This window comes from Brienomyrus brachyistius, chromosome 4, assembly GCF_023856365.1.
Source record: "Brienomyrus brachyistius isolate T26 chromosome 4, BBRACH_0.4, whole genome shotgun sequence".
NCBI classification, from domain to species: domain Eukaryota; kingdom Metazoa; phylum Chordata; class Actinopteri; order Osteoglossiformes; family Mormyridae; genus Brienomyrus; species Brienomyrus brachyistius.
Window position 1 is genome coordinate 4,118,902 of NC_064536.1, and position 142,958 is coordinate 4,261,859.

General features: G+C 42.6%; 9 protein-coding genes and 2 long non-coding RNA genes across 20 annotated transcripts; 6 read left to right on the plus strand and 5 right to left on the minus strand.

The window, feature by feature from the left end:
* Window positions 1-12,452: 12,452 nt before the first annotated feature.
* On the minus strand, window positions 12,453-23,587 carry ccdc13 (coiled-coil domain containing 13). 2 transcript variants are annotated; one of them, XM_049011970.1, is made up of 16 exons: window positions 22,983-23,587; window positions 21,882-22,168; window positions 21,269-21,417; window positions 20,879-21,021; window positions 20,405-20,494; window positions 19,869-19,985; window positions 19,553-19,657; window positions 19,064-19,237; window positions 18,775-18,951; window positions 17,956-18,162; window positions 17,729-17,826; window positions 16,935-17,012; window positions 16,586-16,705; window positions 16,333-16,484; window positions 16,139-16,244; window positions 12,453-15,641 (listed from the first exon to the last, which is right to left on the minus strand). In XM_049011970.1, the coding sequence occupies exons 2-16, from the start codon at window positions 22,151-22,153 to the stop codon at window positions 15,473-15,475; spliced, it is 2,157 nt and encodes a 718-aa protein (XP_048867927.1). In that variant the 5' UTR covers window positions 22,154-22,168; window positions 22,983-23,587; the 3' UTR covers window positions 12,453-15,472. The 2 variants fall into 2 exon arrangements, with proteins under 2 accessions (XP_048867927.1, XP_048867928.1); XM_049011971.1 differs by lacking the exon at window positions 22,983-23,587 and having other exon boundaries at window positions 21,943-22,067.
* Window positions 23,588-24,249: 662 nt separating this feature from the next.
* higd1a (HIG1 hypoxia inducible domain family, member 1A) lies at window positions 24,250-26,997 on the minus strand. Its single transcript, XM_049012065.1, has 4 exons — window positions 26,859-26,997; window positions 26,025-26,108; window positions 25,592-25,726; window positions 24,250-25,184 (listed from the first exon to the last, which is right to left on the minus strand). The coding sequence occupies exons 2-4, from the start codon at window positions 26,101-26,103 to the stop codon at window positions 25,111-25,113; spliced, it is 288 nt and encodes a 95-aa protein (XP_048868022.1). The 5' UTR covers window positions 26,104-26,108; window positions 26,859-26,997; the 3' UTR covers window positions 24,250-25,110.
* A 149-nt stretch (window positions 26,998-27,146) lies between these two features.
* On the plus strand, window positions 27,147-31,437 carry LOC125740617 (atypical chemokine receptor 2). Of its 7 annotated transcripts, XM_049012053.1 has the most exons (4): window positions 27,147-27,296; window positions 29,439-29,492; window positions 29,865-30,015; window positions 30,286-31,437. In XM_049012053.1, the coding sequence occupies exons 1-4, from the start codon at window positions 27,235-27,237 to the stop codon at window positions 30,943-30,945; spliced, it is 927 nt and encodes a 308-aa protein (XP_048868010.1). In that variant the 5' UTR covers window positions 27,147-27,234; the 3' UTR covers window positions 30,946-31,437. The 7 variants fall into 7 exon arrangements, with proteins under 7 accessions (XP_048868010.1, XP_048868004.1, XP_048868007.1 ...); XM_049012047.1 differs by having other exon boundaries at window positions 29,865-31,437; XM_049012050.1 differs by having other exon boundaries at window positions 27,147-27,292; window positions 29,865-31,437.
* A 3,656-nt stretch (window positions 31,438-35,093) lies between these two features.
* LOC125740609 (5-beta-cholestane-3-alpha,7-alpha-diol 12-alpha-hydroxylase-like) lies at window positions 35,094-37,066 on the plus strand. The gene has a single exon (XM_049012029.1). It carries the CDS (start codon window positions 35,275-35,277, stop codon window positions 36,808-36,810), a length of 1,536 nt encoding a protein of 511 aa, XP_048867986.1. The 5' UTR covers window positions 35,094-35,274; the 3' UTR covers window positions 36,811-37,066.
* An 803-nt stretch (window positions 37,067-37,869) lies between these two features.
* LOC125740610 (5-beta-cholestane-3-alpha,7-alpha-diol 12-alpha-hydroxylase-like) lies at window positions 37,870-49,285 on the plus strand. The gene is made up of 2 exons (XM_049012030.1): window positions 37,870-37,931; window positions 42,816-49,285. The coding sequence occupies exon 2, from the start codon at window positions 43,677-43,679 to the stop codon at window positions 45,210-45,212; it is 1,536 nt and encodes a 511-aa protein (XP_048867987.1). The 5' UTR covers window positions 37,870-37,931; window positions 42,816-43,676; the 3' UTR covers window positions 45,213-49,285.
* A 544-nt stretch (window positions 49,286-49,829) lies between these two features.
* On the minus strand, window positions 49,830-54,453 carry LOC125740630 (uncharacterized). The gene is made up of 2 exons (XR_007397716.1): window positions 54,173-54,453; window positions 49,830-53,731 (listed from the first exon to the last, which is right to left on the minus strand). It is a non-coding gene; the product is annotated as an uncharacterized LOC125740630 (long non-coding RNA).
* Window positions 54,454-54,910: 457 nt separating this feature from the next.
* On the plus strand, window positions 54,911-76,386 carry gjc2 (gap junction protein gamma 2). 3 transcript variants are annotated; one of them, XM_049012037.1, is made up of 3 exons: window positions 54,911-54,925; window positions 58,484-58,570; window positions 72,010-76,386. In XM_049012037.1, exon 3 carries the CDS (start codon window positions 72,030-72,032, stop codon window positions 73,287-73,289), a length of 1,260 nt encoding a protein of 419 aa, XP_048867994.1. In that variant the 5' UTR covers window positions 54,911-54,925; window positions 58,484-58,570; window positions 72,010-72,029; the 3' UTR covers window positions 73,290-76,386. The 3 variants fall into 3 exon arrangements, with proteins under 3 accessions (XP_048867994.1, XP_048867993.1, XP_048867995.1); XM_049012036.1 differs by lacking the exon at window positions 54,911-54,925 and adding an exon at window positions 55,724-56,051; XM_049012038.1 differs by lacking the exons at window positions 54,911-54,925; window positions 58,484-58,570 and adding an exon at window positions 58,574-58,632.
* Window positions 76,387-78,273: 1,887 nt separating this feature from the next.
* On the plus strand, window positions 78,274-81,250 carry iba57 (iron-sulfur cluster assembly factor IBA57). The gene is made up of 3 exons (XM_049012054.1): window positions 78,274-78,785; window positions 79,163-79,515; window positions 80,692-81,250. The coding sequence occupies exons 1-3, from the start codon at window positions 78,445-78,447 to the stop codon at window positions 81,078-81,080; spliced, it is 1,083 nt and encodes a 360-aa protein (XP_048868011.1). The 5' UTR covers window positions 78,274-78,444; the 3' UTR covers window positions 81,081-81,250.
* A 204-nt stretch (window positions 81,251-81,454) lies between these two features.
* Window positions 81,455-86,134, minus strand: jmjd4 (jumonji domain containing 4). Its single transcript, XM_049012034.1, has 6 exons — window positions 85,429-86,134; window positions 85,106-85,271; window positions 84,686-84,811; window positions 84,312-84,579; window positions 83,820-83,966; window positions 81,455-82,047 (listed from the first exon to the last, which is right to left on the minus strand). The coding sequence occupies exons 1-6, from the start codon at window positions 85,682-85,684 to the stop codon at window positions 81,736-81,738; spliced, it is 1,275 nt and encodes a 424-aa protein (XP_048867991.1). The 5' UTR covers window positions 85,685-86,134; the 3' UTR covers window positions 81,455-81,735.
* A 7,934-nt stretch (window positions 86,135-94,068) lies between these two features.
* On the minus strand, window positions 94,069-96,811 carry LOC125740629 (uncharacterized). The gene is made up of 5 exons (XR_007397715.1): window positions 96,627-96,811; window positions 96,472-96,534; window positions 95,654-95,812; window positions 95,250-95,345; window positions 94,069-95,060 (listed from the first exon to the last, which is right to left on the minus strand). It is a non-coding gene; the product is annotated as an uncharacterized LOC125740629 (long non-coding RNA).
* Window positions 96,812-99,015: 2,204 nt separating this feature from the next.
* Window positions 99,016-110,367, plus strand: snap47 (synaptosome associated protein 47). The gene is made up of 5 exons (XM_049012033.1): window positions 99,016-99,129; window positions 99,741-100,282; window positions 100,900-101,408; window positions 102,105-102,235; window positions 106,495-110,367. The coding sequence occupies exons 2-5, from the start codon at window positions 99,786-99,788 to the stop codon at window positions 106,639-106,641; spliced, it is 1,284 nt and encodes a 427-aa protein (XP_048867990.1). The 5' UTR covers window positions 99,016-99,129; window positions 99,741-99,785; the 3' UTR covers window positions 106,642-110,367.
* The last annotated feature ends 32,591 nt before the right edge of the window (window positions 110,368-142,958 follow it).

Sequence of the window (142,958 nt, forward strand, 5' to 3'; positions counted from 1 at the left end):
TTTCGTATAATAAAATAACAGAAATTCAATGTTGAGGGCCATTTTTCAACTATGTAAACAATTCGATACATCATATTTTTCAGTCTTTGAGCAGGATCAGAAACTACGCTTCTAATATTTCACCAGGATCAGTTTTAGGCTAAGTGGTTACAGACTGACTTTTTTAAGCGAGTACTGAATGTGCAGTTCAGGCCCTTATTACTGGCCTTCAGATCTGTCAATGGACCGGCATCCCTCTCCAAACACTGCTTAAGGCTGACACTCCATCTCGCCCTCTTTGGTCAGCCTCTTGGACGTTCCTCCACCACACAAGTGTCACACCACACGTTTCGCATGTGTGGTCCTCCAGTGGTGGAATGAACTGTGGAACGCCATACAATAATCAGATTCCCCAATACTACTTCCACTTGTATGTACCTGGGCGTTCACTGGAAGCTCAGTCTAGCAGCAGCTATACCAAGTCGACTCCTTGACAGCATGTATGCATGTATATTTCTATGCTATTTGCTTCACTTGAACATTACACTGGACACAATAAAAACATAAATAATAATCTGGTCCTTATCAGGGTCTAAAATTATTTAAATCTAACATCAGGTGTAAAACAACACAAAGCAGATCCACCGTGTCATTATTTAACAAAAATTATGCCGAAATGGAGAAGCTGTGTGTGAAAAACTAAGTACACCCCATGATTCAATAGCTTATAGAACCACCGTTAGCAGCAATAACTTGAAGTGATCATTTTCTGTATGACTCTATCAGTCTCTCACATTGTTGAGGAGGAATTCTGGCCAAATCTCCTTTACAGTGTTGCTTCAGTTCATTGAGGATTATGGGCATTAATTTAAGCACAGCTCTCTTAAGGTCAAGCCACAGCCTGTTTGTCAGGTTGAGGTCTGGACCTAGACTGGGCCACTGGAGCACCTCGATTCTTTTTCAGCCATTCTGTTGCAGATTTGCTGGTGTGCTTGGGATCATTGTCCTTTTGCATGACCCAGCTTTAGCTGTTGGACAGCTGGCTGAAACATTTGGCTCTACAATGCTTTGGCATACAGAGGAGTTCATGGTCGATTGAATAACTGTAAGGGGCCCAGGTCCTGTGGCTGCAAAACAAGCCCAATCATCAACCCCACCACCACCACCATGCTTGACAGTTGGTATGAGGTATTTGTGCTGATATGCTGTGTTTGATTTTCACCAAACGTGAAGCTGTGCATTGCGGCCAAACATCTCCACTTTGGTCTCATCTGTTCAAAGGACATTGTTCCAGAAATCTTGTGGTTTGGTCAGATGCAACTTTGCAAACCTAAACCTTGCTGCCATGTTCTTTTTAGAGAGAAGAGGCTTTCTCCTGATAACCCTTCCAGACAAGCCATACTTCTTCAGTCTTTTTCTAATTGTTCTTCAGTCTTTTGTAACTGTAACATTTAACATGCTAACTGAGTCTGAGATGTAGCTCTTGGGGTTTTTGCCATCTCTGAACATTGCACGGTCTGACCTTGGGGTGAATTTGCTGGGACGTCCATACCTGGGAAGACTGGCAACTGTCTTGAATGTTCTCCACTTGTGAATAATCTTTCTCCATGTAGAATGATGGACTTCGAATTGTCTAGAAATGGCCTTATAACCCTTCCCAGATTGATGGGCAGCAGCAGTTGCTTCTCTAAGATCATTACTGATATCTTTCCTCCTTGGCATTGTGGTAACCTGAATACTCCAGACCAGCAAACTGCCAAAACCTCTACTTCTATAGAGATGGTCGCACTTGCTGATGATCAGTTACTCAGGTGCATTTCATTAGCAGCACCTGGCTGGTACTTACCCTCTTAATTCCCAAGGGAGCACTAAGGGTGTACTTAATTTTTCACACGCGGCTTCTGTATTTTGGCTTAGTCATTGTTACATAAATAATGACACTGTGTAAAATTGCATGTATTGTTGTTCATCTGAGGTTGTATTTACTTAATTTTAAGACCTGCTAAGGGCCAGATGCTTTTTTTATTATGTCCTGTTACGAGAACTGGCTGTGCCTATATAGGTCTTCATGGCAGAATACCTACATGTCCATGGGCCCCTGAGCAAGGCCCTTAACCACCCAGCTGCAGGGGCGTGCACGCTGGCTGACCCTGTGCTTCGACCCCCAAGCTATGGAGAGCGAGATGGGGGTAGGCGAAGTGGTATGTTCTTCTGTGATTAGTGGTTACGACATTCTTTTGTTATTTGATCTCACACTTCCCTTTACTACAGTCCTTCTCCAAGGCTCGCGGCTTAAAGCAGGCAGTGATTCATCAGCCACGGTGCTGCCTCTGCTGCCGATTCTTCTCTGAGCACGGGCCGGTCCACCAACCCCCACTGCACGACGACCTCCCGGCTGCTTGAGGGTGTGCATTAGTCTGCAGTGCACCGTATCAGTTTGGCCTCTGTCCAGGTCACGTTCAGTTATCCCATAGTAATTAATTTTTGGGTTAATGAATTTAATATGTAACAGGTCACTCTTTTCCACTCCAGTAGAGGCCACGGGACGTAATAAAGTTTTCTGAGTCATGGCCAGGTCTGAGGTTCTGGATGTGGACCATCCATCCATCCATCCATTATCCAAACCGCTTATCCTATCGGGTCGCGGGGGGTCCGGAGCCTATTCTGGAAGCAATGGGCACGAGGCAGGGAACAACCCAGGATGGGGGCCAGCCCATCGCAGGGCACACTCACACACCATTCACTCACACATGCACACCTACGGGCAATTTAGCGACTCCAATTAGCCTCAGCATGTTTTTGGACTGTGGGGGGAAACCGGAGGAAACCCCACGAGGACACGGGGAGAACATGCAAACTCCACACACATGTGACCCAGACGGAGACTCGAACCCGGGTCCCAGAGGTGTGAGGCAACAGTGCTAACCACTGCACCACCATGCCGCCCCTCTGGATGTGGACCTGCAGTTAATTTCCTTCATTAATATCATGAGACCAGCTAACCCCAGTTTCCGTGAACTGAGAGCCTCTGCAATGATAAACCTGTCAGCTGTACAGTGAATATGCACCACATGTTGCTCGTCCAGGACTTTGTTGGGGGTAGAAATAAATTGTGTCTGTCTGTCCAGGAAAAGGTTCACCTATGAACAAAAGTTAGACCTGAAATGTAAGATCATAAATCAGGGATTAAATTAGTAAACCCAAGAATAAAAGAACAAAACAATTGACTCAGGTTAAGTGGTTATTGATGGATCCATCCAGCCATGTTGATCCATCCATCCATCCATATTTCCACAGTTTAGAGTCTGAATCATCACAGGTGACAGAAGCGCAAGTGGGTGCCTGATTGCATAAGGTGAAGAAAGGATGATTTGGGACAGACACACACACACACAGACGCGCACACAGACGCGCACACACACACAGGAATATATCTTCAGCAGGCTTTATCACAGCTGGTCTTGTCTTGGATGGATTCTCACGGTCTCGGAGACAGCGAAAGATAAAGCGAGACAGCATTCTCCCCGGATGAATCAGAGGCAGTGGCAAATGTCAAAACAGATAAGGTCATTCCAGCCGAAGACGTATGAAGCTGAACTTGGAAGACCTCGACGGTGTACTGCTACGTCACACTAAAGCGGGGGTCTGGTCAGCTCTGCTGGGCTCACATGGAAAGGTCTTGTTTCCGTTTACAGTTGGCGGTGCGGGTTATTGATTATTGTCCCTGGTCAAGACACCTAAACCATGGCTCCCAAATCCATTGCGGAATTTTCAGTTGTGCAGTTTGAGGCGCAGGGTTTGTCCCCAGTAGAAAGCTTATGTCTACCCCCAAAGAGAGTAAAAAAGAGGAGATGGAAAATCACAGAGTAAACACACAGTGCGTGGCTCAGAGAGCCTCTCGCCCATTTCAGTCCTGTTTTCGACAGAGCAGCCTCATCTCCGTCGGGCCATTCAGCAAGGTCCTTAACCCCCCCAAAACTGCCAGATAAATGGCCGACACTGTGTTCAGACCACAAGCTTCACTCTCACTCCTAAGTGTGTGTATAAGGAGAGCAAGGCAGGGTAAGCAAAAAAACACATCGCAATATACCATGTCTCACACTTAAGAAATGGCAAATAAAGCTACATTTCATTTTTCGTCGGAAAATGCCAAAACTGAATTTCGTTCCAAGAAAGCCTTTTGGTTTTTGGTTATAGATGAACGCTTCACAAAGCAGTCATAATGCCTAATAAACAAGGCTGTAATATATTATGCCTTTTAATAAATATTTATAGCCATGTTAATAAAGCTTTCTGAATGCGTTATGAAAGGCAGAAACGAATAATAGGTGTTACAGTGGCATCACTCAATGGTGGACAGCAACTGCTGTGACAGCCCATCTGCAGAATCCATAATGCTCTGGGCCCCAGCTTGCTCTGTGGGAAGTGGCCAGTTTAAATTGTCCTAAATGAGTATGAATTAGGCCATTAATCATCAAGTAATGGTACAAAGCTAATCTGTGAAGCACAGATCAAACCGTAAAAGTTGGGCTGCATTCCAGCTTGCAATTTTGTTCAATACACAAAAAAAAAATAAAACGATTCTTTCCCATCATGCATTGTGCCTCACCTCTGCTATTAAAAAACATTCTGACGGTTCCACACAAGGACCTCTGGAAGATACTTCTCCAGTGGGCAATGGTTTTTTTTCCCCTGAGTGCATTCATTTTGAGACATGAAGAAAGCTTGTTTTTTTTAGGTACCATTTTGAAATGGTCTGGAAGTATATTTGAGCTGAATTACACAACACGATAAATTATAGTGTTGTCTGGAATTCTCCTTCAGATATACCATTTACAAATGTGTTGTGGCTGCAAGGAAAGCTATGGAAAGTACAGAAAGTCACATGTTGTTTAAATTATTCTATATCGTGACATAATCACTTCCAGTCTGCTACACATAAAATCAAGGCATGAGATGAGAAGCTATAGGGAAAGGAGGAAATACAAAAGTATAAATTATGGCCCGCATTTATTTTGGAAACAGAGAAAACTTGCAGGAAAACAACTTTATTTCTTTTTAATTGGATGACGACAAGGGCATTGTGAACGTGACTGTTTCTGAGGTCATGCTTGGTCCATGTTCAGTTTGTACTGTATTCTGGAGAGGATCATTTTTCACAAACTTATTATCAGATAAAGTATATTTTGAATCAAAACAAATTATGTTTTATGAATCTAACCAATGCACCCACAAGAAACTTTTTCTTCATTATTTTCATCAGCCAAATTTGTTTTGGACTTGAAAATCCAGTCGCGTATCCCACATTTTTAAACAGCTTCAAAATGTTACGCTTTATTAATACCAGTGTTGTTTACATTCTAGTGTAAATTATTGGTTAGAATTCCACTGCATTCTTGTGAAAATATCATCTCCAAAACTGAGCGGTATAATAATTTGAAACGCGTTGCGTTGCAGTTTCAAGCAGCAGACCTGCGATGGCCATAACTGGAGAGCCATCACACGTAATTACGCTTCGCTGTCAATCTGCAGAGGCTCCGTCAGATGTGCTGGCGAGTCCGCATTGGTGAAGGAGCGAGCCGCCCGGCGTTCTTTCGAATCTGCGGCTCCACGAGCTACGACTGAGAAAACAGACTGGCCAAAACAAACAGATATTTAAAAAAAACAACGGGGCCTGAAGCTATTCTCCATCTGACTTGGACTCGCATGAGGGTGTTGGACACTTAAGGCATAACTCAAAGCTGGAGCTCAGTTACTGCCACAAATGTTATAAATATTATAATAAAAGCCATCTCAAAAAAAATGTAAAAAAAACTATAAAAAGACCCACTTAACATCCAGTTTCAACAATTATCCCAAGAAAGCCAAGCCTAAATCACACATGAAAGGGTCGGGGGGAGGGAGAACACTCACGTTTTAAATGAGATGGTTTCTGGAGGATAATAATAGAGTCAGCTGAAATCCAAGGAGAGCAGCGCACCCCCCCCCCCCCCCCTGCTCCAGGAAAATCTGCTTGGAGAACCAAAACAGCAAAGCCTCTCGCAATAATAAATGCTCTCTTGGAAAAGGCTGACTTGCCATCCCCATTTACAGTCCTTATAAATCAAACGAATCTTCTAATGTGCCTAAAGTTGTATTGAGGTTTTGGCTTTAAAGTCCACTATTTTTTTTTTTTGTTTGCCACTGGAGTTCTTGGTCGTGGTTAAATGTTCTTGTGTTTTCTTTCCTCCCCTTCAAATGTGATGGGTGCATTCGGTGGTTTAAGCTCCTCGCGTTGACCGTTGTAACTAGGCAAAACCCAAACGGCCAGCTGGCAACTGACCCTGCCCCTACTGATGAGGAAGCAGGGCCTGGGTGTCATTTGGTTTCCCACCCAAAATTTTGGCAGATGCCCCCTGTACCTTCTCCTTCCTGGACCCAGAACAAAAAAACTGTGTAGACCCTTGCTGGGCTTCTTATAAATACAGGCCTGTTGGAACTTTATAGTAAGTGTGGCCTGCTTATATTGCTGTGAATATTGAGATAAAAGTCCCAGTAATTATTATAATTTACTGACATTGACACGTATGAGGGCCGTTAACCTGCTAACATGCATCCGTAAGACAACAACAACAACAAATTTATTTTTGTATAGCGCATTATCACAACATTACATCGTCTCAAAGCGCTTTACAGCATCCGCACCCAAAGCCCCCAGTGAGTAAGCCAAAGGCGACAGTGGCAAGGAAAAACTCCCAAGAAGGAAGAAACCTTGGGAGGGACCAGACTCAAAGGGGGAGCCCATCCTCCAGGGGCCGGCAGGGAGAGTCAAATAGGAGAGATGGTTAAGTGCCAGAGATGGTTAAGTGCCAAGTCACGCTGTCCAAATCATAAGACGTACGGCAGGCAGTGTGTATGGTTTAGTTAATTTGTTAACTTGGTTATTAGTAGCTGAAATCTCCCCATCTGTTCCGTCTGAAAGCGCGCATGTATGTACAAGTAAGTGTTGCGTTATTTGCACCTCACACTGACTGATAACTGTGTTACTTCCCTAAATTGCGATGGCTGCATTTAATTGTAATCCCATGATTTAGTTTATACTATATTGTTTAAGTTCTCACTCAACATTTTTTGCACCGCAACCCAATCTTTACCAAGCCAGCTCAGTCGCGACCTTATATCAAGTGTAGGTTTAAATTATCGCTATGATTCGGGGCACAGTGCACTCTGCAATTTACGCCAATCAATGCCTATTGCACAAATCTGACTGTATGTGCCAGTGAATTTTAAAATAAGCATCTGTGGTTTTGGCTTCTTGGATTGGTTGAGTGTTTGCGCTAAGCATTTGCAGACCCAAGACTCGTTTATATAGGTCAGTTCTAGGACTGGGGTTTGGAAACCTGATTGTGGAGCAGTATAAGCTTACTCGTTTTAAAATGCTTACATTTCCAACCTTTCCATGTGACCCTTTCAAACCTTGCCAGGACCAAAATTTGGGTCGCGACCCACAGGTTGAGGATCGCTGGTTCACATTAATGCCATTTCTATCAGAATGTATGTTTTATCAGCGAGTGCATTGCGTTTAACTTAATGTATGTTGCCTTTGATTATTCGGTGTTACGAGTGTTGATGTATAGTTGCTAATTGAGTATGTAATCAGTGTATAAGGTTATCGATTTGTATTACAGGACGTACAGCATTCTGTTTATCTGAGAACATAATACTATTCTTGATGTTGATTTTGCTGCCTAATTGAAGTTTGTATCCATTTTAGAACCACACTCACAGATATTCCTGCATATGTTCCTATGTTCCTGGGTTCCCACCACAAGTAAATAGTAGAAGACATACATTGGTGTCTGACTCCTTCTATAACGTCCTGCATGTCTTTACTGTCCTGACCGACTGCATGCAGTGTTTCTATCTCATCTGAATCGAGTTAAATATAGTTTATGTCTTCCCACAGTTCACACGCGAAAACGTCTTTGTCCCTGTATGAATAGAGTTTCACTGGGCTTTTTATGGAGTCATTGTCAGGGAACAGAACACGCCAAGAGCAGAGGAGTAGCGAAGACAGGAGGGTTTATTAGACCTCAGGGAAGCAGAATCAGAAGGGGGCAGCAAAAAGAGGAGTCGGGGGATGGAGCAGGAGGGCGAAGGAGCCGGGGAAGCCAAGCTGATGGGGGGTGGAGCAGGAGGGCGAAGGAGCCGGGGAAGCCAAGCTGATGGGGGGTGGAGCAGGAGCACCATGAGAGTGCTGGATGGGGGGGGGGGGGGGTGTTTTTATCAGTGTGATTGATCTCCGTTGATTAGCTGGTGCGTTTTGCGTGTTGGGGGTGTGACCGGGATGTGACAGTCTTACTTACACAGCTACCTAAAAATGTAAATATTAATACACGACCCATATATCTTTGAATCTTATGAGAAATATCTCTCATATTCCCCAGGATGATGCTCACCTATTATCGCATTATGGGGCACATGAAGCCTCAACTGGCATTGACTGAAATAAAACCAGTCACCCATTGTCCGTATATCTGTCTAATGAGTCCGCAGTGATGCTACACAAGCAAGCATTTCCTCCACCGTCCCATAATTCCCAGTTTTATGGGAAACGATAAAAATGGCAAGTGAAGTATGTGGTGGATTTAATTGAGTTTTACATTCAACTTGTCTTCTATTAGTTTTAACAATATCTATCAAATCCCTTATGAATGGTTTTCATTTCATTCTTAAATTCATCCTCTTCTTAAATTACGCCCCCCCCTCCCCAAAAAAAAAATAAAAATAGAAAATTTCCACCGCTAAGACATCAACTTAGCCTTTCTGAGCCTCCAGAATTTATAAGCAGGAAGCTCTTTACATCGTTTTCTACAGAAAAAGCAATCATTTCATACAGGAAAAGGATATTTGCAAGTGCTTGTGAATGTTTGCAAACAGCAGACAAAATACACCAGGGGACTCTAGCACTGGTGAAACGAACAAGAATTAGTTCTCTGTGAGGACTAATCCGTTCCACTCTGTAGCTGTAGCTTAGCTTGAAATCTCTTCTACCACTCTGTGCCGTGTAAAGTCACATAGCAGTCCGTAACTTTTAATAAGCATTTAAACAAAGCAAAGGCTTCAGAATTTAGCGTGTCGCCAACCGCTGGCGGCTCCGTCATCTGCTAAGAATGTGCCCGTCTTAAATGACACTTTCCGATTTGTCATTCTTACACGCTTTTTAATACTCACAGATGACCAGCCTCTTGCTTCTGCAGCCTGCAGTTCTCCCCTGGAATAGCAGATTACTTCCTTTCGTCCGTTTGCCTTTGAAGTGGTTTATCTGTCGGCTTGTTGAATGTCACTTTCCTCATTGGTTGCACATGTTCCCCCGCTAACGCGGCGTGTCCTTGACATTTACGTTTCGGTTTTTCTTAATAAAACACCATGCCTGAATATTAAACTAATGTGCATACCCTCCAGATTTTTTACTTGCTTATGATAACACCACGGCAGCACCTATCAAAACACGAGAAAGCAGGTTGCTGGTTAATGGGAACATTGGATCCACATACTGTTTGTCCTTAGGACTAGTCATTAAACTAATGGGCAGTGCATGATTTCCTCTCCACGCCACTGATTTCAGTTGCTGGTTGCTGGCTTTCAGACAGCAAACTCTGCTTTTTCATCTCTAGGGTCAGAGCAAAACTCAACAGCAATAAATCAAAGTTAAACGAGGAACAAAAAAAGCTACATCGGCAATCAATCAGATTTGAGACAGAGAACCAGTGCAGTCCGTCAGTTGTCAGCATTAGTCTTTGCCAGTGACATGAATGACATTGTATTGTAAAACCCTGCTAATTCGGGCCATACAAAGACCCAGTAGTAAGCAATGAGGCTTTTATTTTACAAGCGCTGTTATTTTCCATAAATTTTCGTTGGCGAAACTCAGTTCTGCCAGATGAACTGTCGGCAATTATCGCTGATAAAGTGATTAAGGCATTAAGCACAATAACAAACGCCGAGTGTTGCCATGACAAAATTAAGATCTTAATGATGTAAACCAGAAATGTTTTGGCCCTTGTCGTACTTGGTTGGACTGTTTGTTTTGGTTCTTATGGAAGCAGCGAACCATGAAATTAACATCCTTGTGGCTCCAGGGATTTTCTTTATACTTAGAATATATGACGCTGAATTAAATACCCCACGTTTCTTATTCCAAGCAGCTACAAATGTGTAGTACACTTGTTATCTTGTTTCAGCGGTTGCAGATTTGAAGGTATGTTTAAATATTTAGATGTAATATATAGGACCAGCCTTGGATTTCAGAGGATCTTCAGTCCTTCTTCAGATCATATAAGTCCTGAACTGTGTGGTGGGATATAGGACCGATATTAAGGAAGACAATCATCCATTTCTATGAGAGGTGAAATCTAGTTCACACGCGGAACATCAGAGCTTCCCATAAAGGTTCAATGATGTGTAGATCTGTAGATCATCCTGGTGTTTATAAGACCATCATGACTTTGTTTCGCAGTGTGCGCTTGGGGGTGTTATCTCTATGATTTATGAGAACCTCACGAGGGAACACAGCGAACAGTCGAGTCTTCCAAAACAGCTTCACGTTCCTTGGATGTTCACATATCCTTGCAGAGCAATCATGAGTCATAATGATTCCCATGAGAAGGACGGCCATCCAACAGAGTGTTGTGAGCTGAAAGCATCCTTCGGCTTCCATGAAATGTAAACCCATCCAAATGTAGGACAAGTGGTGAAAGAATCACTCGACAGACTGCATCGCTGTTTTCCGGCAGTGGGCAGATAGCACCCTCCTTACACCAGGTCATGTCTCTTCCGCAGTTGGCCTCGACACAGGTGGTTTCCAAAAACAGAAGCCCTGTCATCACTCCCGGTTCTGCGGAGCTCACAGCATATGGATTTAGTCGAGACTGAGTCACAGCGATACCGATTCTTCTTTAGCCCATAATTTGGCTGTGTTTTAATCCCCAAATTATCCTCTGTGTCTGTTTCTTCGGACGCATTCTGCTAATTGGTATTCTGCCCAGCATGATTCACCTATGTAACCATGCCTACGACTGTGCGTTACCTACTTCAAGATTAAAGTGTTTTTGTTATTTTGCCACAAGCCTTGTGTTTTGATATGCAAATCCCGCAGTTCCTTAAAGAGGACAGTTAGCTTCAATATGACATCACATCTGTGGCTGTGTGACCTTCCTGTCAAATCGAAATTTTAATCAACATTTAAAAACCTTTTTTTCCCCTGGGGATCTCAAGAGGATATTAAAAATTTTGGATGAATGAAACTGACATTAGCATTTAATATTCTGAGCTATGAAATATATATATATAATAATTTAACATGATGTTATACCCTAAGAATCGGGGCAAATGTCTTCGAAAACAGTAGAAATTTAGATGCCAAATGCATACATTTCTGAGGAGTTCCTGGTTAACAGCAAACATGAGACAACCTGTGTGCTGTACACTTTCTGTTTACAAAAATGCTGCCCCCCCACCTTCCACTGATTACAGAAATTAAGTATTTCAACACTTTTAATCATATTGCATGTTTGCAGAAAGTCATGCACTGAAAGATTTAGATTTATTCGGAGAAATCCCTCATCTGGGTGCACGGGTATGCTTTTGAAAACATCATGTACGCAAATGGACTCACCTGTTTGCCATTTGGGCTTGAATGAAGCCTCTCTCTCCACCTCATAGGTAGGGCAAAGTCAGAACCAGTCCTTGCTTGTTCCGTTGATCCCGAAAGTAAAGTAAACAGTCCGGGAGAAAGATGAATCTCCATAAATATACTTTTAATTCAGCCTGAAATCATCCTGAAAGCAAATACTCTTATGTACTTTGTTTAATGTAATGCGACCTTGAAGGTTGCAACGTGATACTTTCTCTTCTGCTTTTTTGGGGTTTTGGGTTTGTTATCTTCTCTAGTAGCTTAATGTAGGTCAGCATATTTAACCTGGTCAGCTCGTCTAACTCTCCAGCACCTTTTTTGACTATTAATATTGACATGGACACATTTGCATTGATACTGTCACCAGCAGGTCACGTCGCATTTCCATTGTATTCAGAGCGGGGTATGAAGCTACGATCAAGCTATCCGCAAAGAACATGGCTAATGTTTTTTTGAAGAGAGCCCTCCACCTATCACAACTCCATCATCTCAAGAAGACTTGCTAGTTGATTTAATCCCTTTGTTGTGATGGGCCTGAGGTCTGAAATTCAGCAGGACTTCTGGATGACAGACCAGTAAGCTAACGAGACACAGCTAATACCAGTCAAACTGGTATAAACCAATGGGAATGTGTACTCAAGACATACAGTGTGTTATATATTACTAACATGCTTATGTTATCATTTACCTAAATAAAGACAGTAAAAGAAAATTAATTGTGTTAATACTAGTATTAATATAACTAACAGATAGCAATTTTGTAAATCATAATCTTTAATTTATGTTGTATTTTCCATAACCACTTATTCTGTCAAGCATTTTAGGTGAGAAAGGGGTCTCTGTTAGGAGACACACAGGAGACGACGATACAGGTGCCCTGGATGATATGCTACACACTTACCTTGCATCTAGTTAATTTGGTAAATAGATTAGCAAAATGGTTTTAATCAACAGCGATCAAACACGTCACGGTCAAGAAACAAATTCAACCTGTAGAGCTATATGCTACCTATTAATTTACGTTCTGAAGAAATTAAGCCTGGATTTACAGTATATGTTACTGTTTCATGAAAATAAGCACAGTATTCCCAATATAGACACGCAAGTCCGCCTGAATCTCAAAATTCGAATTAAATGTAGTCATTAGTAGCTCTGACTTTTTAAAGTTGCACCACTGAATGCGATGAGAAGCTGCGTGATATGCAATATGGCTCAACTGCGCCACCGTGTGTTGTAAAATGGAATAGCCGATCATAGAAGCACAATATAATTAAATGCTGTACTTGATTCATAGGTATTTCAGTTAACTGCTCTGAAAACCAGTAATAAACTAAGAGGAAAACACGAGTATTTAAGCATTTCCATGGCATCTTCTTTAAACATCTTCTTTTATGCTACCTCACCTTTATCATATAAGCAATATAAGATTTTCTTTTACTCCATGAAGGATCTCAGTGTCACTGCCGCAGTTATAGAGAGGATTAGACAATGCACAAAACATTCAAAATATTTGGACGTGATTATTTAATAAACATAATAAATCCGAGGATAAACAGGGGCGTTTCGGCTTAAATGCTGAGATTTGTTCATTTCAAAAGCACATTGCTGGAGAAAAGTCTTCTCTTTGTAATTAAAATAATAAAAGGAAAATTAAAAGTAAATCTTTGGTGGGCAAATGATGTGTTTAAGTTTTATGTCTTTTTCATGCTTTGTAGAAATTTTAAAGAATGTGGAGAGAAAAGTACTACTTTATAAAAAGTAAACTATATTATTTACATTAAATTATTGCTTTTTATGATATGTGTAAACATTGCATGTTTTATTGGTCCATTGTGGAGAAAATCGATTTTAAAGTCTCTTTTAAATAGACTGGACTGTATTCTACATTTAATGCATACAGGACCGGATTGACCTTTTCGGGGCCCCAGGTAAAGCTTTACTTGAAAAGTCCCCCGACCAAGAAAAATCATTTCACTTCCTCCACAATGCAGGAAACTCAGGGGTCCTAGGAATCTGCCTTTAGAGAAAGAGTGGCCATGTTTCTGCCTGCACATAAACATTTTAAGTTTGTTGATTTTAATGTATATTCTTACAATAATTTTGATAATTTATGTGTAATCATTCTCACTTTTAAACTATAGGAATAAAGGAATACGGGTTCTGCTTTTCAAGAAAAAAATGAGGAACTACTTCAGGCAAAGTATATTTCACGTTTGCCTTTTAGACCCATCAAGAGAAATATTTACAAATACGGCGGTCTTAAAAAAAGATGTTCTGCACCATGAGTCCATACTGAAGGCTCACTCACAAACTGAGAAATGTTTGTCAATGTGCATGGCTGTCCTGGATGCAACTTGCCAGAATACATGGAAAGTAACCTTTTTACCGAAGGTAACAAGTTCCTGGCCAACTGACCACTTAGGAAAATGCAGGTCTTGGCTGTGACTGGTCTTACCTAGCAGCGACAGTCATATCCGCCTGGTCCAAACTGTACCCTGTCAGTCACAGTCGGCTTGCACAGCACACAGGGGGAGGTTAAAATAAAAAATAAAACATGCATTTCATTTTATCCTTCGGCTATTTCACACAGGCCGTTATGTGTTCCATAGCGCATAAAGGCTTGTTTGATCACTTCCAGCGCCTGGTATTTTTGTCTTCTGATGCTTTCTCGCTCGGTTCGGGTTGGACCCGCTTGGTGTCCCTGAGGGTTCTGGGCGAAATAGTGCGGTATTTCAAACCAGACACTAACTCAGCCACGGGCTTAAATTAAGCGTGATGAGGAATAGCAGGCAGCACTGGTCAGTGTGTATGTGTGTGTCAGACGCATCAGAGTAAAAAGACTAAAAAAAAAAACGGCTTTTATATGGGCATGCTGTAAATGTGGCGACTCGCTTTTGGGTACAGCGGAGAGATCGGCGCGATGGCAGAGAAACCTTCACGCTGAGATGTATGCGCTTGGCAAGCTCCATGGAAGTTCTACGGACTGAAGGACGGCTTGTTTCATTGAACCACCATTCATTAGCTCCTACTATTCTTGCACTGTCGGGCAGTCAGAGTAAAAAAAAATAAGAAAAACCAACCATCAACCACCGGATCTGTGTTTAACTTCTGAGGCTTTATATTTGCATTGGATCACATGTGTTATTATTTTTTTGTGTGTCAAAAAGGGATGCAGTCAAGCGAAGCAAATTTTCCCCAGAGGTGGAATCAAACCAACTATAGAATCCTTTGATTCTATGGTAACATAATTCATGGATGGTATTTGGAGGAGTTTAATAATAACTGAAACCAGTGCCGGACTGCCAAGTCAATGAGGCAGGGGTAGAAACTGTGAGGAATGTTAAATCAGCATCTCCTACAGGTGGGTTGGGGGGTTGCGGTCACTGCAGCTAATAAATGTGAAGCTAACTGTACCTTGTGGCTCACAGCCGCTGACTGAGCATGCTCACTGGGCCACGGGGGCCATCTGAAATGAGGATACGTCTGAGTAAGTAAAGGATACAAACTGAATTCACGGTTATATACAGTAGTCCAGATGTGACCAGAGAATAAAAGATTCAGAATTAATTGCACAGAGAAGCATTGTGAACGTGTCTGCATTTAGATGTCCCGGGTCCTCGACAGGTAGTGAATTTGAAGGAGGGCCTTTGAGATCCTAAGAAACACATTGCGTATTTGAATAAGCTTCAGCAAACCAAGAACTTGGGTTGAAGAACTTGGGCCGATTTCATCTCGTGTGCGTTGCCAGGTGAGACAAAAAGCAGGAACATCTAAGGATCTCCTAGATCATACCAGAAAAGTTCTTCTTGGATGGGGCAGTTAGCTGCCCCGCTGCCCATCTTGCTTGTGCTGCCTTAGCGCCTGTGAGAAGATGTGCTTGACCTGGTCCATCATGTTGCTGTAGTGCCTCAGGTCATCCTCCTTGGCCTGCTGCATGCTCCTGAGAGCCCCCCTCAGCCTCTCGCTCTCCTCCTGCTGGGCGGCCAGCCTGCAGTGGCAGACGGACAGCCGCTCAACATCCCGCTGCCTTGTCTTTAGGCTGGACCTACTCTTATTCCTCCCAAACGCTCCTTTGTTCGATCTCCTCCTCATCAATACACCGTATAGATCCATAACATAAGTTACTCCCCTGGTGGTTCATTCTATTGGAAGTATGGAATTCAGTGGACTCACTTGGGCCTTAGGTCACCCACTAAAGCTAAACAACAGCTACCCATCTTGCACCAAATGCAAGAAACTAATTATTGCACTATTTTTCAGTGTTATCTGTTGTATTTTATTACTGGTATTATGAATAAATCTTGCACTGAATGAGCCTGCTACCTCATTTTATTGTGCATGTACATAATTACTGTAAAGTTGACTTGCTGGTTATTTTCTTGGTTCTTGAGGATGCAGGTTAGTGACCCTGATCCCTGGGGGTGTGGCCTTTTCAGACACAATTTAACATGCGGCAGCACAAAGCTGGACTTCCACTGCACTCACTTGGAATTCAGTTCCTCGAGCTGAACTTCTGCGGAAACGCCTGAGGGATTTTTTACACAGCGGTCGACCTGACTGGGGAGGAGAGCCGTGCAGCTGCTGGAGACACCTGTGTGGGGAATACCATGGGCGTCAAAGCGGGGTAAGCTGGGGGACACCCACCCTTCCCCTTTGCCCAGGCAGTGCCCGCCTCGCACCCATCCTGGCCCTCCTGCTGGCTCTCGGGCTGGCCCCCTTGCCCAGGTCCAGCCTGGCCTTCTCCAACAGCTGCTCCAGGGTCACCGCCCTCCGACGCTCCGCCTGGAGCTTCTGCTCAGCCTCTGCGGCCTTCTCTGCGGCGGCCTGTTCCCTGTATAGCCGGGCATGTCTACCGTTAGCAATCCTCGTACTGAAGCTGACCGCATGCGAGTGAACGGGAGAAACCCGTGACAGCAGAGGGCGCTATCGCACCTGGCCTGCTGGACCTTCATCAGCTCCAGCAGCCGGTCCCGCTCTACGCCGGCAGCCTGGTACAGGGCCCGGTACTCGCTACACTGGGCCTGCTGGGATGGCAGTTCGTCGGTACCGCAGCTGCGTAAACGGGAGATGCGGCCTGCGTGTTACACTGCGCTCCCCTGCACCAGACAGTGCAGTGAAACTGACCTTAACAGAAGAGCCTCTTTACTGCTTCAGAAAGCAAAACTAATAACCATTTAAATATCTATCTGTAAGTGACCTTAAGGCCACTGCGCTGTTTTAGGCAAAGAGCCCAGGTGACCCAGTGATGCCAGAGAGCGTGAATCTTGATGGGGGGCCTTACCCAGCTGTCAAACCGCTTCCGGAAACAGGCCCCGTTTCTGCCGACTTCACCAGTCTGTGTCCAAGTTTGGAGGCCGATCTGCAAGTTTAGGAAACATCCAATACATCAAGAAGACAAAGCCGAGATGCGTGCCAACGACAGATGGAATGCAAGGGCTGAGGCTCCTTTCCTGTTATTTGCTAGGAGGAGTTCTGCAGCCGGTGACGTCTGAAAGCTGTGGAGCGCAGACACTTTTCATTTTGGACTGACGACTTCCGAGTCCAACTAGGGAAATCTCCGGAGAACCAGATAAACAGCCGGACATCTCTTATTAAAACTCATCTTGCACACGATCTTCTGAAAAGTGCTATTCTGCAGTGGCAATTTTACAGCACTGCATACTTCTACATGCCTCCTACACTGCAGAAAGACACTGTGACAGATGGGGGTCTGCAGCCCCAGTACAGCTGAAACATTCATACTTTGTAACCCTTCTTCATGCAAAAGACTAGAAAGGAAAAACACACCAATTCCGTACAGCTCTGTGTTGCTCTGAAATGGAAGTTAACATCATCAACAGACCTCATGTTTTCCTGTGATATTTTAAGCTGGACTTTGTAACTCCTCGCTAAACAAGCAAAGTAATTAAACATAACTGTACAGAGAGCACTAATAACAGTTAGTATCCGTGGTATACCAAGAAAATGCAACTTCTCTGTAAAGCTCAGTAATACGAAACTCAGAAGATGATATTCAGTGCATTATATTACTGTAAAAGGGTGTGACAGTACTATGATTGACAGTGCAAAGTATACCGTGCAGGGGACCATCTCTCTGCATTATCGCCCCCTGTAGTTGGAGGTCTAGAAGAACACTGGGCAACCTTTGAACTGGATTCCTCGCCATTATGTTTCTGCAACAAAATATTTCAAAAATTTTGTTAACAAAGCTCAAGTTCAGTCAGGTTCAGTGGTGGCCGTGGGTGGCACAGCTTGCAAGAAAGCCATTTCTGAAATTAAGGGTATAATTAATCTCTCCTCACCTTGAGGGAACGCAGCCTGATCTCCTCCTCCAGCTCCCTGACCTTTGCCTCCCTGTCGGCGACCTTCAGCTTGAGCTGCTCCACCAGGGGGCTCTGTGTCTGGGTCACGGTGCAGAGCTGCTCACCCAACCTTTGCTTGGCCACCTTGCTGTGCAGCTCTTCCTGGTTCAGCTGCCTCAGCGTCTCTTGCATCCTCCTTTGCTGTTTCTGTAAACGTTTGATGACACGGCATTCTGTGCTGTGAAAACAGAGCTCTGAAGCGTTCCAGCTCTGTCCCCTTAAAGCCAAGCGTGCCCTGACTGCGCCTGCCAGACGGCTTTCTGGTTAACACTGTCACACTCCATCTGCGACAGTTATTTCTCGTCACTGTTGCATGTCTAGGAACGTAGTGCGGTGGTTCCAGTGGATTTCCGGGCTGAATCTCAGGACAGAAGCCTCCTTCTTTACTCGAGAGAAGGGCATAAACTCAGAGTCGTTTCAGTAAATCTCGTGTGGCATAAATGGATGACACTGAAAGCTTTGAGTGCATAGCTACAGCTCCTCAGTATTAAAGCATTTCCCCAGAAAACAGATATTGTGCTGCATGGTCACAGGACTGGGACTAAATTAGCATGAGTAGGAGAACCTGCAAAGCTCGGCCCCCTAAGACCAAGGAACCATGGAGATAACCAACACCAAGGAACCCAACAAAACATTCTGCCCATTGGGAATTGTACTATTCTGAACAATAAGTGCTATGCAACACCTGGCTGCTAGGACAGGTCTTCTCGAGCCTGGACCTTTTCGAGTGCCACATCTGAGGTTCTCTCAACATCTTACCAGCAAAGCTTCCACCAGCTCGTCGTCGTGCTTGCCCTTGTCCAGAAGACTGCTGACCTGGCTTCTCAGTGACTTCACCTCCATGCTCAGAACTTTGATTCTGGCCTTGGATCCATCCAGCTTCATCTTCAGCTCCTCGTGGTCTCTAAGCAGAGCCTCGTGATCCTCGGTGATCTTCTGTTAAGCCAAAAGGAAACATCAGGAACAGGAAAACGATAAAACTTGTTTACTTCCAGGAGATAACATGCCAGACTGAGCTGACTCTTCCTCCAGTGAGATAGGAGATCACCTCTAGAGCTTCCCTCCTCTCTTTTTCCAAGTTACGAAGATGACTGATGTTCTTGTCCTGCAGTATCTGGGTCCTCTGCAGTCTCCCCAGGCCTAGCATCTCCTCTTCCAGGCTGGGAGGGGACTGCTGCTTCTTCTGGCCTGTCTGGCCCAGCTGCTGTTCCAAATCCCGTACCTGGACCGGGCGACAGGCAGCAACCTCCCGTTACCCGGACACCATCCGTCGCAGTGCTATTCCAGTACAAACTGAATACGACTCTCAGAAAACATGAGTTCAAATAAAAAAGTATAAATCTGGACATGAGACTGTGTCTGATTCTTCCTCATAGGTGACTCATCAATCTCGGATTGCCCAGTAAGGTCAAGGTCCTTTGGAGGCAAACCAGGTGGCACCAGCATATTCATGACCTTGACCCAGTCCTCGTCAAAGGTAGCTCCAGAGCAGTTCGCTACAATTAAAGTCAAGTGAGGTGAACTACCGAGTTCTCACCCTGTTCTGTAGGGCCAAGATCTGCTGGGATCGGCCTCGCCAGCTGCCTGGGACACTCAGCAGCTGCTGCAAGTTCACATCCTCACCCAGCTCGTTGCATAGAACCTGCACCATGCACATCCAATCATTCTTTCGAGCTGTTACCATAGCTACCGCAGCGGTACACCATAGTTTTCGCACTTTGAATTGTCGATCCAAATAGAATTAAAATGTACAAAAAAGACCTCAAGACGAAGACATTATGAACTACACCTATCTACACAAACCTCTAAAGCGATTTGTGAAGAGGAGCTACTGTAAAGAACAGGAACCTTACCTTATGAGCTATTTTCAGTTCCTGTTTCACCGCCTGGATCTGATTGCGATATTCGCTCATTTTAAAGTTGGCGGCAGACAGCTTCTCCTGAAGTGCTCTGACTTCCAGATTTTCGATCTTCAGAAACAACACGGTAGGCAGACGTGTCACACAAAGGCTGCCCAACCCTGACTCTCAACTCATATTCCCCAGACCAGCCCAGGTCCTAGAGAACCTCAGTCCAATCTGCTTGGCACTCAGACTCAGCCTTGCACCAATTAATTCCAGGTGTAAATTGAGTACTAAATGTGTTTTTTTTTCTAATCCTTCGTGCCTCTGTTCCAGGAAGATGAAGCCAGGACAATCCTACCTTAAAGAAACACTTTTATAGTGTTTCAGACTTCAGGAGGGTATAACAGCAATTCTTCAGTATTGCTCTCTTTCCAGTAGTACTGTTTGCTTTGATTCACCGTGTCACGGTTTCTCTTTTTCAGGTCATTTGTTTAACCCATAATCCTGTTCTCTAATGTTTCATAATATACATCTCAAAGGGTTACCACAGGTTCCTTCGTTGGCTGCTGTCCAGGTATCTTCTGTTCCATCTTTCCATTCCCAGGAGTGAGGCTGAGCGACAGAACAGCCTGTAGCTGTGGAGACACATTGAGCACATTAATAGAATTCAATATACAAAATAGTACAGAATGCCTTTATTGTTATTGCACACAGCAGGCACAACTAAATTCTCCAAACTTTTCCTTCCAGAGATAGACAGAATATTAATATTATAACACTAATAATATTATAATATCCATTTTAAAAAATATTAAGTATAATAAATACAAGTATAATGAATTTAAATATACTACAGATACATATACTTCATGCAGAAAATCTAGGATTGTTTGGAAAACAACATCAAAGGTAACGATTAATCATATATCCTGTACTAGTGCAGTGACCCCATCACTGCTTCTGCGTGACACTGAAATAGTTTCATGCGGAGGGTAAGTCGTGCTGATGTGGACACCAGCCTCTTTTTCCAGCTCTTTGATCCTGTTGTTCGCTCGCTTCACTTTGGTCTTCTGTTGCTCAGCTTCAGCAATCAGCTCCCTGTTCCTCTTGGACAGTTCCACGATCTTTGTGGCGGCCAGGTCGCCGGCTATACCAGATACGCCTGGGGGAAAACAACCAGAATATGTTATATCGGTAGCGATATAGTGCATCTAAATGGCATGTGCAATTTTGCAAACTACGTGTATTAAATGACAATTTTGAAGAGTGTAAATAGCCTCGAAAGCGTTCGTTTTGCAGAACAAAAGCAGACTGCACGATATATTACAAATTTAAACATCAGATAGATGAGGAGTCTGTGAAACTTCTTGGCTTGTTCTTCACGTTGCATGCAGGAGCTTGTCACACACCCGCTAAGGCCAGCCGCTCCTCTTCCCTCTTCCTTTTCAAGTGCTTGATTTCAAAGTCTTTCTCACTCAGGAGCTTGCGAAGCCGTCCGTTCTCATCGCAGACCTCCCTCAGCTGCTCTTGTAGGTGCTCATTCATATCCTCCAGCAGCCTGAAAGCACCGGGGGTTTTACCGGGGATCATGAAGCGAATAAGTTCCGAGCGGAGGCGGCCACGCAGATGCTAACTGAACAGTTCAATGCAGGAACCAAGCCAGTGCCACAGAGAAGAAAATAAAGTAAGATTCACAGTCAGGTATAGTCTGTGTAGGAATTACCTCCCCTTATCAAATTATTTAGAATCTCGCCAACACTAATATTACTACCATTTAGCCATATGCAACAGTACACAGAAATAACACTTAAACAAGAAATATATACTCTCCGAATGAAGAATTACTTTTTTTCATATCCTTCTACATTCTTATTGTGATTGACTTTTCAGGCGTTAAAACGATGGGCAAATACAGCTTTTAAAAACATAATTATTACATTGTAGCAAGATTTCACTGTGGGTGTAAAACAAAGCAATAATTAAAATTAAAATTAAACTCTACATCTGCGATTGCTTGTCCACCTTTTATTCAGTCCATCAGCATCAGCCGCATCTCTGTCCATCTCTGACGGCTTCAGGTCACCTTGGATGAAAGAGGATTCCTCTCTGAATCCATCAGAGACCTTGTCCTGCCTCCTCGCCATTCTCTTCTCCAGATGTTGCTGCAGCCTTTTTGCCTGCTGCTGCTGCAGAGCCTGGAACTGTAGCTTCAGGGTCGCCGTCAGCTTCTCTTCATCGCTGTCTGGCATCGCATCGCCCTCCGATAGAGAGTAACCTAGTGACATGGGCTCCATCTGCCCCGCGGGATTCTAAGCCAGAAAAACTTAATGGCAGCTTGTCTCAAAGCCAGAAAGATTTTAAAACTGTAGCCTGCCGTAACGGTACTATTTAATACATTCAGACTCTATGTACAATTAGGATACAAATTTTGAACCCATCCAACTTTAAAATATGCCTACGATAGGCGATGAATGAAAAAGTTCTCTTTAATATAATGTAAATGTACCTATAACCATTTTATGTCGAGTCAGTAACCTTAGTCAGTAATCAGTAATTACACGAGAAGTATTTAAGGATCAGTGAGTGAAGTTTAATCTGATTTTCACACATGTACGTGCTTTGGATGTGTTGAAGGATAAAGATCCACTAAGACACCCATGCCTGAGACATCTTCAGAAAGTCAATATAGACAACTGATATTTTATATAAAATAGGATTTGCGATAGCAGTAAAAGGCTATAAGATTTTTTGTTTCTCCCACAATTCCTTAATTGTTTTATATGGATTATGTTTAAGCGACACGTACAATTGTTATGACATGTCACCCGGACAATGTATATTCAAATATCTTTTCGAGCATTTTTTTTTGACTATTTATGACAATGATTACAATGCTACTACTGTTGCATGTTTCATTATCAACTTTATCAGAACACAGAATTGACTATAAATTATTCCTCTATTGCTAAATTAATATTGATTTTTTAATTACAATAGCTATTCCGGAAGCTCATTTGATTTTTACTAATCAGCACTAACATTGTATCGAAGCAGGCAAACGAACAAAAAACTGATAACTCAATAAAAAAAACATATTAAAAACTTGGAAACTGTCAGCCTCACCCGACTATTATATGTCCCGGTTTGAAAAGTAGACTATCAATACTTTTCTTGAGTTGATATTAACAAACACTATAATAAATCAAACATATGAACTGGATAAACAACTATTTAATGCAGAAGCTATAGCTTTTGTATGCGAGTCTTCCACAGGATACAGACGCTATCCGTTACCATGGCAACACAGAAGGCGGCCAGGCTCATCAAAATGGGACTTTACGTCATTTCCACGCGATGCAGCACGCGAGCCGATCTCGCGATGAAAAAGTCGTTGTCGTTCCGATTAGAGGAGTCCCGGCACCTCCGGGGGTTTCCCTTCTTACCACAAGTTCCGCATTGTATCATTAAGTACGGTTGTGCTGACCTAATTTGTATTTTCTTACAGCTTCCTTGTTAGTTCCGGCGCAGTCTGGGTATCTCTGATTGCACAACCGTCAGAATAAATAACGTTTGCACTGCACGGTGATTACATTGCATTTATAAAACTGCAAAAATTGCTCATTATTAGTGGTCTGCAATCAGAATTAAGATTAGGCCTGGTGATGAAGGTTATATTCCAGAGGATTCTCAGACTGTGGTTGGTTTGAAACATATGGTTGTGTCACATTTTTGGTCTGAACCAAGTTAGAAAAAATATTTCAGTTATAAAACTTAGTACTATTTTTCCAGATATCACATATCTGTATTAAATTCATAGTTCCTGGTAAAGATACTGATGCTAATAAGTGTTAAAGTGAATACGTGAACTGTATACAGTTGACATAGTATACTGTATACAGTATCGTAACTAAAATGGTTTAATATTGGATGATGAATCTGATTCATTTTCTACCTTCAATTTAGCTAATTATGCAAGAGAATTCAAACTTTGCAATACTGCAGGCATAACAATACTGTTTCTTGAATTAACACTTGCAAAGAAAGATACCATCCATCCATTTTCCAAACCGCTTATCCTACTGGGTCGTGGGGGGTCCGGTGCCTATCCTGGAAGCAATGGGCACGAGGCAGGGAACATCCCAGGATGGGGGGCCAACCCATCGCAGGGCACACTCACACACCATTCAGTCACTCATGCACTCCTATGGGCAATTTAGCAACTCCAATTAGCCTCAGCATGTTTTTGGACTGTGGGGGGAAACCGGAGAACCCGGAGGAAACCCCATGACGACATGGGGTTCCATAGGTGTGAGGCAAGTGCTAACCACTGCACCACCATGCCACCCCAGAGACATACCAGTAATGTACAAATCAAAGACCACACAAAATGTTAAAAATAAAAAGTTTTATTTTCAGTTTAAAAACACTCAAGTGATCTACATTAATACATTTTACAATTTTATAAAGAGAATAAATTGCCCTCCGTTTGTTGCACTGGATTCTTAAGTAAACTGTTCTCCCGTCTCGTAAAACTCACCTGATAATGAACTAAAAATTTCTCACCGCGGGACCGATACACACACACACACACATATATATAATTACACTACAAACGGTAGTCATGCATGGTACAAATGGTGTCATGCTGCTCCTTTCAGATTAGATAAAAAAAAGTGTAAAATCCTGGTTTATGCAAACAGAACTTTGGATAAAATGACCAGTTCATATCTAACTGTATGATCATTGGCTGCCGGGCATCACCATATGCAGAAAATCCTGTAATGGGCAGAGATCTGAAATAGTGTACAGTGAGATATATATATATATATATATATATGAGAGAGAGAGAGAGAGAGAGAGAGAGAGAATGGTGTTCCCAGGGCTCTCCAAATTTTGTCTTTTAATCTTGATTCTATGTCACTGTATCGTTTAAACAGCGACCCATTTCATACTCAGTAAGCTTTCCGGTATAAATGGACATGAAATGTATAAAATGGGTTTAAACATGTGTTGGGTTGTAACATGTTACGATGGACCACATCAGGTTGTTTTAATTACTTGTTTTATCACCTCAAATATTATATAAGGTACTGCAAGAACAGAGAATGGGTCATTATTCTCTTCATAAAAGAACTGCCTTTTATAAATACTCTATACTCCTTAAGCCGACTACATTTCATATATACATACTTGTAAATTTTTATTGTTATACGATGTATGTATATGCATTACAGTAGTGTCCACTAACAAATTATTTGTCCAGCTGTGCTTTTCCTTGCTGACTTGGTTTTGCAAAGTACTCTTTGCACATTGAGTAAACAACTCCTGTGAAAAGAGAAAGTTATGTCAGCTATAGCAACTCACCATTAATCTTACCATCATATACAGTTTTTCAGTTGTTTGACAAACCAGAGGAAATGCAGTTACTGGCTATTTCTACAGTAGCTTTAGGTTATAAGTTATAACAGATCTTCACTGACATCCGACCTACTATAACAGCAGCTCATCAAATGAGGGATTTTAACTTAACACTAATAAATGTGCCAATTTTCATTCGTTTCAGTAATTGCACCTTAAATAAGTTAACAAGTCAAATTGGTTTAACGGAATGAGGATTTTAAGGTCTGTGTCGTAGATATTAGTGCCATGTATGGATGACACCGTGCATTGAAATGCATTCACTATAACCCCATTCTGAGCCCACACCACAAGGAGGGGGGTCAGGATCTTACCAAGGGTCATTGCTCCCACTACAAATCCCTGAGCGGCTACCCGCATATGGATGAGGTGCACAGACATCTTCGTGTTCCCTCTGGTCTTCAGCTTATAGAGGCCGTAGGCCACGATTGATGCAAACCCTGCCATTCCTGATGTACAGAGTAGGAAAACACAGAGAATTCTTTATAGGACAAATACTCATTTCCCCACCAAAGCCCAAAATCAAGGCTCGCAAGCTTCGTTCGGCTATTCAAACAACATACGAAAAATACATTTCTCCAAATTTACACGATCTAATATAATATTCTACATCTAATACCTCATGTCACACATGGATATGAATAGTAGCCTTTACGGTTTATAACTACACTGCTAACATTTACTTTAAGGTGCCCTGGGCTTGGCAGACTAAATGATAATAAGAATAGGTATAATGTGCATACAAACCAATGGGGACAAAGGGGCTCTCCTTCGCCTTTCTCAGAAACTTTGACTCTGACTCATCGTAGGTCTCAATGGCAGACATGATGACTAATAAAAGACAATCGTTGTTATATTACTGAAAATTAAACTGGCACATTTCCGTATACTCGCATGCAAATCAGATGTTAACAAACTTCCGCGAGCATACGCATGTTTTATATGCGCCACGCAACAATCCAGAGTTCAGGACTGGAAGATGAAAGCTTACATTACATTGACAATAGATACATCTGAAAATACAACCAGTTAATACAGGCATATTAGGGCAAGAATCTAATTTAGGACTTTTAGTGTTGATTTATAATAAATAAATGTTATTTAGGAGCTTAACAGGCTAACGTAAATGATATGAGTTATTTCATCATCCCAACATTTGTATTTCCTTACAAATGTAGAGAGACATTAGAAATAATAAAGACACGTCCTAAGTAAATTCTAATATTCTCATTTATCAGAAAAACCGATGGCATACGTTCCGGATGACATGAAAATGAACTTATCGTCTTATTGAGTAAGTCACCTACAGCCTAGCGGAACCGCCGGCAGCGAAGGTCAAGCGCAAAACCGGACAGATCGCAAGCAAAATATGATTTATGTGAAACTGATTTATGTGATCAACACCCTAACCTGCGTTAATATCTATATTTTAACAATGTCTGGCAGTTTATGACCTATATTCATACGAACATGGTATATGTATAATATGAATCAGATTTAAATAAATACATGGCTAAACCCACGTATACTACTTGTTTTACATTAAGAAGTAAAATACACAAAAGCGAAGGAGCATCTTACCTCTTTTTATAGTACGAGAAAAGTCGGCTTTCCAGACGATTTCACGGGCAATGATGAAACTACGCCGGTAAATTTACCTTCTTCTTCGATACCGAATGTAACTCACATGCAACTTCCTTTTGCGTCATAAATACGTAAATGTCATGTCATTCCAATGTATTGCAGTTTCACGTCTGACTGTCAATAACGACCATTTAAAAATTCATATTTCAGTAAACGATTGCTTTCTATTCTTTCATAAACTATCGTTCATGTACTTCTATTGCATATTTTAATGTATTTGTTACAAACAAGAGCAATATTGTGTTAAACACCATTTCCCAGAATGCAACAAGGTTGTTGAGCACGTGATTTACGGAGTAGCGGTTGGGGAAAAATGGCCGGGCACACGCGTTTAAGGAAACATCACAAACCACCCCCCACCCCTTTTCGACGTAGGTATATTGAATTTTATTTTGTAACATTTGTTCATTGTTGTAACTGCACATTTTAGGCTGTAAATATGGATCTGCTACGCTTTGGATACCAAAATTTACGGGCTTCTAGAGGGAGAGAAAAAAAATCACATGATGTGACGTGATGGAAGCATGAAAATTAGATCCGTGTGCGTCTGATTTAAATCGTTGTTTGAACTCTAACCTGTCCGACAATTATGCAACGCAGTTTAAGTTTTTTTCTCGGGGGTGATTTCTACTCGGTGGGACAGCAGATAACGTAGTCATCCGACAAACTTAAGGGAAATTAATCTTATTGACCCCAAGCGGGGGGCGGCATGGTGGTGCAGTGGTTAGCACTGTTGCCTCACACTTCTGGGACCCGGGTTCGAGTCTCCGCCCGTGTGTGGAGTTTGCATGTTCTCCCCATGTCGTCATGGGGTTTCCTCCGGGTCCTCACAGTCCAAAAAAATGAGGCTGATTGGAGTTACTAAATTGCCCATAGATGTGCCTGTGTGAATAAATTGTGTGAGTGTGCCCAGCGACCCAGTAGGATAAGCCTTTTGGAAAATGGATGGATGACCCCAAGCGCTACTTGCTGTCCGTCTCCCTTAATCGTCTACTGCGGTGTAATGCGAGGTGTTTTTCCCGTTATTTGCCAAAACTAGAGCCGTAGCCAGCTATGAGGTCACTCGGTCATTTTTTGGAGATCTAAAAATAAAATTTGAAGCTAAATATTCACCCGAATAAAAATGGGCTAGATTAGGCTAACTAATGAGTCACATAACCAATTAATTTAAAATTTTAAACAGTTTACGAAGGGGATTGTGTCAATAAGGAGGGTGATACGAAGAGGGTGATACGACTGACAAAATTCCAGATATCAGAACACTTGTATATATTGTATGTGTATATATGTATATATATATATATATATATATATATATATATATATATATATATATATATATATATATATATATATATATATACAGTATATATGTATATAGTTCCCTCCCTGTCTATGGAGGTAAATAAACACTTACTAATATATGAATCAATATAAGGGTGGTTATTTTTCAGTGACAGTTATAACTACGTTTTTTAGAGGTTGCTGAATTAAGACTTCAACAGTTTGCCCGTTTCCAGTGTTTCACTCAGACAACGTAATACTAGCCTTAACTGCACTGCACGCGGCTTAACTGTGATGAGGCTCAGTTTAACCGCACTGCACCCAGCTTAATTGCGATGTGACTCAGTCTAACTGCACTGCATGCGGTTTAACTGTGATGTGACTCAGTCTAACTGCATTGCACGTGGCTTAATTCTGACGAGACTCAGTGTAATTTAGGTTTGTTGACAGAAGTGAGTAACGGATGTTGTGTACTCCCCACTGATATCAATGAACTGAATAAATTAGGAAAAACTGGACACGATTGTCTACCCCTTGATTAGATGATTGATTGGTTGTATTAATGTTTTGCCGTGACAGGCCGCCACGGAGAAATGTTACCTGCGGAAACACTACACTATATGTATCCCGAATCACTTTCCGGTTTAGAGTGTATATTACTTCATTATCATTTTACATATGTCTTTAATTAATCTGACTAGATTCCAGTTAATTTTACAATAACAACTGGATTAAAACTGCGATACGTATTTTTGCCACTAGGTGGCAAACAGATGACATGCTAGCGAGTCCTGGAACATGAGAAGGAGTTTCCGATGTTTTCGAAAGCTCTGCAGTCCACCCATAACAAACCTAGTGAGAGAAAAGGCATCCCTCGTTTTTTTTTTTAAATTGCAGAAATTCTAACTTTATATATGATAAATAAACGTGCAAGAGGTGTATTATACTGGCTGTGGCGTAGTTAAAAATTCTGGGCCCTGTGACAAAATCCTACCTTGCGGGGGGGGGAGGGTGCCATATATGTAAGGTGCAGGGCCCCCTGAATATGCCAGGATATCCATGTCTCTACTGTGACTTTGCATACAGAATATGTATAGTTCGTAAAATCAAATGACAAAGGATATAGTGGTTGAAAAAGTAGGAAGCTACATTAAAAATTTAGAATGTACTGCAACCACCCCTCCCCGATGAGTCTAGTCTGAAGGGAGGTGTCTTCATTTTTCTCTGGGCAAGCAAAATAGCATTCCACAGGAAAGATCTGAGGAGACACGAGGTTGAATTCGAATGGTAAGTCTTTTCCTGATTTCATTAGTTTCCAGATGACATTCATTTGAAAAGTTAACAGAATTATTTCCTAAGTCTTTACCATAAATTAAATTGAAATATTTTCCATTACATTTGAAACATTTGAAAACTAGAAGGTGTGGCTTTGTTAGCATACAGATTGGGTCATATGAAATAAATACTGAGTGAACACTGGGATTAATTAAAAAATGTATTTTTTCGTGTAATTAAGATAATTCTTTCCTTTAGAGTCACATTACCTCTCGTATTCATCACTTTTTCTGTTTAGTAAGTAATTATATGAGGGTTTTTGACTTGTCTCTAAGGTATAGAACATGAACGCTGGACAAATATGTTTCTTATTTTTTTCTGCAGTGAGAATCCATATATGATGAACGCCAGCCAAGATTTGGATTACAATTATGATGGCTACTATACCGATGATTACAGCCATCTTTTTGCACCGTGTGAAAAGACGCATGTCAGGGCATTTGGGAAAGTTTTTCTGCCCATCCTTTATTCAGTCGTAAGTATACTTGGCATTGTGGGAAATGTATTTCTAATCATTTTTTTGATCAGGTCTACTAAGCAGAAAAAGACTTTGTCTATATTTCTCCTAAATATGGCTGTCTCTGACACCTTGTTTGCATTAACTCTGCCCTTCTGGACCATTTACATCGTGAAACATTGGATCTTCGGTCTAATTGGCTGCAAAGTTATCACTATGGTTTACACCTTGAACTTGTACAGTAGTATATTCTTCATAACATGTGTGAGCCTGGATGCTTACCTGCAGATAGTCTGGGGTAGCCCCGCCCTCGCTGTACCTCCCCGGAGGCTCAGGGCATGCGCCCTGGTGTGGATTCTCTCCCTGCTGGCCACCCTGCCCAGTGTGATCTTCGTGGAGGTGGAGGAGATTGAAGGGCAGAAGCGCTGTGTTCTCCGTTTTGGTGAGGGGGCAGTGTCACACCACAAAATAGCCCTGAGGTTCCTGCTCATCGTCTCTGGCTTTCTCATTCCATTCCTGGCGATGGTGTTCTTCTACACGCGCAGCTTTTGCGTTTTGCTTCAGTCACACTCCGGTAAAAGGTCGACGCTCCTGAAGCTGGCCCTCCTTCTCGTAGCGGTGTTCTTCGTGCTGTGGTTCCCTTACAGCGTCGTCCTCTTCTTACACGCCTTACAAGATCTGCACGTGATTTCCGACTGTGCCACGAGCCACAACCTCGATTTTGCAATGCAAGGCACAGAGAGTCTCGCTTTCATCCATGCCTGCCTCAATCCCATTTTGTATGCGTCTGTAAACCAAAGGGTCCGAAGGAACATAAGTAACGCGCTGAAGACAATCTGCCAGAAAGGGAGAGAGAATTCACTGGAGGCTTCGCGAAGCACGAGTCCATTGTCTTTACAGAACACTGGGATAGAGCTCACTAGAGTACAACACCTCACCTGTGACTAAACTGCAGTTAAAGGCCATTTGTATACATATTATTTACTTGCAGTGTTTCTCATGTTTTTATTATTACATGAAACATCATTAACAGCATGCAAAGTATATCCACATGAATCAGTAGCTACTGTATACACAGTATGTACACAGTATGTATACTAAATATCACATTTGCAGCTATGTTACGTATACGCCATGTGTGCTATATGCATTTTAGAGTTACAGAATGCCTTGCCTTCACTGTAATAAGAAATACTGCATGCTGAAATGTTTCACTGGTATTGTTTTTGTTAAAAATATTTGTACTGGAATGTGAGTGTGGATAGAAAGTGCGGAGAAACGAGAATGGAAACTTTGGAATGCCAGTGGAACCTCTGTGCTGTTGTACTTTTCTTTGTGCTGTTTGTCTGCAGTTGTATGCAGTTATTTTCAATGCACTTTTAATGTACATATACTCCAAATAATGACAAATAAATTCATCCTGGTTTGGAGGGCAGTGAATCATCGCATGGCATGTAACGCCAGATTCTGCAGCCTTTCTGTTCCTTTTAGAAGATGCCAAGGGGGTTGGGGACGGGATGGTGACTCATAGCGTAGCAGTTTTGGGAAAAGTTACTCAAAACAATAATACATTACAGACAGGGGTAAAAAGTTCAGGTCACAGTCTGGGGGTCAAATGCTCGCTCCTGGTCTGTCTGAATGGTGTTTGCCTGTGCTGCCTACGTTTGCGTGCATTTGCTCTGTGTTCGCCACAGTTTGTTTTTCAATACAGGGCAATCCCGTGTCATACTTGCCGGGTGACTCCAGTTTCCTTCGCACGCTCTGGTTTCCCCCCTCATCGTGCGTGTGCGTGCGCATGTTGGCTGCCCTTCCTTCCCGCTGTTCCCCGACTGTCATCAAATTCTCTCTTCCTCTCTGTCTGATCCTCTGGATGCACTCAGGCTGAGACCTCGTACAGTATAAGCCGTTTCCGGACAGCCTGAGGCACTGTGTCCTCTTCATCTGAGGCGTAATACATGAACCACCATGTCTATCCAAGGACGTCACACCACTTGCTCGGTTTAATCCTTAGCAATATATATATATATATATATATATATATATATATATATATATATATATATATATATATATATATATATAATTCATGCTGAAATCTTGATCGTCTCTGCTTGATTTTCATGATACCCCAAAGTAAATTCCTTCATTGTAAAAGTACATGAATATGTGACTCTGATTCTGATATGCAATCACACTCATGTATATATTCGGGAGGTGCACACGCCTTAGGAAAACAAGAAGCAAATATTAGCTAAAATATGTACTCATATGTATATACAGGGACATGAGCAGCAGCGTCTTCTCCACAGCTTTCGGGTCTCCCCGCCGAACTGTCAACGCCACCGTTAATCTTCATAGTGTATAATTATGGAATATACTGTATTCATACAAACCACACCATGTACACCCTTTGCTTTTCTGTGTATTTATTACACATGTACACAGGCAGTCCCAGGGTAAAGAACGTCCGACTTACAGACTGCCATAAAGCCTGTTATATTAAAAATTCAGGTTAAATACAATAGTTTGTAATAATGAATGTATGCTCTACTTTCTGATGCTCACAAAATATTGTGTGCAGACACAGAGTGGGACAAAATTTCACAGACACCCCTCCTTAGGGATGTTGATTTCAGGGAGGTAGATGAGGGGCATCCAGGGGACCAGGGTTACTGGCCAGTGCTTGGCTTGCCGAATGGGGTGGGGTCGGAATTTCTGACTGGGGCTAGAGAGTGGCGGTGAAATTTGGGCGCTAGGTGGCAGCAGTAAAACTTCTAGCCGGCTTATTTTCCACTGTTGAACAGCGGAACAAATTACACATCATTTGCGGGTATTAGGGAGCTGTTGTCAATTTGTGGGAGATTCCCGGCACTTCAGAGTGAGGTGGGATTTCTGTTTTCAGACCGGGAGTTTTATGGCCAAAATGCATAATGAATAAAATACTGACCTGTTTTAGCAGTCTGACTTCATCAGCCCCTCCTGGGTTCCTTTCTAACATCCATCGTTTGAGAAACTCCCAGTAATTAGCAATAGCAAGCAATAAGTAGTAGCAGCCCCACAGCCGCGTGCTGTGCTCACTCTGTTCTGACAAGCGTTCAGAGGCACGCACGTGAGTGTGTGTGTGAGAGACAGAATATGAGAAATTTACAAACGAGAGGAGGCCATTCGGCCCATCAAGCTCAATTGGGGAGAACTTAACTAATAGCTCAGAGTTGTTAAAATCTCGTCTAGCTCTGATTTAAAGGAATCCAAGGATTTGGCTTGCGCTACACTAACAGGAAGACTATTACAAACTATTCCACACGCCCTGTAAAAAAGTTTAAAATGTTCTCCTGCTAACTTCCACCTATGGTCACGAGTTTTTGAACTAATAACATGTATGTAACAGTTTTATAAAATAGTCTGAAGGGTTTGCAAACTACCCCTATGCTTTTTGCGTAAGTAATTTTATGTAAATAACGGAATAATACAGATCTTCTGTAAGACTTGGGAGTGTCATGACAGATGCATGACAATCGGCAACCCTGTTGACATCTGGTATCCAGGAGTGGTTTTTTACGAAGAAGAAGTCCTGTAGCAGATTGCACTTGCATAAATCAGCTTGGACACTTGGAGAAGAACCGGTGTGTTGAGGTAATTTAGGATTGCGCCGTTTATCTCAATATTCCACAGTCACTTGCAAACAAACGCCAAGGTTCAGCATCAGATTCCAACTGGACTCACCTTGAAGGATATCATCTGGGAACAGTCATATTGTGTGTTTCAAAGAGAAAATAAAACTCAGACTTTTGGTTTATTTCTCACTTCATGGAGGGGGTAAGTAATGGTGACGTTTACGGTCGGCACACGTCCTTCAAGGTCATTTTTTGTATGATGCCACCTCATCCAGATACCAGCCTGGTAGCTTTGTTGCAGGTTTCAGTCTCGCTGTCCTGTCATCTGCTTCAAAACAGAAACCGTAGTTCAAAGTACCTTCCAAAAAAGTCGATTACACCCTGTGACTCTTATATGAGTAAATAATTAACAAATGTTACCGTTAAGCACGTATGAACTATCTTTCCTGAGGTAAATGTCACAGTTTTGCAACACATGCTGTTCCAATATTTCATCAACACCCTACTCTAACACCACCCATCACCAGAATACATGAGGAGAAATCTAGAAATTAACCACCATTTGGAAAGAAAAGAAAATAACCCCCCCCCAACTTCGACACTCTTGCGCAAACATGCCATTTACTTGTCTTCATATTTACATCTGTTTACTGTTGCACCAACTGGTCCTATTAGCTACTGAGAAATCATGATACTCTTAGAGATATCTTATCTGGAATTCTAAACAAAATGTTTAGTATATTACAACATAGGCAAAGAGCTGAAGGTGCATGACTCATCCCACACTGACAGAATTCAAACAGGAACAAACTGTTTAATAGGACAGATTAATGAAACTACAGGGAGGAGATCATAGACCTGTCACCTGACCTGTGACCAATGCATGACAGCCATGATCTCCAATCCACTTGACTATCTGGTACTGTGTCACAGATTTGCCTGAGAAAGCTTATAAAATTCGGTTGGCCGCAGATACAGTATCATGATGTCACCTGTTAAAAATGTAAAATAATAATAATTAATAATAATTCAGTAGAAATATTTCAGTATATCCACTGAAAGAAACATCTTTAATCTGTTAACAGACATGAGCTGGTATTTAACACCTTATGGTTTTCAGAAATAAGTCAGAGTGTTTTTTAGATAAATAAAATTTTTAAAAAACTTTGAGAAAACTTCTGCAGTATTCAGCCGTGGATATTGTAGAGAAAGTAAAGCCATTTACTTCTGTAATTAGATTGTTCATTCAAATCATTCCAAAGAAGATCTTCACCTTTTTCAGCTCTTACGAGAAATGACTGTTATTACATGTGAGTTTTAGTCACTTCAGTAATAAATAGCAGATAACCATATGTACTCGATCAATCTTTGTGCTCGTTACGCATTGGTAATTTTACTGGCTTACTCAGCTGTTATAGTGAGTCAAAGTAATACACATAAGAACAGGACATGACATTTCACATTCTTGCAGTGAGCCAAAAATCAGATACAGAAGGGATTTCCACATACGATACTTGCTACACTCAGATGGCTAAAACCAAAACTTGCAGTAAAGGTGACTGGGCGGGCTCTTGAAACACAGTGGGAGGAGCATTCTTTTGTTACACAGAAAACATCTTGAGCACAGGCACAGCAGAGCTCTGAGAGTCGTGAGCAGAGCAAGATGGCAATGCTGTTGCCGATTCTCCTGACACTGCTGGCCTGTCTGATAGGAGTGCTGTACCTCCTGGGAGCCTTGCGCAGACGGCGCTCCGGAGAGCCTCCGCTGGACATGGGACCGATTCCTTGGTTGGGCCACGTGTTGGAGTTCCGTAAGGACACTGCCACATTTCTTCAGAGGATGAAGGAAAAGCATGGGGATATTTTTACAGCACAGATGGGTGGGATCTACTTTACATTTGTCATGGACCCTCTTTCCTTTGGGACGATAGTGAAAGAGTCCAGGACAAATTTGGACTTCTCTGAGTTTGCAAAGAACCTGGTGGAGATCGTTTTCGGCTACAAAACCTTCGAGGATGAACACAAGGTGAATCATGCAGTCAACAACAAGCACTTGATGGGTGACGGACTGGTGGTCGTGACTCAGGCCATGATGAACAACCTGCAGAATCTGATGCTACACAGTCTGGGACAAGGGAATGGTCTGAGCACCTGGCAGGAGGACGGTCTGTTTCACTACAGTTACAACATTGTCTTCCGGGCTGGCTACCTATCCCTGTTTGGTAATGAGGCAGCTAACTCCTCAGAGATGATGGAGAAAGCCAGAGAGCTCGACCGGGTACAGTCCAATGACCTGTTTCATGAGTTCCGTAAATATGACAAGCTGTTTCCTAACTTGGCCTACAAGACCCTAACTCCCTGGGACAAAAGAGAGGTTGAGAGGTTGAAGAGGCTATTTTGGAGCAGATTGTCAACCAAGAACATAAATACGAAGCAGAATGTCAGTGGCTGGGTACTGGACAATAAGCAGGTGAGGGAAGAACTTGGCATGGATCCATCGATGGTGAACCGATTCATGTTCATACTACTTTGGGCTTCCCAGGGAAACACAGGACCCGCATCTTTCTGGTTACTCCTGTTCCTCATGAAGCATCCAGACGCGATGACAGCTGTGCGCAAAGAAGTGGAGGAGGTTCTGAGAGTGACCGGGCAGTCAGTGAAGCCCGGAGGCCCACTCATCAACCTGACACGAGATATGCTGCTCCAGACACCCGTCCTTGATAGCGCAGTGGAAGAGAGCTTGCGACTTACGACTGCCCCAGTGCTCATCCGAGGCGTGAAGAAAGACATGTCCCTCAAGATGGCCAACGGGCGTGAGTACAATATCCGCCAGGGCGACCGTCTGGCCCTCTTCCCCTACACGGCTGTGCAAATTGACCCAGAGATCCACCCTGACCCAATGACCTTCAAGTACGATCGCTTCCTGACACCTGAAGGGACAAAAAAAACGGACTTTTACAAGAATGGGAAGAAGGTCAAGTTCTACAGCATGCCCTGGGGGGCTGGAGTCAGTATGTGCCAAGGTCGTTTCTTTGCCACCAATGAGTTGAAGCAGTTTGTCTTCCTCATGCTCACATACTTCGATTTTGAGCTAAAAAACCCCGAGGAGGAGATTCCCGCATTTGACGTCAGCCGTTGGGGTTTCGGGTCAATTCAACCAAGCCGAGACATCCAGTTCAGATACAGGTTACGCTTTTAACTCCAAGGACTGCGCTAGATTTCAAAGCACTTAGTAGTTTGTTTCTGACCAGTGTAATAGCTAAGCAGTCACTCTGGGCCTGCTCGACATCGACATACTTTACAGTACGGTATGCAGTTACTAGCATTATTATTGCATAATAATTATTTTTATTTTGTACTGTATTATTATTTTCCAGTTTACCTTTTCTGCATTTTCTCAATTTCGTTGTCAAGTGACAATGACAATAAAGATCATCTTATCTTATCTTACCTTACCTACAAATTTGACTTAAAGACTTAGTCAATGGACTGCCTGAATATTATCCAGCTGTTCCTAGCTCTTTTGTACTATTTTGTACTTAGATGCTGAACTACAATTTGTTCTAGTAATTTGTGTGATGACAATATAGCGGAATCTAATCTAATCTAATGTAATCTAATCTAATCTAATACAGTAAAATCCCATTATAGTGGACTCGCTTACAGTATAACGGAATATAGTCTATAAAGCACGAGGTTCGCTGGTTCTGGTCGTCCGCCTTTAAGAACATGCAGAAAAAGCATCAGATATAGTGAACTCGCATATAACGGAATTTCGCTTGTAACGGACAAACAATTTGGTCCCCAGGGCCGCTTTTAGCTGTAGTTTAGTTCGGCTTTAACAGACATGCAGGCTCCGCCTACAAGGCGTGTGGAGTGCCGGTGATATCCAGTGCAGATACGTAGTCGGGATTATTAATAGTCACACATCTGGCCAGGTAAAGTTGGATTACTACATGTACAATATAATAATCTATACCACAAGTGTGTCTGCTGAGGTATAGCATGAGTAAATGAGTAAACGGACTTTGGATATAACAGACTGCTTTGCCAGGTCCCTTGAAGTGGATTTTTATTGTATGTTCATTTTTAAAGACCCTAGTAGAATCACAATTGAAAATGAATTCTTTGACATCTAGCCTGCATGTGTTGTTTGGCTTTAAATAGAAGCCAACAGGTCGCACTCCCATCAACCAGCTTGGAAACTCAGAGAAGAGCCAAGTGTGAGGAGAGGAATCTTTGAACGCGCTATTTCTGTATCTCTAGATTTAATAGGTTCCTTGATTGAGGAAGACCAGTGGATTTTCATCACTGTTACAGGTCAGTCACCCATGACAAATAACCGAGTTATACAGTAAATGTTAATAAACAATCATTTGATGACTTCAGTCTTACGGAATGCTTGAAAACACAATCAGATCTTATCTGCAGTATCTATTTGCTGTTTATATATTTGAATAATCTTCATAATCATACATCTTTTTATAATGGCCAAATTTTGGGCCGCATTATTAGGAATCAAAATATTGCTTGGTGTCACATCATGCAGGAGAAATGTTTTATGTCTATGAATTAAGAAACTGCAGCGTGGATAGTCCGCCTACGGAGTATTTGTAGCATTTCAACAACTTAGCCGAGATCCAACAATTCAGCTGTTTCGCTGATTGTCGATGTTTACTAAATACACAGTATATAGAATATATGTAACGATTCATGAACATACCTACATATTCTAATGAATAATTCAATGGAATTTGACTACTCACTCAACCGATGTTATATTAATAGTTGAATCTCACCTAATAAGTTTTTGAAATGTTACAAATACTCAGTACTTAATGTTGGACAGGATGTTATCATTCCTGTGTTTCAGTGTACCAAGTCGAAGATCCAGGTTTAAGATTAATCAGTTTTGAATATAGGATTTATGTAAAGTTTCAGACAAAACAAAACATTCAACTCCCACTACATATACATGAAAGCACCCGGGGTGAATGAAATTATGCACTTTCTTCTCTAGGAGATAGTCTTGTTATGTGCATTTTGTATGGAATTGGATGCTTTCAGTGCTAGTTCATCCATATCCTAAATCATTGCTATATTACAGCATATAGTGTGAAAAGTGATAAAAAGTCTGATTTTCTCACTCATTATTGAGCTGTAGATGTAGGTTTTACAGTGGAGTATTGCCACTGAAGCAGGCGAAGGTATATACTGTGTGCTGAAGTAATTTAAGATTGCACCGTTTATCTCAATATTCCACAATCGCTTACAAACAAACACCAAGGTTCAGCATCAGATTGCAACTGGACTCATCTTCAACGATATCATCTGGGAATAGTCATATTGTGTGTTTCAGAGAGAAAATAAAACTCAGATTTTTGGTTTATTTCTCATGTCATAGAGGGGGTAAGTAATGGCGACATTTACGGTCAGCACACGTCCTTCAAGGTAATTTTTTATGGTGTCACCTTGTCCAGATATCAGCCTGGTAGCTTTGTTCCAGGTTTCGGTCAAGGTCTCGCTGTCCTGTCATCTGCTTCACAGCAGCTCTATGAAACCCTACTACTCTTAAATTAGTAAATGTTTAACCAAATTTTACCATTAAGCACATATGAACTATCTTTCCTAAGGTAAATGTCACAGTTTTGCAACACAAGCTGTTCCAATATTTCATCAACACCCTACTCTAACATCACTCATCACCAGAATACACGAGGAGAAATCTACAAATTATCCACCATCTGGAAAGGAAAGAAAATGACCCCCGATACCCACCAACCTTATTGTCGCTTTCTGTCCAAGAGACTCGCACATGCAAATAACTGGAACAATTCTATATCAGTATAATAATTTAAAAAAAAATCGTAATAAGCAATAACACTCTTCTATAAGAAAAATTACACAAAACTAAACGTTTAGTAGACAAAAAAAAATATGTAGACAAAAGTTGAATGTGCATGACACATCCGTAATTGACAGGTTAATGTACAAATTAAAATTTGTCATGCGCACCAGAAGACTGGAGGAGCACTCGAAAACCTTTCGGTGGGTGCGCTAAATAGAACGGGCACTAGGCGGCGCACCGACTCCAGAAACGTGTCAGCGTTCGACTGACAGCGCTGCGAGAGTAAACATGGCCCGGGGCAATGTCCAACCTATGGTGTCAAAAGTGTAAAAAAACAGAAATCGCTTAGCCAAAAAATGTGTTTCAGGGAGGACAAAATTAATATCAAAAAGAAAACAGTTCATAATATTTACAGACCAGAGCTCACCTATGAAGATACAGAGACGTTATTCATTGGGATGCTCCAGAATGGAAGAGGCACATTTATTTGTTAATGGTATGATTGTTTCTCTTAAGTTAGATGCGGGAACTAAGACAAATCTTGATTTTAAACTGCCGAAAAACAAACCAAAGATTTTCAACAAAATAGTAACTTTGAAAGCATGTAATGGACATAGTATTGAAACAAATGTAACCTGTAGACCCCTATGGGGTGTAGGGGTCGGGAACACACTTTCACTGACTGGGGCATGATCACAAATTTCATTCAATATCATAAACTTAATCCATGGAAAATTATTTATTATATATTTTGTCATTAAATTAATCTTAATCTTAGTCTATTTTGTAAATATGTCAGATTTATGTGAAGTTTTAAAGTTGACATGAAAGTATAGACATTTCAAAAGGCAGTTTGGAACAATTGCAGAAACATTATAAAAGTACATAGTAAGCAATGGTGGAAGTTTATTTTGATCCCAGATACCTGATCACCAAAGTCTTGGCTACATGAAGATGACTAAATTGTGTACATTCAGTTGGATAAATAAGAAAAAGCTAACTCATCTCACTATTTCTGGTCTCCTTTCATTGAATATGTAGCAACTTTCATGTGTATGCATGAGCCACCTGGGCACATCCCCCCTTTTATGGCGCTGATGGGGATGTGTCTAAATCGCGTTTCACCATTGCGAATGCCATTTGAATACGTGGTAATGTATTGTTTCAAGTCTATCAGTTTTCTAGTCCCTGTGTTTTGATTTGTATTCGATTTTAGTTTTTTTGCCCTTGATTGTATTTTACCGTCTGTTACCTCATTGTTAGATTCTGTTTCCTAGTTTGAGTTTCATGTTCATTAATTTCACCTGTTGCCTGTTTTACTAGTCGTCAATGAGTCTCACCTGTCCTGTGTTAGTCTCGTTTAGGACTGCAACAATTCATCGAGTAACTCGATTACAAGAAAATCCTCTTTGCTTCGAGCAATCCGCACGACTATGTACTGCTTAGTGATCACCGTGTTTCACTCGGAGGATTATTACTATCGCACAGTGTGCTGACGCTGCATTATATGCAGCAGGTTTGATTTGATGGCGCGATGGAGGAAGACAAGGAAAATCCCGAGAAAGGTCAGAGAAAAAGATGAAAAATGTCTAAAGTTTGGGACAGTTTCAAACAAAAGAAAAGCGAAAATACTGTAGTGTGTCCATTGTAAAACCGAAATAGCTTACCACAATAGCACATCGTCAATAATTCAACATCTCAGCAGAAAGCACCCAGTCTATGCATCCAGACCACAGAGCGGAACCAATATAAGGTACGCGCGAGCGCTTCACTCACATTCGCGGCTAAAATAAACCTGCAATAGAAACGTATTTATGGACGTATGTGTGAATAAAAAAGTATAACGAGATTTAGTCCAAGCAGCCCATATTTTCCCTCAACAAGAAGACTGATAACACAACAGCCGTAAAAATGATACTGTCGTAGTTCAGTTAAGAAGAAGCTGGAGCCCGTCTATACACTAACAGCAAAGAGACGGTTCCGTTACAGAGGTGGTGAACTCAGCTGGAGTGACGGAAAACAACAGCAGTGCTTGTAATCGCTACTAGACCTTTACTGGTAAAGAGCTGGCGAGATACCATAATCAAATCAGCTGTTCAACAAGCTAAAAGGTGAAGAAAAGCGGTGTTTTCAGCTGTTCCCATTCACCGTCGTTTTCTTCCCCACCAGCAAGGCTACAGTAAAGCTATACAAATTAAACACGCAGATGAACATGCACACTCCATTCCTACCTCATCCAGGACATACAATCCTGTCAGAACTTTTTCTATGCCTCCTATAAGTGTACAAGAATACAGAGAGTGAAGGCCATTTTAATTTATGCAGTAATTTAAGATATGTATACCTTTTTCCAGTAATTTGATGTTCTTTTTACTTATTTTTGCATTTACGAAAGTGTTTTCTTTAAAAAAAAAAATTAAATTAACCAAAAAAGTTTAGTTCTTTTGTCAGTAGTTGTATGGAGTAAAATAATTAAGTGTTCCTAAAAAGGAAACCCATGAGTTGTTCATTTTAAGAGACCAGTGTATTTTTTCTTTTTTGAATATTTAATATTGCTGTTTAATAAGACAAAGGTATTTCTTATCCGATTAATCAATTGAATAATCGATAGAATGCTCGATTACGTAAATAATCGATAGCTGCAGCCCTAGTCTCGCTTCCCTTTAGTATTAAAGTCGCTGCCTCAGTTCAGTTCCCCAGTGGTTCATTGTGTCATGATCGCTGGTGAGCGGGTTATACGCATGGGCAGGAAACCAGGGCAAGACATGGACTGAAATAGACAAGACTGGGCAAAAATAATCAGACACAGCTGGGCAAGATCGGGGAAGCACACGTGGATAATCAGGGGGCGTGGCACACACGAGGATCGTACGAGCGGGGCGTGACAGTTTGCGTGTTGGATATTGTTTACCTGCATACCTGTTTACCTGCCTTCCTGCCCCATTTTGTAATTAATTTGTTTATCCTCATTTCCTTTTGACTCCTTGTGGTTCTTTTGTAAGTGTTTCTTGTGGTTTTTTAAAAAAAAACAGCCACAGACTGTTGCATCCAAGGTGTACGACAAAGAGGCAGGTCTTTTCTTCCATCTGCCACCAGACTTCACAACAAACAATAAGAACATACCATTTGTATTGTATTGTATATATTGTATTTTATTTATATTTCTTATTTTCTACTGTTTGATACTACTCTTATTGCTTTCTGTTATTTCTGTTATTTACTGATTTTTTTTTTCTGCATTCTGCTTATTTCTGCTGCACTGTCCACTTTGCTGCTGTATAACGCAATTTTCCCACCCGTGGGACTAATAAAGGCTATCTTATCTTATCTTATCTTATCTTATCTTTTTTTTTTAGTTAAATTAATAAACCCTGATTTGTCCTGTGAGCCACAAGTGGGTCGTCCACCTCTTTCTCGACCTGCATCATGCCTCGCCCATGCCCCAAATCTGCCCGGATCCATGACGGGTTAGTTAAAAATCACACACACACACGCTGAATTTTGCAATAGTACAATAGTGCAATAGAATGAGTCATTACTGTGTGACAATGCATGTGTGGACATAGTACTGACTTGTTTCACAAGGCCCATCAATGAGGCAAGCGGCTTCAGGTCAGGGGGTAATCAGTCAATTTCATGACATACTAGTGAAGAGGTACTCCAGTGTCTTTCAAGGGATGGGAGTACTGCCTTACACATACGCCATTCAATTAAGAGATGACGTCCTAAACGCCCCACAGAGATTGCGGGGCCCATTGCTCTCCATGAAAGATTGAACAGGTGAGGAGTTAGGCGTGATCAAAAAGACAGAGGAACCCACTGATTGGGTAGGATCCATAGTTTGTACATGTGTCTTGTGATAAGGTTGCAGCCTTATGGCTTTCATTTAATATATGTTCCAGGAGTACAAATTGACATTGCAGATGCAATAAATTATAGATTATAAGTTAATTATGCTTGTGCTTTTGTTTATTTACTGGTTTACTCAGTTGTTATTAGAAGGTGACATTTCACATTCTTGCAGTGAGCCAAAAATCAGATACAGAAGGGATTTCCACATACGATACTTGCTACACTCAGATGGCTAAAACCAAAACTTGCAGTAAAGGTGACTGGGCGGGCTCTTGAAACACAGTGGGAGGAGCATTCTTTTGTTACACAGAAAAACATCTTGAGCACAGGCACAGCAGAGCTCTGAGAGTCGTGAGCAGAGCAAGATGGCAATGCTGTTGCCGATTCTCCTGACACTGCTGGCCTGTCTGATAGGAGTGCTGTACCTCCTGGGAGCCTTGCGCAGACGGCGCTCCGGAGAGCCTCCGCTGGACATGGGACCGATTCCTTGGTTGGGCCACATGTTGGAGTTCCGTAAGAACACTGCCACATTTCTCCAGAGGATGAAGGAAAAGCATGGGGATATTTTTACAGCACAGATGGGTGGGATCTACTATACATTTGTCATGGACCCTCTCTCCTTTGGGACGATAGTGAAAGAGTCCAGGACAAATTTGGACTTCACTGAGTTTGCAAAGAACCTGGTGGAGATCGTTTTCAGCTACGAAACCTTAGAGGATGAACACAAGGTAAATCATGCAGTTATCAATAAGCACTTGATGGGTGACGGACTGGTGGTCGTGACTCAGGCCATGATGAACAACCTGCAGAATCTGATGCTACACAGTCTGGGACAAGGGAATGGTCAGAGCACCTGGCAGGAGGACGGTCTGTTTCACTACAGTTACAACATTATCTTCCGGGGTGCCTACCTATCCCTGTTTGGTAATGAGGCAGCTAACTCCTCAGAGATGATGGAGAAAGCCAGAGAGCTCGACCGGGTACAGTCCAATGACCTGTTTCATGAGTTCCGTAAGTATGACAAGATGTTTCCTAGCTTAGTCTACAGGATCTTACCTCCCTGGAAGAAAAGAGAGGTTGAGAGGTTGAGGAGGCTATTCTTGAGCAGACTGTCGACCAAGAACATAAATACGAAGCAGAATGTCAGTGGCTGGGTGATGGACAGTAAGCAGGTGAGGGAAGAACTTGGCATGGATCCATTGATGGTGAACCGGTACATGTTCATACTACTTTGGACTTCCCAGGGAAACACGGGACCCGCGTCTTTCTGGTTACTTATGTTCCTCATGAAGCATGCAGATGCGATGACAGCTGTGCGCAAGGAAGTGGAGGAGGTTCTGAGAGTGACCGGGCAGTCAGTGAAGCCCGGAGGCCCCCTCATCAACCTGACACGAGATATGCTGCTCCAGACACCCGTCCTTGATAGCGCAGTGGAAGAGAGCTTGCGACTTACGACTGCCCCAATGCTCATCCGAGGCGTGAAGAAAGACATGTCCCTCAAGATGGCCAACGGGCGTGAGTACAATATCCGCCAGGGTGACCGTCTGGCCCTCTTCCCCTACACGGCTGTGCAAATTGACCCAGAGATCCACCCTGACCCAATGACCTTCAAGTACAATCGCTTCCTGACACCTGAAGGGACAAAAAAAACGGACTTTTACAAGAATGGGAAGAAGGTCAAATTCTACAGCATGCCCTGGGGGGCTGGAGTCAGTATGTGCCCAGGTCGTTTCTTTGCCACCAATGAGTTGAAGCAGTTTGTCTTCCTCATGCTCACATACTTCGATTTTGAGCTAAAAAACCCCGAGGAGGAGATTCCCGCATTTGACGTCAGCCGTTGGGGTTTCGGGTCAATTCAACCAAGCCGAGACATCCAGTTCAGATACAGGTTACGCTTTTAACTCCAAGGACTGCGCTAGATTTCAAAGCACTTAGTAGTGTGCCTAGTGTCAGCTTCATATAATAAAACCGTATTTCAAATTATTATCAACTACATCAGCAGTGCTTTAAAAATGGCTTTATAAATTACAGGATGAAGTTACACTCCTTCCATGGTCTCCCCAGTCACCAGATACAAAATCACTGAGCCTTTCTGAAACGTTCTGGAGCTCATAGGGGAGACTGAGGGATCTCTCTAGTTAATTTGTAGTTATTTAATTATGTTCATTTAGTTCATTTATATGTTTCATATTTCTTATTTTTATATTTCTTACTGTCCTTGCTACTCGATCATCATGTTCTTTGCCTCTCATACAACTTACTCTCACCAAGGCTGTCTGACCCCCCGGCTCCAGGAATCTGTACAAAGTCCAGAGATAAAGGGCCTGCTTCCCTCAGTGGGGGCAGAGACAGACACAGACAGACAGTGAACCGGCCGTGTGAAACATCTTTCTGTAACATCTTCATTATGTCTTAATAAACTGCTTAAGCTTAAGGAACCTGCCTCATCATTCAACTAAAAGAACCTGAGGTTTCACTGAAGAAATCTATCAGTTGGCATGACGAACAGGATCATGGTCAAGATCATGGTGGCCTGCCATGCCTGAGAGCCGTCCAGGCAACATGCGGCCGGTTATCACTGGCTAGTTCAAACAACCCTGCCACCCTGTTACCAGAGTGCATGGAAGAGATCGATCACGACTTTGTGGAAATAGAAACTGCGATGGAAGAAGCTGCCCACACTCAAGAAACGGCATTGCATAATCCCAACCTGCTGTTGTATACCGATGGTTCCTCAGTGGTCGAGGGGGGTGTGAGATGTGCTGGATGGGCAGTAATGACAGACACGCAGGTAACTGCAAGTGGCAGTATGCTTAAAGACACATCGGCACAACAAGCTGAGTTAAAAGCACTAATCGAAGCATGCACATTTGCAAAAATCCGGCAGCCAATATGTACACAGATTCCAGATACGCATTTGGAGTTGTCTATGATTTTGGACTCCTGTGGAGACGACGTGGTGTCCTAACGACAGCTGGGACACCAGTGAAAAATGGACAATTGGTTGAAGAATTACTGGATGCTATCCAACTTCCTGCTGAGCTATAGCAGTCCTGAAATGCAAAGCTCAGACGAAAACTGACACAGTGGAAAGTCAAGGAAGCGCACTCACAGATTAAGCTGCTAAAAGAGCTGCGAGAGGGGGTGACACAGGCTTTGATGTGAAATGTAAACTGCTAAGAACAATGAACAAACATCTTGATGACATCAAGGATATGCAGAGCAACAGTCCTGCTGACGAAAAACGGTCATTGACGGGAAAAGGTGCAAAACTTCACGGAGAAGACGTATGGAGATATGGAGACGGACCCAGAACAGTGGCCCCGTCATCGCTACTTCCCTACCTAGCGCACCAAATTCATTCAGTAAGTCACCCTGGTTTGGTCAACAAGGGTGGAACCCGCAATTCCGATCACAAGCACAGCAGGTGGTGAGACAGTGTCTGACCTGTCAGAAGAATAATGCAGGTCCAGGAATGCTGACACCAACTCTTGTAGCGCCTGCTCCGCCAGGCCCCTTTCTCCATCCACTCCAGTGGACTACATCACTCTGCCGAAAAGTCACGGTTATTCATAAGTGCTTGTCATTGTGGACAAATTCTCAAGGTGAGTGGAAGCGGTTCACTGCCGAAAAGCCACAGCCACTCGCACTGCAAAGACACTGGTCAAAGACTACATTCCACGCGGGGGCCTTCCATGCCAGACTGACTCAGACCAAGGAACATATTTCACCGGAGCAGTCTGTCAAGAGATCGGCTGAGTCATGGGGATTGAATGGTCATTCCACTGCCCTCATCACCCACAGTCATCTGGACAAGTGGAGATGACTAGTGGAGATCCCTGACAAGTGGCGATCCCTAGTTAATTTGCAGTTATTTAATTATGTTCATTTAGTTCATTTATATCTTTCATATTTCTTATTTTTATATTTCTTTCTGTTCTTGCTACTCGATCATCATCTTCTTTGCCTCTCATACAACTTACTCTCACCAAGGCTGTCTGACCCCCCGACTCCAGGAATCTGTACGAAGACCAGAGATAAAGGGCCTGCTTCCCTCAGTGGGGGCAGAGACAGACACTGAACCGGCTGTGTGAAACATCAATCTGTAACATCTTCATTATGTCTTAATAAACTGCTTAAGCTTAAGGAACCTGCCTCATCATTCAACTAAAAGAAGGTTTCACTGAAGAAATCTATGTCCAAATATCATCAGGAAGGAGTGCCATGGCCTCAGGCACTGCCAATCATTCTCTGCAGCATCAGAGTGACAATCAACAGAAAGACTGGTTTGAGCCCATTTGAGATCATCATAGGGCCAATGCATCTTCCCGACAGCATAGATCTAAAAAAAGACAGACATTCACCTTGCTAGTGATAGCCTGGTTGATTATTGCATTAAGCTCACCAATGCCATTAAGTCTGCCTTTCAACTGGTTTCCAACTCGTGGGAAGAGCCCATTGACAGAGGTCACACTCTGGTACCATGTGAGTGATTTCTGATCAAGAAACCGCAGAAAGAACCGCTTGAGGCTAAGTGGGAGGGCCCATATCAGGCACTGTTAACAACAAACGCAGCAGTTAAAGTGTGTGGTAAAAGCATATGGATTCATGCCAGCCATTGCAAAAGAGTAGACTATGTTCCTGAGATCTAATGCAAGTAAGGTGATGTGCTAGTAACCTCTCACTTAGTAGCCTACGCTGCTGGATGACAAAGTCACAGACTTTAACAAACCAGAAGATCAACAACACACACACACACACACACACACACACACACACACATATTGTGGATTGTCAAGCTTTACATTTGCTTTTCTGGTAATCTGTGCAAATATGTTAATGGAAACGTGATTGCCTAAACTGATGATGATGATTATGATTGATTAATTGTGATTGATTAATGGATATGGGGTTATTTTTTTATTATTTTATTTTGCTACCTTTTTGCAAGGTGCCTCACTTGGTTTTTAGAACCTAGTGTAGATCCAAGGCTTTATGCAGAGTTTTTACAATTATATTCTGATCAGTCATTTGCTTGTTGTGATTAATTACTCATGATGATTCGATGTGTTTTGTTTTCCATAGAATCATAGGGGGGACTGAGAGATATCCCTTGTTAATTAGCAGTTATTTAATTATGTTCATTTAGTTCATTTATATCTTTCATATTTCTGATTTTTATATTTCTTTCTGTTCTTGCTACTCGATCATCATGTTCTTTGCCTCTCATACAACTTACTCTCACCAAGGCCGTCTGACCCCCCGGCTCCAGGAATCTGTACAAAGACCAGAGATAAAGGGCCTACTTCCCTCAGTGGGGGCAGAGACAGACACAGACAGACAGTGAACCGGCCGTGTGAAACATCTTTCTGCAACATCTTCATTATGTCTTAATAAACTGCTTAAGCTTAAGGGACCTGCCTCATCATTCAACTAAAAGAAGGTTTCACTGAAGAAATCTATCAAACAGAACAGCAAGTGAGACTCAAAGCATGTGGTAACATCCACTTTGCTCTCAAATATGCTTCATCTTCTCCACTCATCATCTCATTCTCCTTTTGGGGTGCAAGATGAAGTAACAAAATATTTAGCAATCAGTTTAGTAAATTTCAAATGAAAATTACTTTAATGTGTCTATTAATCTGTCATTTCTTTGTCATAAATACAAAATTAAGAGCTTAATTCCAAATGTATTTTAATAAAATTTAAATGTGAAATCCAAAGTTTTACTCAGTTTGTCAATGGTGGGACGTTCTTTTTCTCATGAATTTGTTAATATGCAATTTATGTTTTGGTGTGTCTGCATTTAATAAGGGAGTCCTTTTTAAATTATGTTTCATATACTTTTCTGCTGACATATTTTAAAAATCCCAAATTATAAGTGCATGTCATGTATTGTTAAATATCTTTGTGTACAACTTTGTTCCTAGTGAAGAAAAATGCAAATTAAAAAATAAAAAAGGACCAAAGTGAATTTTACAATATTTTAAGTGACACACCAAATGAAGACATTTCATTAAAATGAAAAAACACCTAGTTATATTATAAATGCAACATTACAAAGTAACAATTAAAGTAACAAGAAGAATACAAACGAACAGTAACAGCACCAAACTACACCTCAAATGTTTTTTTTCCCCAATGAGGGACAGTGCTGATGAGTGAGTGGGCTTTTACTTCTACTGTCCCAAATAGTGCCAGATGACGTTGTGGAACCTCCACTTCGAGAATCTGCTCCACTTCCAATGTGCTCTTTGTCAAGAAGAATCAGACATTTCAGTGGTGTGCACTTCCTGTTGACATTCACTTACTGCAAATGTGTTCTCCTTTAACCCACAGCACGAACAGTCAAGAACTCCATTTATCATTTGGAATGCACAGCTGATGTCTCTATATTTGATGATTCCTGGGACAACACTGATCGCCTGGTGCATCCTTACTGTGCAATTAATGCAAACCCCATTTTCAGAAGAGTTGGGATATTCTCTATAATGCAATAAAAACAAAAATCTGTGAAATGTTACTCCACTCAAACCTTTATTTGACTGACAAAAGTACATAAAAAAGATTCTAAACACTTATACTGACCAACTTCATTTATTTAATCATTTTGTAAATATGTGCAAAGTTGGAATTTGATGGCTGCAACACACTGAACAAACGTTGGGACAGAGTTAAAATAAGACTGAAAACTGCACAGAATATTCAAGTAAGACCGGTTTGGAAGACTCCACATTATGTAGGCTAATTGGCAGCAGGGGAGGTATCATGATTGGGTATGAAGGTAGCATCCATTAAAGGCTCAGTCTTTCCAAGCAATTATCTGCCATGCCTCACCCTTTTGTGACAATATTTGTGACAGAATTGTTAGTTCAAAAGGAACACTCCTCAATGAAAGATTGCAGAGAATTTAGGTCTTGCAACATCTACAGTACAGACGCTCCTCTATTTACGAACAAGATACGTTCTGAATGGCCATTCGCAACTTTAAATGTTCGTAAGTCGTTATTCATCATAATTTTTAACGGAATACGCAAGTACTAAGAATTAGGATGCTGGGAGTACGCACGCTACGCTGGGAGTACGCACGCTACGCTGCTGCGCGGCGGGAGTCGCGGCCAGAAGTCGTACTGGGCGGAATTGGCGCACAGAAAAAAACTTATGTTGCGGACGGGAAACGGGAGCCCAGTGAACACATTTTGGACTTACAGTCCTCTTTGTTCGTATGTCTGAAAGTTCGGAAGTTAAAAATTTGTAAGTAGAGGAGCGTCTGTACATATTAATGTCGAAAGATTCAGAGAATGCAGAGACATCTCAGTGTGTAAAGGGCACGTTCAGAAACCACTGTTAAATGCGTGTGATCTTCAAACCCTCAGGCAGCACTGCCTAAGAAACTGTCATGCCACAGTGACCTGCCACCTGGGCTTAGTTGTCAGATCTGCCGTGAAGGTAAGCGTGTTTTTTTCCCCTCCTCGGTAAATTAAGAGTACTTCGGAAAACCATTGGCAGAGATGCAACGTGAAACTGTATTAGACAAGGAGGAAGCCATACATGTATGTCAGCTCCATGCAGAAGTGCTGGCGAGTTCTCTGGCCCGAGCTCATCTCAGATGGACCAAGAGACTGTGGAACCATCTGCTGTGGTCATATGAGTCCACATTTCAGTTTTTCTTTTTCGGAAAAAAATGAGTGTCACGTTCTCTATGCCAAAAATGAAACTGAACATACAGATTGCTTTCAGCAAAAGGTGGAAAAGCCAGCATCTGTAATGGTATGGGAGTGCATCATTGCCCATGGCATAGGGGAGTTGCATGTAGGTGAAGGTACTATTGACTTTGAGGCATATATTAGGATTTTAGAGAGACATGTGCTGCCATCAAGCCAACATCTCTTCCAGAGACGTCCATGCTCATTTCAGCAGGACAGTGCCAGACCACATTCTGCAAGGGCTGCAACAGCGTGACTTCGTAGACAGAGTGTTGTGTGCGTGTGCTTGACTGGCCTGCTGCCAGTACAGATCTGTCTGCTATTGAAAATGTATGGCACATCATGAAGAGGAGAATTGGACAATGGCAACCGCAGACTGTTGAGCAGCTGAAATCTTACATCATGCAAAAATGGACAAAATTTCCAAATGCGAAATTACTACAATTAGCATCCTCAGTTCCAAAACTTTTCTGGAAATGGGATTGTAGTTACAAGAGGGAGGCCCTCCACAATGGGTTGTGCCATCTTCTCCACATCTTCTGGGAACACAAAGAAGAGCTCCACAAAAGTTGTATGCTGTTTGAGGCGGTGGAACAGGGCTGCAGCATCTGGTAAATCTGTTCCATGATGCATCAGATTGTCCTCAGTCCTTTTGAAGGAGCCACCGATTTAATCTGGCACGGTCTTACCATGGCTGGCCTCATAGAAATGCCAGCTCACCACCGTGAAACCCATCTTATGTGGCTCAGCATGCAGAAGTCTGCTTTTTTGTTTATACTGGGCGACTGGTCCATCGCTGAAAAAGTGTGTGTTAGTGGTTCTTGGACATCCGTCCTTCAGTCTGCTAAGAACAGTTGTACTGACCAACTTAATTCATTTAATCATTTTGTAAATATATGCAAAGTTAGAATTTTATGGCTGCAACACACTGAACAAAAGTTGGGAGAGTTAAAATAAGACTGAAAACTGCACAGAATATTCAAGTAAGACCGGTTTGGAAGACTCCACATTATGTAGGCTAATTGGCAGCAGGGGAGGTATCATGATTGGGAATGAAGGTAGCATCCATCAAAGGCTCAGTCTTTCCAAGCAATTATCTGCCATGCCACACCCTTTTGTGACAATATTCGTGACAGGATTGTTAGTTCAAAAGGAACACTCCTCAATGAAAGATTGCAGAGAATTTAGGTCTTGCAACATCTACAGTATATACGCTCCTCTATTTACGATCGAGATACGTTCTGAATGGCCATTCACAACTTTAAATGTTGGTTAAAAGTCGTTATTCATCATGATTTTTAAGGGAATACACAAGTACTAAGAACTAGGATGCTGGGAGTACGCACGCTACGCTGCTGTGTGGTGGGAATAGCGGCCATAAGTCGTACTGGGCGGAATTGGCGCACAAAAAAAAAATTATGTTGTGGACAGGAAACGGGAGCCCAATGAACACAATTTAGACTTACAGTCCTCTTCGTTCGTATGTCTGAAAGTTAATCTGGGATTGTAGTTACAAGAGGGAGGCCCTCCACAATGGGTTGTGCCATCTTCTCCACATCTTCTTGGAACATAAGAGCTCCACAAAAGTTGTATTCTGTTTGAGGCAGTGGAACAGGGCTGCAGCATCTGGTAAATCTGTTCCATGATGCATCAGATTGTCCTCAGTCCTTTTGAAGGAGCCACCGATTTAATCTGGCACGGTCTTACCATGGCTGGCCTCTTAGAAATGCCAGCTCACCACCATGAAACCCATCTTATGTGGCTCAGCATGCAGAAGTCTGCTTTTCGTTTATACTGGGTGACTGGTCCATCGCTGAAAAAGTGTGTGTTAGTGATTCTTGGACATCCGTCCTTCAGTCTGCTAAGAACAGGTGAAAGATGAGCTCAGAGAGATGGAGGAACGTGCTGGCAGCTGGGAGAGATGGAGCAGAAAGGGATTATAGACGTCCAAGACCCCATTGTGAAGTGTAGCCTGCTGGTGGGATATACGAAATTGCAATCTGCACCTGCTGTATTGTAATTTTCACTAAAATCAACGCGGATTAAAGAATCTGTTTCTCCCCTATCTGGCAGTAGACCCACGTGGATATCGCTGCAGCTGAGAGATGAGTGGGTGGGGCAATATCAGTTAGGAGGGGCTTATCATGAGCATTAGGGTTGGGGTATCAGATGATAACAGTTATTAATCCCTCCCCCATTGCCCCTCCCTATTCGACATTGTCCCTCCCACTCGATATTCAGCTCCTGGCTGCAGCGATATGCCTCTCGGTAGACCCCACATAGTCATCGGTCTTGATAAGACCAGTGACAAAAATCTCTGACAATTTGTTTTAGATAGATTACATATTCATGAATGTAATATAGCGTTAATGATGTATATTTTAACCATGGTGCCATACCCCCCTCGTGAGAATGCAAAAGCAGCAGTCGCACCTGAGTGAAAACATCTGCCCTACTCCCAATTTGAATTTAGCCCTGTCCTGCTCTGCATTCTGTATGAGGCATTGTTGAGTGTTTATGTGAGCCTTACTGAGCGGTCTAGCTTCTGTCTAGCCCTGATCCGTCCCGAACCCCTTCCCCCTCGGACCTCTCCTTCCAGCCTGATCCGTGCCTCGTGTGCTGCTCGTCGGACTGACCTCCCGGCACCTGAGATTTCACGCACCGTCACCACGACTTCGATCCTGCCTGCCGATTCCCTTTCTGTTCGCCTTTTCCTGAAAAGAAAATGACTATATTATTTTAACCGTTAAAAATGTACATTATATTAAACGTTAAAATTTGACTGTGACAAGCTCGTTTAAAGGTATAAAGCAACTGTGTAACAATAAAAATAGAGAAATCTAATCAATAATGAGGTACAGTCAGCCCTTGCTTAACGAACGTCTATTTTAACGAACAACATTTTTTCTCATATTGAACAACGAACACAAACGCGGTTAGCGAACCGTCGGCCAGTCACTCAATGGCTGGCTGAGAGGCTGAGCGCCGTCCGCGAGCGCTTTCTGGGTGGACTAACTGAACGCTCCACTCTATAGCCTCATAAACGATACCCATGCTTTGTTTTGTTTACATTTTTCTTTTTCAGATTACGTAGTTTTTATTTTATAAATTGCTTAATTCATAATTTTACTGATCTGTTGTGTTTTTAAACAAACCTTTCCATTCATTACATTTAGCCAACCAAGTTATCCAGTGGTCGTGCTGCAGAGCCGCTTCCTCCCGTTCAGTTTTGTTTTTTACGTGGAAACTGGGAGGCTGCCAGCCAACGCTATGCGAAGAGCTTATACCCACTCAGCCGGGTTAGCTGATGGTTGCCCAGCAGAGCCGCTTGGTCCCGTTCTGTTTTGTTCTTTACGGGCAAAGACGGTGACCGCCAGCTAACGCTCATTTATGCGAAAAACGGTTAGCCGTGAAGTGTTGAGAGGGGATTCCTGTCCATTCCAGCAAGCTCATGATGTCAACTTTATTATGCAAAGTAAAATAATTGTTTTTTTTTTATTTTTTTTTATATTTTATTGTTTTTTCGTTTTTAAACAAACATTTCGTACCAATAAAAGTGGGTTTTTATACTAGACCTGGAACGGATTATTTCATTTCCCATTATTCCTTATGGGAATAATTAATTTGATTAACGAACATTTTGATTAACGTACAGAATTTGGAACGGATTATGTTCGTTATCCAAGGGCTGACTGCAACGGTGTTAGTTAAACAACTGTGAGAATGTACTGGGGCTCTAGCTGTCATTTTAAGCATGTTTTTAAATGTCAATATTAATTATTTTTTGCTGGTCAGACTTAATCCTACACACACCTTATAAAAACAATGTCTGAAATCGACTTAATCTGAAATTTTAACTTTGAGTACGTGCCTGAAAATCTTGTACTGAGACGAGCACAGCTAGGAAGGTAAGAGAACAATAGATACAGCGTGGTTAGTCATGGGTCTTTCCAACCGCTATTGTTTGGGACTAAGCGTACATTTCCATTCTGAAACAATGCTTTGTAGTGTCTGCCGACTTCAGCTTGGTCAGACAGATTGACTTTTGTGACGCTGTAAGTGGCTAAAAGCGCCACTAATTATATATAACTTCTGTTGACAGACCTTCTGGACCTAAATAGTTAAGCATACAATTCAGTATCAGTTAGACAGCTAGACAGCTTTTTCATATGAAGAAACATATTTCAGACATGTTTCTGTTATAGAAATGCTGGGATGCTGTTTGAATAAAAAGACACGGAGCCTGATCCAGGCTATCAGCGCCATCCCCGATAATTAAGCCTTATTTATATCACGTTAGTGCCCTCTAGAGGTAGGCAGTGTGAATTGTAAACTGTGGCACCCGAGAAGTCTACAAAAAGCGGCAAGAATCGGTCCAAGACGTGCAAACATAATTTCCGTTTTATTCTATATAGATTGCGTTTTATACTGCAAATCTTTACATGCAGAATTCACCTACAGTTATTTCCAGGTCTGTGTTTATGATATTCTATTATTTCCATTCTTCTTTCGTCTGTTCTCGATGTAGATCTGTATTAAAATTCTTTCACGCATGTCGTTTGATTGCCATTCAAAGAATAAAATAATAAGAACTGATTATATGATCATTTGCACATGCGGTGCGAAACATGCGTTTTGCGCGAATAAAGCACCTTTATATATTACACAGACACACACTCACACACACACACACACACACACACACATATGGACCGATAGGCGAACAGCCTAAAACCTTGGTCCCTCTGTGTCAGTATCTGTCTATTGTCCTTAGACGCCTGTGACGTCACCGTATTGGTTGTCGGACATGTGCCAGATGTGATCCTCTTCCCAAGTGACTTTCTGTGTTAGTGGGGAATGCCTTGATTCACCCTCCCGCCGAAAGAAAAACAAACCATTCGATATTTCATTAAATATATGCAATACCCGACTGATGCCCAGAGAAGAAAAAATACTCTCTTGTCTATTTTCTTTCCATTTGCCTTTGTTGACATTCACGGTCAATTTATATCTACAATAAAGACAAAGGGAGTAGTAAGTACTTATATTTGTTGTCAGTGTGAAGTGTGCTGTATTTTTTTCTAAGTCGCGAATATCATGTATATGAAGAAGACAAAAATTGGTATATATCGGAATTCGGTGCAGATGTCGTGTATCGCTAGATTGGATTTTAAGCTGTTACACAGCTGAAGCGAAACGCTTAACGACTCAGTATTTAAGGATATTCTGTGTTACACAATTCTGGATGTTTTTCACTGTTCATCTTTGATAACGGCTGGAAAATTATTCACATGAGTTCTTGCAGACCTAATTAGGTTGGGTTTTTAATGGTCGTTTGGTAAACTCCTCTGAAATGTGCAGGACCCAAGAGCACCATGACAGACACGCTAACTGCAATGATACCTCCTGTATTATGGTATATAATACAGTATGTTTTTGTATATTTTTAAACCCACCCGATCATATTGATCCTCAGCCGTGATGGATTAATGGAGGAGGGCTCATTTGTCGAGGTTTTCCAGACTGTCCAAGCATAACCCTATAGCTGTATGTGAAAGAGGATCAACCATTGAGGTTTGAAGATTTGTTTTGGCGGGGGGGGGCACATCGTTCAGAGAATGGCATAAAGACATACCTCCCTAATGGTGAAGACAGCACCATTTTACTTTAATCTCTCTCTCTCTCTCTCTCTCTCTCTCTCTGGAGCTTGATTTCCACCATGAACTCACACAAAGTAGATGGAAAGATGACAAAATAATCTGGCAACAATAATACACCTGGGATGGATATCATACTCATTACGCAACATATTCATGGTTTAGAGGGTCACCAACCCTTCACAATAGAATGCACATGTAATTTTTCATTTTCTCTTTTACATAAAAAAAAATTGCTGAGGGCTCTTAATGCATATTTTGCTCAGAAAAGCGAAACCAAAGACCTATCGTATAAAACGCATTGAGTTCTACTCTTTAGTAATTCTGTAGAGGCGTCCTATTTATTTTCATGAAATTAATGGAATACATTTTAGAATTATGGGTTATTTTGTAAAAGGATTGTATGAATAATACATAATAATACATCAAGATTTACTATTGCTATTGGGTCAAGATAACATTGTTGTGAAGAGAGAGGAGCGTAATGTTTGTTTAGGCTAAAGCTTCACGGTTTTGTATTTTGTTATGTATCTGGGACTCCTATTCAGGCTGAGATGTTTGACAGGCTGTTGTTGTATCAGTTCGGATTTCATGTGGGCCCCTTTCCTTACCAGATCCCACCCTTACAGCGTGCTATGGGAAAGAGGTGCTTTATAATAATGTACAGACCCAGATAACCGGCGCACTCGAGTCCTGAAGAAGTCCGTCGCGATGTCTTTCGTTCTTCCCGTTGACGTTAAAGTCATAACACCTGAGACCTTTCTGTCCATCTCTCAGATTAAGATCTCTTTAGTCTTCTTATGGTGTGTAGTTTAGTCTGTCGGCTTTGAGATCGGTCAATGTTTATGCAGTTGCCTTAGGTATGCGTGTAAGACTGGATATCGTTTAAGTTCCAAGTGCATTGTGGGAACGAACACTGTAATAAGACATTTCTGAGTCTGAAATATAAGCAGAGTTCTGCAGGGTGATGATACAGTACAGGAGGTTGTGTCTTTTAGTTGATGAAGAGGTCGGTAGAAGGGAGAATGAATGGGAGGTGTAACACACGTTCAGCTGGGCTGCTGTCTGTTTCGTTGTCAAACATAGGTTAGTTTGGACAATTTTTTTGTTTTTCATTTTTCATTTCCATCCAGTCCAGGAAGTAAATTTACAATCCAGCGTTGGAGTCAGGCTTTGTTTTATTTTTACCTTCTTCCATCCAAAGAATGTGTTCAATATAATTAGAAATTTGAAGTAGTAATGGTCGGTAAAATGGTCCACTTCTGCTGTGCTGGGTGAATCGCAGTGAGAAACCTGTTCAGCTGTGATAATCGAGCTTTCTGCCCGAGTGGGGGGATGTCGGGTCCCATCCAGTGCTTCAGCACTGCCGTCCTTTTGGGCGTTGGTGCTGAGCTCCATTTACAGCATCCCCTTCACGCCACTGGGTCGTCCACACTGGCCCCTCTTACCCCCCCTCAGGTTCAGTGCATTCAGCCTGCTCTGAGGGTGGAAGATCGAGTCAGATTAACAGAGTAATAAGGTATTGGCATATATTACAATGCAGTGGCATGTATCAGTGCAGGCAGAAGACAGTGAAGTCATACGGGCCCTAGAGGTCATGGGAGACTCTGAGCGTAGATCCCAATGAATGAAAGGCCGATCAATCGTAAGTTTTGTTCCAAACGGACGGCGAGACCTCTGACAGGGAGGTGGTCCTTGGGCAGGAACAATGGCAGCATTGGGCTGCACTATCAGAGTGCTTGCCCTGTACTTGGTGGTGAGGGGATTTTCTATGGATAACGACCCATTGTCTCCCTCGTCTCGGTGCAGGGACCAGCGTGGCCAGGCCGAGATCCGGAAGCCATCCCAGGATCCTCTGAAGTAAAACGGAGGCATTGTTTTTCTCTCTGTGGTAAGGTAGGTAAATTCTCGGCCCATTCTGTGTGAGATGGCCAGTGCGCTGTGGGAGATGTTGTGGAGTAAGTGATGCCAATTCTCTCTTAATTATAACTCATTTTCTTTTCACTGTTTTTTTTTTGACTGTGAAGATGTAGATGCTTTGTAGTACCTTAAGATTAAACCTGAAAGGTGGTCTGTGTACAGATTCTTTTGAGGTTTTAAGAAGTATAATATCTCTGTGAAATGCCTGAGCTTGCATAAGGCTTTGCTGGGTTTGAATATGAGCTGGTTTTAATAGAAAGCTTACTTAGCGTAAAATATTACATTTTCTATCAGCAGAGCAAGGATTCCTAATGGTCTTTTCAGTCTTTTACTACGTTTGGTCTTCTTAGGAGTAGGGCTATCCCAATTATTCTGATAGGGATTATGGAGATGGAAATTCACTGAATCCAAGCTTCATTGAATCACATCATTAAGTAAACAATTTACAGTGACCATGTCAGGCATTCAACCAGCTATGTAAGTTACCCATTTCTGGGTTTTTTGGTTTTATATATAGGGATGATAATTGCAAGTAGAATGTTCCTTATTTGCACGTCTATCAGGACTACATGTATACACTAGACATAAGTAATGTTTGGGCGTCTTGTGTAAGTCCCTGACTGTGCTGTTTATATTGGCGATCTTTGTAAGAACTGGCTAAATACTGTATATGGTGATTTGTCCTTGGTTTGCAGTAGCAATCCCGCTTTCCTCAGTTGTCTGCATGCAGTGCCAAGTGGGAAGTCTTCATTGTCAGCTAGCAGGGGCTGACAGTCTAATGAATACAAGGGTATTTGCTATATTGCCATTTATATTGTCAGTACACTACAGCAAGAAATATTTGATGTTAGATTTTGTGGATTTTTTATTTATTGAAAAGAATGTTTTTTTTATGTATAGGTGACAATGCATCACACTACATACTTTTGCCAGTTGTCTGTTTATTTCTTGCCATTTAATGGTTTTTAAATTAATTTCCAAATAAGAGAGCTCTAAACTTCCCACTAGATCCCACTGGTGTGATACCATGACCGGTGAACAGCTTGGTCGGCTGGTAATTGCCTGTGAAGCTGTTGCAATCAGTAGCAGATGGGTTAGGGGTAGGGATGAAGCATCTGGAAGTGAAACTCTCCAGCAGAGTGCAGCCGTGCTCGTCTCCCTCCCGGGTGAGTGGCAAGAGGGCGCTCTCGCCTCAGATGTGTGTTTTTCCAGAGCACAGATCTGAGCTTGTGTGAGACGTTCCGACACACAGAAGCCCGCTGATTACCCCCCACCCCTTGTGTGTAGGATTCAGGATCACATCCCCTCCCCTCAATAGCTAATCAAATAAACCATTTATAATGGTTTTGACCCAATAACAGATTATTGCTACTTACCGTCAGAGTTTACGCGGTTCTGATGTGTGTCAGCGAGTGACACTATAGGAACTCATTCTTTCTCTGCACACAGACAGTCAGAAGTTAAAATAAAAAGTTCCAGGAAATAAAATAAAAGGTTCCAGGAAATCCTTAGCCTTTCGTGGATGATCTACTGTCTGGGACCATGAAAATGGCAGTTAACGGCAGCCTTGGGTGAGAATTAAAATTAGCTGATTTGCCATTCACGATACTGATGACGATTTTTGTGCTGTTTTCGAAGACTCTAGGAACAAATGAAGGGATGTTGGAAAAGTCAAAGTATTTCTACTCCACATGAAGAGGAATCGCATAAGTATAGGTTATTATTGCAGTTCCATTATGATTCAAGTAATGGCCCCTAATGAAGGTATGGCAATTTAAATGACACAAGGGCTAATGGGCTACTATCCTCAGATGCTAAATGCTGTCAGTTATAAAAGATACAGGCTTGCAATTAATATGGAACATCTGTCAGAGTTACTGTCATAGATTGACTGTGGCAAACGAATTAAAAACATCAATATAAAGTCTCACTTTCAATAGGCTCATATCCCGAACAATATGCATTGGATTGGTAATCATATGGTTATGATTATGGTGGTCGGCGGTATTAGATTGAAATGTAAAGAAATGGAACTGACTGTAAGAAAGGACAAATGTTCACGAACATTACAGACGTGCATTGATATGCATATCATGATAATACAACGATATGGTTCAGAATGCAATGATCATAGAGCTGACCCAGGTCATTGAAAACTTCTGTGCTTCTCTGGTCTTTAATTCACATTTTCATACGGCAGCCCTTGGGCCTTTGCTTCTATGATGTGGAAAATGTACGCTAAGCTGCCAAATGTCACGATACACAAAAGCGAAAGGGAGAGAGACGACTGCAGGTTTGCTCTGTCGACGCCAAACACACAACGCACACTCCATCTGTAGTGAAACGTAAAATGTAGGCCTGGCTAAAATACACCTGCTATTGGACTACGGACTACTGCTTCAGGAACTCTTGTGTTGAGTGTCCATCGGCTGCTCTTCTTCAATGAAACAATAATGAAGAACACACTTAGCACCAGCCGCGAACCCATTCCTGCTTCTGCAAGTGATGCTTTTCAGTGGCGGCATACGGAAATAGACATGGAGTGTTTTTACCATTTATGAGAAGCGCTGAGCTGGGGAGTGGGGGACGTCCTCCACCATCAAAAACAGCCCTGTCTTGAAGAAGAGGGGGGGAAGAGACACACAGACAGACCATCTATCTTGGCCCTTACTTTATTTCCTTTCCGTCATCAGTTCCAGGAAGAGGCGTCTGAAATTTGGCTTGAGGGTATCCCAGAGCTTTCACCCAACAACTGCATAGCACTGATGGATCACTACCTGGAAAGACTGGCATCTGTTTCTTATAAATTCCTATATTTTTTTTTTTTTACCTTTTCTGGGCATGGCACGAGCGAAAGAGGCATGGCTGACTTGTGAAGCTCCTTAGCTGTGTGTCAGACGACATGCGCAACCTCTGTTTCGAAAGTCATTTATCATAAGTCTCAACAGGTAGGAGCTATTGGCCTAAGTGTTTCTAGTGGCTGCAAGATGAAAATTCTTGCATAAATAGTCGCTAATACATGACCTTCGGCTGGAAGTCCGATGCAGAGGATTGTGAGTCCATTGCGACGAGACTGTTGATCCTAGATTAGGACATCTAACGTGTGGAAATGGGATAACAGCGGATAGCAGCGAACAGCTGATACAAGACTGAAAGGCTGAGTAGACCTTTTATTGATCTCTGGCAGGTTTTGATTACTTGCATATGAATAGTTACAAATATGCTTCTGGAAACATTTAAAAATGATGTGATTTACAATTTGCTGCTGTGAGTTATATTGTAATACATGTAATCTTATGCAAATTTGTCTTATTTACATATTTCATGATTTAAGGGTCGAAAGTGGATTACAGAATGATCTATTCTCGTTCATGTTATCTGGCTTATTTTGCAGTGTTAATTGCATTGGGTCCAAGGACATACATTTCCTAAACAATGCTGTGCTGTCACTCTTATGTTACAAGCATGTTGTCCTTTTGGATGATTTGGATATTTCTGTTTTTAAACTAATCACAATTCTCCATATGTTGCACTATATATTGAAATATATGCAAATGCCTCAATTTTATTGTAGGGATCTAAGCTCTGTAAATTTTCTTTTACCCTGCTTCTGTTTTAAAAATACCATACTGGCTTGAGCATAAGACAGTATTTTTTCCCCTCAAAAAACGACATCTAAAAAAACTGGTGTTGTGTTTTATCGGAGGACTGGAATTTAAATGTCATTATACACATGCAACAGCAGATGGCGTAACTTATCTGCCTCTCCGCCATTAACTTCAAACATAATCGAGAGAATCAATGTCGTTTTAGCAATACAACATCCTATGAACGATTTCTCATTTGTTCTTATCTCACCCACTGTCCTCGATTAGCTGACATGATCTGATGTTGTGGCATTAGTCAGCAGTTACCAGCATACTTTGCATCACTCCACGCAATATTTTGAAATATTAGTACATGTCGTAACTGTGTAGTAAATGCGTGTGTTTGGTTAGCGCGTAACCATGAGTGTCATGTTAATTGAAGGCTTACGTATTTGTGCTGCTACTGTACTGAACCAGTAGTGGTTGTTAGTAAAGAGAGTAACCTAAATTTTAATAGCTGTCATCTCCTTTATTAAAACGACTAAATCACTCGGCACAGTAAGCTTTTGTCTGGGTTTACCGCATCAAAAATTTAGTGCGCCCACTAGTACTGTGGAGTTTTGTAATACTGATTTTCTATCCTTTCCCGCCCTAAGTAGTATGTGTGTTCGTTGGAATGTTTACTATTTAATACACTTATTGTAAAGAGATTGTTTGTGGTTGCTTATTCACAGTGACACGGTTAACATCTTATATGGTCTTGTGAAATAAAATTATTTTTCTTTATACAGTTAAGGTATGCAGGTATTCTAAAAACTTTTTTTTTTCCAAAAATAGTTACCAAAACAGTGGGGAGGGGGGTCACTGTACAGTCGTGGTCATCTAAAATGGTATATATGTAATGTCCGCTGCCCGAGCGGGGGGAGGGGAAGCAATTCCAGGAGACGAGGATTACAAAAACCGGAGATTATTCAGAAAATGAGGAGCAGCACACGATATATGTTAATGACTGGACTGGGCAAACAAACTTGAACGTGGACTAAATACATTGGATTAATGACAACGATCAGAAACAGATGGTAAACATGGGGAATCCACACGGGGTTAATGAGGGGGCGTGGCACACAGAAGGAGTGGACGATCGGGGCAGAACAATATATAGCGGCTATGTTTAAATAAGACGTACCTACTTTTCTCATTGCTGTGCTTTGTTTGAAAAATTTTGATGGTATAAATTGTAATATATAAAGCTATTTTCTTACTGCTGAAAGCTCTCTTGCTCATAAACCTGTACTGAGATTTAGTACTTAAGGAAGTAAAGCCCACGCTTCTTCAATGCAGATAACTTTTGACAGTCGACGGCCACAGTCAGCCAATAACATAGGGCGGCTTTCCCAGAATGTTTTTTTTTTTTTTAATGGAATTAAAATTTTCCAAAAACAGGGAAAGTCCAGGCCACAAATCACATGTGTGTTTGGGATTTTCTCACATAGCAGTTTTGAATTTCGTAAATCTGTGTAATGAAGAACTGTACTCAATAAAATAAAATGCAGACAATTAGCAGAACTGCCATATAATCTCCCTAGCAGCTCGGGGTAATACGCTGGCCTGGGTGAACGTCTTGAAGCCTTCCTTATGTCACTGTTCTCAGTTTCCAGAATTAACCCAGACTTGTGTCCTGGCTGACAACTCTTTTCTAGGATGAAGTTGACATCAGCTTGTGGGCTTGGGCTCCTACTAAAAACACCGGCAGGGCTAACGGCTGATTTGAGGACTCTAGCAGCCCATGGCCTGCCCGTTCGGTCTCCCTGGCACTCCAGGATTTTTGAGGCGGTGTTTGGCTGTTAGATGCTGGTTGCTTGCTGGGTATATTGCATCATTCTGTGCCTGGGGTGGCACAGTCGACTGACAGTCTGCACCCGGCCTGTTATATAACCCCACGGGCACGACCCGCTTTAGTTTATTTGTCTTCAGAGATGAACATGGAGCTGGCACCAACAGGGGTGAGAATTCAGTACTGCATCTCTGTGTTGGATCATACGTGTTTCGGAATGTGAATAAGGGTATCCAAAAAATAATTATGCTATTATTTAGTTTCATGGTAGCAAATGGCACATGGTTAGTAGGATGCCTTGTGTCCCGTGTTAGGGCCGTGTTGTAGGGGAACGCCTAAGTGTGACCACCCAAGACATCAGGCAGGAAATCTCACACCACGCTCTCCCTCCTTATGGTCCAGTCCTCTGATTGATTGTGTCAGAATCCCTGAGCAAAACAACCTGTTTTTTCATACTGAAGTTCTGATACACCTGATCTGATTGGCATTCTGTATTTTCTGGTCATGTAGCAGTTTATACACGTTGCAAACCTCAAAATGTCCAGTAAAAACAAATGTTCTTCTGTGGACTATGTAGTATTTCTCCGTTTTTTTTTGGCCTTTAATGTAAATGTATTTCCAAAAGAATTTGATTTCTTATGTTGAAATAGTGGAGAAAAGTAGAAAAGTAATGTCACAGCTTGATTGTAAATTTTGGGATAGACAGATAGTTTGATTGATTTGCCGTGTCTTGCATGGATGATTTGCTACATTTCTAGAGGAGCAAAATCTATTTTTAAAAGGGACAAATTGCAGCTCTACATCACTGACACAGACTTGGCCTTCCGCTCATTCCCACCACAGCACTACAAGAGGCGTGACATTGACGAGTGTTTTACATGAGAGTGCATATGCGATTAGGTGGGGGAGTTTGCATGTGAGTTAAAAGCAGTGGGGGGGGGGCAGTTCTGTCTGATGTGAAATCGTCAGTGTAAACACTGCAGCGGCAGTTGTGCTCCAGTGCACAGCCTGGCAAGGGACCCAGAGTCTTTGGGACGGAACATGTAAATATTTTGACACGCAATATGACGGAACGTACCTGTAGAGTTCACACTAGCAGCCACGGTTCTCTCCTGTCCTTCCTCCACGTCTTCCTCCCCACCCCCTCAAAGAAACGCATGGGCTCTGAGCACAGGACAGTATTTTATTATTCACCTGAAACCTGCAGTCACTCCACACAAGAGGGATTTTGGTTTTTATCTCTTTCTCAGGGCCTGTTTCAAGGTGAATGATCCCTGTCGGTGTGCGTGAGTGTGCATGTGTGTGCATGTGTGTGCATGCATACATTACCGTTGCCGGGGTGAAGAAGCAGGGCCAGGAGCCCCTGAAAATCCTGAACAGCCGTTCTGTAACTTTACAGCAGGCCGTCGACCGAAGCAAGCTCATGGTTACGGTTCGCAGTCCGGTCTGGAACGCGTCTGAGTTCTGTGTCCACCCATCTTCACATCTGACCTCCCAGTTGTGGTCAGTCGCCTGGAGGATCCTCCCCCCCCCCCCCCCCCCCAATGTACTCCCTTCCTGGGCAGAAAAATCAGTATAATAGAAACCAGACCTGATGCAGAATGCGAGGCGTCTGCTGAAGGGAGAGGATTTCTCGGCGAGAGGGAAGACGGAGGATAGCCGCACCCCACTCGCTCGCTGGTGGAGGCGCTCCAGCTCACTTGACCGGCCTCTGACGCGATGCAGCTAGCAGGGGGCTGTTACTCCGAAAGCGGGGAGACTTAAGGACACGGCGGCGAGGATGCGGAGGGGGCTGAGGCTGAGGAGGGCAACCGCAACCCTACACCGTGAGTCTCAAGCGCTTCTTCCCTCTTGACTTTTCCCGAAAACCTGCAGCCGGTCCTTCGGACGGACGGAAGTCTATGCCCCTTTCAGCAAGCATTTAATTGAAGACATTCTAATACTTCTGAAGACCTCCATATTGAATTTCTATACTTTGTTGCTGAGATTAGAGTTCTGGAACATCCCCTTGTTTTGGCTCAAAAAAAAAAATCATGAATTTCTGCAATCATTCTTGAGTCAAAACTTCTAGAGTCTTTTCTGTATATTTTTGACGTGTTAGAAAAAAAATATTTTGAACTTGCTTAGTTATGCTGTTTTACTAAAATTAAAACTGCAAAAAATCTTTAATCTGATTTTATTTCGGGGAGTATTCAGTGAATACCGTCGAGTCTTATGTTGTCTCGAAGTTCATTTGCAAGTAGTTCTTTAGATGAAATGCATTTTAGACAAATGTCTGCTATCATTTAGATAAAATACGTAACATGTTTGGTGCTATTTGAAATACATATATTTTCATAAATGCCACACTTAATGGGAAATGCCCACTGAATGGTCTGTAGTGTACGGCAAACCTTCAGCCTTACCTGGGATGTCAAGCAAAGAAAGAAGACTCCGTTCCTTAATCAGATTTCTCCATCAGTTCTTTCATAGATACAGTCTATTTTCCAAGAACATCAAACATGTAATAGTGAAATATCTTAATGCTAAGTTGCTCATTCCATTCACTCAATCTCACTTTTGAAATAATTTAAAGGTACAGTGTCTAAATGAAATGGTCAGCTGCTGGACATGTTAATATATATTTGTTTTAATTAAAAGAAAAACTTTTGTGTATTTAAATACATAATACTTGGCAGATTTTCAGGTGTCCGGAAGAGTTTGGGTTCCTTGACCACAGAATTTCAAAACTAATATTTTGACTGCTGCATAATTAGAACCTTGACTTTGACTAAGACAGGCAGCTGCAAGATGGATGGATGGAAGAATGTTTAGCTACTTTAAAAGGGGACAGTTTGCAGTCTGTTATTAAAGTTATATGTCAGGGTTATTCGTTGAAAATAGTTTTCCTTTGATGTTGCCTAACCTGAAAGGTGATATTCTGTGCGCCAGATCAGTTGCATATTTTGCATGCATATTTGGAGGGAAGATCAGATTCTAGCTCCGATGAAACACAGAATGAAATGTTTGGTGTTTACTTTGTGCAGTTAATTTACTTTTCTTTTTACAGACAGGGGTGAGTATCAGAGTATGTAAAACGAGGCGGCTTCCTTCATCATTCCCCACACACAACATCGTACAAGCAGTGAAGATAAGCTGTGTAATATTTATGATAGGGAACTCAAGGGATCGGTGGGATGACTGTTTGCATGAGAGGAATTAGGATTGCAAGCACATGCATTCATGTTGTAATGTGTGAATTTAAAAACCCATCGTTAGAGTCACAAAACAGACACTTCTTTTCACAACACTAACATAAACAGCACTTGCTGTGCTTAAATATAAACCACAATAGTTGTAAAGTGCATAAAATGCTTGCGTGGCATGTGATGGCCTGTAAGCTTCATTGTCGCGAAGGCATTTTTCAATTCGGTGTGATGCTATTCTGATTTTTATGTGACACTAATTGGTCCAAAAATGCACTTTTTGAGCTGTGCTCTCTGTTCCGTCTTAATATTTCAGTTCTCTAACTACAGTAGCTAATTTAATTGAATGCTGTACTGTACATTTCTAATTAATGAATGAAATAAGTGAATAATCTTTGAACCTCTTGTTGACTATGATGCTGCCTCTGTATTGCTGATTTTACTGGCTTTCGTTTTGGCTATTTGACATTCCTCTTGGATATTATTCCTGGGTCTATGAGGGCCTGGACTTTTTAGTACTGTGACAAGGTTCCGCCACTTGTCAAGCAGGAAGCTCACAGAACGCTAATGGAACTGGCAGGAAGATCCTGTCGAGTGAAAAGAACAGGGCTGGTTACTGGCTCACTGCCAAGAGATCTGGTGCAGCGGCGTCTGCTTCTGATGGAACCGACACCCCTTCTCGCGTCTGCAGGGAATCCCGCTGACACGCTCCAGCATATCCACTTATCATCCTCTCTCATACGTTACCCTGAGTCACGTGACACGCATGCTTTGCAGGGAATATGTATCTTTTAGGTAGTCAGACTTCCCAAGAGAGGAGAAATTTAAAAATTGGGGAATGAGGGGGAAAATATATATACAGACGCTCCTCTACTTTCGAACGTTCAACTTACGAACTTTCAGACATACGAACGAAGAGGACTGTAAGTATAAATTGTGTTCATTGGACTCCCGTTTCCTGTCCTCGACATCATTTTTTTTCTGCGCGCCAATTCCGCCCAGTACGACTTCTGGCTGCTATTCCCGGCACACAGCAGTGTAGCGTGCGAACTCCCAGCATCCTAGTTCTTTGTACTTGCATATACCCTTAAAATGATGTTGAATAACGACTTACGAACGGTCGTTTGGAACATATTTCGTTCATGTGTAGAGGAGCGTCTGTATATATAATATAAAAATGGCAAAGAACCAAAAAAAGAGAGGATGGTCAGTTTTGTTCCCAATGGCCAGAAAAATAAGAACTATTTATTGTTAATAACTTAAGAACTTTATTTATCGTTTATCGTTAATCAGAACATGACCCTAACCCCTCCATCCTTTTAACCAACTTTTCTGAATTTGTAATGGCCAAAAGACTGGTCTATTTATACCCAAAGCCTTGTTTCTATAAACGAACAAGCGCTAGAAAGCTACACAGGGACTCCACACATTGTATGCAAATGTTGCCTAGTGCAGCTAAAGCCTGGGAAGGTTTTACAAACATTTGTGCTGCAGAGAAACATGGGAGATGTGGGGCTGGAGGAATCAACCTCATCTCCGTAACATGCATGGAAGACACTGTATGACAGACATCGGCCATGTTATTTACTTGCTTTCGTTCCTGCACTGTGGCTCAGCAGGTTAGACTAGTTCGCCAGTTACCAGAAGGTCGTGGGTTCACATCCCAGGGTTGGGTTCCCGTATTTTTATTGGTCACATGCAGGCTACACGATCCGACTAACCTGCAGTGAAATATAGGGTGGTTATCTCCACTAGAATAACACTATAATAGAAATTGTAACATAAAAAGTGATAATATAATAATTACGTAATAAATGAGGCACAGTAAAGAACAGAAATATGAAAAACCAGAGATGTGCAATATGGCTACATTGTGGTAGAGTGATGTCACTGTCGGGCCCCTGAGAGGGTCTCACCCTGCTGTTTCAACTGTATGTTGTTTTGCAAAAAAATGTCAGCTATGTAAAATCAATGTAATATACACTATATGGGCAAAAGCATTGGGATGCCTGGCCATTGCACATACAGAAGCCTATGACATCGCCTTCTAAATCCATAGGCATCAATATGGAGTTGGTCTCCCCTTTTCAGCATTAATGACTGCCACTCTTCTGGGAAGACTTTCCACATGATTTCAGAGTGTGTCTGTGAGATTCTTTTGCCCATTCATCCAGAAGAGCATTTGTGAGGTCAGGCACTGATGTTGGACGTGAAGGCCTGGTTCACAATCTCCGCTCTAGTTCATCCCTAAGGTGCTCAGTGGGGTTGAGGTCAGGGCTGTCTGCGGGCCAGTCAAGTTCTTCCACACTAAACTCACCTTACCATGTCTTTACAGACCTTGCTTTGTGGCGGGTTTCAGCCGATGCATCCGACACTTGGCACTGCACTTGGTGATATGAGGCTTGCATGCAGCTGCTCGGCCATGGAAGCCCATTACATGAAGCTTTTCTGCTGGAGTTAATACCAGGGGAAGCTTGAAACTCTGCAGTTATCGAGTCAACAGAGCGTTGGCAACTTATACGCACTCTGCACCTCAGAACTCGCCGACCGCTCTCTGTTACTCTACGTGGAGTTTCTGCTGTTCCTAGATGCTTCCAAGTTGCAATAATCATAAGCCTGTGGAGGGAGTAGACCCTTAGAGCAGCCTTCCAGAAAGGTTTAGGTCGAGCATTTAGTAAGATCATAGCTTTTGTTACAGCTCACCGGCAAAGGGCCCGTGAAGACTCCGAAAATTAACAGCGGCATGAAATGTTTCGATGCAAAATGGACTGAAAAATCAACGGTTTAAATTAGTCTCGTTTTTAGCTCATGACAAGATCACTGGCACAGTTTCTGTCTTAGATTATAGACCTTAATGAATTTCAGTGCTCGTATATTATAGATAAAAATGTAACTGAACAAACAGGGAAGTTCGGGTGGGTAGAACAAGGTAAGAACAGGTGGCTCTACTGTGTCTTCCGTCCATCTTGCATTTCCACCGCAAGGCTGAACTGTGTTAAACAGTAATGGAAACCTGCTTATTGATATTGCCTTCACTTGTACCATGGAATATGGTACTCATTTCATTGAACCTTCCGCATGTTTGTTTAGCTTTCGTAGGAGATATTTCAGTCATTTATACAGCTGGATATTAAACATCCTGCTGAAGAGGACAGTTCGGAAATTTAAACACTTAGGATGAGTGGAATTTGCCTGGCATTGCCTGCCACTCTTCCCTGTAAAACCATTTCAGTTATTTAGTGTCCTACATGTATTCTTCTTATAGCAATTCAATGAGATTAACATGTTGCTATTAGTGCATGTCAGCATTAATAAGAAGCATTTAAGTCGAGTTGATATCCCAGTTGATATATGTTCAATTTTTTTGGGTCACTGTTACACGTTATGGCAGCTTATATCATCCATGTGTAATTATGCAATATAGAGTTATAATGCATGTACAGTGATAGACACTGTTCCACATAAACGATGACATATAATGTTTCATTGAACCACCAGCAGTGAATGAGGCATATAGGCCTACAGTATCTCCTTCACATTCGCTAGGGTTAGGGGCGGAAGTTGCCCACGGATGTGAAAATAACACTTGGACACCCTGACCTCAAACCATAACAGTCTGATAGCCTGAACAATAGCATAAGAAGTCTATTTATTACCAATTTCTAAACAGTGTTGTACTGTACACTTTACATGTCAAATTATTCGGTCATTTCCTATCAAGTCCTTTTTATATAATATAAAAATCACCTAAATGGCTGGGAGCGCTACATTTTGGACTCATTATTAAAAATGCTAAATTAATGGTACTGAAGAGGTCACAGGTCAAGAAACATTAGATTCCACAAAGACACGTGAGTGAGGCCAGTTTCCCAAGGCAAGACTTTTGATATTAAAGATGCAGTATATACTTGCGCAAATATTTTAGAAAACTACTATTTATATATCATGTGATCTTCTGCAATCCAGATCATTTTCAGTATTGTTCGCAGCTTACGAGTTGCCTTCGAGTTTCTGTGATCTTTCGGCAAGCTCCAAAAATATTCCCGTTTAACTAGTCACGGCCTACTCACCGGAACTGCAGAATGTCAAATGCGTGAGTGTGAAGGGGTTACTGTAATTTAATTTCTGTGCAAGTCATTGGCAGGGAGGTAATGCTTCAGTGAGAATGATTCTAATTAGTGAGTCTGTCCTCATCTCAACGCTGCAAGGAATGCATGCTGAGAACTTAATTGGATTATTATTATCGGATGCCTGAACCCCCTTCAGAAATCTACAGCGGAAGATAATTCTTTAAACTTGCTCCAAATACAGCTTTTTTGTTTGTATTAGAACTAAAAATACTATTAGAATACACATTTTGATCATATTTATTACATTTTGAATTTTTTTTTCATCTATTCATCCATCTTCTAACACTTGTTTCTGTCTCTGGAGCTCTTCCCAGGCAGGACAGAACACAAGGCCAGGTTACACCCTGGACAAGATGCCAGTCCAACGTAAAGCAATTTAGAGACAGCAGTTTAGAAATCTTTTTGGATTGTAGGAAGGAACCGAACTCCCCAAAAGGGAACCCACAAAAACACAGGAATTCAATGCAAACTTCACAAGCACAGCACAAGGCAGAGGATACAAACCACTAACCACTGAAGCACCATAACACCTAGTATTCAAACATCTCTGAAATATAAAGCAAGTTCTTCTAAGTCAGAGCTTATCTACATCTATTATGAAGGAAGTGTAATTGGAATGGCTGGCTGAGTTAAGCATCTTATCTGTCGTTAATGAGTTCCACATTCTTCTCTTCCTCAGGTCTTATCTGAACAGTCCCTATGTCCAACATGAGCTGGAGTTTTCTCACACGCCTCCTGGAAGAGATCCACAACCACTCCACTTTCGTGGGGAAGGTGTGGCTCACGGTGCTCATCGTCTTCCGCATCGTGCTGACGGCCGTGGGGGGCGAGTCCATCTACTCAGATGAGCAGTCCAAGTTCACGTGCAACACAAAGCAGCCGGGCTGCGACAACGTCTGTTACGACGCCTTCGCCCCGCTCTCGCACGTCCGATTCTGGGTCTTCCAGATCATCATGATTTCCACCCCGTCTGTCATGTACTTGGGCTACGCCATCCACAAGATCGCCCGCGTCTCTGAAGACGAGCGGCGGAGGCCGCGGCGCTCACGCAAGAAGCCCCCCGCCGTCAAGTGGAATGCCAACCGCTCCATGGAAGAGGGGCTCGAGGAGGATGAAGACGAGGAGGAGCCCATGATCTATGAAGATGCCCTCGAAGTACAGGAGCCCAAGCCCGACCTTGCCGTGTTTCCCAGCCGGGACCAGCCGAGACATGATGGCCGACGCAAGATCAGGCAAGAGGGCTTGATGAAGACCTACGTGCTTCAGCTCCTCGCCCGTGCCGTCTTCGAAGTTGGCTTCCTTGTTGGCCAGTACCTGCTGTATGGTTTCCGTGTAAACCCTTCATACATCTGCAACCGCGTCCCCTGTCCCCACAATGTCGACTGTTTCATCTCTCGGCCAACAGAGAAGACCATCTTCCTCCTCATCATGTATGTGGTCAGCTGCCTTTGTCTGCTTCTCAACGTCTGTGAGATGGCCCACTTGGGCATCGGCTCGTTCCAGGACATGCTCCGCAAACGAAGGAACAAGGGCACCCGGACCTCCTACAACTACCCCTACACTCGGAACATTCCGGCTTCCCCCCCAGGTTACAACCTAGTGGTGAAGGCAGACAAGTCTGACGCGGTCCCCAACGGCCTCATCGGTCATGAGCAGAATCTTGCCAATGCGGCACAGCAGCAGCAGTGCACTAGCCCGGATGAAAACATCCCCTCAGAGTTGGCTAGTCTCCATAGGCACCTCCGTGTAGCGCAAGAGCAACTGGACATGGCATTCCAGACGTACAACAGCAAAGGCCAGCCGCAGCCCTCCCGGACCAGCAGCCCTACCTCAGGGGGCACCATGGCAGAGCAAAACCGCGTCAACATGGCGCAGGAAAAACAAGGAGCCAGACCCAAATCCAGCACAGAAAAAACAGGGACGGTTATAAAAAACGGAAAGACATCTGTATGGATTTAAAACTGCTCAGCATTCAGACTGATTATGATTCAGTTACGTTCTCTGCGTTATTTAACTTTCTTATGAGTCATTCTTTGATAGGACTCGCACGCCTATCATAAAGGATTAGAAGATGCTTTCACTTTCCCTTTCAGTTGATCTAAGCAGTTCTTAACTGAATCTCCTTTGAACCAAACTCTCCCCAACTAATCGAAAACAGAGCAGTGATTTGTTCTCTTATCAGAGGTAAGAAACCTGTGATCAAAGTTGAGAAGTGGATGGAAGAAAGGCAAAGACATGCTAGGTTTTGTGCAAGGTACCATCAGGAATTAGGCCTGCAAATTCCTCAGCGCCGTTGCAGTTCATGTTTGCCCCGAGCAGATGGTTGAGATGGCTCAGAAGACCTTCGGAGTATTTATGGAAACTTGGCACTGAGATAAATATATTGTACGTAAACGTTGGGGCAGCAGGTGTTACATGTACTGGCCAGAAAGAAAATATCCACAAATCCAAGGGGCTTAATTGTTCAAGGCCTTGTCAGGATTTCTGCGCCTTTTCTTTGGGTGATGTAAATTATTTAGAACAATGGATACTTCACAATTCTATCTTGTTTCTTTTTTTTCAAACTTTGTCCTGGTTTAAGTGCAAATTTTTCAGGCCTCGAAAATGAAAACTCAGCAGTTTTCTTGAACGGTCAATCATAAATTTTGGCATATATTGTGTCTTAGTCATATTTCGTCTTCTCTGTTCAGAAAAAGAGCTCAGACTGCCTTCTTCCTTCTGCCTTGTTGTGGACCAACTTGTGTGTAAGTGCCAGTATTATAATTCATCAATCACACAGCCCTTTTCATTTAAAAAAAATCCTTCTATATAATATGTAAATTATTTGACTGACAAACTGTATTAAGTATTAAATGAATGGTGATCTGTGTTGCTAATTTATGGAATCTTTATCTATACAGATGTATTAGGCCAGTTGTTAATTGAATTGTTGATAGAATTGTTCATGCACTTGAAAAGTCTATGCACGCTATTTTAGCCAAAGAGGGGAGAAAATTTGATTGACTCTTCACTATTTATGCTGTGAGTGCTCACGACTAAAATGAAGAAGGTTTTTAATCAATGATCCCGTGACCACTCAAGACAGGAAACAGAAATAACCAAGTACAGTAGATAGATTTGCAACATTCACAGAACAAAAAAATAACCTCCCTTCCAATTTGCTAATAGCAAAGCAGCTTGACATTTCCAGTACAAATGTCCTTCCAGAGGATGTAATTTTTATTATTTTCACATGGTAATGACTAGAGGAGAGGAGCAACACCAAGCATAAGAGCACAGTTGTATATTTCCCAGAGTGTTATGTTTTTGGTACAGGTTAGCTTAGTACAGCGCCTGCAAAAGGCCTACTTTGGAAAGGACAAAAGGTACATGGTGGTAATTTCTCAGCAAACTCCGAAGGAAATGTGCGGTTTTTGACATTTCAAATTAAGAAGCTCAGCTGGTATATGAGCTCACTCCAGTGATTCATTATTAGGGATAAAGTTTCTTTGTAACATTTCGAACTGTAATATGGATTTATTTAATTGTTTTATCTTACAGTATGTGGATACATGTTAAAGTGGAAGTGTTTGACTTGGTTGTATTTTGATGGACTGGTTTGACATGCATAGTTTTTTTTCATAATAATTATACTGTGATTAAATAAAAGCAATAATTCTTTTAATGAACGTATAGGGTTAAATATTCTTACATTTTTTTTAGCAGATATGCTTCCAAAGACATTCTGTTCATGATGTCCTTTAACGTATATCCCGAATTCTCAATTCAATGTGACATGTATTTGAGTAGCCGAAAGAGACTAACCCCTACTGCTGTAATAGGTGGTTATGGTAAGAGACCAAAGGTTCAACTGGTACCAGCAGGAAAAGTGTCCGGCTGTGATGAGCATAGACTCCATGCAGGCGCCATACTCATCCGTGGAAAACGTGTATTTTCTGAGCATTTTTCATTAATGGTACAGCTGCAGCAGCATTTATAGTATAAGATACTGATTAAAGAGCAACATGTTAGCCAACATTGATTCGTTTAGCAGACGAAATGGAGCCCTGAGGCAGATAATACTTCACAGCACTGGCTAATTTGTGTTCCAAGACTATAACACCATGCTTGCAAAGCACGTCATGAGCTGTCATAAAGAATAAAGTAAGGGTTTCTTATCTCTGTGTACGTGTCACAGTACTGCGCAAAGAACACAGTTTTTCTGAGAGGGACAGTATATTTGTACATTTTGCATCTCTAGCTTTCTGCTACAGATTTGTAGTACAGCAAGTCTTTTAACTACCTTTGGCTCTTTTAAATCTAGACTACAGGCCCAACAACAGAACTTCACAGAGACGTTCACGTCTAAATAGCTCCAACACTGTGCCTTACCCAGCATTGCAACTGTAGATGTTCAACTGAAACATATTTAGGACATTTAAAGTTCATGATGAGTTTATCTATGCATTGATAGCGAATCGCTAATCACCCAGCAACATATATCACTGAAATGTTCAACATCCTGAAGAAAACAATTAGCTTTTGTGTTGATTTATCAAGTTTTTTTTCTTTCAATATGAAGCAAAAGTAGGATGGTAAATAACAAATTACTAATACAAGATAATTTCATCTTTTAATGTCTGAATAAAACGTGTGTGGTCACCTTGTTTTCTGTTTGTAAATATAGCACAAATCGTAAACTTTGATTAAAACAGTAATAATGTAGTCATTGTATGGAATCTTTTGTCTAGTGACCAAATAACTAGTGACTATATTTAAATTTTGTTTGCTACTGGAAGTACTTGAATTATTAAAATAACTTGGACTTTTGAAAAGTTAAAAACTCACTCACTTTGATCCTAAATATAAATCAGGCACTTTCATCTTCATTTAGCTTTTTCCTACAGTTATTCCATCGTCATCATTGTCAGTATCCAAGTGAAAACATCGCAATAATTTGTAAATAAGTACTTTGTTTTATTATGTGTCCATGCACCATTAGATGCTGAATTCCTGTTCTTTTTCTATATATTTCTTAAAAATGATGGTTAATATGCATATCTTTCTATTTTATGAATAGGTATGTTCGTGCTATGTTCTGGTTGAAGCAACTGTACAAATAAACTTTTAAAGCTGAAACTGAATTCTCAGCCGTCATTCATTCCAGATGCTACACATATACCTTTCATTTTGTAGTGAGCACTATAGTCAAGCATATGATAAAGATAAAGGTTTTCATTGGCTTTCTTTCAGATGCATGAATATCTTAATCCTTCCATCTTCCATCGTCGATTTTCCGGTAAACGATCCAGGAGTTTATCCCAGGAATAAAGCACAAAGCATCCCTGGCTGGAATGTCAGCCTATCACAGGACACGCACCTGTACTCGCTGAGCAGCGTCATAAGCTTCTTATTATGGATGCCAGTACAAGAATATTTATTTGGGATGGAACCTTTGACTCCTCGCAGTTTAGTGTTCCTGGTGTACCGTGTATCTTTGCGAAATATCCTTAAGTTATACAAGATGAACTTTTATAGCCTTAAAGATTGGATATATCGAGCGAGACAGATTTGCCAGCCAGGCAAAGACTATAAGTCATTTTATTTCCAGAAGTTTATAATGCAACGTAACATGCTTCGATAATTTAAACTAATAGATCATCAGTCTACTGATACTCCCCAGGAAGGGACCCATGGGCTCTCCGCGGGGCCCCTGTATGATTTTTCCGGCTTTACTGACGATACTTATAATGTCACTGAGTCATTATGCCACCCCGCTATTTATTGACGTATTTACTATATTGACAGGGTATCAGTCTTCCTTATGACCATAAATTGGCTGCTTTAGTACTGTGCTACAGGAAAGATCATCTTTTGAAACTTGAATATTTTAGAGTCGATGTTCAAAGTCTATACGCCTACACGGCACGGAAACAGTAAAGGGTAACTTCACAAATTAAATTAAGAATTCTTCAGAGAAAGTTTTCCACTGGGTCTGGCCAACTGCATGTCAGGGTCTTAAACATGAGCTGAAGGCTACTGGTCTGAATTATAATTCAGTGCAAACAAAAACTTGAATGAAGGAAAACTAATGGCTAATATATAAGCAGATGTGTACTACTCCTGCATATTCTTGTGGATGTTAAGCTGATTTTGTTAGTCTGTCCCTGTGACTGTCATAGACAAATGATTGTGTCACCCTTAAAAAGGACTGACTGAGTTCATTATAGAGTAGATTCAGTTGTACACTGTAACCAGGGTCCGGTACTTAAAATTGTCATATCAAAGCAGATTTAATTTAATTAAGTGCAGGACAACTGGACATTACTGGAAGAGCTGCAGGCAAACATAAAGTTATTTGAAGAGCAGTGTTTTTCTAGACATGAACTTCAAGTAACCTTGCTGTTGGCGTTGCACTTAAAATGTCTTTGCATAACTGATATGACTTTGTGCAAATGAATCGCTCTAATCTAAATGAACACAGACTGGCTTTATGCAGAAGACTAATATTGTGCTGATCCACAGCTAGCAACAGATAAGGTATGTAACAGAAAGACTGTATACAAGTCCAACATGAAACATTATATGCAGTGAATTATTTGTCAAGGGATGCAAACTTTACTTGTTTGTGGGAATATAGTTTTATGCATGCCTTAATCCCACCTCCACCCAGCGCAATAAACCAGTGTTTCTGAATCCGCTATTATGGTAGCAGGGGGATTTGCTGCCCTGTACACGACCATCTGTAATCATACTTCACAAATACAAATAAAACACTGGCTATTGAAAGGTTGCATGTTTCACATTAGATTGCGCTGGTCATTTTCGCCTTATAATGTTTTATAAACATTAAGGGAGTGTTTTTCGGTCAATGGATATCACCAATTTCACATATAAGGATTTAAGGTAGGGCCGTCCGTAATTCTTCCTCCGGGACAATAGAGGGCAGTACGCACCGGTTTACATTTCACAGGGTTTTCCGAAGAAGAATTAGAAGTTTGCAGCATTTCGGAACTGGTGATGTCTGATATGGCTGTTGTTTTTCTGCTAAACCTTTAAGAGATCTTGTACTGATCATGTCAGAATTTCCACCTGCCTAATACTAGCCTTTAAGAGAGGCGTTTGCAACCCCACTATGGTTTATAACACGGTGGGATTCCCGGTCCTCAGGCACGTTTTGAAACCGAACCTCGACTCGGCACACGCTGCATTCGGCTGGTTCGGGCTGTGCCGGAGGGGGAGACCGGGTACGAGCGATCGCAGGCAAGTGCACGGTGAGGCGAGCCGTAGTAAGTTAGTGTGCTACGAGCTGCAGCACAGGGCCCTGCTGAAGGTGCAAGGACAGGACACTGCAGCCTTTCTGCAAGGTCTCATGACGAATGACATCCATCTGCTGACAGACGCCGGACAGGGAGCCCTGTATGCGCATATGCTCAATGTTCAGGGACGGACTCTTTTTGATATAATGTTATACAGGTGGGTGCATATGAAACGGTACAAACCATTTTTATATATTTGTGCATATATGGATAGGAATGAGTACAGACGTATGCATCTGGTGTTCTGTTTACTTACTGTCATGTTACTTGTGCTCAAATTATTTGAAGGTTCTGATATACAGCCTATATTCCGTGTGCAAAAGGTCATTCTCTTAGTTTTATGTGCTTTTCATATTATTTAAGGGATATGAGCATTTTAATTAACTTTAGTATGTGTTCAGTATAAATAAACTTTTGATGTTGAACTCGCTGGTCAGTTTTGATTTTTGGCAAACGGTCATAAGCACTTTTGTTGATAAATGGATTTTGGTAGAAGTGGTCGTTTTGTTACATATATATGTATGTTCGTCACAGTTTGAAGGAAGCGCAAGGCACGGAAACCAGGGTGTTACTGGAGTGTGACAGCACGCTGAGCGAGTCCGTCCAGAGACACCTAAAGATGTACAAGATCCGTCGGAAGGTGACCATCAGCGCCTGCGCACAGCTGGTTCTGTGGGCTGTGCTGCCGCAGCACGGCTCGGAGGGCTCGGAGGATGTAAGGCCGGAGCTGGTATCCCCAGAGAACGCACTGGTGTTTCAGCGGGACCCCCGAACAGAAGCCATGGGGTGGAGGCTGGTTGTGGATCGGGAAGTGAGCCCTTTGGAAGTGATGAAATCCTGCCAGCAGGGGGAGCCAGAGGAGTATCACAGACATCGCTACGCCATAGGTATAACTTTTCAACAGCTCACAAGTGTGTGACTATTTAATTCAGTTCTTTATCAAAAATGGTCGCGAGCCCACCTCGCTGGGGAATTATAATTATCTGTAACTCCACACTCCTAAGTAGATAAACGTTAACCAGGAAGTATTAAGCTTTTATAAATTTTTATACAGATTGGTGCCACAAGAAGAGGACATTCTTGTCGCATAATTTACCCCATGCAAAGTTTCCTTACTTCTGAAAAAAAGTTTTTCAAATGTCAGGATTACCATGCAAAAAGACATAACCTGAATTCAAAAGGTTTTTATTCATAAAAAACCTAAATGCTTCATTGTGCATTGAACTAAATGTCTAAAATGTGTGCCACAATGAACACTGCGTACGAACAGCAAGGGCCAGGAGGAAGAATTCCAAGCTGCGATTGAGCAAATATTTAAAGTGACCTGTCACTCATGAGACTGTACAGAAAGGGAAGAGGAAGGTGCTTAGTCCTGACTTCAAGCAGAACTGCTTCTGAACTGCATTAAGGGTCACACTGTTTACCTTATTAGACCCAGCTGTTTAAACCCCTATTTTTCACCACTGATGAAAGTTCACCGGTATCTTATATAAAACTTAAAAACATGCATGCATGCTTAGGGATGGGGAAGTAATATTGCAAAGACATGTCCTTTTCCCTCCTAGTTAATCAGCGTTTTGCATCAGGTTGGTGTGTGAGGGGATTCCCATAATTCCCATAATCCTGTCTGTCCCATGACAGCCAGGCAACACACTTTGTACCCCTTATAGACAAAAAAAAACTCTCCACCAAGAGACATTCACCATATTTTATTACATTTAGAAAGTGTCACCATTACTCTGCTCTGACCTGGAATTGGCCGCCGGCGTCCCTGGTTGTTTTGTTGCGTGTTTAGTGTGAATATTTCTGATTATGATATTAACACGACAAACTGCCTTCTCATTTAACTTCAGTAGTGCCTGTTTGACTGTATATTTCAGCCTTTTATCAGTGTGGCTCTGAAGGGAGTCGTCTGCCCTCCATGCACCCTCTGTCTCCTGTGATAGACACAGTATTTTGCAGATAAGGGGTGGGAGGAGGGGGGGGGGGGTCATGGGGAAGGGTGGCCTATCGGACCACCCCTGCCTTTTTGATGGCCCCCCTCTGCCTTCTCGTGTGCTCAGGTGTCCCGGAGGGTGCGAGGGACCTTCCCCCCGGATCGCCCCTCCCACTGGAGGCCAACCTGGTCTACATGCGGGGAGTCAGCTTCGCCAAAGGCTGCTACATCGGCCAGGAGCTGACGGCGAGGACCCACCACACGGGCGTGGTGAGGAAGCGGCTCATGCCCGTCTCCCTCACTGCGGCCGACGGCCAGAGCCCGCCAGAGGGGGCGCCGTTGGTCACACAGTCCGGCAAGCCGGCCGGGAGACATCAGAGCACCCTGGGTGACCGAGGCCTCAGCCTGGTCCGGCTGGCACATGCCAAGGAGCCCCTCATGTTTAAGTCTCCCGACGACACCCTTGTGACCTTAGAGGCCTCTGTGCCGGACTGGTGGCCGAAGGACACATTTTAACCGCTAAAAACGCTCCATGCAGTAACCAAGGTGACATCAGATTTTGTTCATGGTGTTTTTAATCTCTCCTCTCTGCTTCCATCCTCCTGCTGGTTCAAATAATATTGGGGAATTATTTAAGTTATACCATTTTACAGTAATGAGAATAAAAATGTACATTATCTTTTGAATTTGAAGTTATTTCTGATATTCAGCGATTTTCCTTTTTCTAACTTTGTTTCGTGATGGCTCGCCGTTTGATGCTTGGTATTTTTGTGTCCCAGTATTACAAGATTATTTCTTTGACAAATTAACCTATGTGTAAGCGATACTGAACAAAAGTTATGTAAAACTAATAATTGTTCTGTGAAAGTCCACCTTGTGGTCAACTGGTGAACTGCAGGCTGGGAACTTAATTTTTTTTTTTTTTAAATAAGCCTGGCTGCACATTTATGAGAGTGGCACATTCAGGTTTTTATTCTAAAGGTAGTACTGTAATATCACATGACTCTTCGTGCACTTCGTGTGAATAAACATACTAGCAGAAACAGCTTGTATTTCCGATGCTGGAATCGGTGGCATGACATCGAAACCATTGAGGAAAAAGCAGACCTTATTTTAAAACTCTTATCATGCAGCCCCATTCCGGGCCTATGTAATTCCGTACCACCCTGGGTCACAGCACGGTCCGCATCGCCTCCCTGATCTGCTGCAATAGGGCGTCGGGTCTCGTGCTCAGTGAGCTGGGCTCCAGCCTCTTGAAGTCCTCGTCGTTCAGCATGCATTCCAGGGTCTGGGCCACCCGCTGCAGGTCGAAGATGGCATGCTGGGGTCCCAGTGTGGCCAATGCCGCCGACACGGGCCGGGGGCACTTGGGACCAGAACTCCCCGAGCAGGAACTCAGGTAGGACAGACGGTTATCGGCGATGACCTTCAGGAACGAGGCAAACTCTTTGTAGTCGATGCCAGTACAGGATTTCATGATTACCTGTAAAAAAATGGCCATTCATTAAAAAAAACTTCTTTGGAAAAACTGTTATTAACTAACCATCTTTGAGTTATATGTGGGTAGAGTGTGGGTCAAGACAGCCTGCAATCAGAAGTTCGTTAGTCATATTCCAGAGTCCTGGCTGCTTTTACAGTAAATGTACACTAACGGCAAATGCTGTAGTTTTTCGGCTGAATGATGTGTTGGTGTTTAGGGATGCACTGGTATATAATCGGCCAAATATCATTATCCGCCGATAGCTGCCTTGTTCACTACCATCGGCCGTCGGTAAATTAACCCCCTGCAGTGGCCGATGTTTATTTGTGGTGTTGCATCAAATTTTTTTCGCCCAATCTGGCAAAACGTGTAGCGCTGACCTGCAGATTTGGTAGAAGATCCAATAGATGACATTAGAGGAAACGGGTACCTGGCGGGTATGTGATTTGTTTGCAAATAAGTGTGGGAGTATTTCACGGAAAAAGATCAGCGGTACGTAGTTTGTAATATGTGTTCCGGTGATATCTCAAGAGGTACTAATAGCAGGAATTTTAATACAACACATCTCGTCAGCCAATGGAAAAGCAGATATGTAGGAGTATACAACGATTTCTTAAAAGCCGATTAAAAAACAGAAAACGAAAGAGCGCAAACCACCAATACCAAGACTCCATCGATAACCACGTCATGAGAAGTTGTAAAAAATCCACAGCACCAAAGCTAAAGAGATCACTAACAGGGTGATGGAGTTTATGGCATTAGATGACCAGCCTCTCTCTGCTGTGGAGGACACAGGGTTTCGAAGCCTGATGGAATATATGGAGCCTCGCTACATGCTGTCCAGTCATCGACATTTTGCTGACTCCTGTCTCCCTGAAACGTACAACGTTGTGGCCTCATACATTCATCAGCTACTGGCTTGTGACACCCCTGCCATCAGTTTTTTGACTGATATATGGAGTTCGGACATGGTGGAACACTTTTTACATGAAACAAAGCCTTCTAGAAGAAAAGCACGCACTTGCTACATTCGCCCCGGACTACGACCTCCCTGTAACCCTTGCTGCACACCAATGAGGTCTAGTTGAAAACTTTATCATGCTCCTCTCCCCACTTGAACAACTGAGAAGAGAAATCAGCCCGTCAGAGGCATCGGCAGCTGACGTGACCCCCTCAATCAGGGCGCCGAGACGTCATTTAAAAGAGGAGTCCGACAGAAACCATGGCGTTAAAACGACAAAGACCACATTATTAGAGGCTGTAAACCAACACTTCACAACAAACAGTTCAACAAACTTCAAAGTTGTTTGTGATGTATAAAAGAAGATGTATAAAGATCATGATTGAATTTGTCGTCATTCAGAGATGAGGGGCTGAAATAATAAGTTCAGCTGTTTTTAAAATTGATTTTTTGTGTTTCCGTGGCACAAAAAGGGGAATAAATAACAGCAGAAACATAATTAACAAAAACAAATAACATGGGTATCGGCTATTGGCCCAATTGTTATTTTAAACATCGGTATCGGCCCAGAATTGCACAATCGGCGCCTCCCTACTGGTGTTTCATTAAAAAGAAAACATTAATAGTCAGGTTTATAGAACAAAAAATATTTTACTACATCAGGAGAAGCAATCTACGATGGCATTTAGGACCCTGCTTTCATTATAGCACCATCCCTTGGGAATTTACAGCAGGCAATGTGAAGGACAGCTCTGGGCCCTTGGGAATTTACAGCAGGCAGTGTGAAGGACAGCTCTGGGCCCGGTGTCTGTACCTGGCAGTGCAGGTCCCAGGTCTCCATGCTGTTTCTCCATTCGCTGATCTCCTTCTGCACTGCGGAGAGCTCACTCTGCAGGAACTGCCACATCAAGTCCAGGTTGCAGCCATTCAGCCAGTTGTGGTTAATGGAGATGGTGTCCTCCTGCAGGTGGAAAGGCAGACGGCCAGAAGCCCAGATATGACTGTGAGGCGCACGGTGATGACATCATGGTCTGGCTGAGGTTTTCACCACTTGCACGTCACTGGTTTATATTGCTAGCTCGTTTACTGGGGGAAATTCAGGTTAAGTGTTACTCATGGATACCACACTGGCACTGTCAGTCCTCAGGTTATCGACCACAACAGAATCATAACTTTGAAGAGTAACACTTGCCTAACTGCACACTTTGAGGTTATGATTATTAAATCTGGGCGATCAAATGAATCTCTTAATATATAATTAACAAAAAACTTGTTTCTTTTGACACAAAGGAACATCTCTCTTTACCAAGTTGTAAACCTGATGGTGCCACCCACTGGGCACAAAGATGATTTCCCCAGCCTCCTGGATTATCTCCAGGGGCTGGCAGGCCTCGTGGTAGTGGGGGTAAAGCTTTTTTTCCTGGAGGATGGGGGCAGTGACATCATAGACAAGGTTTCCATGGCAATCCCGTAGATTCTCCTCCTGGCCCGGTGGGTAAAGAAGCCACTTCTTCCGACCACAGATGTTTGCTGACCAGCTGTTGGAGCGGAAAACATCCGCGTGGAAAGGTGTCCTAAAAGGAAACACTATACTGAGGACCCACATACACAGCCGGGTACCTTTATCATGCTCATGTTTAACGTTTTACTTTTTTTTTTTTTTTTTTTGTTAGACCTTACCAGGAACCTTTAGGTCCCATGTAAACAAAGCGGTAGTCGTCAACGTCAATGGTATCCCAGTATTCATTCAGCCAATCAGAAGTGAAGAAGACAGGTGTGCTGTAGGCATTGTGTTCAGGAAACGTTCTGTTGGACACAGGAAATTTTCATTTTCGCTGCTAATGAGGTCACAATTTTCTTATTCCTAATTCTGCATCTTATTACATGTAACACAAAACTAATAATGGTAATCTAATCTGATATTTTAAGTCCAATTTCAAATGTGACGGAGGTCCTGGAATCGCTCCTAGTGATTCTGAGCAAGAGCCTTTCACGGTGGCAGCGCGTGCATGCCGCTCCTGCGCCACATGCAGCTACGGATAATACGCTGATGCCAAATGCAGTGATTATAAGATCACCATCGATAAAAGGCGAACAAACCTGTGCATGTGCCAATCCTTCAGGTAGAGACACCCCTTGGTAGACGAGTGTCCGTTTTGAATGTATTCTTTCCAATAACTGATAAACTCCTTGAAAGGCAATATTTGCTTGGGGTTTGCGTTGTACTCCCTCGCATTACAATTGGCAACGGGAACCGGTGTGTCATCTAACAAACACAAATTAGACGAATGCACACAAAATAATAGTAATTCAACATGAGGACAATTATAAATGTTTAGTAACAGGTACACTACCCTTTTCGCTACCATTTGTAATAATGAATTTAGCATATAACTGGTTAATAAAAATAAAAACATGCTTACCAAAACACTGAAGCAACTTTCTAAAATTGGGTTTCCCTTCATCAGTAACCCAGTTCTTTCTGCTGTTCCAGTCTTCTGTGAACTTGGTTGAAAGCACACAGGGGCGATTTGGGAGCAGATATTTTTGGAAGAACCTGGAGTAGTTAAAATCCTTCCTCTCTATGTAATCCACCAAGTCGGACGGGCACGGCTGCTCGTATGACTGCCGTCCGCTTTTAACAAGGTTGCAACACGAATGCAATGTTTCCCTGTCCATGACATTCACGTTTATGTCTGATATGTATAAAACGGACGTTTGACATCGGAGGTCGGTGAACGCATTCAGTTACTCAGCATAATGTCAAAATTTCAATACCTATTAAGTAGCGAATCCAGAATGATTATGCTTAGAAACTATTCCGATGCAAAACGTCTAGTTTCTATTTATTATTTGAAGATAAACGGAGTATTGACTCGATTGGAGATTCTTCTGATTTCCTCGTTAAGGGCATTCACGCTCCTCTTTCGTGTTAGTTGATGCTTCGGATCAGTGCTACATAACATTTTTACAGCAGCATTACTGTACATTACTATGAGGTTTTCAGTATAAGTAGAGTGCGCTCCTTTGCAAATTGATGCAACTAATAATTTAAAGGGTTTCTGTAAAATTTGCTAAATATCAGCTGCCATAGTAAGGTGTATTTAACTGGCCGGACCTGCTGTGAGGGGGAACCTATTTTCCGTTGCACAAGATAGGGTCGCGTGTATTTTTCGTTTATTTTCTTAAATTATTGCTTTGGTCCTGTCAATTGCATCACGCACAACAAAATTACATTTTAATGTTCATATATATGTATATATATATATATATATATAAATTTGGATTTTTATAATGTTAGACACTGTGTTTTTCCCAACAAAACTAAACGACTCTTTATGTACTACCGGATTGTAAATATTGGAACACCACGTGAAGAACCTGCCCCCATGTTACTGAAAGGACACGCCCTACTCGAAAATAATTGGACTGTTGCACTGTTTCCGAACCAATCAGTGGCGAGGCGTTTGATGCTAGCAGGTTTCACCGCTTGCGCGACCTTGGTGTTTTCTGAGATTGTAGTTTTAGAACTTTTTAATCTAATCCTGATTTTTATAATAAAACAGATTTCATTCGAAGAAGTTCAAATATTAATGATAATTGTAATACAGACCCAGCCCATCATTGATCAAGGCAATTAAATTATTGGGATATGAATCTGGCCAGTTAAGTAGCGTAGGGGGTTGTTAATCAGTTCAGCTGCTTTGGTGTTAATGAACTTAACAACAGCTGTGCTAGAGGGGTAAAAATGAGACGACCCCCAAAATAGGAATGGTTTAACAGGTGGAGGCCACTGGCATCTTCTCTGGCTGTTTTTTACCCACTAGTTTTGCATTTGGCTACGGTCAGTGTCACTACTGGTAGCATGAGGTGATGCCTGGAATCAATTGGCATTTGACCTAGAATACCAGAATTGGCAGGTCTGCCACTGGCACCCTGTGTTTTTCACAGATGAGAGCAGGTTCACCCTGAGAACATGTGACAGACGTGAAAGGGTCTGGAGAAGCCATGGAGAATGTTATGCTGCCTGCAGCATTTTTCAGCATGACCTGTTTGGTGGTGGGTCAGTGATGGTCTGGGGAGGCATATCCATGGAGGGACGCACAGACCTCTACAGGCTAGACAACGGCACCTTGACTGCCATTAGGTATCAGGATGAAATCCTTGGACCCACTGTCAGACCCTATGCTGGTGCAGTGGGTCCTGGGCTCCTCCTGGTGCACGACAATGCCCGGCCTCATGTGGCAAGAGCATGTAGGCAGTTCCTGGAGGATGAAGGAATTGATACCATTGACTGGCCCCCCACAATAGAACACCTCTGGGACATTATGTTTCGGTCCATCCAACACTGCCAGGTTGCACCTCAGACTGTCCAGGAGCTCAGTGATGCCCTGGTCCAGATCTATAATGATGTAGAAGACGAAGAAGCTCGCTGCTGAACGAAAGCAGTGGCTGGGAACGGGGGCTTAATTATGTTAGTGTGTTTTTTTCTTTCATTTTAATTTTGAGTCTGCAGTTTGCAAAATACAAATAAAAGTGCGATCTCTGTTCAAACAAAACACAACCTACCATTATTAAGGTGTTTTAAAATGTTCAAATAGAAGGCAATAGGTCTGTTGTTTTTCTACTCTCATAATTTAGATTCCTTACCAGGCTACAGATGACTCATCTCTTCCAGCTGATCCCTCCTTACCCGTGCTGCTGTTGCCTTATACTCCAGTGTTTGCATCAGCACATGCAGTTCAGCATCACGCCTTTTAACGTCCTCTAATGTGTCCTCATTTATGTCCAACAGACATCCATCACGCATGACAGCGTCACGCAGCATCCAACATGCTACAAAGAATGCTGCGAGCGTCAGAGGGCTGTATTGTAATGTTCCACCTGACTTTTAAACATCTGAAATGCATTTTCAGCAATCAAATGTCCTTTGGTGAGACTTGTCTGAAGCCAGCCCCAAACCCACGACATGAAGGAACAGAGTCTCAGCCACACACTCAGCCCACTGACCTATGTGGCTGTCTGAGGGACTGGGGAAACACACTAGGGGTAGGTACACAAACTGAAGGGCGTGAAACAGGCAGGGTTCATCGTGGCTCATTTCTGTCACAGAGTTTTGTCCTTGTATCTCTATTCTAATCTAATCTAATATATATAAAATGACTGAATTATAAATAATCTAATATCTAATGACAATCGCGAAACATACCTCAGGCTACTGGAATTTCCTGATTCACTTTGTGCCTCCATCTGCAATTACCACTATGGTTGCATCCCAAAACTGTTTTTTTTTTAACAGTTCTCTGGCTCCCTCCCTTGATGACTCGTTGTCTAAGAGTGTTTTCACACTTCCAGCACTTCTTAGTCCAGTTAAAATGGACTCTGGTTCGATTTCCCCCTTGGTGTGATTCATTTGGGCAGGTGTGCGAACACAGTTATTGCACTCGGGTAAAGACCGAAACAACCATACCGAGACTCTGATGTGATCTTGGTCCACGACTCTGATGTGGTCTTGGTCCGGTCTCAAATGAACTCTGGAGTGGTTCATTTGTGGTGCAAATGTGATCCAACCTCATTCTGACCCACCTTCCAGGTGATCTCCATGAGATTGAGCTAAATGGCTCCGAGAGTCAGGTGTGCTTTGCATTCTGGGATATGGCAGAGCCCGTCAAACCAGTAGCAGTGGCTAGGTGGAGAAGGACGTATCTTGGTTTAGCAGCGAAATATGCTGCCTTCATGAAATCTGGGCAGATGACTACGTCTGTCATTTCCTAAAGACAACTAATAAAAACTCAGAAGTTTTCAAAATATTCAGTCAATTGCTGAAGGAGAGAGGATCTGACCGGTCAACTGAGCAGTGCTGTGTGAAACTAAAAATAAAAACCTGAGGCAAAAAATACATAAAACAGAGATGTAAAATTTCATAGACCAGGACACAGGACCTTCTTCCTGTATTTACTTTCCTGCTTCCGTCACAGACACATCTGACCAGTAAGCAGAATAAACATTCTCATATTACATGTGTGTGGAGTTTGCATGTTCTCCCCATGTCGTCGTGGGGTTTCCTCCGGGTACTCTGGTTTCCCCCCACAGTCCAAAGACATGCTGAGGCTAATTGGAGTTGCTAAATTGCCCGTAGGTGTGCATGTGTGAATGAATGGTGTGTGAGTGTGCCCTGCGATGGGCTGGCCCCCCATCCTTGATTGTTCCCTGCCTCATGCCCATTGCTTCCGGGATAGGCTCTGGACCCCCCCGCGACCCAGTAGGATAAGCGGTTTGGAAAATCAATGGATGGATGGACTAGTGCACCTGAGATAATCATTCCCTTATATACACTGAACAAAAATATAAACGCAACACTTTTGTTTTTGCTCCCATTTTTCATGAGATGGACTTAAAGATCTACAATTCATTCCAGATACACAATATTACCATTTCTCTCAAACATTTCTCACAAATCAGTCTAAATGTGTGATAGTGAGCACTTCTGCTTTGCTGAGATAATCCATCCCACCTCACAGGTGTGCCACATCAAGATGCTGATCTGACATCATGGGTAGTGCACAGGTGTACCTTATACTGCCCACAATAAAAGGCCACCCTGGAATGTGCAGTTTTGTCTCACAGCAAAATGCCACAGATGCCACAAGCATTGAGGGAGCGTGCAATTGGCATGCGGACAGCAGGAATGTCAACCAGATCTGTTGCTCGTGCATTGAATGTTCATTTCTCAACCATAAGCCGTCTCCAAAGGCGTTTCAGAGAATATGGCAGTACATCCAACCGGCCTCACAACCGCAGACCACGTGTAACCACACCAGCCCAGGACCTCCACATCCAGCAGGTTCACCTCCAAGATCGTCTGAGACCAGCCACTCAGACAGATAATGCATGGCCCCATGTTGCAAGGATCTGTACACAGTTCTTGGAAGCTGAAAATGTCCCAGTTCTTGCATGGCCAGCATACTCACCGGACATGTCACCCGTTGAGCATGTTTGGGATGTGCTTGACCGGCGTATACGACAGCGTGTACCAGTTCCCACTAATATCCAACAACTTCGCACAGCCATTGAAGAGGAGTGGACCAACATTCCACAGGCCACAATTGACAATCTGATAAACTCTATGCGAAGAAGATGTGTTGCATTGCATGAGGCAAATGGTGGTCACACCAGATACTGACCGGTTCTGAGTCCCCAGACCCCCAATAAAGCAAAAAACTGCACATTCCAGGGTGGCCTTTTATTGTGGGCAGTATAAGGTACACCTGTGCACTACCCATGATGTCAGATCAGCATCTTGATGTGGCACACCTGTGAGGTGGGATGGATTATCTCAGCAAAGCAGAAGTGCTCACTATCACACATTTAGACTGATTTGTGAGAAATGTTTCAGAGAAATGGTAATATTGTGTATCTGGAATGAATTGTAGATCTTTAAGTCCATCTCATGAAAAATGGGAGCAGAAACAAGAGTGTTGCGTTTATATTTTTGTTCAGTATATTTGTTTAAAAAGAATAAATCATTCACAAATGACACTGATTCAGTAGTGCCTCTTGTCAATAAAGTATCAATGATGTGGTAGAATACAGTTTATTATTAAAAATCCCCCCAGTTATCAAAGTGCATCGTTTTTATATTTTCTCTCATTTCCGATGTAAATTTTGTTATCATTGTCATTCTGTTTTTTCACTTTTTATGTAGATCCCAGTGCTCACATGTTACAAACATCACAGTATTATTAGGCACCTGAAGTTAATATGGACATTTATCTAATGATTTGTTATAGTAGTTCAAACAATTTATTTCATTGTTTATTCTTCATGCTGCTTTTGCAGTGTAGATCACATGGCCAGAAGGGTAACCACTGAGTAAGGCTCTTAATGCCAAAAAGTACTCCAGGGGTGGGGGTGGAGGATTGGGAGAAAGGTCAACAGGCTCCGCCACCATGTCTCCTCCTTCCCGGAGCTCAGGTCCTCTCCCTCGGGGCTCAGCTCCTCCGCCTCAGTGCCCGTCTCCGCCTTCCCGGAGCTCAGGTCCTCTCCCTCGGGGCTCAGCTCCTCCGCCTCAGTGCCCGTCTCCGCCTTCCCGGAGCTCAGGTCCTCTCCCTCGGGGCTCAGCTCCTCCGCCTCAGTGCCCGTCTCCGCCTTCCCGGAGCTCAGGTCCTCTCCCTCGGGGCTCAGCTCCTCCGTCTCAGTGCCCCTCTCCTCCTTCCCGGAGCTCAGGTCCTCTCCCTCGGGGCTCAGCTCCTCCGTCTCAGTGCCCGTCTCCGCCTTCCCGGAGCTCAGGTCCTCTCCCTCGGGGCTCAGCTCCTCCGTCTCAGTGCCCCTCTCCTCCTTCCCGGAGCTCAGATCTTCTCCCTCGGGGCTCAGCTCCTTCGTCTCAGTACCCCTCTCCTCTTCCTTGGAGCTCAGGTCCTTTAATTGAGGGCTCAGCTCCTTTGTCTCAGCATCCTGAATCTCCTCACTCTGCCTGGGTATGCACACCGTTCTCTCTTCCTCTGTGCCCCATTTTACAAAGGAAATGGGATTTAAGGAAGTAGCATCAAAGGCTGAATAATCAGTAATGAGATTTTCCAGGTTCTTTTCAGCATCAGAAAAGTAGGTCTTAATCCCTCTGATCTGATCAAATTTTGATACCATGCAATCTGTAAAAACCTTAACTACATCAGGTGAGGTTGTTTTTCATGAACGTGGAACTTTCAGTGTTACAAGGGCTTGCTTGCCAGTTTCTCAGTTGGAAACCTTTAACTTGTGAGGTGAAAGCCAATGGAACAGTCAGTGCAGCTCCCAAAGCAACCCTAGCAGATTTTGTAGTATTCTTAATGGGGTTTTTCCTTGCAAAGTGGACAAATGCAAGCGGAGAATCGTCCATAGTAATGGTACTGACTTTGTACACTTTGTATTTTTCCAGCAGCGTCAGCAAGTCCTTTTGGTAAGTAGCGATGACAACTTGAGCAGCAAATGGATGAGCATTTGGACATGGAAGGCAGCTCCATTAGCCCAGATCTTCAGAGTGTGGGAATTGATGTGACCGACATGGAATAGATGGAATTCTTCAGTCGAGTAAGCTGAACACTTCTATGAGGTTCTTGACCTCTTGCTCTTTCTCGTCTGCAAATATCCGCTGAAGTAATTGTGCACCGCGATCTACCTCATCGTTTGGCATTTTTAATTTCTTCTCTAGAACCATTGAAATGACGATGGCTCCAAGACCGGCAGCCAAAAGATTTAGCTCATCTTTGTTCTCGGAATCATGTCGCTTTAGCACTGCCACAGAATTCGCTACAGAATACTTCTGAAGGCTCCTATCAATACCAACATCAGGAAGAATATCATAAAATTCTGGATTTTTTCCCATGTTGTCATAGAGTTGACAAGCTATCTTTCTCTGATACTGAACTTGTCATTTTTGATGCTGGCCGTAAGCTGATGCTTTGCTGTCTGTCCTCCTTCCTAATGCCGCGTCTGCCGAGACGAGTCCCTTTGCAGTTTCTCCTTATTCAGGGTCCTATGGAAATGTAATGGAGATGACATGGAAATTGCATTAATCACATGAATCAATAATTTTCCTTAATACATTTTTGATGATATGTCTTTGAACGATTTTCCTCAATGCTGTGAGCATCACGGGATAACAAAGAGCTGGCCGGGTGCCCACTGCGTCATCCCTCTAGGTGCGCTCACAGTAAAGTCACAATTCACAATTAATAACAATTTTTGCATGTTGATATAAGCCTGATTTGTTTCAATTTATTTTGAATTCTTTCAGGCACAAGGGAAATACGTACATTCTCACAATAACAATGTCACGCCTACAACAAAGAAAGCATCCATTCAGCCAGGCCTGGTCAGATCCCTCTCAGCTTCACATGAATACTACACTCATCTGTAGATCAGCAACGTGAGTAATTAATAAGACTTTGCTCATCAGTTTACTCCATCCTTGTGAGTTAACAAGCGTTGGCATCTTACTGAGCAGCCATTTCATGACTGGTCTGATTCTGTGAATGACCTTTGTCTGGCTATCAGTTTCCTAGCTCTGTGTCTTATACCTTAAATTCTGTGATTTGTTTTTTCTGTTTTGTCTTATTGGGGCCCAGGGACCCTGGCTTTTGAATCTGGACTTTTTCTCCATGTGGTTTTCCAGGCTCTTCAGTCCATCATGTCTGCTCACACTGCACAAGGGTGCTGCAGTCTTATCTCAATGACGGGACACAGCTCCTTATCCCAAAGCCAAAAGCTTTTTCTTCACTCATTTGAATTTACTGTTGCTTACTATCAAGGTTCAAAATTAATATGGATAAAATAAAACAAAATTAAAACCCCGTGCAAACAAACCAAAAAAATACATGTATATCTGTCTCGCTCGTAACTATTTAATGATAACAATAATGATAATAACAACAACAACAATAATAATAGTTAGAAGAGAAAAAAATTGAAAGAAAAGTAACAATAACCTCCTGCTCATATCATTTTACTTTGTGCTTCGTCACAGCAGTGAAGTGTGTAGCTGCCGACTTCTTCCTGATTCATAACGTCGCACCTCAGCCAGGGAAACTTTCCTTTCAGTTCGGGCCTGAACGCTCAACATTTTTGTTACAAATACAATGCATTTTTTTAAGTTTAAAAACTAAAAAGAGTTCAAGAAGTGTAAAGCATGCACATACGAAAAAGACATTTAGAAGTGTAAAAACTTACCGTAAAGGGAAATTATCTGCATAACAATTTCTTAGACCTGCGTATTTGTTACATTAACTGTTACATTGACTTACATTGTACCTTACAGCTACAATACACACATTAATTATACCCTTCATATAAAATGTTTTAACTTGTACACTGTAAAAAAAAAAAGTTGAGTTAACTTAAAATAATAAGGCAACCTATCACAAGCATTTTTATGAGTTAACTGAACAAACAGAGTCTGAAGACAAAGCAACTCAAAGTATTTTGTTAAAATCCTCAGTTCTCACAACATAAATATATTTGTTTACCTAACAGGTTGATCTATTATGCATTCATGATTATTTTTATAATTAGAATTTAATAAACCACAAAACAAATTTCTCTCTTTTTTTTTTTTAATAGTTTGTCCGAACACATTACAATACAGTCTACCATATGCCATACACGTCTTCTGCATTAGGCATGTTTATAGAAAAATAGTACAGAAATGTTAATCATTGGAAATTTGTAAATTATAAAAACTACCACTTTTTTCAACATAAATTGAAAGATGAGCTCCAAAAAAAGTAATATTTTGCCCAAAAACCCGAAACCAACAAAAGTAAAAGCATCCGAGCAAAACCTCGAACCACAGTGTATAAAGCATTCTTATTCGGCAGAACAGCAAAGTACATAAAATCCAAAACAAGTATACGTCAAAATATACTAGATTCAAACACTGCATAAAGAATTTTGTATTATTTCGGCAGATCAACATTGAGAATACATTAACATCACATCTGAATAAACCTCAAACCTTAGTAAAGTATGATTCATATATAACATGAACTATTTTACTGCATGTAAGTGTATCAGAAAAAAAAAATAGCTTGTACCGCTACTGCCAGATAAAAACAAAAAACAAAACTAAAAGATTCAGTATTCGTTAAAGGTGCAAAGATTGAACCAAATTATACATTGTAATAAATCAGTATGTACTACTAAATTTTGATTGCAAAAATCATTGTCCCATTTGCCATAGCTCCAATAACATCCGCAAAATGGTCAGCTACAACAATTTTGATTTTAGTGACTGGACTCTCGCAGAGCAGGTATCACCAAGATCCATAAAGATTTTCTGAATGACTTCAAAAGTATATTTCAGTTCTTTTGGGTATTCCTTATTGAGTGCATACAAGAGACCGAACAAGTAAGCAAAGGCTTCAGGCAGATCTGGAATATCCTGAAGAACAATGGCCTCTTCCAGGATTATTGCATGGTTGATCACAGTGGCCAGTGAAGCAGGAGTGCCAACATCATCCTCAACCACAGTTAGGATTCCGATCTTTACACCTCTGGTGCTGTGGGCTTCAGGGTCAACGTCCTAGGAGATTAAGTGATAGGAGGGGGCATTAATTGACATGTAAACATAATTACTTATTGTTATTAGGGCTTGAGCAATGGTGGTGCTTGCAGCCCTAATTATTATTTTTATAATGTGCAAACAAAATGAACAAATGTAATACTAAGCATGCTAACAAATTACAAATAAGGTATGAAAAGGGCAACATACCAGACACATCTTGAGCAAGAAAGCCGAATTTTCACGCAGAATGAGTGGCAGTCCCTCAAGAGCTGCTCTTTTTCGGTGAGTGATAATATCACTGGCCTGAAAAAAAAAAATAACAAAAGAAGAAAGTTTACAAAGGGTGCAGATGCTTTACCGCCTTATAAGCCTTATGGATTAAATGGATCTCAAATTGATCATTTGTGGATTAATTGCACAATGCTTTCACAGTGGGGAACAATTATATAGTTTATAATTATTATACAATTATTCCTAAAATTCACCAGTTCAATTAGATTCCCACACAACACAGACGAAAGATATGCAAACTTGCTTTAATTACCCTATTCAGGAAGGTACTTCAGTATTTTAAATATGTGTATTGTATATTAAAGAATCTTAAAGAGTACCTGCTCATCCAGCTTGTCCAAAAGTGTCTTCATTTCTGGACCCAATGAATCTCTTCTTTTTCTGTACAGTTTCAGGAGAGGTGCTGTATATTTATCAAGTGATTCGCTGAACTTTTTCAGGAGATCTATGTTACAGATCTGGAAGAACTCCATGCAGATCTACATTTTTTAAAAACAACAACAACAACAACAACAAAACAGTATAAATAAACAGAACATTTTCCAATATAAAGTTCAGAATTTCCAAAAATAATTAAAAATATCAACAACCAAAAAGCTAGCGATTTCCAGCTTCCAGTCTTGAGGTAAGTTAAGTTGGCCTGGTTAGCCAGCGCCACAATACAATTTATTGGCCGTTTAGTCGAGATAACCGAACGTCTCAAGTGATGTATATTGCCTGAATGTCACACGATGTTCTTGATATACTTACAGTAGTTCCCACTGTCTGTTCCGCTGTCAAAACCGTTAAGAATACGCTCAACGTTTAAACAGTGCCGACAGGCATCCGAATAGACAGGACCTAAAGTTAACGTTATATTCCTTGTTTTGCAAATGCATATGACTAGCACACGTCACGTTGCACTCATTGCAATACTCGTGTATTTTTTTTTTCAATAAACAAATGACAAATTCGCTGTTCAAACATAAGCATTCAAAAGTCTAAATTAGTTAAAAAGCTAACATAACCCCGCGAAATCGTTAACAAGCAGCTACGTTCGAATAGATAGTTATTTTGGGACACCAACATCCAAGCTTACACGTCAAATAATATAACGTTAAGTTAGATGATAATAAAAAAAGATTAATATATAACTTACCTATGATTTGGCAGAAATGCTGGACTGCTTTGAACCGGCACGCTGTTTCAAATCAACACTACACTAGTAAAACAGATTAGGTAGTTAGCTTGGTAGCACATCACATATTAAATTAAAAAAAAAGTAATTTGATCATGAAAATGATTGACACTCACCTGTAACTCGGCAGAAACGAGTGAATTGGCACGATGCTGCCCTTTCAGTAATCCCCGCAGTCGAAGTTTCAAATTACCATGCGCTTGCGCCAACAAGACGCAAACGCACGCTTTAACGCAAAACTAACATTTTAATGTAAGTTCAACAAAACATTTTTAGTATTATACAGTTTTTTAAAATTGAAGCAACATATTTGTTGAATAAACTAAGTATTATTTCTGAATATGTCAAACAAAAATATCTTAGTTCAGTTTACTTTTAAAACTTTATTTAGATAACTTTTCATAAGTTGGCTTTTTTACAGTGTATTGACTCCTTTTATGATACAGAATTGGTTAACTGACATCTTACCTTATGAGAAAGACTACTAGCAGATGAAGTTCAAGATATGTGTGGTATCGGAATTATATACGACACAGGGTGGGGGAACAATGATGAAAAAGCCATAAAAAGTTATATCATTTATTTTTTACCTTGTTATGCAACATGCTGATTAAGCCAGGTCATACACTGTATCAAAGTAAAATAATTCTTCTAGCTATTATTATTATTATTGTTAAGTTATCAATCTACAAATAATAATGAATTTCCGCTTTGATTTTTAATACACGTGCAGATTCCTGCCCCTGAGAACACGATAATTAGATAATCGATATTTACATAAGTGATCCGGCTTTTCAGTTCAAGGCTAAGGTGCGTGTTCCATGTAAAAGTCATCAAGAAAGCAAATTTCGGCCCACAGTATCCAGACTTTTTCTAACACCATGAAATGCACCTACAACATTTTCCAAAAGATTAAATGCAAAAATAAATACAACGTCTGAACTCCTGGCGTGCAATTGTGCTCAGCTGAACGCAGCAAGCTAATTAACGCTCGCACCTGTTTGATTTGTTAAATTCAAGAGCAAAAAAAGCTTGAATCTCACATAAAAAACCTGGGTATTAGTGATGAATATAGGTTCCCCCGCCACCTGACACCAATTTTTCTAGTTATTTCGAATTAGCTCTAGAAACGCTATTTCGTTTAATGCAGGAATAGTGGTATAGATTTCTTCGCAACGATATTTCAGATATTTGAATATTAAGGTTGAAAATCCATTGAGCTAGTCTATCGCTTTAAGTTTGGTCCTACATAGCCAGAATTGCAAGACGATCGAAGATTCAGTGTTCGAATATTTAATACTCACAGCATTGAGGAAAATCATTCAAAGAAATACCATCAAAAATGTATTAATGAAAATTGATTCATGCGATTAATTCATTTGCCATGTTGGGCAACGTTCTGTGCTTTCGTCCAAAAGTAGCTTTTATCTCATAATGAAAAAGCCATTGTATTGGCAAGGTTTTTTTTCGCATTGTGTGACTTATGTTGCGTGATGTAATGCCATTATTTTTTATTTTATTTTAATTCCTGTCATTTTTATTTCATATAAAGTAAGGAAACACAGCAGGTTCAAAAGTCATTAATTTGATAAGTAAAATAAAAAATAACATTGTAGAAGGAGAAAGGGGGGAGGATTAAATGGCAAACCATTAGGTATTATGCAGTATATATGTGGGCAGACTGTATGTGACGGTACATATATACTGTTTTCCTCAAGGATGGGCATATCGCGTGCTCGGGTGCCTGCCCGCGCATACGTGTGTGTGGCATAAGTATGCGGTACTTTGGGGACCAAATGTCTTCACAATGTCATTAAAAACATTTTTTCAGTCCCCACAATTAAGGGGAAATTCAGTTTAGTAAAAATCTAGCTGTGCCTGCAATCCAACTACTAAAAATGTCAAAAGTCTGTTATTTTGTTTGGTTACTTCTGGTTAGGGCTGAGTGGCGATTAAGGTTGTCATTGTTGAGATTATGATTTTGCCCATAGAAATGAATGGCGAGTCCCCATGCACAAAATATGGGTGTGTGTGTGTGTGTGTGTGTGTGTGTGTGTGTGTGTGGCGCGCGCCCATTTGTGTGTTTGCCTCCCTCCCAGTATATGTTTCGCGAAGATGAATGCGATGAGACTGAATAGGACAGGGAAGATTGATTGAGGGGTTATTTTGGTAAGGATAACTTTGTATCCATCCAAGGCCTGATGAATCGTCAGAAGCATGACACAATTCCTAACACGAATTGAGTTCTTATCGAATACAATTAAAATCTAAACACACGAAAGTACACGGTAGAATATCTGGGTAATTTCAGTCTTTTTTTGTTATAAATTTAAGGTAATTTTCTGATGTCGATCCTGAACGACTCGTTCTTCTTGAACGATTATTTTAAGTTAAATTGATAACCGTTCAGTGTCTAGTCCATCGCGGACCCTCACCACGCTCCTGGATGCGGCGTAGCGTCACGTAGCCACGCCCCTCGCCGCGAACCAATCAGAAGCGCCGTCAGGTTGTGGTTCCCAGGCTGCCGCTGCGGGCCTGTGTCGCGAGACGGATGGAAAGGCAGCACGTACGTGCGGCTAGTGAGCTGGCTAGTGACACGACGCAAGATTACACCGAAAGGTCGAAATATGCATCGATTCCTTCATAAAATATACACTCTTTGTCAATATAACAGTTTGTCAGACACACAGTAGCTGTTATTACTAAATGCGGTGTCATGTTTACGGAGCCGCCGTCGTACTGTCCAGCTAGCATTCAGTGTATCCAGCTAACTGGCTAAAAGACTGCTAGAGACTGATAAGCAGCCAGTTAATTCGTTTGCCGGCGACATTCATACATCCGACAGACGCGTAGTTTAACGAAGACACGACGGAAGAGACTATTGAGCTGTCGAGTAAACAGACCCATCTTATCACTGTATTTGTATTTCCACCAGCAGCCACCCCGATTTCTGTGTTTTTTATAACGAGCTACACATTCGTATATTTCTCAGTTCGTATTAGTTGCTTATTCCTATTCATTGGCAAATCCTAGTTTCCAGTAAGTTAGAATGTCTTAAGAAATTTTAAGTTTTGATTTGTACCATTTCCAGTTGAGTATTGTATTTTTCCTAAACAAAATGATGAAAAAAGTGATTCTCTCAGATGTGCTTTTAGGCAGTCAGAATGAGCGTTTACACGGGGCTGGGATGCTTGTATAAGACTGAAATGTGTTATGAACTTTGGCTGTAGGTGAAAGACCAGCCAGCTGTTGCAGCCTTCCTAAAGGAAGCCAAGATGAGCAGGGATATTCCCATACACAGCTGGCCTGGATCTTATTACATCAACACTGAAAAGCGCTGGGTTAGCGGGACGCTGTCCTTAACCTGCACCACCCTGCGCTTCACCTCCGACAAGGCCGAGGAGAGCCTGGCTAGCGTCCGGCTGTCCCGCATCATGGAGATCAAGATGGAGTCATCCAGCTTCATTTTCAGCACCCTCACGGTGCTGGAGGAGGGCAATGTGAAGCACTGGTTTGGGTCTCTCCGGCCAAACCGTGTCGTCGTCTACAATGTGCTGGAGCACTTCTGGAGGGAGCGGCTGCTGTCTCCTTCGGGGGTCCCTACATCCAAGGCAGCTCCGTTAAGCAAAGGGAAAGAGCTGATCAGCTTAGTTTCTGGGGCCCAGCGCAGGCTGGAGGACACGGGGAAGGTCCTCACCCACCAGGGGGAGCAGTTTGATAACATCATGCAGGGACTAGACAAGATCGAGTCGGATTTGGGTGTGGCAGACAAGTATATATCACAGCTATCTCTCTTCCAAACTACTTTATTCTGAATAACAGCACCAGTGCTTGTCAGAAACCTTCAGACAGTTGTCGACTTTGGTTTCACATTGTTTATTCATTTACTCTCCTGTGATAATCTCTGAAAGAGAGAAAGTGAAACTAGTAATCTTTGCATAACACCAACATGGCAGCTGTACTGGCACTTCACAAGGCGTTTGATTGGATGGATTTAAGGTTTCTCTGATTGCCACATGTAGCCTGTATTTTTTTTTGCTGATGCTAGATTTTTTTGAACACAGACGTCAGAAAAAAATCACAGGCTACGCGTGGCCAAATATTAGCCTATGATTATGATATATTTAAGTGGAATTAGGATTTAGCAAAACAGTATCACTGTTAAAATACATAGAACTGCACAGCTCATGGTTTTAAGTTTGTTTGCTGTAAAAATACTCCGGTACACAGTTTACTTCAGGTGTCACTGGAATGGGGCAAATGTGTAGAAGAGTGTAGAAGGTGATTTGCATTGTTGATATTCCTCATTTGTATGTTTTCTGGTAACTTTGTAAGCTGGAGTGGACTATGCTTACCCTTTCCCTCCATTTCCCTAATCACTGTATACAGGCTACTTTCAGAATTAGAGTCGCCGCCCTGGTGGCCATTTGGCAAGCTGCCCTGGAAGAGCCAACAGGAGGCCAAGTGCGAGCAGGCTGCCCAGTCCCATGCTTCGGGATCTGGCTCCAAGGGGGCAGGCAGGCAGGGGTTGATCGTCAGCATCCCGGCCATAGTCTCGAAAGGTGGACAGTTGGACTTGAAGCCCGGCAGCCTGACCGTGCTGGTGTCCTCACTGGAGGTGCGGGATAGCAGCTCTCGGCTGCTGCACTGCTTCGAGAGGGGGGAGGTGGACGACGTGCGGGTGCACAGCCCCTATGAGCTGAGCGTGCGGCAGCGCTTCATCGGGAAGCCCGACATCAGCTACCGGCTGCTGTCTGCTCGGATGCCTGAGGTATTGTCTGTTCTGGAGATGCAGTACAAGAAAAAGGTGGAGTTCATGCCGGAATACTCTGCCTTCCAGACCACCCCAGCTGCATCCCCCTGTAACCCTGAAGGGGCAGATTCTGTGTGGAGCGCAGGTATTGAGCCAGTGAATGAGCTTTTCTGGTCCTAAGTGCAGTACATGCGATGTCCAGCAGATGGCGCAACGTAAAGCCATAACATGTTTTTACACTTGTACTCAAATACATGTGTTGCATCACAGCCTTGTGAAGTGTTTACTCGAAAATGTCCTCCCAGCTGTTGATTTGTTCATTAGTAGGCATTCTGCCTAGTCAAAATATAGGTTTTCTTTTTCAATTTTGTAAACTTACACTTTCACTGTTATTCATATAGTCAGCATACCTGCCATACTTTACCTGGATTACTTGTTGGGAACTTGCATGTGATTTTTAGGGGCAGCTGCTATGAGTGGTAAGTCAACAACCGTCCCATCTAATAATTATGACTCAGAGTAGCGCAAAAATAATCAAACCTTCAAGGAAAATACTGTTATTCCAGTTAACCACAAGGTGGCAGTAAAAGACCTTTGTCAAGCAGTTTTTACAGCGATTCATGAAGCTAACTTACAATTCAGTAAGACCAATATTTTTATCTGTTATTTTTTTGCAGCGGTGTTTTTAGTTGTATGCAAGACGGATGTAGCCAAAGTCTTTATTCTCTGTACAAAATGCAAAGTTGTACTTGATTTTTGTTTCCTTTAGATTTCACCTTAATGGTTTTATTAGCTTCGCACATTTCAGAAACATAGTATGTCACTGTTTCCTGCACCCCAGCAACAAGCCTCTTCCAGCACTGCCATGAAACAGAGGTTCCCATGGAGGTTCCTGCAGGAGACCTGACCCAGCTGCAAGTGAAGGTCCTCCAGCCCACTGTCACAGAGGCAGAAGCTCAGGAGCTGAAGCAGGTGAGAGCTGCACTCTGCCACTCTAGTTAATGTTTATTAGTCCGTCATCACCCTCCAGAAGGCATCATGTTCCAGTCCTGCCTGGCTTTAGAAGTGGGAGAGAGAACATCCAGTATGTTTTAATACTTTGGAAGCCATTCAGATTATTTTAGTAGACAGCATTAAAAAACAAAGTATATCATTTATTGCCAGCTATCTTTTATTTGTAACTGATATTAGTGTGAGGAATTTATTTTTAGATGTAAATCGCAGTGCAGTAGGAAAAGGTTTGGTGCATCCAGGAATTACAAACCACGTCTTGATTGTAGGTCGGTTATTTTATTTGAAATGCCGGCAATGTGTATTTTATTGTTCAGATTACGTTGCACAAAGCACGGAACAGTAAAAGCTTGCTGGAACAAGTATGGAAATATTGTCCGGCCTATAAATTAAAGGGCTTGTTCATTTTCTACAAATGATTAAACGGAAATGAACTGGCATGGCTTGCGCTGTGCTTGTTGTTTGAATTTATGCTTATTTCTAACAGCCTTTATAGTAAATCAGCAGGTACAGGTTAAATAAGGAAGGCTGTGTAGTGATAAACATCTAACCCTCTCCCAGAGGGAAAAAGTCCTCCATTGCAGGGAGAAATCGGGAGATTTTTATGATTTGTGAGTTGCCTCTGGCCAAATCAGTTTCTGAGAGCTGCTGATTGTTGTAAAAGTGACCCCAGGTTCTCTGCCTATTTATGGGGCACAACAATGACTTGACAGATTGTGCTGTGGGTTGTCTGCCTTAGCTGCCTTCCATCATCCCAGTCCCCTAATTCCATACACACTGCATGTTTACAACTTGTCAGAAATGCAGTTGTAGTTGGCCTGTTCCAGGAGGGGAGAAATTTAGCCACGGATTACGCTGTGGGTGTTAGCTGGCTATCGACATCTGTCTTACTCCATGAATGCAAGCCTTCATGCTGACAATTACGCGACAGAAGACGAGAGACAGAGGAGAATAGAGCCGGCGAAGCCTTTGTCAGGAATCCTCAGACTCCAAGCCAGATGGCAGCTGTGGTACATGCCGCGAAAATGCAGCCCCCAGAAATGACTGCTTTGTCTCCTAAAAAATGCCTCGTAACTTGACAAGTATGTCAAAGATACAAATGCGATGGAAATGAAGTTTGTCTCACGCACTGTGGCTGAAGAATTCTGTCCGATTTCCTTATTTCATCAAGTGTTGCAACTAAGTTAAGTCTACAACTTTTTCTGACCTGTTATAAATGTCGCTCCAATTTTTCGGTTAAGGACAATTTTAGGTCTTCCAGGAAAAGAATAGTGTGCTAATGCCAAGCTTCCGGCTAATGTCTTATATGTGTATAGTACCAGACAAATGTATGGATGTGCCAAGCTACCTACAGAGGAGAGTGATAGTGTCATGTTACATGACCTGCCCACCTGACCTAAACACAGTATAGATGGTTTTGGAGGAGTTTGACCAGAGAGTGAAGGAAAATCAGCCATTGAGTGCTCAGCATATATGTTGGGCCTTGCTCAAGGGCTCGATAGTGAGATCACACACCGGGATTTGAACCCGGTCTCAACGTACAGAACTACCCCAATTATTATTTTGTTTAATACTTTTTTTGGTCAACAGATAATCCATATATATGGAATTTTATGTATTTTTATGGTTTTTATATCTCTATTCTGTAATCATTGGGGCAGCGTGTGGCTCATATAGGTAAGCCTCTGTGCCTTGGTGTGTCTGCGAGTCCTCGAGCGAAGCCCCTAACCCCCAGCTCCTTGGCTGCCGCTATGGGTGGCTGCCCTTCACAGACAGCTTGCTCTCACCTACAGAGAGCAAGTTTGGAAAAGCGTAAAGAGAATTTGCTCAACGGGATCCATAATATGTATACATCTAATTTTTAAAGTGTAGCGGATAGTATAAACAAACCTTCCTGTGGGTAGGTGTGTCCACACTTTTGACTGGTGCTTTATTGAGTGTCAGCGTGGTTTGCCGTGCACTTTATTAGGCTTCCTGGAACAGGCACGCATGTGTTCCGTCAGCATGTGGGTCTGATTTAATGAAGTTTTCGCGTCTTTCTCCCATCCGCCGCTCCAAGCTTTGCTTCTGCTTCCTCTTCCTGCTGTGAGGACATCCTGCATTCTCACAAATTGTAGCATCCTTCATAAAATCTAGCCTTAGCCTGCGTGATACCAGACCTTCTTCCTTATGGAGAGTATTGTGGAGGTGTTGCGCTTAATACAAACTTGGTTATATTTTAGATGCCCATCTAGGTCCTTCCGTTAATATGAAGTGACAGGTTCAGGTGTTTTGTTTTGTACTTTAAAGGTCTCTCTAAATCATGCTAATTGATTCCCTCTCATGCCAGCTTTACTTATAGACTTTGTAGCTGTTTGAGTAAATGGTGTCTCTTCACTAGAATGTACACAAATTCTGCTTTGGACATAGACTTTGAATGGACAGTCAACTCCACTGTCCCGGTTTGGTAAATTAAAAAAAAAAAAAGGAACACATTTAGTATTAGTGTTCAAGTGTGAAATCTAGTTTTAGATGCAAATCTCTATGTTGTGTGGGTGGAGTTAAAGGTGAAGTCTGTATTTTAAGTTGCTGTCCCAACTTCTCAGTGCCGTGGTCAACAAAATTCTTGTTTATGTGATTCCTGGTAGGTAGTGTTATACCTGGGCTGGAGAGGCGGTTGTGTTTAATGAATTCTTTCAAGCGGTAGGTGTCACAGAGAAGAAAACTGAGATGTTTGTCTTAAGCATTCTTGGTAGTTGCCCTCTTGAACCCTTGAAATATCTGTGGGTAGCCCATGGTTGTTGTTTAACGTGTTTCAGGGAATTGACGTTGACGTTATATGGCGTGTTTGTCAAGCCATGTTAGAATCCCATTTAAAAAGTAATATTTTTACTTTTGTTCATCTTATAGCAATTTAAAATTTTGCCAGCAACTGTCTGAAGGCGGATACCGATAAACCTGTATGCTTTCTTAGCATGAACCTTTAATGGAACCGCCTGTCGTTGACGAGCCACTTAAAAAGTGATCAGTCACTGCAGCAGGCATAGTCGCGGCATCAGAGGTGGCGAGAAATCTCAAGAAGCAAAGGTATGAAAAGGATGTCGGCAGTTTGCGGCGAACCAGCGATTGAACCTCGTACCTCTTTCCGCACTTCTGTAATAAACGTTTCATTATTGGCAGTCAGTTAGCGTATTCATCAAATATTTACAATTCGCCCAATACTGGGCTGTAAATTAAGTTCATTCCTTTCATCAGTGCGGAGTGGTGCGTTACAATAGTGTTTGAATTCTCACGCTGCCAAGGTCTGTATTGACTGGTAAAGTAATTCATGCTGTTAATTTTCGCTTATTAAACACCTTTCAGGATGGGAAAATAGAATTTCTAGCATTTTTCCAAGCGCTCACACAATGGTGTTATCATAAGTACGCAATGCGGAGTTACAGTGGCTGTCGGTATTGTTTTGCTACTTGTATGACCTTTATCCACAGCTACGTACGGTCACTGGCACCATTGTGTGGTTTCAGTTCTTTTCAAACATCTCAAGAAATTAACTACACTATAAAGACAATGATTGCAATAATATCGTTTAAACATTTTCTAATTATTTCCTTTGATTTGCTTTGATCGTAGCTGCTTTAAAATGAAGGAGATTAAACCATGTTCTGCAAAATAAACAGGACCGTATACTTGGTGTGTTACCAGAAAGGTAGCCTCTGATTATTGCATTAGGCCGTACTCTGTAACAAAACATCTTCCAGGAGCAGCTGAGATATTCCACTTCTCTGTCCTTACATATTCCCCTGTTTGTTTGGCTGGTACGGCCTGCCACAGTATGACTGATGTTGACCGTGGGTTAAATGTTGCGATGTTAGGTCAGAAATCCCCGGTGGTGGAGTTGAGGGTGACTCTTGCGAGGTTGTGGTTGGCCTTCCACTGGTTTGCTCCAGCCACTCCACTCACCAGGTCACGCTTTGCTACAAGCTTTCATTTGAGATGGAAATTGAGCTTTTCCCTGAATGGGTTGGAGGAATGCCACTGAACTCTCATGCAGTCCCCATAAACCCTTCTCCTAACCAGCAGTGCCTCGATGAGATCTTGAACTCCAGTTCTTATTCTGGTAGGAGAGAGTGTCCTCAGAATCCCTTCGGGCCCATAGCTTTAAACATTTTTCTAACTGTGAGCCCAGGTGCCTTGCTTTCTGGGCCTGAGTGCTTGTGCTTTATCCCCTCCTGGCTGCCCAGATGCTGCTCCAGCTGAAGAACCTAGCCCTGGAGGCGGAGTCGGAGCTGGAGAGGCAGGACGAAGCTCTGGACGTCCTGGCTTCCTCCACGGACCGCGCCACCATGAACATCGACAGACATTCCCGGCGCATGCGGAAGCTGCTGTGAATCTCGGGCTCCGCCGCCCCCGTCCCCCATGTCTGGTGGCCTGTAATCCCTCCCAGCACCTAATTTCCCTTGCTTGCCTCCACTTCACTGGCCTGGACAATGTCCTCATATTCCCTGGAGGCAGCGTGGTGCCTTGGGTGTTCACTGTATGGACTGAAGAAGTGACCTCCAGGACTGCAGCCGCGGACCAGTCAAATCTGTCCTTAATGTAGCCTCTGGTTTTATTCGATAGTGCTGTTTTTCTTGGCATGGGCGCTGGGTGGCAGCGAACTGACACGTCTGTTTTTGGACGCATTTTTGGGACTGGGTAATCTCCTTTTCAGATGCTGTTTGTGCAGCAGTCGCAGTGGAGGTTGTATATGTTAGGGGTCTTTCAGCCTGTTGTATTACTCAGAGGAATAACAGAACATTAGGCATCTAACTGTTAAAAAAAAAAAATGTCCAGATACTGGAAGTATAGCCAGAGGAGCATGTAGTAAATGGTCCTTGTAGCGGACTGAGCGTGCGTAATAGGTGCATGTCCATACTTAACCCTGGCATGTTGCATGTGCCCACACTGGGGAGACACTGCGCTAGCACACGCACACACATACATATATATCTGTGTGGAACTGGGAGTCATACATTTTCACATCACATTCAAGCTGTAGTTATAGAATTTCATATCTGGATTTTAAAAAAAAATCTAACCAATTCGGCAGTGAAGATAGAGTTTTGGATACGGTTTTATTGTAGGAGTTAATTGCCTTTTAATCCTCATATGCATAGTCAGGCCTGAGGTCAGGATCTTAATCGGATCCCAGCTATCATTCCCTTCTTGGTGACTAAAGAAAGAAAAGAGGCTTGTAGTGTGGCGCGACCTGTTTTTAATTGGCACTAACTAGCCAATCACGTGTGCTGGTTTTTCTTCCCAGCAGCCCTTGCGGCTGCCTTCCCCTCACTGTAGGGTGGAATGGAAACTGCTCGGTTCCAGTTTCATGGGCAGCCCATTGAAAAGTTTACGGTTCATCTTAAAATCTCAGTGTTTTTCCAAAATATTTCCACTACACGGGACACCAGAGATATCAAATTGTTGCTTTTTGCTGGCAGCTTTGCACAAGTAAAATTTAAGCATTGACTGTGATTATATACAGCAGATACCGCATGGACACGCCGATGATGATTAATATGCATATTAAACAGTACGGGGAAGTATGAATAGATGATACATGTGAAGAATGTATTGATAGCACAGCAGATGACACCATTTTTGGCTGAAATTGATTTTTTTTTTTATCGTTAAATAGCTGGAAGTAACAAGCTCATTTTATTTGATTTGAGATACATGTTCTACTTCACAGTTGAATTTCCGGCTTCTGGCCATACTTGTGTAGCTTAATGTATGCTGTATGTCACTGGCATTTGTATATATGTGTATATATGTGGTTTGTGGACTGTTTTGATGTTTGATAATGTAGCTTTTTTTAATGTATGACAAGACATTGGTTTAATTCATTTGCCGAGTTTACATAAGTTTATCTATTTATTCAGTACAACTAATGAAATGCTGAGGAAACGGTGGCCATTGCTACCGAATCCTCTGTGTGATTGCGGAGGTCTAGACATCCCATAGTTTTGCTCAGGACGTCACGTCTTGCTCATTTCCCTCGGTGGCCCAAGGTGTTCCGGACTTAATTTCCTGTAGCTGGAGCAATCCCATTAGGGCAGTGTTTCCCAACCCAGTCCTTGAGGACCAGCAGACGGTCCATGTTTTTGCTGCCTCCCAGCTCCCGGTAGCAAAAATGTGGACTGTCTGGTAGGGAGTTGGGAGGGAGCAAAAACATGGACCGTCTGTGGGTCCCTGAGGACCGGGTTTAGAAATGCTGCATTAGAGACTGGGGAGAGAGAAGAATGAGGTGCCCCTACTAGAACATGCAGGATGTACTTTCCTTTGAGGTGAGAGGCTGGTGAGGAGGAAGCAGAGTCTGTCTTTGTCTGATGGGAAAATAAAGACAAGAAATGGAATTAATTTTGTAATTAATAGTTGTATTGATGGTGATTATCTCTAAGCTTGGTACTGACGTTTTGTATGGGAGACCCTCTCTTTCCTGAGTGGGATGGAGCTGGAATTATAGCCCTGTGCCCTTAACCAACCTGGTTATTTATTGGACAGTGTTGGGAGGGAAAATTAAGGGACAAATAGGCGCTTGTGGGAAAAAATGGAATTTCAAATATAAAAGGAAACTGCACTACAGAATTTTGCACACCAGCAACAGGAAAGTGTGAAGAGCAACCACTCACTCTGCAGTTTGACCAGGAGTATCTGAGCAGAAATGGCTGACAGTGGTGTGCAGTCCTTCATCTGGGGTTTGCCTTTGCTCGCTTTAGTTGGGCAGGCCAGGAAAATGCAGAAACTGACACATTGTCCTTGCTGTTTAAATGAGTGACCCCCACCACCGCAGGTAGGAAGATCTGGGCGTCAGTCATGCTTAGGAAAGGTATAAAACTGTAAATGTGATTTTAAAAACTTTTTATTTTTAACTGTTATGTTGTACTCTCTGTTTGTTTATAAGGTGTGAGAGGGTAGAATTTTTTGTTTTTTTTTATGATTTCGGTCGTATTTCTTGGCACTTTAACATGTTTGCTCCAGCTATTAAACTGCAGCGGATATATGCAGGTAGTTATGAGGATAATTCTTGTTGCAGAAAGTTCGGGGGTGGGCGGGAAGTGTATATACTGTATTATGTATAATATACTGTCTGAAATAGTCATTAATACCTTAAGTAACATGAATAATAAACCAGTTAGTCTTTTTCTCCATTTAATGTGCAGTGACAATCAAGGTACATGTATTACGGTGTATTTTAGCAGCGTCAGTGCAGGAAATGCAGGGAAACATGCAACAACGCATTAAAGAAATATTGAACAACCCGCTCTTATGGAAATGTTTTTTTTTTTCTGAAACCATCGTCACTTTTTTTTTTTTAAATATCATACAACTCTTTATTTTCCATTTTCAGGGATCGATTGAGGTGGTCTGTGGGGAAAAGCATTCAGTACTGTAAATCCGTCATGGGACGGATGTTTGCTGCCTGCCTCGTCAGTCCTCCTGGATCATGCAGGCGCTTGGCTTGCAGTAGTCAAACAGAACCCCTTGCTCCCTCGCACCCATCCCTAAGCGAGCGATAACATCTACTATGTAAACAATCTCCGATTTTGTGGTGTAGTTGACGCAAATGCTGGCGAACGGTATGCCCTGCTGTTGTGCCCGCGACTGGGTGGGCTCCAGGATACTGAAGGCTCTGTGTGGTTGTTTAGGGTGGTGGACCGGTCCATTCCCGCGCTCCCCTACTGCCACGCCTCCCTGAAGTGTGCTCTGATTGGTGGGTTCTTCACTGATCATCCCATGAACTCCCATGTGCTGAAATGTCCTGTATCTTCGATTTAACTCATGCGCCATCACACAATGGAACTAGTTTTGGCTAATCATTAACAAAATCATACAGATTAGACTGACCTTCAGTGGAACTGGTACCCGCTGGTTCTTCTTGACCTGCTAGAAGACTCTGGTTGCATGTGTGATGTGTTAATTGTGCAGACATAGCCACTTGTTTCAAATGTGCGTAAAGGTCCTTGTAATGTCCTTTATTAATAGCTGTCCCGTTAATTGCCTGATGTATTTAAGCTGCATTTAAAATGTCATGTGTAAGTGTTAATTTGTTGATTAAACCATGTACTAAGAATCAATATAGCATCATTTATCCTTTTTTTGTGCACATTTTCTTTGAAACTTGTGCAAGGTCCAAATATCAGAAGTGACACTGAACCCATTCAAACAAGCAAACCTGTACTCTACTCTCAGCGTTTCTAGCCGTCTGAAATGAGTTGTTGATGTTTCAAATGAATTTAAAGAGAGGTTACGATGTCAGATTTCTATTTGTAATTACAGGGGAACTTGTGTGTCAGAAACAATTTGTGAAACTGTCGAAGATTATTAGCAGGGCTGTGTTTGTCGATCTGCCCCTCCTTAGTGTGTGGCCAGTTTTCCCCCCACCCAGCCCATGCCAGAGAAAACAGCGCAAATCGGCTAATAAACCGAAATGCTGTGGAACTGCACACGTAGCCGATGGCGGTGAAAGGTGAGTTGTTGGAAATGCGCTGCGGTGGATTCCCTGGAGTGGAAAAAGAGAGCTTGCGTGTTTGTTTTGATGAACCAGGCTGACTAGTGAGGGTAGCCATGTCGGTTCATGTGATTGGATAAAGAGCGTAATGTCCAGGTAGTGCTAGTCAACCCGTTGGGTGACAGGTGACTGCCTAGGGCGCCATCTTGTGAGGGGGCACTGACTTAGCAAGCCGGTTTTACTTTGTCTGAGACAGAGGGTACTGGCAGTGAAACCTGTCTAAGACGCCACATGGGCGTTGACTGGTAGTGAGTCCAGGGTCTTTCCAGCCATAGCAATGGCTGATCCACGGTCATCTGAATGGTGCTACAGCAAACTACCTCCAAGATCTGTTTCGTTCCTGAGAACTTGTCTTGAAGATAACTTGAATCTGTACCCCAGCACTGCTCCTCAAAAAGAAGAACTTAAAGGTGTGTTTTTTTTCTTTTCTCACCAGCGGTGGTACGCTCTAAAGGAGCTGTTCGGGCTGTGCACCCCGCTGACTCAGCAACGTAAATAAGTTGAGGAAACGCGGTAACAGCAGTCCAGCTTGCCGGTGACATATCCCACTGCCAGAATGACGTATCCCACAGCCATATGAGGACAAGGCCAGCGTTGGAAACCTCCTGAAACATATAGGTGTATGTAACACCAAATGTCAGCAAGAACCTAAACCGTGTCACATTGCTCCGAAGAAGGATCCATTCTTAGAAACATAGTTGAACTGTCAGCCACTACAAAACTGAAAATAAACATTTTGTTCTAAGCTGAAGGGTTTTTCTTGGCTTTGTTTCTCTTCTGGCTACAGGAGCTTTTTTTTTGTATTTTATTTTGATGTCTGCCATATATTAGTCGGGGTAAGAGTCAAGAACTAGAGTACAGCAGTTGACAATAGCAGAAAGATACACAGAGTTACTGGGCTGATGTCTTAATAAATTTCGTCTATGGGGTGGTTTTCAGTTTCTTGCAAACAGCTTAAAATTGGAAGCCCCTTCCAGTGAGCTGCACACTACGCCTTCGCCTCAGTCTGGCTCGATCCCACGGACGAGGCTCTCCTGCCGATATAACCCCCTAAACTAAATGATCTGTGGCAGCTGAATACGCTTTAATGTAACCACAAGGTTTTCTCTCGTTTTTACAACTTGCTATATTTCAAATATAATTATACGTTTGCCACATTTTCAGAATAATGTCTTAATTATAATGTAAAATTTGGGTTTAGTGCTATAGAATGCCGCAGGAAATCCTGCGATTTAGCTGCTTTCAGGCCAGAAAAGATCTTGGTGCAAGACTAAATATCTACTGAACACAAGGTGAGATTTAGCGGGTTGTTCCAGTGAAGGCTTGTCATCAGCACTTGCTTTAAGAGATCAGAATCACTTTGGTCAACATAAGCCATAAAACTGAAATAAATGAGACTATTTTCACTCTAACAGCGACCTCCAAAGGTCGACTGAGGTGATCGGCTAATCTGGATTCTTCTCCATGCTGTTTTATGGCTTGCTTTGGATTTATTCACGTTTGCCGTTAACTTCTGGGCATGTCTGAATTAAACACATCTGTGTAATATTTCTGCCTTGTGTTTTACATCTCGAGAGCTCAGTGAGGAGCAGAGCAAATCCAACGAGATGTCAAAACCAATACAGCAAGAGACTTACTTTCGGATTAGAGAGATTCTCCCTGTTTGCGTCACAGGTGTTCGCTGCTGTATGCTTGTCTGGGATTTATTCGTATGCTGGATCTGGCTCAAGGCACTTCTCAACAGCAGCACCTTGAACGAGGGTTTGTTTTAGAGTTTTGCTGTCAAAATTGTCTTGGACAGGTATGGTTAGACTGGTTTAAACACAGGGCCTGACAAGGCCATAAAGCCACCATAAGCTGAAGGCATGTTTAGTTATACCAAAAGGAATTTACACCTTTTTACTCTCCCTTTTCCAGAGGTGTCAGGGTCCTGGAGAGCCTGGAAGTATTCGTATTTTATCCTTTAATACGGTAATACCTTGTAAAAATAATACACTGAGGTATGATAATTTGATATTGGTGCAGCCCAGACCATTCTGGCAATAAATCAGTGGACCTTTGCTGTAAGTGTGAAGGGGTACAAATTGCTACCAGTGCTTCAGTTTTTAGTAAATATCCTACTGTAGCCCGGAGGAATGACTTGTACTTTGAGTGGTGTGCCGTATTTTTCATGGCAATTCAGAGTTCTGCATCGCAACTAGGTTGCTATTAGCAGAAACACATGCAAAAGAGGCTCAGAGTGACCCTGCACTGGATTAGCATTCAAGGAAGATGGATGGATGGTTCCTTAACTTTTCTGTACAGGTTACAGGCCTTGTAAATGCCTAAATTGTGGCGTTAAACCATTCATCATTCCAATGCATTTACATTTTCGGATAAAGTCAGTAGGTCAGTTTCAGGTTACCGTATAACGACCGGGGTGATGAAATACTGCGAACTAAGTAAAGGCTCTGCTTTAGATGCCAGTGTGATATTAATGAAGTAAATTAAATCAGAAGTCAAATGAACGAGCGGCTGTCAGGGTTTTAGCAACATGCTGCAACGCCTTTTCCGAATGGAGCGAAATTTCACACACAACGGAGAATGTTACGCTTCCAGGCCACACCGTAGGCAAAGCCAGTTAAAAAGAGAAGCGAGGGAAAAAGATCAGGCTTGTTATGTTTAACACAAGGAAAATAAGATCGAATAAAATCATAAAAGTTTAGCGGAAGGTGATACCTGAGCTGCCCATCATTTAAAATATTATGAACAGGCACCAAAACTATCAAAACATTTCTGAGTCGGCATGGGAAGCTATTTGCTGCTAAAATTGCTCCCAGCCCAGGAGTATGAGAACAAGGCCCTTTGTAAACAGGGGCGCATATTTGCAGGGAACCCTGTTATTACCGCGGCCCCTTGGCGCATGCCGATCCACGTCTGCCCGCTTTACGTGAGGGACCGACAGAGATTCATTCGCCTTGGCCAGGCTGTGAGGCAAATCCCTGGAGGTCTGCCAACACTACTGGCTCCCACTGCCCAGAACCCGGCTGGGCACTTCTCGTATGTCTTATTTAACACATGGGCCACGGATGTAAACAAGATCCTGATCCCTACACCCCTCCCCCATGTCAGCTCTGCGGTTCCAAGTTGTGTCTATGCAGTCTTTTTAAGTGTGGATCGAATGACAGGCACCTCACGGCTTTTTTAAGCCGTGTTCTTAGCCACGGGAATGATCGTTGTGTCTGGAGGCTCCCCCACCCGTCCACGATAGGGCGTGGCCAGATAGGGCGTGGCCAGTGCCGGTCCATGCGGCGCCCAGGCAAGCTTCACCACCTCCCCAACCCCCCTGCCGCACCCTATCCAAAAAAAAAAAGGGGAAATTCACTTGCTAATTCAGTTCCCCGTCAGAAGAGGGCGCCCTAAGCAGTTGCCCATGTTACCTAACGGGTGAGTGCGGCGGAGGTGCAGGTGGGGATAAAGAGTGGAGAATTGGGGAGGTAGTAACCGCTATGGAGGGGGTGTATGTGGAACGGGGGAACTGGAATGCTCGGTCACCACCGCAGCTGACGCCCTCCACGCCACAGGAATGGAGGCTCGCGGAAAAACCAGGCGGAGGAGAGGCGCATGGCAAGTGGCTGACCGCTGTGCCGCTCGGCGGCCTTGACCAGCGTATCGACATGCTCCAGCTGTCAGCCACTCGCTGCGGTTCCCGCTGCTGTGCCGCGACTGGCTTTTCCCTCCTTTTGTGCGTATACATTATATATAACACAAAAATACACTTTAGGCAACATGTTTTCATCCTGAGTGCAGACGTACGTAATGAACGCACTCACGTGTGGAAAGGGGCTCATAATTCTGTGTTTATACATAAATTTATATATGTACTGTATGCAACTTAGGAGGCTCTCCAGCCTCTAATGCCGCAATTTAGAGTTTTTCTGTGTGTTTTTCTTCATGCACTGCCTTTATCTACCCGCTGCCTGATTTAAATGTATTTCCGTGTCACGTCAAGAAAAAAACCCAGCGACTGTTAAAAGAACAACAAAATATCACACAGTAGAAATTGTCCTAAAAATGTCTGGCCTGGATACTTTTTTTAGTTTCATGCGAGTTTAATTTTTGAGCCTATTTATGTGAAACATTGCGATCTCAGTTACCGGCACCCGTTGTTTCGCCCTCTGTGAAACTGGCAATTTCTAGGACTGTTGTATATCTTAGACAAGCAGGAGTGCACCCCCGATATTTAATTTGGTAGGCCTTTGCATCTAAATTACGAAGCTCTGCCCCCCCCCTGTCATTTCGAACTCTCAAGTCCTTGTACACGCGCAAAAAAATATGTATAATTCTGCGAATCTTTCGTTGCACGTTATACCAAAAGGAAGAAAGAATTCTTAAAAAAATTGTTCGTTGCGTATGTGTTCTGTCACATCAGAATCGACGAAAGTCCCCAGCTAGAGGGCGCTGTTGTGATTGTTTGTTTGCTTAGAGGAAGAGAAGCCCTCTGAAACGGCCCTGCTCTGGAAAACGGGCCCCTCCGGTTCGGCGTCTCTGGGACGTGGTCCAGCTGGGACTCTGCGGCTGACGTGTGATCGATAATCGTCAGGCGGGCGTCTTGGCAGGCGGCTGGTGGCTGCAGGTGTTGTTGTCTTCCCCCCCACACCCCCCCGGTGGGGAGCATCTGGTTACAAGGGCAGGATATGAGGCTTGTTAGAGCTAATGTTGTGGGGGGGGGTGGCTGCAGTCACAGAACCTGTGCAGTGTATAGAAATTTAAAGCTACCTGCAGCCACCAGTGTCGGCAAATTTGACATAGAGTTTGACTTCTATATAGCATCTGCGAAGTTAACATCTTCCCCGAATATTCATATGACAGAGGTTATAACACTACAGTTTATTTCCATATAACCAGGAGAGCATCACTCAAAGTATGAAAAATCCCTGCTTGTAGTCACGGAAAAGGCCGCAGGTGAATTCAGTCAGTACATTCCTGCGTGAAGACAAAAAACTTCCTGCTGATGTGATAAAAGGAAAACGTCAAACGTTCTCATTTAAATGCAGCCTTCCTTGTGTTTCTCTTGCCAGGTGACACTCAAAAGAGTGCCCACTATGTTCATATTAATACTATCACCCACTTGTCAGCATATAAGAATATACGAAGTGGAAGGTACTCAAGAATAATCTCCGCTTCGAGGCAGTGCTCTCTGGAGGTTAATTTCTTTGTTACCAGTCACCCAAACATCTGGCCCCTTTTGGCCTGAACACTCGTTGCTTGGTCCCTGGTCTTCGAGACCTAATGAATCCAAGCTAAGGATTTCTGCTATAACATAACTGTGGAGAAGCATAAATTAGCCAGGAAAGAATATGTGTAGCCTGCAGTTTTCAGTGGCTGTTCCTCCACGAATACATTTATGTTTTCTTACGTAGAATTTATGTTGTTTCCTTAATATGCTTCATTTTTTTAATGTTCAGTTTCAAAGAAGGTTATAAAAGTATCAGCATCACTGACTTGTACAAGATTACGCCATTAAGAAGAAATGTAACCCAATTAATCTTAAAAATAACTGATGGTGGAACCAAAGAGATGGTGCCACTACATAATCACTGCTTGGGAGCTTGTTCTCCTGCCCAAACTCTTTTGCATCCAAATCTGTGAGGCTTTTGACTTGTGTGGATGACATTAGTTGCTAGATGTTCCAGTTCCACCCAGCGTTGACATAAATCCTGACAAGAGAAGCATGACAACAGGATTGCAGGATTTGGGGGATTTTTCTTAACACTCACCCCAAGCATACGGAACAGATATTCCCTGGATTGAATGTAACGAAGTTCTTCTAATGACCTCCCAACACAAGAGCAAGGAGCTGTTGCTTGATAGACAAAATCTCAGTAGGGTTTCTGCAGATGATGAGACTCCTGAGCTCTGGTTCGGTCAAACCTTCCATGAACTTGCAGTAGCAACAAACATCACAGTTTTGAAATGCTGATACAACACAGCCGGATTCCCAAATCAACTGAACTGTGGATCATTCTCTTTGGAGATATAATAAACAAATAGTATGAATGTCCTTTGTCTCATGGAAGAGTTTCTCTTGTTTTTTCTAATGTTGTTCTACATACCAAAGGTAAAACCTTGTCATAGTATTTCTGGAGAAAGTCCTGCCCATAGAAGAATGATCTAGGGAAGGTTGTAATGATTCTGCCTGCAACTTTATAACATTGTCAGACTTCTGGCAACTCCTGATACACAAGCGTGGATGAGAATGCTTTCTATTTTCTTCCTTCCATGCATTCATTCGCATTAAATTATCTACTGTAAATAAAGTTGACTGGTTAATCTCATACTGGAATGACCAGAAGTGCTGTCAAACTGTCACTGGTGTAAAAAAAGTGAAACAATACCAGATGAACATACCAGGACGATCTATGTGGACGATGACATAAAAATGATCAATTGGCTGATTGTCAGCCCTGTTTCTGTGCTGGTTGAGGAACCGAAATGTCATAGTGAGACTGCCCATGTTTGTCTGACAAAAGCTTGACAACAGGATCCCTCAGCCCTACATTCTGCCACTCCAGCTGCTTCACGCCCAGTTGACCATCCAGCTAAAGGAGCCAGGCCTGTGCGGTGGCCACACAGGGAGGGAAAGAGATGGCGTCCATGACTGAATGTCGTCAACTTCCAAGAGTCAAAAAGCAGCCAACCTGACCAACACAGAAAACATGTGTTTTTCTCCTTGGGTTGAAGGGACTGAAATGTCCTTTCTATTCTTTGAAGACAGACAGAAGAACAGAAATGCCAGTGATCACACACCTGCCATTTAGATTTCAGTCGCAATCATTTATTTATTATCGGTGCTATTTTGGCTACTTTCTCTCTCCTCCTGGATTTTTAATGCTGCTTCTCAAGCTACTGTTCTTGGATGAAACGGGGGAAAAAAAAGAGTCCTGAAAGGTCACATGGTTTGAAAATGGCCCCAGTTTTCAATCGTGGCACATTTTTCATGCGTCATTTCATGTGTTCTTGCTTCCTGTGGAGCCGTCGAAGCCGATCAGGCTCCCAGCCGCCAACTTCCCATGCTGTCGTTAGACTCGACCATCCCGGCGAGTGGGAGGCGGACTCCAAAAAAACAAGGAGCCACCACATGACCGGGGAACTCTCTGGCAATATCAGTAAGGTACTTTCCCAGCTGCATAGAGAGGGAGCAGAGGGTTCAGTGTGATATCACTCGTCTCCTGCACATGTCATTGTTATCCTTTCTTTGGTTTTGAATGCATGCTTTTGATTTCTATTTCAATTTTTCCAAAGAGGATCCCTTTCATCTCCTCCCAGAATGAGGTGGGCCATGACACGGGCCAAGACAAACTATTGGGGCCGGGTCTGACCAAGATCTGGCCTCAACGCGGTGCCTTAAGCCAGGGGACAGCCCATGATGCATTGAGGATGACTTCTTGGTCCTTCCAGAATCTAGTGGTGTTCTTAACCATCTGATTGTAATTGAGGTGGCGGAATGTTTTTCGTGTCCGCTCCATCTAATTATATTTTGTGATCTGCAAAACAATTAAATCACGCACAAATCGCCATACATGATCTCACCCACCCAGATATCAAACATTCTGAAAGGTGAGACTGATGAGGTTCAAACGATGGAGGTTTCACACTCTGGGCGTTGTGATTGGTGGAGTTACGTTCTCCTTCCGGAATCTACAGTTTTAAATCCAAACCCATGAGAGATCCTCTTCTCTTTATGCTGAGTGTGGGGGCAGGGAGGTTTGCGTCCATCTTTTGTGGCACAGTAGACGGCAGCAGTGGTTAATTCTGAAATGTGCTTTCGATCAGTTATACTCACCTTGTATGAATAAAAGACCTTCAGTGTATGGTTTATGCGTTAATTACCATTTCCTACAGTCATTAATATTGCATCTTACAGCATCAACTCCCCCGTGATTAAATCATAGTTTTATCACCACTGGTTGATTTGCAGTCATTGGCAATGCAGGGCCCAATGTAATCACTGAAAACTGAATTAATAGGAAACCCGGTAAATAAGACCAAGGGGTGAAAAGAGGCCGTTCCGTGCAGCTACGGACCCAGACGGCTAAAGTATACTTTGGAGATGGAAACTGTTGGTCAGAATGTTGAATTCTTCACTTCTGGAGCCCTAGGATGCATCCTTTCATTATTGTTCCTCAATGCTCAATTTCTTTAAAAAAAATCGTTTATTTTTCTGTCTGGGTCGTAATCTAAAATTAAAATGCATTTTATCTGAGTCACTTTCTTTCCCTCGTCTCTTGCTTCATGTGGAAATTTACAGCGACCCCGACTCCAGTGCCGCGTAATGGAGACCTCTTTCGGGCCTTCGATTTCTCCTCAGTCTGGTTGTTTTCTTTCAGAGAGATGAAATCGCGTTGCACTCCCCTACCCCCGAAGATTGAAAACACGATCGTGAATGGACCCTTGGCTTGCGTGATGTGCTGGTGGGTGAGGAGTGGATTGTGTATTAATTAAAATCACATCTATACAGCTCCCCAAACAGGTTGTCAGGCTGGGGGCCAGCTCACGCTGCATCAGGCCTTTTTACGAGCAGGCCCCCCAGAAACCTTCCCTAAGACTGTTTTTAGTGGCGCGCAACACGAATGGAAACGCTTAGCTCCCACAATAAATTACCCAAGGAGTGATGCCATACTGTACAAGCCCACTGTTCAGCCACTCTCTGAGTCATGGTGATATTCTTTGGCGTGGATTTGAGAGCCCGCGGTGTTATCAGTGGCCGGGTGGGGCTGGACTTAGGCCCTGGGTCGTCTGTCCCACTGGGGGCATAGGAGGGATAGGGTGGAGGGTGTGGGTTTGGAAGACGTCTGACAAGCAAGGAAGATTTGGGTCATCCATCCGCTGGCAATTACTTATCGGGCTAAGCATATGGCGATGCCGCCATATCAGATCTGACTCTGGCTTGGGGCTACACCCATCATTCGGACTGTACGGCTTTCACGGCTGGGCTTGGGGTCAAGTTGGGTAGAGGCTGATAGACCCCAGCCAAATGGATGCTGTGAATGAGAACTGGCCCAGACCAAAAGACAGATCCCTGCACTTCATTTCAGACGAGAGGAAGAGAGGGGGGGGAAAGGCAGCAAATCAGGCTTTTCCATCACCCTGATGATGGTCTGTGCCTCTGGAGAGGGACACGCTGATCTAGCCACAGGTTACTTGTGGGAATCCTGAGACTCACATGTGGGATTTCAGTGGATGTTGCACTGTGATGTTGAGGAAAACACTGGAAGCCATTGACTGGCTTGTGGAAGCCTACTGGGGGCAGCGCAGTGGCTGGGACGTTCCCTTCTGATCTCCTGGGTTTGGGGGCTCGATTGTGGAATTTGCTTGTTTCCCCCATGTTACATGTGTTTTTGTGGGTACTCTGATTTGTGGTAGCCCAACGCCGGGCTATTTGGCATCTCTAGCTTGTCCCGCATACCCTGCCATGATTGGTATCCCAACTAATGCATACTTCTGCCCTATTCCCCGTGCTGCATGGGATAGGCTTAAGAAAAAAAATGGTAGGGATGACTGGAAAAATCCTTCCGTTACCCTCCCCCAAAAACAAAACGTACATGGGCTGACTTTACGTTACTCCATCGCAGGAGGATATTTGCGTTGTGTTTCGAAGGCATGATAAGATTAAAGTTTGGCTAAGGAGCGGCTACGTTGCAAGTCTAGTACAGTCACATCTGGAGACTGGTGATAACGTGCTACATTATACCACCACGTTGTGACGCTGATGAGGTCCTGATCGGAAATGCACAGCCGGTGTGCAGAAGAGGCGTAGTTACTGAGAAATGTAGGTATAATGAAAATCAGTGCTTCAGTCTGGAGTACTGCAGTACTGTTCATCAAAGTCCCTTTACATTGAAAGGTTATAAATTAGCTGATCCAGGCACTGTTGAATTTCCTTCCTGCAAATTTTGGGCATATTAAATGAATGAAAACTAATACATGTTATAAAAAACGTTATAGCTGTAGAGGATGTAGTCTGTTGTATTGCACACCACTGGCCACAGGGGGAGCCAGGACACTATAACACAAGGTTGATAATAAGCTTCTCCTTATGGCTAAAAATAAGGCAGCATGTCAGTGTTCACACAGCAGCAATGTGTTTCTTTTCACTGAGTGAATTACAGCTGGTCTTTTTCTGGAAATCGTAATTTCAAGACAAGAATCAAAAAGGATACCTGCACTAGGGGGTATACTTGTTGAATACCAGCTAAATTAAAGAAAAACGACAAAAGTGAGCTTCTGGGGAATAAGGCTGGTTTCCAAGGAGTTTTGAAGAAGATGGCAGGGATGTACAATGATTGCTATTAAAACTGTAACACAAAAATCTGGAACAAATCCATTAGAAAGTAACTTCGCCCATAAAGCACAGGTAATTCCAGGATTTCACTTTGCTTCTTGTTGATATTTGCTATCTACAGTAGGAATACTTTCTGTGTGTATTTTTGCGTTGCTTCGACACCTCCTTGAATCCTACTCCAGTTGTCCCCTTTTTTGCAAAACAAAGTAATTTGCTCAGCAATAGCGTCAATCACATGGAGCTGTAATGTCTGTCATATGGATCTGGTAAGCTATCAATGCTCCCAGCCTTAAATAACATCCCCATACCTGCCACAGGACCACACTGTCCATCCTGCCGAGCTAGCCCAGATCAGCCCACCGAAACCCTGGAGAATCTGGAGTTTACATTTCAGCTGCATGAGGGAGCCGGGAGAACTTGGGTGGGACTCAGGGAAAGTCATTTTATCCGTGGGTTTTGCTGGCAGTCGGCCCGCTTGGTAAGCAGTGGCCTTGACTAAGCGACCTGTGAAGTCATAATCCAGATGCACCGTTGCGTGCGGGTTCTATGGAAGGCGGTGCTGCCGGAGCCGCCTAAAACGGTGCTCGAGGCCCACATTTCGCTACCCCATTACGTCGCCAGACAGAAGCATGTCGACATGCAGTGTGGACATTTTTGCATCCCTGGCTTCATTATCAGCATTCATGAAAATGCATATGGTACCTATTAACTTTGCGGAATTTTGCTTCCGAATGGTCGACACGGAAACACATAGTAGATTTATGGGTTTGAACCGCCCCTCCCCCCCCTAAAGTTTGTTTGCTCCCAACCAGGCATTTCGCCGGGGGCCTGTATCACAAAGCGAGATTTGTTTGTTAGCTATATTACTTGTCGGATTAAGGTGCCACCGTTTAAATGGACTTACATTTAGCCCAGACTACCTTAAATCCAACAAGTTGTCAGGGTAGCGGGTAGACGGGCGAGCAGGAAGCGAGGGAAGACCAGGTGGGCAAGCAGGCGGGCAGGGAATTCGGGGTTTACTTGGGATCGGGACAGAGAAGACGGGGCAGACAGCGACAAACTCAGATCAAACATCAACGACGGACAACAAGACAGGGCAAGACGTGAACTAAATACACAGAAGACATGGCGAAAGAACGAGGAACAGCTGGGTACGATTGGGCAAGCACACGTGGATAATCATGGGGCGTGGCAGACATGAGGATCGGACGAGCCGGGCGTGACACAAGTTATCATGCTAACCCAAAAATCCCGCTCCATGATAAAGGCCCCAGGTAGTAAAAAAATGAGTTTGAACCCCCCCCTTGAAATTTGTCGGTCCCCCATCAAAATTTATTTCTGGCTACAGGCCTGGAAACACGTTATCGTAAAAGACACCAACAAATAGAAAAAATCATCGTAAAATGGTTCAGTGGGCAAATCACTCTTGATATGGACTTGGCCTTGACGAGAGCTCAAGTATGGAAGAAGCATGTTTTAGGAAAACTTTGTAGTCCTGATTATGTGTGGAGGAACCAGAGGAAAGGAAATTTCAAAGCAAGAATTTCCAAAACCAGAGTGTACCATGCATAGTTGTCCAAATCCAAACGAAGAGGATTACGAGGAATTCCAGTGCAAGAGGCTATATCCTGAAGGATTCTGAAGGTATAATTCATAATGACAAATATGCAATTCCCTGCAAGTGTGAAATTCCTGAAGCGATTATCCCTGAACTTTGATTGACAGGAGTGCCAGTGGGTTTTGGCAGCATTTCTTGGATGGGCATTTGTTTTGTTGAACTGCTTGTTTTTGTAGTTCAAGCCCATAACCAGAGTGGTGTGGGTGTAGATGGGAGAAAGATGTTGTGTCTCTGTATCCAGTTGTCTTAGCCTTGGGCATCCCAAGCCTCCTGGACCAGCTGGAATGTAGATCCCTGATCCAGGCTCTTCCGAGATCTCTCACTAAAAGACACTATTTTGTGTCAGTTTTTCCTTGTATTGGTGTTGACATGCATTTAAAATATGCCACCAGTCCACTACCGCAAATGGTCCCAAACGTCCAAAGAATGACTTACCGCAATCCCTGGCCAGAGCAGCCGAAAACTATATATCTGAAGTGATTTGGGCATCGTTGAGCACATAGACCTTGGTTTGACAAGTTGATAAGAATATCTCCATGTGTTGGGCTCCAACCATGAAAAACAGATCCCTTGACATTTTTTGATAGATTTGTACGTTTACGTCTTTGTATATGTGTAGCTGTATCGGTACCTTTTTCAAGGTAGAAGTGGAAGAAAGAACTAAAATGCATTGTGGTTGTTTTCTAAAACAAATGGAGAGAAAAGTTCTGGTGACATCTAGATGTATTATCCTTCGGAATATTTGTTAAGGGATTCTCTGTGTGAGGGGAAACCATGGAGCTCTCAAACAGCATGCTTTAATTCTGTCAGCTGTTCCCAATTAACATCAAACGATTTTTAAAAAAAATGTCCTCGGCTGCCGTTTACATTGGTGGAGCAGTAATGGTTGGATCTGCGAGTGGCACACCCTGTGTCTTAGGAAGATCACACATTCCATGTTTTTTCTTCTTTTGCCCTGCTTCTGAGGTGTAATTGACATTTTTTCCCGAAAGACTCAGATGCCACTCAACCATAACATGACGTGAAGGGAGGGGGCTGGGGGGGGGGGGGGGGATTCCAAGAAAGTTCAGAAGCATAGGAGCATTTTCGGCTTTTGGGTTTTAAGGATATTTCCAATACAAATAGTGCATTTTACTTCAGGATCCCTGTAGTTTTATTTTAGCAAATGCTACTCAATCAAATATCACACACATATTTTAATTTCTGTTTCATGTGTGAGTCGTTATAAGGATACCTGTTAAAGGCTTCATGTTTGAATACAAAAGCTATTGCTATAATCCATTCAGATTTTCCCCTTTGAGTGTGGTCTTTACCCTAATCGCGCATGTTCATTTAACGACTTTAGGATGTGATTTGCCTTTTTCCTTTGTTTGGTAGTATAAGCCTGTCTTGCAAAGCCTAGGGGGACTGGCTGACCCCTGCTGACTCCATTGTGTGTGGCTCTGGAGAAAGGTGTCTGCTAAAAATAAACGCTTGTCATGTATGTGATGTAATGCTGCAGGTCTCAAAGACAAGCTGGTGGAAGGATTCACAGATCCTCCTGCCTGCCATTTGTCCTCTGGCTTCTCTGTGGTCTACTGCCCTGAAGCTCTCGGCAAAAGACCCGACTAGATTTTGCTTAGGGTGTCATAGGGTTTGTGAAGTGATAGCTGCAATAACAGAGCCAGGGACAGATCTCGCCCCCCCGAGTCTAACTCACAGGCCTGACTCTCAGTGGGAAAACACTGAAAGGTTTTCACAGCCCTAAAGTCAACTTCTGATGAAGTTTATGTCCCATTGGGTCTTATTGTAACCAAGATGAAACTTTTCAGCGTGAACTGCATCCCAGTAAATGTGAAATGGTGCTAAAATGGCCATTCACCTTAAAATGGTGCACATTTACATATCCTGGGAGATCAAATAACGTTTTAATAAGGTAAAGACTTTCAAGTAACAATGTGTCTGAAACTTTTCATTTCTGAAAATTATATAAGACGAGTCAAAACCTTAAATGGTATGTGTGCCCTGTGATGGGTTGGTATTCCGTACTGGGTTATGTAGTCAAAATCTTGTTTCACATTAGTTAAAAAAATATTATTACATGTCATAGTAGACTGGATTGTGAAACAAATATTCAGAAAATATCACTCTGACTGTTTGCTTATCCTGATATGGCAGTCCTTTCATTGCATGTGACAAACAAAATCTTAAATGTCTTGAATCACAGCAAGACCATTTTTTTTTTAAAAGAAGCATTTCAGATCATATTTGCCGGTAATTTAAGGTGAACATTAAGAAGCGCGTAAGAGGGTTCACTGGTCATTGGTAGGAAAAGAACAAAAAGCTTTGTATAAAAACACTGTTCACTGCTTTATAGGACAGAGGGTGGGTTTGGATCCCTTACATTCCTCTGGCTCCATGAAGGGAATAGTCTTGTTTTCATGCAACAAGACAGCCAGTTTACTTCCATCAGATCATGGAAACTCCAGTAGTTAGGTCCTCTTCCTGCTATGAACCTGACTGCTTCTCTCATGGCCCACAGAAGCGTCCCCATGGTGTCCTCTTCCTGCACTGAGTACCAGGTTTGACTGCCGAAGCAACCTGGAACAGAACGTTTTACTGTCAAAGGACAGCATTCATTAAAACGTCTCAAACTCTCTGCTCCCCACATGAGCATGTTTTTCAGTATCCACGGTTTTAGTATATTTTGCCACATGGAGAAGAGTCATTTTTTTCTCTGGAGGAGAAATGAATCCGCTGAAGCGGTAGACCCTCCACTGAAAACAACGATGACCGTCTTTCTGGGCCTGCACTTCGAATCCCCACCCATGTTGTGGTACTTGTACATGCTGTGTCTGAGTTATGACTGGGTTCCGTTTTGACAGACAGGTCGTAAGTCGAAATGGACGCATGTCAGGCTGGGATAATCACACTGGCTTTAAGGTGTAAAAATGAGACCTGTTGTGACTGGTTGTGTGTGAGCCTGGGATGCTCATGCTTCCATACAATACAGCACTTTTCCACAGCAGGTACTAGGTAATGTAGTGCATAAGATGCACAGGATGAAAGTTGGGGACAATCTGCATTTATATGTGTTAGTTTAAAAAAAATCTTCAAGACCTTCTTATGGTTGTACACTGAAGGAGCCACGTGAAAGATGAGGTTAGGGTTGCAACCTGACGTCTCAGGTCAGGTGTACGGATGATGGGCTACCATAGGTCAAGTCAAGGGCTACTTGACTTTCAGAGATTCAGAAACCGGCCAGGGAAATTACACTGCCCTTTTACTATGGTCTACACCAATGGACGAAAACGGCTTCTATAGATTTCCATTGTCAATGGTGATAATGAAGACTAGTCTGTAAAATGTCATTAGTGTACCGTGAGATAGTCTGGCTTCCTGCCTGAGATAAAGATAAGATAAAGACGCTTTATTGTCATTGTACAAGTACAATGAGATGTCGTTTGGAGCGCCAGCAGAAACACCGAATTTACAATAAAATCCAAAGAATAAAATATGTATATACACGCACAAACACACACGCACACACATACACACATTCACAGTGAATAAGATGCTGGTAAATTAGTGCAATATAATCATACTCATGAATGGTTATGATTGTATAAAGTGCAGTGCATGAGCAATTTCACAGAGATAGAGTTAGAGTTATACAGCAGGTTTAAGTATACAAATATTCAGAATGTTAGAGATGAGTGCTTTGAATTTAGACATGTGATAGCTGTAGGGTAAAAGCTGTTCCTCAGCTGGGTTGTGCTGAGATGGTCTGAGATGGTCTGGCTTCCTGACTGAGATGATCAGCCTTCCTGTCTGAGATGTCGCCCATCTTGTACTTGATATTCCCTATGATAGGTTCCAGGCCCATCTCAATTCTTTACTAGATAGAAGGTTTAAGGATGGATGGAGGGATGCATGGATGGATGGATAACATAAATCAAAGGAGTATAAGTCTAAATCTCCTAATAAACATTTTTTTTTTGTTTTATATCATACAATTAACCTTAAAGACAGTTTTATCTTTAGTACATTCTGGGCTACCAATAACTTCAGTACACAGAATGACTTCTTCAGGATCATCTCCTACTTGGCCCATTTTGTGAGTGACTCCCTTTTTGTACTTACGCTCATGCTCGTCTCATTCTCTCCAAAGCGAGTGTCTGCTTCGCCCCGACATCGAACCCTAATTAAATTTAGCGTTCGGCCGTAGGACATTACAGTTTTCAGTGCTTTCCAGACCTGGGGTCCCGAAGGCCAGATTCAGCCTGAGTCACTACTGCAGACACTCGGTAAGCGGGAGGTTGGCCAACGAGTATGACATTGTATCATTTATATGTGCACCTAAATGAAATAATACGGCGTGATGGTAAATCAGTTTTGGGGCGTTGTGATGACTTAAATCAAATAAAATGCAAGCCTCATAATATCAACAGTCATAAATTAATCTGGCATAGTACGATACATGAATAGATCTATTGTATATTGTTGTTGTTGTTGTTGCACGTCATACAATACTACGAATGCTTCATGTCTTCATGCGTCCCGTAACCCATTTGTACGGTTGGCTTTTTATCGGGCCTCTTGGACTACCTTGCTCAGGAGTTCAACAGAATTGTCTTGCACAGGACATGCAGCCACAGCCCTCAAGTCCCAGTGCCCAGACCGTGTCCCTTAAGATGATTTTCTTGGACTTAAAATTTTATACTGTAATAATTTGGGTTTATTGTTCTGTTTTTGACAATGTGTCTTCCTGCGGGATGGTATGAACTTTGGAAAGCGGGATAGTCCATGCTTTCTCCAGGTCCTTGTTAGCTCACTCATAGGGAGTACATTTGCACAGCCTGCTTCCTCCTGGGAGGGGGGGGGTCGGGTGGGTGTGGGGGGGAAGAGGTTTATACAAGTTATTCAACAGACCGCACAAACACATTGCTCAATGGCTGCATGGAGTCGACTTTCGAAAGTGATACAAGTCTGTTTAACTTGGCTATGCCCTCTTGCAGGTGATATTTCGAGCAAAACTTACAGTCATTTCAATCATTCTGTGTTTCAAACACGGAGCAACAGGAAGACGAGCCCTGTTTCACAACGGGCTTGAACGTAGACAGCGTTCTCGAGAACCTGTCTCGAGACTGAAAATCCCTACGACATTTCTTGATATCTTGTAGATATTACCAAAAGTCCCGAAAAAACACTCAACAAAGTCTTGTTTATTTAATCTTTGTTCGTTTCAGGGAAAACTAATCTAACAGGCCAAGCGAACTTAACCTGACTTTTACATCTGTAACAATAATGTAGGGCGTCTTTTAAATAGGGCGGCAAGCCACCAGTCCCGCCTGGGCTGAACACTAATAACTCTTTCCCATTTCATCACTGGGCTGTGTGAAAGAACTTCATTACTTCATTTATGGCTTTCATCTGCCATAACAATACACCATTTTTCCCGACCTTTAATTGCCTATTTTTTTTTTTTATTCCTAGGTGAAATATAGCCAAACTGTATTAGCATTGCTTCTTAACTACCAGAGTATTGGAAACATCATTTTGTGTTCCCTTTCTGCTAGAATAATGGCATACCTGAAATATGATGTCAGGATCAGTCTCTGTCCTGGCCCCTTCGGTATGTGTGTTCCCTATTTGGCCAGTAAGTGTCGCTCACCATCCTGTGTCTTTAGCCCCTAGTGTGTTTCCCTGTTCCCTGGGCCACCACATTGGCTTAATGGGCTGAACAGGCTCTTATGTCATTCTAGCTTTCCTTTCTGTTGTGGGTTTGAGGCTCACCAGCCCTAAATAGTTATAATTGAACATCTATGTTTCTTTATGTATTCTTGGTTAATAATGTAGTCTGTTATCTGTTACAGTTCCTTGTTTTTGTTCCTTGTTTGTAGTACTATTTGGTTACTCTTGTTGTCTAGTCTCCCCTGGTGTTTGATACTTTATTTGTTGATTGCCCTCACCTGTGCTTGTTCCTAGTGCTTGTTATTGCCCAAAGCTGTCTTGATGTGTTGATCCTCATTATGTCTGAATTAAAGTGCTTGCCCTTGCTTGATTTTCAGTTGGTCATTATAATTGTTCCTTGTACTTCTTTCAGTTTAGTTATGTCTGTGCTGGCCCCTGCACTGCTGTGTTTGTTCCTGTGTTGCTCCCTGCTTCAGTTCTTTGGTTCTACCTTCCTGTGTTTGTACCCCTGGTGGTTCCTGTTGTTTCTCGTGGTGTCTATTGTTTCTTGTTTTTTCATTTTGTGTTTCTTAAATAAAAAAAAAATATTTTGTTTGAGCCGCAATGTGGATCCTCCCTTTGTCCTTCCACCATGTCATTGTCTTTCCACTCTACCCATCAAAGCTCAACCTACCATATGAGCATTGATATATAAAAGTCTGTCCCTCCCTCTTTAAATGTTTTCTAATTTTAGTCTTGATATATATTTGTTAATTCCGTTAATGCCTTCCGTTTTGGGCCTCTTCAACCATAATCATTTAAGCTTTCACTTTAACATCACACATGTAAACAAACACACGACATGCATGCAAGCGAACGTCTGTGTTTCTCTCTTTGTGGGGACCTCTCCTTCAGTTCTTTTTTGCCAATGATGACTCCATACTTCAGCACACTTGCTCAAAACAAAGCACAAAACAAAAAAAAATGCTACTCCACAGTTAACGATGAAGTTTTAATGGGAGCGATAAAAGATCGTATATATTGTTCATGAATTCGACGATACATTTGAGTGGCACATTCAAACTTCCCTTGTGAAAACAACCACGCTGGCCACACCAGACGAGGACAAATGCATCACGCTGATGTAACCCAATTCCCTCATGTGCCCCAGGCCTGTGGTTTGACTCGAAACTTTAATTCACCACACATGGCTCAGGATTGGGAAGTCAAACTCCACTCATCGAGTTACAGTGTCCAGCTCATAATGAAGTGTGTTTTAATTAATGCCTGACATTCATCTCAACAAAGAAGCTTGAATCTGAGTGTGAGCGGCAGACTTGGAGGTGTCCGGATGGAGGATAGGCGAGGATTAGAGGGCATTTGATCTAAACTCCCGTACCACTGAAAAAGTTCTCCTTATTCCTGCCATTATTCATTCTGGCTCATCTCCATCATCTCAGCATCTCCTCTCAGGTGCTTCCACCTCTGCATAGGCACCTGGCGGTGAGGCACCACAAGTCATGGGATCTGGGACTTTCTGACAGAGCAGAGCTCGGCAATGTGATCATCTGAACCAAGGACGACAGTGCCGTCTGGTGCTGAGAGGTGCAGCCCCCGATCCAGCTCAGGGACGGCTCAGGAGGCCTGGAATGTGAGAAGACGTGAAGAAGAAAAAAAAGAGGGAAAAAGCCGTCTGTCAAATGAGGACAAGCTGTTCTGGTCAAACTCCCTGGACGCGCCACAACAGAGCTGAGGTCTGTCTTTTCACTCAGTTCTGTTGTACACGTGTCTGTTAGGGAGGCAAAAAAAAAGTAAGGCCAGTATTGGCAGGGTCCTGTTAATGAAGGCTAATTGGCCGAGAAAAGCTTGCTCTCAGAGTAGCCGTCCCTGGCCTACAGCGTGTGAGTCTGACTACGTTTCAGGGCGTAATCACCATTGTCACAGCACAAACTGATCTCATTTTTACACAGTGTTCATTTTTAGCTCAGGTTTCTTGCTCCAAAGTAGGAAAGATGAATGTTTGTGTGCCGGACGAGCCTCACAAAATGCACGGATCATTAGCGGGCCTTTTTGTTTTCACAGTGTTCATTTATAGTGACATACCGGACGATAAGAGAGAAGCTAGCTGATTTAACTAAATATTTTAACTATTTTAGGTAGGGAATGGATCCCTAACTCCTTCGATCCACTGCAGTTCACCTACCGCACCAACAGATCCACTGAGGACGCCATCTCTCATGTCCTACACACTACCCTCACTCATGTGGATGGAAAGAGGGGGAATTATGTGAGAATTATGTTAGCTATAGGCTACAGCTCAGCATTCAATACCATAGTCCCTCTCAGACTGTTCACCATGCTGAGGGATCTAGGACTGAGTGACCAGCTGAGCAGAGGGACTCTGGATTTCCTTACAGGAAGACCCCAGGTGGTGAGAGTAGGCAACTGTGAATCCGGCGCAATCACCCTCAACACGGGAGCTCTGCAAGGCTGTGTCTTGAACCCACTACTGTACACCCTCTACACCTACGACTGTGTAGCCACACTCAGCTCAAAATCCTATGTGAAATTTGCTGATGACACAGTAGTGCTCGGCCTCATCTCCAACAATGATGAGTCGGTCTACTTGAAGGAAGTGGAGAACCTGGGAAGGTGGTGCCTGCATAACAGCCTCCTACTGAACGTCAGCAAAACAAAGGAGCTGACTGTGGACCACAGGAGGCAGTGGGGCTCTCACACACCTGTCCACATCAATGGTGCTACAGTGCAGAGGGTGAGCACCTTCAAATACCTCGGCGTCCATCTACAGGAGGACCTCACCTGGTCCACACATGCATGTACTCTGGTCAGCAAGGCGAGGCAGCAGCTCTACCGTCTGAGGCAGCTGAGGAGGTTTAAGGTCTCTCCTGCTGTCCTTAAGGCCTTCTACTCGGCTGCCATAGAGAGCATCCTGACCATGAGAATTACATCGTGGTTCAGGAACTTCTCTGCCCAGGACCAGAAAGTTCTGCAGAGGCTGGTTAGAGCAGCTGACTGCTGCACCAGATCTGTCTTGCCCTCCCAACAAGACATCTACAACAGCCGCTGTAGGACCAGAGCAACAAAAATCTCCAAGGATCCATCCCACCCCAATAACTCCCTGTTTTGCCTGCTGAATTCAGGCAAACACTTCCGCAGCCTTATGACCAGAACAGAAAGGTCAAGAAGGAGCTTTTTCCCCCAGGTCATAAGGCTTCTAAACCAGGACAATACTCAATGCCTCTAGGTACTGCTTTCACACTGTCCAAATCGTTGGCACATACCTCAGGCCTCTTGCACATCACTAATATTGCACAGCAAAATACCTCTTACCACTTACGTATACATTACGTACAGCTGAGCATATCTATATTTTGTTATCGTGCACAGCTGCTCGAAGTGACCAGGGTTACATTCCCCTACATGTTGTATGTCTACAACTGTGTACGTAACGAATAAACCTCTTGAATCTTTGAATCTATGGGGTAGCTTAATCCAGACATCTACTCAAACGACCTGTTGGCGACCCTGACAATTTGCTTTGCATCGCAGCCCTAAATATCCACGTCAACACCACAGTACTCCTTGTCAAGCTACCGTAGCTCTCTTTGCAGATGGATGATGGGAAATATTCCATCACTTAAGACTGGAACCTTGAGGTACATTGACATACAGTAAATTAGGGTGTCCTACTAGAAAATGACATCTGGTTTTCTTCTTAACTTCACAACTTTAATATGGTCTCGTATTTACTCCTTCTCCCTTTGGAGAGTATCACAGTCGTGCAGTTCAACAATTTTCAGGGCCAGTGTTTCATCTGATATCAGTACTGTAAGGTATTGTACTTGGAAACAATCGTTTTGAATGCTCGTATTATTGAAATTGCCAAAATATTCCAGGTCACTATAAAAAAATCTATAATTCATATCTAAAATCAGCTCAGCATGCCAAAACGATGTGTCTGAGAACTTATATTTTATATGTCTTCAGTATTTTATGTTTGGATTTAATTATTAGCAAATTCAGAATATCCCTGGTGGCCACGGCATAAAGTAGTTTCTTACAGCTGCCTGATGAATGGACGGGGGGGGTGGGCTTAGTGGAACTATTTAATTACTCTGGTAATTTAAGCCTTCTGCTTGTTGTAGAACAGTGGTTCTCAACCTTTCTTTTTATCCAAGGATGCCTTTGTCCTGGAAAATGTGTCTGGGCCTCCAGTCCACAGGTTATGATATTGTTTCTCTTGTATGTGTTCTGCAACGATGACAAAAATTGCTAATGCTTATTAATATAAACATAATGCAATTTGGTGACACTGCCAAAGATTTTCATTTCTTTTGAATGTGACTCAAACCAGGTTTCACTTCAAAACTCCTTTCCCCCTCTGTTTCTGACATCGCTCTCAAAGCAGAAGGTGAAGGTTTATGAACAAATAAACTAAATTTAAAGCCGTTTGGCAAATGGCTCTAACATCAGAAGCCCGAAAATCGTTAAACGTGTGTTTAGCAACTGAAAAGTCCATCATCTTAGGGTGTTAACCTTTAACAAAATGAAACATTCATCCATGCACCCATCCATCCATGCACCCATCCATCCATCCATCCATCCATCCATCCATCCATCCATCCATCCATTTTCTTATCTTATTCAGGTTCACAGGGAAAACAAAACAAATATTGCAAATTTATGATATTTTTAACAATTGCATTAAAACGAACCCAATGACAAAAATTCCTTGCCTTGCCCCTACATCAGATGATTTTCACTGTGAATTCTGGGATTCCGTGTAACACGACGACCGAAGCTCTTGCACTGTCATCCGATATATATCTTGTTTGCCCTCACTGAGGCCCCCATTGCCGTAGAAGGTCTTGCTTTTCACTTACATTTCGACAAATGTAGCTTTTAAGATAAAATTATATTTATGGCAGTAAAATAGGTGCTAAGTTATTTGCAGACTTTCCTCCACTGAAGGGAGAATCAGTAACTTCTAAAAGAGTATAAGATTTTTATGGGTATTAATGTTCATACAGTACGTGTATCTATTTATATATACAGTTCGCTCTGGACTTGTGTAAAACAAACTTAAGTGAATTTGGACTTACACAAAAAGAGTTTACAGAAGCGCTAACACAGAAGGTCACATATGCCAGTAAGGAAATTTATACTTTTTCTTTTTATTTATTTTATATGTGTTCTGTAATACAATTTACTTGCTTATGTTGACTAATGTATTTATTTTCTACAAAGCGTCTTGATGGTATGGGGGGTTAAATCCGACTTGCGTTAAAATTTATCTCACGTAAAGGTTCGTGAAACATACAGTAGGTCAGTTGGGACCTGCCTGTTTAGACATAGCGATGCCAGTTTATATAGTTAAGTATGTTGTCATTGTTGGGAATTGTTCTTGGGTGGGATGCTGAGAGCGTTCAAATTGATCGTAAAGAAAAATTGATCGTAAAGAAATCGCTTATTTGCCAGTCTCCCCAAATCACTTATAATCCCAGTGGACCTTTTCCCCAGGAGCCTGACTTACAATTTCTCATAATGTCTGTGTTCCTTGAATATAAAAGTAGAATTCAACCCCTGTTACCTTAATTGTCTTGTCTGGTATTTTACTTCTTTTAGAAGTGCCCGTGGGCTATCTTCAGCGCAATAAAGTATGCAAAACGGATATTCAAAAACCGGCTCCCTTGAGATGGCTGTGTTTTTTCGGCATTATTTCCATATTACTGATGAGAAGGTTTTTTTCCCCCCTCTCCTGGATGGATGCCTGACCTCTGACGTTGATGGCCTATGTGCATCATATTGGGGTCGGGGGGGTTGCCCGAGGGGGGTGGATATTTACGACCTGTGAGCTCTATCCGGGCCAGTCGTGGGCTCTCTGGACCGGACCACACTGCAGCTGACATGGAAAAACTCCAGGGAGTGAATTTCGGGGGCTTCTGGCTACAATAGCCTGCTGCGGGGAGTGGGGGGGCAGTTCAAGGTTATATTTTACCCTCATCAACATAGCTGATTATCTTCTACCCTGTAGGCACTTCATAGACTTGGATGGGCCTCATTTATGGATGAGGATGAACCCTAATGGGTTTTTAGTAAACCACCCTGCCATTTCTTCAACTTTGACCTCTCCTAACGATAACAGATGGTGCTCAAACGTTCTGATCCCCCTACCCCCCGCCGCCCCATTGTGTGTCCGTAATATCCCTCTCACTTTCGAATTGCCAATAATCCCGCTATACACAAATACTTTTATGGGCCTCGGAGACATTACACAATTAAAAATGACAGATTGTTGTCTTTTTATTAAGTGTGACTAACCAGAAATAGTACAAGAGGTCGGGGTTAAGTAGAGATGTTGAGACGAAGCCCAAACATATTGTAATTTATATCTGTTTCCAGCTGTCGCTCACGGGCGGTTAAATTACAGGGAGAACCTTTCCACTGTGCAGTTTCTCTCGGTTTTATTGTACTTGGGTAGCAAGCAGATGAAATTTAATGACACAAGATACCGCGTATTGCAAGCTGATGCGCATTATGCAATGAGTAATGTCAAGGTCTGCTGTTGATCTAGTACAGAATGTCTGTTTTTCTGTATTTGGGCCTGAGTATTTATTTCAGTGGCGCACCAGGCTGTTCCCAAAAAAAAAAAAAAAAGTTAAAAAAAACACATTCTGCACTTTCGAAAATAGTGCTATACTAATGAAATTACTGAATAATTATTGTACTCCATTGGATTAGCTAAGTCCCCATGGTGTTCCCTGCAGGGTGCCCTGTGCTGCCCGGGATGGACTCCAGATTCTGCAACCCTGTGCTGAATAAGCAGCTGGAAGATAAATGGATAATTCCTCTGGACAGTGTTCCTTATAGTTTCAGACTGTCTTGTTTGTTTGCGTGTTTGTTTGTTTACTTGTTTGTTTGCTTGCTTGTTTGCTTTCTTGTTTGTTTGCTTGTTTGTTTTTGTTTGTTTGTTTGCTTGTTTATTTTTGTTTGTTTGCTTGCTTGCTTTGGCAGATGATAGTGAAGGAGTCTCATAACCAGGGGCACAGTAGTGTGCACTGATACCCTGGCAGATTCAGGGATGTGATAATAGGAGTCACTGTGCTTGGAGATTTGGTGTCTGGCTAGACACAAAAACCGATTCAGATAAACCGCAGAGAGAGAGCGGCGCACCACACATCAGGGATGGGCAATGCCACTGTTTTTATTTTTGATCCAATAACAAAGTTGGTATCACTGATACTGATCCTGATACGGAGACTGATATTCATCCATGATGATAAAATCTGCCAAGCAAGGGTGGGGGCTGTCGGCGGATCGATGATTCAATTTCCCTGGTCATTAGCAGAGCCGATTCTATGGACAGTGGGGGCCCTAAGTAAAAAACTGCAGAGGGCCCCCCAAGCCCCCCCACCTGGTAACATTTATTACATTTTTTAACTGTGAAGTGTACATTTATAATATCAACAAGGAGAATTTAATAAACACAAGACCTTTATTTTCACTTTTGTGGAAAACAGAATGCACAAATAAAGCAAATTTGTTGTTGTCACGATCCGTACAGAACGGGTGATCGTTCAGGCAGTGCGAGCGAGCAGGAACAGGCAGGCAGGCGGAAAACGGGGCAAACTGGGGATTTATTAAAGGACAAGGGTAGAACGGAACACAGGCATCGACAAACATCAATGACAGACAAGGGAAACAGGTAAGACCAGGACTTAAAATAGGACAGGACTAATCAAAGTAGTCGTTCACAGCAGGAGACGATCAGGGAAGCACACGTGGGTAATCAGGGGGCGTGGCACACACGAGGAGCGGACGAGCCGGGCATGACAGTTGTTGTAAAATCCTATGTAATTGGCAGCCCATAGGAGCCCCTTCCCAGCTTAGGACCCTAAGTCATTGCCCACTAGTGTTCGGTCCCCAAAAGGTCTTCCCCTTTCTCGCCCATTAGGGGCAGCCCTGCCTGATATTAATTCACGTCCTGCTCCCTATAATAATCGAAACATTTAAATTATCAGGTGAAAAACAATTTAACATTACAATCGACTCTCACAATTAACAATCAGGTCAGAATTGTCAGTATTTCAGGATCGATCTGCACATCCTTAAAAAAATCTCATATTCCAGCCCAATGCAGCAGAATTCCTCACACTGGCAAAAACTTCGCAAATCAGGCAAAATTAAGTTAATTTCAGACACACATCGTACAATGATATGCAGGAATTCCACCCAAGGGACCATGAGGCGAGACAGAAAATTGGAATTTAACGCTGAGTCCTTCAGCACAGTTCTCACTGCGTATCTGTGTTTCGTCAGGTACACCAGTGCCCAGAAAATGCTCTGTGTCGATAAGAAGCAGTCCGATGGCTCTGTGTTAAATTGTCTCCCTCGCTGAGTGTTTGGGACAGACGGGGGGAAAAGCTCCTTAAAATTTTATTTGCCATCGGTGCACGGAAATGTGTTCATGATGTGCGCTTGGCTAGGTCTACGCCCTTCACTTCGGAGCTGTCAAACGTAAACGCTTAGGTGTGTTTTTTTTATGTGATTTGATCTCTATAAAGGGATTGCTGTACCTTTATGTGATTTTCAGACAATCTTTTCCCTGGGGTCATATTTAATTTTCTTGACTGCCATCCAGCTTTGTTCAATAAGACAAAGATTTAGATACTGCAAGATTTATTCTAGAAGGAAATAGGATATTTAGTTTTTTTTTGCCATTTTGGGTATGATTTTCTCTTCTGTGATATCTGTGGGTGTGGCTTACGAAGTAATGTTGTTTGTGTATATATATATATATATATATATATATATATATATATATATACACGTGTATATGTGTGAGAGAGTGTGTGTGATGACATTTTCCAAGATACCTTCAAATTGGAGGGGGTAGCCTGACTGATTTAATTGCCTCATTACATCACACATTCTTTTCAGATTGCAATCTCCAATACCCAGCCTGTGGAAACAGTCTGTATTCATTTCTGTAAAAACACAAGAGCATTTTTTTTATGTAATCTTCTAGAAATGTAATATTAAATTCCATTATTGTAGAAACATTATACATCATAAATTGGCTCGGTATATCCTGCAGAATCTGACAAAAAAAAATCTTACTGCATCCAAAATTGCTAAATTAAACCTTAAAATACGGCTCTGGATTTATTGGTTGCATATCCACTGGGCTTTTGCCAAAACCGCATTTGTATCATTGCAGCTCGATACCATCGTGCATAGAGCACGGGGTCATGGCTGTGTTTAATGTCCCTCTAATGAGCTGTACCCCTGTGTGCTACAAATTCTGATGCATGCTTCGGTAAGAACAGCCTCTCCTACAGACTGTCACGATTCGCCGGGATCGCTGGGTTAACGGAGGATCGCTCAGGCAGGGCGATCGGGAAAGGAGCAGGCAGACAGGCGGAGAATGGGGTAAACGGGGATTTATTAAATAAATGAGGACTAGGGAACATCTCACGACGACTAACATCAATGACAGACAAGGAAAACTGGGGAGACCAGGACTTAAATACACAAGACTGATTGAAAGCAAACGGACACAGCTGGGTACGATCCGGGAAACACACGTGGGTAAGCAGGGGGCGTGGCACACAGGAGGAGCGGACGAGCCGGGCATGACACAGACGTGTGTCCTGGGCATTTTTTGGGTCTGTTCACTTCTGTTGGTTCCGCACACTCAACAATGGTGGTGGGTTGTGGGTGTGGTTGTTTGTGCCGGATGGACGCAGAAGAAAATACCATCGAATGTTACTTTATGTCCAGGGTATCTACGTCGTGTGCTGAGAATGGGGCATTTCGCATTTGCATGGGGTCCCACGTGGCTTTCGTCGGCTTTTTTCGAACACTGCAGTAGAAACGACGGAGCCATTAGCACCCGAAAGAGGGCAGATATCGAGTTGATTTGGCCCGTCATCCTAAGTGGCATCCAGTGTAGTCGTGAAGTGTGACGCTCTGAAGTGAGTGAGTTAATTCTGTCAACACAGTGTCCGTGTTAGAGGCAGAGAAAAAAATGCACAATGCTGGTTTGGGGAAGCCGCAGATTCTGACAGGAATCATTTTGTTCAAATTTACGGCTTCACTGTGTACACCAGACATTGATAGCCAAAGGATAGCGAGGGTCCCTGTTTTCTCTTACACTCTAAACTCTTGTTGGCCTAAAACAAACTAATCACTTGCTTGATTTCTTGAAATGACAAGGTTTCCTCCAGTCCAATGGCCACCGGTGGACTCAAATCGGCAAACCGTGGAACTTGGGAGGAAGAGTTGGCCTGTATTATAGCCTTTAGAGATCGCCGCAATTACTGCGACCGCATAATATGGAGGGATTTCAGATGCGCGGAATTATTTGTGACTTGACACCGCCGGGAACAGTAGGAAGATAATAGTCAGGAATTGCAAATCATCAAAATTCCAGATGAGCGTTTCATCCAGAACGAGTGGATACTGTGCATCCCAGACACCAATAAGGCTCGGAATCAATGGACCATTGTTAGCATGCTACTGCAGGAAACGGCTCTGTCTTTACAGAGAAACCACTAAAAAAATCATAAACATTTAGAATATCAGGGAATGGGGCACGTGCCCCAGTACTTATGTCCTATGGCCCAGTAAAACCTCACATTCAGCTTTCATCAACAAAATAATCTATTTGGCAGTGCATTAATTTGGATTGATAATATCGGAAAAAGAGCGGATGTTTTACTACTCTAAACTGGAGCGAGAAAGTTTTAACCAAAAACAGCAAAGCGCACATATTCTTTACAGCAGGTAAACTATAGTGTGCATGCATGCAGCTATCCACGTGCTGCGCATGGAATTGAGTGCAGTTTTAGAATTCAGGTTTGGTAAAGTACTAAAACGTTACTGAATGACTTCTGTAGATAGATATATGGACATTCTTCGGACAAAGCAGAGACAGGGAAGCAAAGGAGAAATTAGGGTGAGGGAGGTAAGATCTGGCTGCAGCTGGTGATAAGCAAACTAGCTAACTAATGTAACGTCATACAGGTGATGCAGGGTGGGAGGAGCCTGTGCCCCCGTAGAGCTTTATGTCTAGCCACACCCCTGGAATCAAAATATGCCTGCAGAAAGACATGTAGACTATATATCATACTGAGCAAGGGTTTTAGGCAGTCAAAGGAAAAGTTCAGAGCTATATATATGGGTATTAAGTGTATATGTACAGAACAAAAAAATTAATTTAACATTAGAACTGTCATTCCCGGCTCGTCCGATCCTCGTGTGTGCCACGCCCCCTGATTATCCACGTGTGCTTCCCTGATTGAACCCAGCTGTACCCTGTTGTCTTGTCTATTTCAGTCCCCGTCTTGCTTCAGTTCATTGTCTGTCATTGATGTTTGTGAGCGTCAGTACCAGTGTTCCGTCCTGCCCGTCCCGATCCAGAATAAATCCGTTTTTCCCGTGTTCCGCTTGCCTTGCCTGCTTCTTGCCCGCTCGCCTGCCCGAGCGATCACCCGTTCAACACGGATCGTGACAAGAACATGTGCAAATTAAGAGCAGCACAATAAAATCTAACAATTTCCTCAGATCCCCAAAAATTTTTACAGGTGGACAGTGGATGAATTGAAGTAGCTCATCTCACAAGCATTTGTGGACATTGAGGCTAACTGGGATTTGTGTGCTAAAGCGTGTCACAGTGTCAGAGACCTGCACCAGGAATGGACCAACGCTGACGAAGGACATTTTAAGCACCCGAGAGACTAAGCATCACGCAATCGGTACTGCAAAATGAAAACTCTGTAGCTACTTTTCAAAGTAAAGTTGTAAAATAAAAACTTCAATCTGTAAAATAGAACCTTTGCTTTGTAAAATAAAAACGGTGTATTCCTACTTTTGGCCCACCTTGTATATATACATAGTGCTATGTATGCTATCTTAGGATGTCATCAGCAGAACGAGTGGCTAGAAGATCAATGGATGGATTTTCTGGAACTTCAGGAAGGGCTGACTGCACGTCTGTCCCAAGTCCGTCCTCCTCTGATACTGCCGGCGCCGCAGCCCTGATAACTGCGACGGGAGCTGTACAGCTACCACTGCGGCCCGAAACGCCCCGTTTCCAGACCTTCTCTGTGGCTGTTTGCTTCTCCTGCACCTGCGTTATGAGTGGAGAGCTCACTGTCCTCAAGGAGAGGAGAGTCTGTGATTTCTCACTTGTCGTCATCCCCCCCCCCCCCCCCACCCCCATCTTCCTAGTCCCAGTCTCACTGGAGCGTACCATTAATTCTGCAGACCACTTCCATGGAAATACTGTTAATTGACCCCATTCGGTGATAAATATGACCGTGGGGTGTTCCCGTAGCCTTGGCGTAAAGGAGGGATAGAAGGCAAACTCCTTGGCCGCGAAGCAGGGTGGAGGGAGCCGAGCCAGTGGCTCCTTGTTCCTCTTCCTCTGTTCATGTCCACCTTCCTCTCTGTGTTTACCAGAGGATGCCGATCTCTCTCTCTCTCTCTCTCTCACCTAACTGTCAGTTTCTCCAGGGACCTTTCATGAAAGCCGGGGTCTATTTCAGAACCCCAAAGGTCATCTAGGGGTACCAATATTTTTCTCCCAAATCCCATTCCCCCAGCATAGATCATGAAATATGTTCAGGGAACAAGCAAAACGGCCAATTCCGATGGAAAGACAGCATGCATTCCAAAGCTAATAAATATATATGTTATTATTGCATCCATCCATCCATCCGACCATCCATTCATATTGTGTATTGGGTCATGAAGGGCCCTGGAGTCTATCCCAGGCAACAAAGAGCGCCCCCTATCTCTCAGGGGTACGCCGTGACTGGGATGCAGATCTGTCCCATGACTTTGACTCTGATTTACTTTTCTGTCAGATGTGTAAATCAAAATATGATTAAAACAACATGGTTGTAAAACTGTAAGTACAGTTATTCATCTAATGTTGATGTAATATTTTGGGTTGTCAATCTTAACATTGTCTATCATGTCAGGTTCAGCAGTTCTTATTTAATTTTATTTATTAGCGTCATTAGCGAACCATACCTTATGACTTCAGGAGTAAAATTCTGTTCTATACATTCCCTGACAACTAAATATTTAGGTTGACAACCTTCGTGGTCTGGGTCAGCTGTGTGGTGTGTCAGATTTTCTGTTGGCAGGTCTCCTTTAAGGGTCGCGGGGCTGCTGTTTGCATTCGTTGACATTTACGACGCAATATCTATGCATTAACTCCCATACCTTTTAATTGATTCCGTCAGCTTCTCCACCTTCAAGCCGGTGTCACAGTTTTTCCACCTCCTGAAATATTCGTCCCCCAGGTCATGCTTGCTTTCGCAGTAGGAGTGGTCTGCTTCTGCCTGCACCCGTCGTCCCCCCCCCCCCCCCCCCCCCCCCCGGCATTTGGAGGTCTCGTCTCAGTCCAGATGTTTAACACTTATTAATGTGTCTCCGATGTTTTCCGTGTTTATAACAAATTTGTGTCTGCATCTCTCCTTATTTGCCTTCTCTCAGAAGTCCATGAGTAATTTGAGAACTTGCGTGAAAGCACACGTGCAGATGCTGAGGTTTTAAGAGTAATTAATAATCTGTATAATTTTGTGAAGTATTCCGATAGAAGGTAAATTATTTCCAAAAACCTGTCTATGGCACAGTAATGTCTATCCTACCATGAACATTGCCCTGTGGGTTAAACAGGAATGCTATTGCTGGGATGTCAATGAAGCTTTATTTGACTTAAGTTGAAGAACATCGTCCCTCAAGCACCCATGTCATCTATATGGCTACCAATGTAATGCAGTACAATCTATAGATGGGGGGGTCATGGCTTAGCATTTTGAGGCAAACAGGAAAGACTGCTCTCTGGCATTCAGCTGTGCATTTGGAGTAGGAAGTGGAAGGAAGGAGGGACCATAATTCATACAGAGAGGCCAAGCTTATCATTAGCCAATGATATGTTTTGACCCTGTGAGTGACAGGGTAGAGGGCCAATCAGCTGCTGTATACACCCCGACTATGCCGTAACATTGATATACTTCTCCATCCTCACTGCCTCACATTGTGGTGACAGATTTAGTTGATACAATAGGGTAATAACATTTTTGAGGTGGTTTATTAGTGTGGTTGACACTGGCCTAATCCAGTGAAGGAAAATAAAACATGGTTCTGTCATTTATCCAAATCCATGTCGGCAAAACAATACTTGCAGTGTACCAGACAGAAAGCTATATTTTTAAATCCATACTGCTTAAATTTCACCCATCCATGAAAATGAGGGTTTATTTAAGGAGATGATGCAGCTTAGAATTAAGGCAGGTGTGTTCTGTAAACGATTTATCTAGGTAGGTCAGATACCAAATGCACCTATATCTAATAAAGTTATTCAACTTACATAAATTTCAATCCACTTGCACAAATTTAAAACTGCCAGTGAATACTAAAATGTGGATTCACTGTTAACACAATTTAAACTTTACACTTTATGTAAGCAAACATATAACAATAAATAAACACCTTAAAACTATATCAAAATGTAAACTGTAAAACT

Coding starts and splice junctions, on each gene's coding strand:
- LOC125740617 (XM_049012047.1), top strand. CDS start 27,235: ATGGCCGGGCACACGCGTTTAAGGAAACATCACAAACCACCCCCCACC. Junction 27,297..29,438: donor CCCACCCCTTTTCGACGTAG/GTATATTGAATT, acceptor TCTCTGGGCAAG/CAAAATAGCATTCCACAGGA. Junction 29,493..29,864: donor CACGAGGTTGAATTCGAATG/GTAAGTCTTTTC, acceptor TTTTTTCTGCAG/TGAGAATCCATATATGATGA.
- jmjd4 (XM_049012034.1), bottom strand. CDS start 85,684: ATGGACAGGGAAACATTGCATTCGTGTTGCAACCTTGTTAAAAGCGGA. Junction 85,272..85,428: donor AAAGTTGCTTCAGTGTTTTG/GTAAGCATGTTT, acceptor TGTGTTTGTTAG/ATGACACACCGGTTCCCGTT. Junction 83,967..84,311: donor ACCATCAGGTTTACAACTTG/GTAAAGAGAGAT, acceptor TTCCACCTGCAG/GAGGACACCATCTCCATTAA.
- LOC125740609 (XM_049012029.1), top strand. CDS start 35,275: ATGGCAATGCTGTTGCCGATTCTCCTGACACTGCTGGCCTGTCTGATA.
- LOC125740610 (XM_049012030.1), top strand. CDS start 43,677: ATGGCAATGCTGTTGCCGATTCTCCTGACACTGCTGGCCTGTCTGATA.
- gjc2 (XM_049012037.1), top strand. CDS start 72,030: ATGTCCAACATGAGCTGGAGTTTTCTCACACGCCTCCTGGAAGAGATC.
- iba57 (XM_049012054.1), top strand. CDS start 78,445: ATGGTTTATAACACGGTGGGATTCCCGGTCCTCAGGCACGTTTTGAAA. Junction 78,786..79,162: donor TTTGATATAATGTTATACAG/GTGGGTGCATAT, acceptor TGTTCGTCACAG/TTTGAAGGAAGCGCAAGGCA. Junction 79,516..80,691: donor CAGACATCGCTACGCCATAG/GTATAACTTTTC, acceptor TCGTGTGCTCAG/GTGTCCCGGAGGGTGCGAGG.
- ccdc13 (XM_049011970.1), bottom strand. CDS start 22,153: ATGGAGCCCATGTCACTAGGTTACTCTCTATCGGAGGGCGATGCGATG. Junction 21,418..21,881: donor GCTGATGGACTGAATAAAAG/GTGGACAAGCAA, acceptor CGGTGCTTTCAG/GCTGCTGGAGGATATGAATG. Junction 21,022..21,268: donor GGAGCGGCTGGCCTTAGCGG/GTGTGTGACAAG, acceptor GTTTTCCCCCAG/GCGTATCTGGTATAGCCGGC.
- higd1a (XM_049012065.1), bottom strand. CDS start 26,103: ATGTCTGCCATTGAGACCTACGATGAGTCAGAGTCAAAGTTTCTGAGA. Junction 25,727..26,024: donor GAGCCCCTTTGTCCCCATTG/GTTTGTATGCAC, acceptor TCTGTACATCAG/GAATGGCAGGGTTTGCATCA. Junction 25,185..25,591: donor AGTGGGAGCAATGACCCTTG/GTAAGATCCTGA, acceptor CTCTTTTCACAG/GAGTTGTTTACTCAATGTGC.
- snap47 (XM_049012033.1), top strand. CDS start 99,786: ATGAGCAGGGATATTCCCATACACAGCTGGCCTGGATCTTATTACATC. Junction 100,283..100,899: donor GATTTGGGTGTGGCAGACAA/GTATATATCACA, acceptor CACTGTATACAG/GCTACTTTCAGAATTAGAGT. Junction 102,236..106,494: donor AAGCTCAGGAGCTGAAGCAG/GTGAGAGCTGCA, acceptor CTGGCTGCCCAG/ATGCTGCTCCAGCTGAAGAA.